General features: G+C 43.0%; 1 protein-coding gene across 23 annotated transcripts; it reads left to right on the top strand.

Annotated features, from left to right (window-relative positions):
- Positions 1-35446: 35446 nt before the first annotated feature.
- LRRFIP2 (LRR binding FLII interacting protein 2) lies at positions 35447-140067 on the top strand. 23 transcript variants are annotated; one of them, XM_084753228.1, is made up of 30 exons: positions 35447-35735; positions 37037-37108; positions 57162-57306; positions 76532-76618; positions 78468-78518; positions 85361-85417; positions 85511-85555; positions 89976-90044; positions 92321-92362; positions 94109-94174; positions 95119-95193; positions 96754-96804; positions 96887-96931; positions 97972-98019; positions 98349-98405; positions 101487-101555; positions 103351-103440; positions 107941-107985; positions 109450-109566; positions 112128-112199; positions 117842-118012; positions 122865-122957; positions 124475-124567; positions 129474-129575; positions 129812-129944; positions 131626-131675; positions 135303-135423; positions 138137-138216; positions 139153-139257; positions 139800-140067. In XM_084753228.1, exons 3-30 carry the CDS (start codon positions 57217-57219, stop codon positions 139908-139910), a joined length of 2235 nt encoding a protein of 744 aa, XP_084609354.1. In that variant the 5' UTR covers positions 35447-35735; positions 37037-37108; positions 57162-57216; the 3' UTR covers positions 139911-140067. The 23 variants fall into 23 exon arrangements, with proteins under 23 accessions (XP_084609354.1, XP_084609370.1, XP_084609371.1 ...); XM_084753244.1 differs by lacking the exon at positions 78468-78518; XM_084753245.1 differs by lacking the exon at positions 94109-94174.
- Positions 140068-143999: the final 3932 nt, after the last annotated feature.

Below are 143999 nucleotides of genomic sequence, written 5' to 3'. Positions count from 1 at the left end.
TTTCTGACTGCCACATACTCATCCACACAAATAATTAAATATTAAAAAATAAGGTGATGTGAAATAGAGGAAGAGAGTGCATGCATATATACAAATAGATATATACCAGTGCACACACTAATATTAATACGAGAGAGAGAGAGAGAGAGAGAGAGAGAGAGAGAGAGAGAGAAAAGAAAGAAAGAAAAGAAGGAAAGGATGAACACCACTGCCACCACACTCAGACATTGCATTGAATCTGGGCAACTTGAATTGGAAACTGTTTTAATACATATATCTGAAGAAGGCAAGACAATGAACACTTTCCCAGAAGTGTGTTTGCATGTTTAATTATCAGAAGCAAAATGAGAAATTCTATAGCACTTGGAGCAAAACTGTACCGAGGTTTTACGGGACACAAGTAAAGTTGCAGAGTCTATTGAGTCATTCCAGAACACTTCTCCTTAAGATGAAAATTGTATTGCTTCGGGACTGCAGAACGGCTGAGCAGGTGAGGGTTCTTGCCATCTGTCGTTGCAATCCTAAAAACCTGAGTCCTAAGGCAGAGACCAGCTCAGCCTCCCGGAAGAGGCTCAATTGAGATACTGGAAAAAGATACTCTCCAAACTGTTGAGCTGCCTGCAGGCTGTGCTCCAGGTTTCTACCTTTTATGAGCTGTCACCCATACTGGGGTGGGCTTTGGTGATGCAGCTGTCTTTGAGTCACTTTTGCTCCTATAAGTAACCCCTGACCCATATTCCTGTAAGTGACCCCTGACCCATACTCCTGTAAGTGACCCCTGACCCATATTCCTGAAGGTGATCCCCTCACTCATATTCCTGTGACTTCCTCACCCATATTCCTGTAAGTGACCCCTCACTCATATTCCTGTAAGAGACCCCCTTGACCCATATTCCTCTAAGTGACCCCTGATCCATATTCCTGTAAGTGACCCCTGACCCATATTCTGTAAGTGACCCCTGACCCACATTCCTGTAGGTGACCCCTGACCCATATTCCTGTAAGTGACCCAGTAAGATGCTGCGGTGCCCATACTTTTTTCTGACATCTGTTCCCTGTTTAGGGTGAGTAGATGCTTGTGCATGTCTCCCCAGGAATAGGGTCACACAACAAATAAACTCTCAGGGAACCAGTTAGAGGAACTTATTAATATGCACATTTTAAAACACAATGCTCTGCCTGCCTCAAGGCAGGGCCCTTGAGAGATAGTGGTTGGAAGGAAGGGAGGGAGGCCTTTAAAGTTACAACCATCCTCATTTTTTCTGCTTACTAATGCTGGAGAAATGCTTTCCAGCTGAAACCTTGATTTGCCTCCAGTCCTCTTATCCCCAGGAATGGGTATACGGTGACCGTGTTCCCACAAGTGTTCCTCTTTGCACCAACAAACTCAGAGACGTTAAGAAGAGAGTGCCGATCAAGTGTACTTCACAGGCATTATTAACGTGGCTTTCGGCTCCACTTGCTGAATCCACGATCCTGCTGCAGAGCTTCATGAAAATGAAATGAGCACGGAAATTGTTTGCTTCTTGCTGAGTAAGATACTGAAAAAACAATCTGTGAAGACGTGAGTTGAAGTTTATGGGAAAATGGCATCTGGGGCCATTTTTTTAATGCAGCAAAAGATCTCAGGGATGGTTCTGGCATCTGGAACGGAGCCCTCTGGACTTGAGCCGGAGTCTGATCCACTCACTCTTCCCGACACCCAACATCAGCCATGAGGACTAGAAAGGCGAGGCAGGCGCAGACATTAGGCCATCAGCTTGTTGCTGGAGAAACCAAACAGTGATAGGTTGTGCTTTATTGATCGTGACTCATCTGCCTTTGCTTGACGACTGCCAGCTTAGCTTTCTCACTGAGCCAGGAAAACATTTCAAATCAACAAATAACATTTCAAACTTAATGTGTCCAGAATTAAAAGTTATTTTATGTATGTGTGTGTGTGTATGTGTGTGCGCACATGTGTGCAAATGTGTGTGAACACTTCAGGTGTTACTTCCCAGGAAGCTGTGCTGACCGTCTTTGAGGTGGGTTCTCTTTTTAATCTGGGGGAGGAGGGAGGACTCAAGTCCTTGTGCTTATACAGCAAGCACTTTATTGGCTGAGCTATCTCCCCTGGGCCCCCAAATAAATGTTTCTGTTTTAATCTTCATTCTGATGTCTCTGTCTCAGGTTCTTCCTTTGTTGTGTGAGACCAAGGCCAGAACAAATACCTCACAGGAAACATCAAACACCGAAAAGGAAAACACACCTTGCAGTTCTGTTTGTGGTTAAAACAGTTTCCTTGATGCTAAAATCTAGCTAAGAGATAAGTCCATTCCTCCTGTGTCAAGTCCCTGTTAATTAGGGCCTCTATTTGCAATCAAGTTTAAGTCAGTGGTCTGATGCAGACTGCTCGTAGCCCCCAGTCACTTCTGTGTTCCCTTGTCATTGTTATTGCTGGTGACCAGAATTCACTTGATGCCTATCCCTGCCTCCGCTGCTCCCCTTTTTCTTGTACCCTTTAACAATAAATCAGTGCCCCCACCACATCCCCCTGAACACCTTATCTTCCCTATAAAAAGAACTTCAAGAAGCCAGTGGCAGCTGCTCTTAAAACCTTGACTTAGGAGAGAGAGAGCCAGCTGTTCCTACTGAACAGAGATAAAACCTAAAGTCTTAGTCTTTAATGATTAACATAAACTATAAACAAAGTTGGTCTATCTAAACATTCTTAAGATAGACTGCGGTGTCACTGCCATCTTAGCAAAAAGGCTGAGAATGGTTCCTAAACCCTCATATAGGAACTGCTAAAAGTAGTTTTAAAATCTTTAAAACCCGAGAGGAGCCTTCCTGACAGGTTCCACTACAGCAACAACTATGCTCCAGGCCTTAGCCACTGCCCTGAGGCAAGAAAGTAGAGGTCTGTAATGCTCCCTCCCGCCAGGGTCCAGCTTGAGCTAGCTCTGCCAGAGACCTGTTTCAGATGTGGCCACAAAGAGGACACGGGTCCCACAGCTGCCTAAAAGCCACACGGACCCTGCCTGTCAGCAGATTGGCCTATGGATGTCAGAATGCTCACATGCAGGCTTGTCCTCTGTACCCAGGCACTGGAGGCTCAACCAACACAACAGCTTTAGAAACTTCCAGCCTTCAGGCGCCTTGACCTGGTGGAGTACAGATGGCTTTTAGATTCAGCAGCCTCACCAAACCCAGGGTAACGCTGCAGGTCTGTTTTGACCTCATACTTGGGCTACACTGCCAACTTCTATCATGGGAAGTTTCTGGTACCTTCCCAGCCCTCTTCACATGCAGGAGACCAAACTTTAACTGTCAGGTCTAGATACAGTCTCTCCTGTCACCAGAGTTAAAGGACAGGTCTTGTATACAATCTCTTACCATTCTTTTAGCTAAAGGACAGTGACTACTTACAGCAATTTCACCCATGTCGTATAAAGTTTCCAAGAAGGTGTTTTATGCATGCTAGAAGACCTAAGCAAGCGTTTCAAGTTGATAAATGCAAGTTGTGAAGGCTAAAATGTCTAAAAAAGTGTATCGTTTCATCCTGTTGCTATGCTGTTGTTGTAATAACTGTTCCGAGTGGGGACACTGATCAATGGAGCTCTGATTTATTAGCTTAATTATGGTAAAAACAAAACAAAACAAAACAAACATTTCACTATACAGTCCTATCATATTTCCAAGCTCAAAATTTAAATTGTCTTTGGTTTGACTTAAAGTGTCTCTCATTGTGCTAAAAATTATATATCTCCTGTCTTTTGGGCAGACATCTTTCCTGATGTGTGCTGATGCTAAACATCAAGATCTTTTCCCCTTCTGCCCTACAGGAGGTTTTTTTTTTGTTTTTTGTTTTTTTGTTTTTTGTTTTTTGTTTTTTGTTTTTTTTTTGAGACAAGGTTTCTCTGTGTAACAGTCCTGGCTGTTCTGGACATGTTTTTGTAGACCAGGCTGGCCTTGAACTCACAGAGATCCACTTGCCTCTGCCTCCCGAGTGCTGGGATCAAAGGCATGCGCCACAACACCAGGCCTTCTACAGGAGATTTCTGTTCTCCTCATGGTACTGTTCCACAGATGTCAGAAAAGTCCCATAAGGCTTCTGCCTTCCCTAAGCTCACCTCAAAGAGCATTCATGCTTTTAACAAAGGTTTTCCCAAGCCTCTGCTATGCTGTGTCTACTGCCTTTTCCTACAATGTGTACATGTCTAACAATGTGTGTTGCACTGCAGATTACAAATAATAATGATGCTAACATGTCTAAAGTTTATCTCCCCTTATGAATTTAAAAGGATTCTTGAAAGCTACAGGAAATCACCTCTCAAGTCAAAAGTAATCCAGACAAGTACTGTCAGTCAACAGCTTAAGTTTCTCACCCATTGCCTTTCTCTGATGGTGGGATTCCTCCCCCTTTCACCTGGTTTTGGGACTCCCCTAACTGCCTGATTGCCACCTTTCTGCACCCAGCACCAGCTGAATTCTCCCTTCCCAGCAGACATAGATGTTTCCTTTTTCTGAGAGGCCTTCGACACCTCTCTGATTCACTGGGGTCATAGTACCCAACCCCGGTCTGTATGACTGTGGCTGGTCCCTCTAGCTGACCCACAGCTAGGACTCTTCCTACTTGGGTGAGACTCCAACACAGTCCCTCCGACACCATCTGGCTACCGAAAAATCCTAGTGCATTAGGTGGCTGTGTCCCTGGGCCGGCTCATCTGATGAGTTGTGCTCTTTTGGTCACTGACCAGCACTGACGAGTACGTGGACAGTCTGTACCTGTCTTTTGAGTCACAGTTCGTTTCTGGGGATGCCGTAATGGATTACCTCCCCATGAGAGATAGTCTATTCACAGCCTTTCCAGGCTCCTCTGGGATGCCTTCTGGAGAATTTCAATCCCTACTCCCACATTAAGGGCTGCTAAGCTCACACGCCTCTGCAACCTACTAACTTTGTCTTCTGCCCACATATATGTTTCAGTAACCCATCAGACTTCCTACCTCCAGGACATTACCAAAGCAGCTACCCACAGTTGCTCCTGTCCAACCTCACAAATGGTGTCAGCTGGACCTGCATTTTTCCTCCCAGCCGCAGATGTTCTCAGACCCTGGACAGCAAACGCAACAGCCAATATGTCAGCCTTTTAACCTCCTGTCACTGCCCTACTGTCAGCGGGAATCAGCTAAGGACGACTGATTACTCCCCCCCACCCCCTTATCCATTTACAAAAGGCTGAAATGGTGTGCTCCAGACCCGGGACAAACAGCTCCAGGTTCTCCCAACACTCCTCCATCCCCTGCCCTCCACCCGGAACTTTCAGGAAAGAGCTTTTCTTTTCTTACTCTGCTTCCCGGGTCACTTCCTGAATATGTTGCTTGACTCTAAAAGTCCTTGCTTCCGACTCCACATTTGAAAACAAAACAAAACAAAACAAAACAAAACAAAACAAAAACAAAAACAATTGACATGGAAAGAAAGAAGTTCTTTCTTTTCTTCTTCTTCTTGTGCTTCAGTTTTCTTTTGAGAAGGATCATGTAGCCCGTGTTGGTCTCAAACTTGTAACATAGCCAAGGACAACCTTGCACTGATCCTTGTGCCTCGACTTCTCAGATGCCGGGCTTACAGGTGTGCACTACTGTCTAAGTGCTGGTGACGAACCGTATGCGAGGAGGTCTCAGGACAGAGACCATGGAAATGGTTGCTCCATAATTGGGTGGAAGGGTTATTGTAGAAAAGAGAGAGAGAGGACAGATAACTGAAAAGGTCCAGATAAAAAAAGAAAAAGAAACAGACTGGCCATGGCCAGACCTAGGGAAGTGGGAATAGTGGAGAACAGCAGGGGCAGGGGGTGACGGGGTGGGGTGGGGGATAATAGAGAATGAAAGGGATTCTGGGAGGAGGGAAGCCTGTGACCTGCACCAGACTGGGGGTAGTTAGTGCAATGGAGGAGGTGAGAAGGGCCAGGATGTTAGCCTGTGCTTTGAGGTGTGTAACAAGCAAGTGTGAATAGGAGCTGAAGTAGCCTGGAGGCTAGCTAAGGCTAGCTAGGGCTAGCCAGGGCTTTCATATGCAGACCCACGAATTGGTCAATGGAGAGCCATCTGTTCTATCTGCCAGAGGCAAGGGAAATGACTCCTTTGTGGGGGGGGGACAGGAACTGGTTCACAAGGTCCTGAGGAGTGCTGGCTTTTATCCAATTGCCAGAAATCCTCTGGTCCAGCTTGAGCTGAGCTGTGACTGTCATTTCTGGACATACGCACATCCTGAGACCTAACAGAGCGCAGTGCTTTGCATGAGCTTGGGAAGCACTGAGCCACGGAGCTACATCCCAGCATCATTTCTTAACACTTTCAAGGAAACTATGTGTGCAGGGGACACAGAGCACAATCAGCATCTAGTTTGATCTAGTTGAGATCAAGCGCCCAGCCTGATCCATCCCAGTCAGGAATCTTCCTTGTGTATTGCTAGACTCAGGTCGTCAGAGTCTGTTTCTGGAAGCCCAGTTGAGAGACAAGAGTCCAGAGTCCATGCAAAAGCAAAGGAATTTTATTGAGCTGACACACCGGGGCCCACCAAGCTCCGAGGAGATGGAAGACCCCGTCCTGTAAAAATTCAGGGTTTAAATATCTTTTACAGAAGCAGAACTTAGTGACAATGACTAGTTAAAGAAGAGTGTTAGGCTAACTAAAAATAGGGGGTCTAAGGTAGTAAATTCTAAGTGGGGTGAGATAGGGGCAGTAAATTCCGGGGGGCAGGGTCGAGATGGAGGCTAGTGGAGAATTTTTAAACGTGTTCCTCTCAATTCGCTGTTACTTTGCTCTTGTTATTGGCCTGCAATCTTTAACTTGCTTGCTCAGCTGACAGTGCTATTGTCATGATGGCTAAGTTCAGGCCACCTGAAATCTATTTCCTTAGCTAATAATAAAATGCCATGTCCTTAGCTAATAATGTCACTGCTGAGTTCAGGCCGTCTAGAATCTCACAGTATCAGAGGAAGCAAATTCCATATCCGTACCTGTTACTCTTTGGCTCTAGATCCCCTGCTGGGTCTCCTGCTGCTGTTTCAGGTATTCCAGGAAGGCTCCAAAAGGCAGTCCAGATACTCAGAAATGAGCCCAAGCTGGACTATATAGGAGGGTTTCTGGCAGTTAGGTAACAGGCAGCATTCCGCAGAACTTGGGAAACTGGCTCCCTTCTGCCAAAAGGGCTGCAGAGACCTGTGGCTGCCTGTGGGGTCAATTAGTGAATCAAAGCTCCCGCTGCCCTCCAGGCTCCCACAGTATCACAAGCACCTGCTGCACATTTCAAAGCCAAGGCTAACGTCCCAGCCCTTCTCTCCTCACCTACCCTAGACTCCCTCCAGCTCACAGGCTTCCGCCTTCCAGCTGCTCCTTCTCCTAACCCTGCTGTTCTTGATGTCCTCTCTCTCCTCCATCACTAGAGTTTCTCTATTCTCTATCCCCTGCCGCTCTTCTCTTTCTCTTGCAAATGGCTCTGGTCATGCCTGGTCTGTTGGCCATATTCAGACTACTACTTTCTCTCTCTGCTCTGGACTCTGCCAGACGCCTCTGGCTGTTCTCTCTCTCTCTCTCCCTCTCTCTCTCTCTCTCTCTCTCTCTCTCACACACACACACACACACACACAACCTACAATAAAATCTTCCCCCTAATTATACCATGCAATGGTCATCATCAGTTTATACAGTTGGTGGCCACACACATCCCTGTGGACACATGAGGTTTTAGATGATTCCTAGTATTTCTGTTGGAAATAAGATAATAAGAGATTCAAGAGACTAGTCAACACAAAGTGGTTTTTAATTCTGCAAAAAGGGGTGCCAGCTTAGAAAAAGAGCAAAAATGGCTGATGTGCCGATTTGGTGAAAGACAGTGGTTTGTTGGTTTTTTTTTTTAAGCCTCCCCCCTCCTTTCTGCTGTGAGAAATGCTTGTGCTTTCTCCCCTAGCCTGGGACTTGTTTCCTTCTCAAATTCCCCATGCTATTGGTTTAGGGCACAAAGCTTTATCTAATAAATCATTTAGGACTCGAGACTATACCATTCTCTGATCATGGGCTCCGTTACATAGCGGACTCCTGTAGCCTTCCAATTCTCAGAGTTCCGAGACAAGCAGGGGCAGCCACTGTCCTGGGGAGAGGGGGGCCTACTGCCTCCTTCTTACCTATGACTCTTAGCCATGCTAAGCATGCCACATACAGAAAAGGTAGCATAGAGATTCATTCCTTACACTTCCTAATTATGATCTGCCTTTCGTTGTGACCCTTTAGGAAAAAGAGTTTGCCAATCCTGGACAGGGCCGGGAGGGAGAAGCAGCGGTTGGCCCTTCTGGTGATGGAGGCCCTGGGTAGAGAAGGCTTTGCCCAAACACCTCAATCAGGGGCGGGGAGTATGATGTCACCCATGACAAGACCCGTTAGATGTGTTAGCACAGCAGCTGAGAGAAGGGAAAAGCATTCTGCTGCCTGCCTGCCTCCCTGAAGTATGATTGGAAAGTGATGCTGTAGCTAGCTGCTAGGGAGCATCCTGGAGCCTGAGGGAGGACAATGTCTGATCTCCCCTGCTTCTGTCACGCTGGCGTCAGCTCAGGGCTACTGTCTTCCCACCCTTGCAGTTTTGTGTTGATGTTTCTACATCAGGGTTCTAGGCTCCCCACTCTTCTCGGACTTACCAGTTCTGTGGAAGTGTGGCTGACTCTAAGCCCTGACCCCAGGCCTGCTCCTGGCCTCTCCTGCCCCTCTATGCTGAAGGGACAGAGCAGAGCTTCTTGCTGTGCAGTAAGAGACAGGAGTTAAGGTGTACAATGCAACAAGCCATCCGGTGTGACAACAGACAGGAACCATGACAGTCACCTCAGAGAGATTGTCATTCAGCCCTCAGAGGAGGAGGATGCAAACAGGTGGCCACTCCAAATTGCAGCACAGGAATGAAAGTGATTTTGCTTTCGGTGTTACTATGCCATCGCCACTGATGGGGAGCACGTGTCTAGAGCAGCTGTTTTACATGTATGTATCTTTGCAAGGAGGGGGCTGCCATGGGTACCATGGTCTGCTCGTGGAGCTTAGAAGACACTTGTGGGAAAGCTGGTTATTAAAGTTTACTGTTAATCCATAGACTATTATGGCAGTAGTCTTTTTTAACAATGATATATCAATAAAAGGCACAGACATCTGCTAGATTTTTAAAATAGCTTTAAATGACTGAGGCGGGGCAGATATAACCCCCATATGTATCTCTTACCTTCCACACCCCCCGCCCCATCCCATGCCATTTGCTTTAGTCATTCCTATCTGGGCTACTTCCCATCCATAATTCCATAAGCTTCTGTACACGGGTCTCATCTGGGCTGTTTCCCTCCATCACTGACCCTCAGAGCCAGCTCCTTCCCGCCACTGCTAACCCACAGCACTCTCTCCTCTCCCTCCTCCTTCCGCCTTCTCCCTCCTGTGACCCTCTGCCCTCCAAGCCTGTGAACCTTAGCTCCGCCTACCTCACGGCTGCCCTACGCAGGTGTAGGCATTTATTAGCCAATCAGGGATAATTTGGAGGCAAGGTTACACAGCATCACTTTGGTATATGTGAGGGTTTGCTCATAGAACGGTTAAGAATACAGGGTTGGGGAGGGGAGCAATTAAATTAAATACAAAGCACCAGACCATGCCATAACATGTTTGTGTTCAGGTCTGACACTGCGATGGGAGAGTAGAAGTGTCCCGTCGCACAGGGCAAGCCGAACAGGGTCTCTGACAGAGGGAGTGGGGAGTGAGGGGACAGAGTCATGAAGAATGGAGCCAAGACAAGTCCTGATCAAAGCTCAACTTTATTTACGTGACAGGGCTTATGTAGAAAAACACCACCAGCTCTTACACCTGTGTTTGGAACATTGTTGCTTTTGTGAAAAGCAACTCAAAGGTCACAGCATAGAAAGATGCAGCTTCGGCTCAGCTGTCAGCCACAGCTGTATGCACAGTGATTTCTACTAGGCTGGCTCTCCACATAGAAGAAGGGATACAAACTGGTTTTGGGCACCACTCCTACATGCTGTGGGGTGTTGGAATAACATTTTTGAGATGGAACATTCCTGTTCAACAAGGTGACCCCTCCCTCCCACCAAAGACTGGCTCAGCAGAACACAGAAGACTGAGCCCTTACAGTAGGGGGCCATCTGGGTGGCACCATCCATGCCCCAAGGACCTGCCTGCAGCTCCGTTCCCTCTGACAGCACTCACCTAGGTCTGCCCTTGACCTTTCTGATTCCGTCATTCTCTTCTCTTGAAGCCCTCCCAGTTTCAGCAACTGGATAAAGGAGGTTGTTGGGATTGGAATATTTAAATAAAAATCAGGAGCTTCATCATTTAGGGAGAAAAAAAGGGATCTGAGTGTAGTACAAGAAGTGGTTGCCTTGAAATAACGGTTTAAACAAAAATTAAAAGCTAAAAAGAAGAAGAAGAAGAAGAAGAAGAAGAAGAAGAAGAAGAAGAAGAAGAAGAAGAAGAAGAAGAAGAAGAAGAAGAAGAAGAAGAAGCAGAAGCCGGGCTTTAATCCCAGCACTTGGGAGGCAGAGGCAGGCAGATCAATGTGAGTTCGAGGCCAACCTGGTCTACAAAGTGAGCCCAGGGCAGCCAAGGCTACACAGAGAAACCCTGTCTGAAACAAAAACAAAAACAAAAACAAAAACAAAACAAAACGTCAGAAAAGGGGGTGGGGTAAATGAAAGAGAAATTAGACCAAAGCAGAATTTGACTTAATATCAGAAGGAAGTTTCTAATAATCAAACTTTTACATCATAGATAGGTATGATCTCACAGGTGAGCTGGCAGTTCATGCAGTAAGGACACAAACCAACACTGTTCAGTAATTCACTGAATCAAAGGCAACGCAGTATTTGTTGTTCCTCTAAGTGGACACAAGATGGCAGCAGTAGAGAATTCCCGGACAGGACCAAAAACTGGTGTTTCTAAAGCTTATTCAGATCTTTAGTTGTCATAGTAGATACTGTGTCTGCTAATATAAGCCTTTATAGGTTTACAATCTCCAAACCTATTGGAAAGTAAACTTCTTTCATCCAAAGCATCACACACACACGCACGCACGCACGCACGCACGCACGCACGCACGCACGCACGCACGCACGCACGCGCATGGAATCTCAGAACTATCCAGGGGCAGACTTAGCCTGGATTGAGCTTTGCTGTGTTTTAGAATAAGCACGCATGCTTCCTACTTTCTGAACAAGGTGCTTCTTCCACTTGGTCACATGGGGTTCCAGGTCCAAGTCTCACATACTGACCAAGGGAAGGAGTGGGGAAATTTAAAAGCCTTAGGCACGAAGCTACACGACAGACTCAGCCTATGCTGGATTACGATTCTCACGGGAAAAAAAAAATCATCAACACGAGTAGGTGTAGTGCTCCTTAAAAACAAAAGAAAACAAAAAACCTCTACCTTATTTGGGGTGTATAGGCCTCAACCTCCCAACTCTATGTAGGAGAGAGAACGGGAGTTGCGGGTGGGGGTGGGGGTGGGGGTGGGGAGGTTATTTCTCCAAACTGTTTAGGGTCCAGGGGCCGAAGGGTCTATCCCATTCTCTGTCAACAGCAAATGCAGCCAACAGTCTCCTCCAAGCTGCTGAGCCCTAAAGTGTTTCCCTTGGTCTGTCTGCTCCAAACCATCTGTTGCTAAGACCTGGGCCCAGGACCACAGCTGGTGTGTGTGATGGCTGGACAACGTAGAAGTAATGGCCTGTGTCTTCCAAGGCACTCAGCAAGGGCATTCATTTCAGATCCTACTTTACTCTCTTAGATCACTATTTTGAAGAAAACTATTTGTCATTTTTGGCGGTGGGGTGGGGTGGGGCTGTTTTGTTTTTTGGATTTTTTGGTTTGGTTTGGTTTTTGGTTTTTCATTTTGACAGCGTTTCTCTGTGTAACAGCCTTGGCTGTCCTAGATTCGCTTTGTAGACCGGGTTGGCCTCGAACTCACAGAGATCCATCTGCCTCTCCCTCCGAAGAGCTGGGATTACAGGCACGTGCCACCACGCCTGGCTCAAATGTTAACTTTTTTTTTTTTTTGGTTTGTTTTTTTTGAGACAGCGTTTCTCTGGGTAGCCTTGGCTATTCTGCACTCAATTTATAGACCAGGCTGGCCTTGAACTCACAGAGATCCGGCTGCCTCTGCCTCCCGAGTGCTGGGATTACAGGCGTGTTTCACTACCACCTGGCAAAAAAAGACTATCTGTCATATTTTATTTTTAATTGACTTTGAGTGTGTGCCCATGCACACATGAGTGTGGCACCTACAGAAGCCAGGAGAGGGCATCAGATCCCCCTGGAGCTGGAGTTACAGGCTGTTGTCAGACCCTGAGTTAGGTAGGTTCTGGGAGCCAAGCTCAGGTCTTCTGCAAGAGCTGGGCATGCTCTTAACCATGGGGCCACCTCTTCTGGCTCAAGCTGCCATGTTCTAAAGATGTTCAAGCACTTCCATAGAAAGATCCATGTGGCGCAGAACCGAGGGCTCTTCCACCAGCCTACAGTGTCTTGCCAGCCACACCTGTAAGACATCTTAGAAACGGATCCTCCAGAGAGTGCTAGTCAATCTTCCTAATGCTGGGACCCCTTAATACAGTTCCTCATGTTGTGGTGACCCCCAAGAACCATAAAATGATTTCATTGCTACTTCATGCCTGCGAATTTGCTGCTGTTGGAATAGTAATGTAAACACCTGATATGCAGGGTACTCGATACCTGAGCGACCGCAGATTGAGAACCACTGGTCTAGATCCAGGCAGGCTTTTAGATGACTAGCGATGAATGGGTGCAGCTTGGCATTACTGCAGCCATCTTGAGTCATCACCACTATGATCCCCCCCCCCCCACCCCCCGGAGTAACCCTGCACACTTTTTCCTGTGCAGTTTCCTAACACATCTTAAGTGGATAAAATGACTAGGGTTTTCTGGGGCTTTACAGGAAGCTTCTGACTCCAGGGAAGCACCTAACTTTTGGATATTACCTTACAACCGACCAGGAATAGTCCCGTGCAGGAAGAAATCACTTTTGTCCTAACCCATACTATGCTGATGTCTTACTCAAATTATGGGGATCTAACTCACCTTGTCGTCACCCAGAACTACACTGCTTATAAATGTCCCAGTGAATCACACTATTTGCAGTTCCAGCTTTGTCCATCTCTCGTTCTGCAGCCTCATGCAGGGTTGGGGCCAGCCGCACATCTCATTGCAGCCCCAAGAAAGACTCAGTTCTTAGCCGAGGATGGAGCTCAGCTGGCACAGTGCTCGCCTGGCATGCACAAAGCCCTGGCTTTGACCCCAGTGCTGCATAGATCACATAAACCACGTGTGTTGGGACATTCCTGCAACCCCAGCACTCACTGGGTGGAGGCGGGAGAATCAGAAGCTCAAGGTCACGTGTGGCTGAGGGCGGCCACACAGGAGACCCCATCAGAGCATGAAAAGGCCCTTGGCATGGTTGTCAGTGGTGCTGTACTCCTGACTACAACTCCGCAAGGTAACACTTTTTGTTACCTTTTGTTTTGGGGGTACTTTGCAACTCAGCAACAGTCCACGAAGTACCCCAAATGCCATCTTCCCTGTCCTCATTTACACTCTGGCTACTGTATTCATCTCAAAGCCCCTTGCCTAGAATCCTCTGCCCAAATAGCCCGTGGTTGGATAGCTGCCCTTTGTGTCGTTTCTCTTCTCCTACTGTATGGGTCCTCCCGGCTTCAGCTTGGTGGTGAGCACCTTGACCCACTGAGCCGTCTCACCAGCCCCGTCTTGACACTTCCGATACTCATTTCCCAGTCCTTGCAACTTTCTTCTCTCTGTAACTGTGTTATAACTTTCACCCATGTCATCTGGGATTAGTGGCCTGTGCTTGTAATCCTAGTGCTTGGGAGGTTAAGCCAGGAAGATCATGACTTTTCAAGGTCAGCCTCAGCTACTTAAGACCCTGTCTTTAAAAAAAAAAAAAAAAGAAAACAAAACAAAACTTTTTTCATCTTACATACATAATCTATTTATTTATGTTTATTGTTGCTTCTTTTTTAACCAGAATGCTGAGTCTGTGTAGATAAGGATCTTTATGTCTCATTTACTAAAGAAGGCAAACATCTATGTGCTGGTTAGTTTTTCGTCTGCTTAACACAAGCTAGAGTTAGCTAGGATGCCTCAGCTGAGAAAATGCTTCCATAGCATTGACTTTAGGCAAGTCTGTGAGCCATTTTCTTGATGTGGGAGGGACCAGGCCACTGTGGGTAGTAACGTCGCTGAGCAGTTGTATTTAAAAAAAAAAAAAGGCAAAGCAAGCCGGCCAAGAGGAGCAGGCCAGCAAGCAAGCATTCTTCTATGGTTTCTGCTTCAATATCTGTCTCAAGGTCCTGCCTCAACTTCCTTCAGTGACATCTGTGACATGAGGTATTTAAGGCAAATAAACCCTCTCTTTTAAGTTGCTTTTGGTCATGGTGTTTATCTCGGCCATAGAGAGCAAGTTAAGACAGTCTCTTAGGACGATTCTAGACGCATCCCAAGACTCTCCCGAGGTCTTCCTGTGCCGGGAGGGAACTCTTCTCTCCCCCCTGCTTCAGAGGCCACACATCCTGGAGGTGACCAGAGAGCTGGAGACACTGCTGAACATGAGGAAGAACACCCCAGATTTGAGACAGAGGAAGTAAATGTGGGTCAACTGGCAACTTTCTGGTTCTGTAATCCTAGGCAAGTCACCTCACCTTACTGTGGTTCTGTTTCCTGTTGTGAAATTAATGTTTGCCTCTCCTACCCTGCAGGAATGCAGTGGAAAGCATGCCCTTCCTTTAAAACCTTATGCCTCAGTGACCTGGAAAAAGATGGGCTTGCTACCTTGTGATGCCCCAAGTCTACGTCCACGTTTACCATTTGGACTTTCTGGTAAAATATCCACATGTTTCAGGAACCCTAAAAGCACCTGTAAGAAGAAAAGAGAAATACGTCAGAATGTTCCAGAAGGGTGAAATATATTCACAGAAATGAAAAGGGGGGACAGGAAGGCTAAAAATCAGGGAAACCCAACTTTTGAGAGGCTCAGCCACTCCTGGAAGCAGACCCTCTGTAGACTGCGGGACTTTTAATTTCCAGACCAGCAGGTTTCATCACCTCATCTTCTCTTAACCTCTTTGTTAACTGAGTCCTCCCACCCTCCACCCTCCCAACCCTCCCCGCCCCCCATAAGCTGTTAGCTCTGAAGAGCTATACTTCAGCCTCCCTATTACAAGTTTTGTTTGTTTGTTTGAGACAGGGTTTCTCTGTGTAGCCTTGGCTGTCCTGGACTCACTTTGTAGACCAGGCTGGCCTCGAACTCACGGAGATCCGCCTGCCTCTGCCTCCCAAGTGCTGGGATTAAAGGCGTGCGCCACCACTGCTCGGCTCTATTACAGATTTTAAAGGCTCTCTCTCCAATGGCTTCCTGTCTTGACTGTTCCTTTTGTGGGGCAGGGGTGGGAGGAGGTTGTTACAGAAGACTTGGATGCCTCTCATTCTCAGCTAGGAGCCCGTGGTCATCTGTGTCACTGCAAAAGAAGATTCTTTGCCCTTAACAGCCAATGGCAGCACAGACTCTGGACCTCAATACGGTCCCCAGAGGCAACACAGACCACATCTACCTCTTTTTCAAACGTGTCTGTGTGTGTTCATGTGTGTGCATGTAAATATGGAACCCAGAGGACAATTTCAGGCCAGGAGCATCAGGCATGACTCCCCCATCCCTCATTTTTTGAGACAGGGTCTCTCCTTGGCCTGGAATTCATCAAGTAAGCTAGGCTGGCTTACGTCCTGGGAAATCCACCTGTCTCCGCCTGTCCAGCACTGAGATTACAAGGGCACATGCACCCTGTCTGGCTTCTTTAAAACGTGGGTTTGGATCAGGCATGGTGGTGCATGCCTTTAATCCCAGCACTCAGGAGGCAGAGACAGGCGGATCTTTGTGAGTTCGAGGCCAGTCAGGTCTACAAAGCTAGTCCAGGACAGCCAAGGCTACACAGAGAGACCCTGTCTCGAAAAACCAAAAAAAAAAAAAAAAAAAAAGTAGGTTTGGGGGCTGTAACTCAGGTCCACATGGCAAGCACCTTATTAAATGAGCTATTCATCAGCCCAATGCTGTCTTCCTCGAGACTGATGAATGGAATTGTTTCCAGAACATGGTCACATTATCAGGTCCAGTCCCTCAGCTCTTTAGGAAGCTCAGGGGCCATCCCAAGCATGGCATCTGCATGCAGGTCCCAAGGATCCTATCAGGACAGAAGGCCATCTCAGTTCACTGTGGCAGCTCTGCCGCTCTGTGGGGTGCCTGCTTCTTCCTAGCGAGTTTAACAATGGCAGAGTCACCTGTAGAGTTTACTGGTTTTGTTTCAGATTTATTAGTGTGTAATTGTAGGCTGGGCCTTAGGGGGCCCCGCTTCGGAACCCTAGTGGTTTGGTTGTGCCTGTGAGTGCATGCAGGACTGAATCTGTAGTTTAGCTGGTAATAGCCCTAACCCTAACCTAATAGTCGGTAAATAATTATTTGGATTGAAATGTTGCAATTTTATCGATGAAAGTAATAACAGTAACTGCCTTTAATTGTTTGTTATGTGCCAGTCACTAAACTACATGAAGAGTCAGGGAGCAGTCAGCGTAAGGAAGCTGACCACACAGAGATGGAGCCCAATGGAAGGGAAGTAACTGGAGCCTCCCACTCTATCTTCTGCAATCTCTGCATTCTCAAGTTCTCCTCCAGGGCTCATAGCTCTCAGGTTCTCCGTTCTTCACTGTAGGTGGTGTCCTGCTCCATCCACACCGGCTGAACAACATAAAACTGCAGCAGAGGCACAATTAGAGCCAGGAGGATCAATTTTCTGATGAATCAGTGACCGGCTCTGAATGGAACTAATTAGGTTTGTACCGTGATGCTCTTTCTCTGGGATCTGCTATTCAGTGATTTGACATTTGGTTTTGGGTTTGGGTTTTGTTTTGTCTTGTTTTGCTTTGCTTCCCTCCCACCCTCCAGGCAGGGTTTCTCTGTGTAGCCCTGGCTGTCCTGGAACTCGCTCTGTAGACCAGGCTGGCCTCGAACTCACAGAGATCCACCTGCCTCTATCTCCTGAGTACTGCCTGGCCTGTGAGCTGACATTTGAACACCTCTCCTTGCATGTATGTATGTAAACAGACCACACATGTGTCGTACACACAGAAAGAGCGGCCAAATAAATAGTGAAGAAAAACACATCTTTGAGACAGGAAAGCTCATAGAGATGCTAGAGGCTTGGAAGCAGGAAAATGCAAGAGGATGACATCCAAAGGAAGGAATGTTGCTCTCCCAGACTCTGGGGTGGGGCATGGGGTGTGGGGTTCAGGGATCAGGAAGGCCTCAGGGGAAATATGGCCCTGGGTATCAAATTAGCAACCCAGCTCTGCAAGTTCCTAGAGGATTAGAAGCTGGGATGTTCCCAGCAACACTTGCAGGTACCAAGGCTATCCATCTTGGGATTCAACTGATGCTTGCCCAGCACAGTGGTATTACCCATCACATTAGTTAAGGTTACATGCCTTTCAGAGAAGCTATACAGCCTTTGGTCAACTCAAATTTTGAGACGGGGGGGGGGGGGGGGGAGGGATTAGTAGAATGCTCCCAGAGTCTTTTATAAAACCAATGGAATAACCACAGATCAGCAATGAAACCATGAGCTGATGGTCATATTGCCACCAATGTGATTTTGCCTGGGCGCTCTGTCTCTGGGACAGGAGTGTCTTAAGGAGCCTATGTCTTAGCCCAGCTTCCTGGAGGCAGAAAGAGCCTGGTGGAGGTGATTAAGGGTGCTCTCGAGGGCAGCCTGAAAGGGAACAAGGGCGATGGACAGAGCTGGAGGCAGCCAAGCAAGCCTGCTCCCAGCCAGTTCTTCTGTGAGCTCTGCAGAGAGTGGCTTGCCTCTCGACATCACCTGTCCAGCATGGTGGAGTTACAATGTACCCCACATCCACCAGCCACTGGCTAGAGGCTGCCTCCATGGAGGACATATGTTTTGAAGCATTTGGAAGCAAGGCGATTTCGTAGAAGGGGCCAGTCATGCCCTTTATTAGCCAACACTCCTAGCAGCCCTGAAACTATGGGCCCATGCCTAGGCCTACCCCAACACACAAAGTCTTCTGGAGTTTCACTAGAATTTCACCAATGTGTAGATAATTTTGGGAAACTGAATTTTTTTTTTTTTACATTTATCTCTCCAGATCTAATGTTTATGGATGTTTAAAACTGGGGAGATAGTTCAGTCAGCAACACTCTTGCTATGCTGGGGAGGCAAAAAGAGGTGGATCTCTGAGTCTCACTGTTCTGCTAACTTAGCCTATCTGGTGAGTTCCAGGCCAGAGAGAGAACTTACCTTATAAAAACTGTGCATGGGCCGGGGGTGGTGGCACACGCCTTTAATCCCAGCACTCAGGAGGCAGAGGCAGGCAGATCACTGTGAGTTTGAGGACAGCCTGGTCTACAAAGCAAGTCCAGGGCAGCCAAGGCTAACACAGAGAGACCCTGTCTCAAAAAAAACAAACAAACCCCAAAACATCAACAAAACAAAAAAAATAAAACACACACACACAAAACAAAACAAAACAAAACAAAGACGACAAAAACTGTGTATGGCTCCTAAGGAACAACACCCAAGGTTGTCCTCTGGCCTTCACAGGTACCATACATGTGCATATGTAACTACATACACCTCCACACAAATAGAAGGCATGGAGGTATATATATCTATAATACTGCAGTCCTATTATTGAGGAAGTTGAGATAGTAGGTGCATGAGTTCAAGGCCAGCCTGGAATACACAATGAGACCCTGTTTCAAGAAAACCAACCCTAGGGCCTGGAGAGATGGCCCAGCAGTTAACAGCACTTACTGCTTTTGCAGAGGACCGGGGTTTTGCACAGGGTGGCTCACCGTCACCTGCCACTCCAGGTCCAGGGGGTCTGACATCCTCTTCTGGTCTCCAGGACCCGTGTTCTCTTAACCCTGTACCCATGTGATGCACGCTCATACAAATAGACAGATAAATCCATTTTTAAAAATAAATCAGTTAATTAAAAGGTTACCATTTTAAGCTAGGCCCTGTGGTGCACACCTGTAATCCCAGCACTTGGGAGGCAGAAGCAGGTGGACTGCTGTGAGTTCAAGGCCAGCCTCATCTACAAAACAAGTCCAGGACAGCCAAGCTACACAGAGAAACCCTATCTTGGAAAAAAAGAAAAAAGAAAAAAAAAAAGGTTACCATTTTAGACAGTCCATTTTTTTAATTATTGTTATGCTGCTGGGGTAACAATGGAAACTGACATTTGAACTACTATTTACCACGTTATGAGATATTCTTTGTCTTTATTTTATTCCTTGTAGTGCTGGGAATTGAACCCAGGGTCCTAGGAATGGTAAGTAAGGGCTTTACCCCTGAGCTACATTCCCAGCCGGATTTGTCCCATAGGCCACAGCAGGCTGAGCCACGCTCTTATCTCCCAACTCATCATACTCTATTGAACAGAAGAGACCCTGGCCTGAGATTAATAAACACTGAGATTATAAGACAACAGACACGGTTTGCAGAGAGAACAGAGTATCACTGTCTCTTAAACTGACACATGGGCATTCAAGGATCTACCTATAAAACATTAACCCAGTACAGGTTTCTTGCTTTTCTATTTCTAAAGATGCGTTTGTTTTTATGTGTGTGCGCGCGCGCGCCTTTGTGAGCTCAGTGTGTACTGCTTGCCTGCAGGTGCTGGTGGAGGTCAGAGGATGTCAGAGGGTGTCAGATGCCCTGGAATTGGAGTTCCAGGAGGCTGTGAGCTGCCTGATGTGGTTGCTGGGAACCAAACACTGGTCCTCTGGAAGAACAGTTGCTGTACCCTGCTTAACCTGCTTTAAGCTCTATAGCCCCTCCGTTCCTAGCATAACTGTGGCTCCTCTGTTAACAGCTGCTGTCAATTTTAGCACATCGGAAGCCATTTTGCCTCCAAGTCTCCATTTTGATCATAAGGTAGGATTAAGTTTAGGTTCTCAGACTCTACTTGCCTGGGAACGTGAACAGCCCTTGACTTACAGTTCAATACTTGTTGAACATTCTGCTTGAATTATTGACTTATGTTCTACTTAAACAAAACCAGGACACCCTGCTATGCTCCCTTCTCCCAGAATGATGGGGAACTGGAAAGTCCCCACACCTGTATCCTAGCCAATCAGCTTAAAACGCTTTGTCTAGCCACCTGGATACACTGTGCTCAGAACAAAATCGAATCTTCTGGTGTTTAACTGGTTAAAATGATGTGATGCTGCCTTCCCCTTGCTTCCCACCTGGTTACCTGGTTACTTGGTTACAGCTTTTCCTACAAAAAAAAAGCCCACCTTAAAAGCAGGCCAATGTCAGTTTGGCTCCCAAGTCCACTGTGTCCCTCCCTGGCTATGGTCAGTCTTGGGGTGTGGCACTCTAATAAAACATCGGTATCTCACGGAGACTGGTGCTCAAGTGGTTTGGGTGACAATTCTTGTATTGTAACACAGTAAGCACTCTTAACAGCTGAGCCGGCTCTTCAGCTCCATGGACATGTTTCTTCTTCTTCTTCTTCTTCTTCTTCTTCTTCTTCTTCTTCTTCTTCTTCTTCTTCTTCTCCTTCTCCTTCTCCTCCTCCTCCTCCTTCTTCCTTCTCCTTCTTCTTCTTCCTCTTCTTCTTCTTCCTTCTTCTTCTTCTTCTTCTTTTTCCTTCTTCCTTCTCCTCCTCCTCCTCCTCCTCCTTCTTCTTCTTCCTTCTCCTCCTCTTCCTCTTCACTTTGTAGACCAGGCTGGCCTTGAACTCAGAGAGTCACCTGCCTCTGCCTCCTGAGTGCTGGTATTAAAGGCATGTGCCATGACTGCCTGTATTTCTTTTTCCTCTTTGGACATGGTTTTCTAACTCCTTAAATTTCTATGTAACATCGGAGAATGCAGAATGATCTTATATTCTAAAGTTCTCTGTAGTTGTGTCTTGGTTATCCAATTTTATAATATGCTAATTGAACATTTATCATTAATATACAATCAAAGGAAGGGGATTTGTGACACAACTTAGTCATAGTAATGAGGATGTCTTGCAACTGTATAGCATTTGATAGCTCACAAAAATTGTAGTTCCATGTGTTATCTCTTAGGTGCCCCACAAAAGGCCTGGAGATGGGCACACAAGGCCTCGCTATTAAAATAGAAAGAAGAGGACTTCCAAGATTACACAAGGGCCAAGGGAGCGGTGGGAATAGTGCTCTGGCTCTACCTGTCAATCACAGAGTTAAGTCCATAAAATGCAGTCAAACAGCTCAAGAAGGTGGCAGCCAGTGAACAGATTGTCCAGCTGAAGACTGCAGTGACTCTCATGCGCTGTCTGGTTGTCACCTCTAGCTGTATGTGCCTAGCTGTGAGAAACCCAGACTTTCCTCTCCCTGCCCCCTTCATCCATATGTCTAGGAATTAGAGTGATCTCAACTTGGGCTGAGTGGCTGGTATGACAATAGCTGGGAGCCTGGTGTCACTGCTGAGCCCAGAACATTCCAAAGCTATGCCCTGGAGAAGCAGTGCTCTTGTCAACTTTCTTTCTTTTTTAAGAAATATTTATTTATTATTATGCATACAGTGCTGAAAAGGGTATTAGATCACATTATAGATGGTTGTGAGCCACCATGTGGTTGCTGGGAATTGAACTCATGACCTCTGGAAGAGCAATCCATCTCTCCAGCCCCCAACTCTTGTCAACTTTCATTGCAGCCCACAGATTTTGTATGTGGTGTCCTTATACCTGATAACTGTGGCCCAGTTCAAGCCAGGCTCCAGCTACCGCTGCCTTGGTGGCTTTCTTAGTGATGTGGGAGCCATCCACCAGAAGTGACTTGGACTGAACTTTATGCTGGAATATGGTGCATCTCTCTGCTTAGTGCCCTTCCCTCAGTATCAGACATTTAGACAAACGAACCCAGCACCAACCATCTCAGGGACCTGGCTTTGTAAGTCTGAGCTGCTCAAGTAAATACCAAAGACGAGGTGGTTTTTTCAACAAAAGAAATGTGTTTTTTGACAGTCCTGGAGGCTGAGAAGTTCACAGCGCTCCACCAGCAGGTCTGGTACCTGGCTAGGGGAGCTGTTTTCTCACTCTAACTTTATGGGGTAGGACAGCAGCTCTCTCCTAGGCTTCTTTTATAAGGGCTTTGCCACCATGACATAATTACCTCTACAGGGCTCCATGACTAAATGTCATCTCTTTGGTGGTTAGTACTTCAAATATTGAGTTTTAAGCAGGCACAAATATTCAGACCACAGCATCATTATAATTATTTTTCTTTAAAACTGAATTCATCTGACTACAGGTAGAATATAGGAATACTTGGAAAAGCAAAAATTAAAATAATTGGTAAACTCACTTCCTAAAGATTTCGTTTTTAATTATGTATATGAGTGTGTGTGTGCCTTTACGCATATGAGCACAGTGTCGGTGGGCACCAAGGGGGGTGTTGGATCCCCTAGAACTGGAGTTACAGGTAGTTGTGAGCTCCACACAGATGTGAGAGCCAAACTGGGGTTCTCCTGAAGAGCAGTTTACAGTGCTGATGGCTCAAGCCCCAGAAATTCCATTTATTAAGGTTAGCATTCAAGTGTCTTTTCTTTAGCCTGGTTCTCTGCCTGTAACAGTAAACAAGATTGAGATTATGCGGAACACACTGTTCAGTAAGCAACTCTGTACATTCGAACACTTCTGCCATCTCTCCTGTAGCAGAAAACACGACAGCTACATCCCATTAGTTTTGGTATCATGTTTCATTTTTAAGTGCCCACACCCAGCTTCTACAATTCTGGTGAACAGGACCACAGAGGAGGTTCCCTCCAGCATACTGGCTAATGGAAACAGCTGCACAGTGTGCCCGGCATCAGCACGTGATGTGACTCTAGAAACCATCCGTTTGCTTTGGCCTGACAACATGCCCATCCTTCCTGCTGACGGCGAGCGCTTCTCAGATGAGGCTAGCAGTTGGGGGAGCCGCTTCCAATTCTCTTCACACCAAAGTGGCGCGTGTCCTTCCGAGACTTCTTTCCTCTACTTTTGAGGTCTTTCTCTAGTTTGCAGACTTCTCAGACAGGTCTCCCAACTCTGTTCTCTCCCTACTCATGCCCCGCCCCTCCCATTCGTGCCCTTTGTTCCCTAGATAATTTCACCTCTATTTTCATTTTATATATGCATGATTCCATGTGACTATATGAAACCCAGGAACCACATATGAGAGAAAAGATAAGATACTTGTCATTTTAGGACTGGCTTAACTGGTTAATATAAAGTCCATTCAGTTGCAACTGTTTCCTGCAAGCCACACAACTTCGTTCTTCTTTGTAGCTAATAATAATAATAATAATAATAATAATAATAATAATAATAATAATAATAATAAATAAAAATTCCGTTATGTGTATAGACCACACTTTCTGTGTTCATTCCTCTGTTGTTGGACATACTGGTTGGTGGTATCTACAGAAGATTTTAAAAGAAATGTTATATGAAGTGGGTCACACACCGTGTAGAGGAAATAACTTCTTAGTATAAAGAGGAACCAGTGAAGCCAGAGAGGAACATATCTGTAGATGCTTTCTCAAGATTTGACTCAGAGGTGGGGGTAGGGGGGGTAGGGGGTGGGGATGGGGGGGTGTAAATGTCCCTCTAGCTGATTCACTTTTCTGCTTCTGTGGTGGTTTCCCAGGCCTACGTCAGCAGCCACCCTGTCCCCAGGGCACCGAAGGAAGGCGAGTGACAGTAGGAAAGAATCATAAAGGCAAGAAACGACCTGCAGGACCAGATGGGAGGGTTTGGGAAAGTGAAATCCTGACCCTTCCAGAGAGTTAACTTTTACAGTCATACCTTAGTAGTTACTTTTTTGGTGACACACGGCAGTGACAACTGATGCTGTTAACAGCCTGATGATTAAGTATGGGGCTTAAAATTGGGACGCATTCAGAGTAAGTTTCAAGACAGATTTCTTCTCCTTTTCCCTCAGCAGAAACGGTAGCGTGTGCTTTTTGTCTGTTTTATTTGGGTTCTTATGCCTTGACTTCCCTTCACCCCAATGCCTTTCAACACCCCAATACCAGGTAGGAGAGAGAGAAGGTTAGTGGGAGAGGGGAGTGTATGACTGCTTCCTGCTGGTTACAGGTCCTTGGGTTCCTTGAGGCAAGTCCAATTTTCATTTCAGGACCTCCAGCAACCAGGGGCAGCAGGAGGGTAGCAGCAGCCTCCTTCTTCTTCTTTGGATTTCCCCTCCCATTTCTGCCCCTCCCCCAACCTCCTCCCACACCCCCTGCCCCCCCTCCCCGCTACCCACCCCCTCCCATTTCTCACTGGGCTCTGGCTTTTATTCCCTTTCTTAGTCCCCAGAACTAAATTATCTACAGATGGCAAAGAACACATCCCTCTCAGAGCCTGCATGAGGCAGTCTGCTGCTGTGGACAATCTAAAGCAGCCCCATAGCCCACACCTGGGATTAAAACAAAGTCATATTTACACAACGTAACTGAGTTTAAAAAAAAAAAAGAGAAACCAAAACTCCCACTACAAGAAACCACTTATGGCAGGCAGGATTTACTCTGGCTTAAACTTTAAGGGAGAATCCGCCCACTACAGCAAAGTTCACAGTGGTAGGTGTGTGTGGCATGGGCTCTTCACATCTTGGTGGGTCAGGTAGAACAACGCGCACCTGGAGCATCAAAGCCGGCTCCCAGCATCCCATGTCAATCACCTAGGCACCTTCTCTAACTTTCAACAACCTCCCCATACCCCACCCCCAGCTGGGAACCAAGTGCCTATACCAACCACAATTGTCTTCTTCAACACACTGGCTTTGAATTTAACGCCTTCCTCTTCAACTTCCCCAGGGTTGGGATTATAAATGTGCCACCACACCCCAGGTTTAAGGAGGCTCAGGCTTTTGTGTGACTGGTATAGCAGGCATTGTTTCTGACCATTTCTCTCTCTCTCTCTCTCTCTCTCTCTCTCTCTCTCTCTCTCTCTCTCTCCCCAGTCCCCATTTTTTTGACAGATTTTTCTGTGTAGCCCTGGCTGTCCTAGAACTAGCTCTGTATACCATGCTGCCCTTGAACTCAGAGATCCAGCTGCCTCAGCCTCCCAAGTGCTGGGATTACACCGCCACCATTTTCTTATCTTAGAGGCGGCACCTCACTTTTTCCTCACTTGGTGAAGTGCTTCTATCCTGTCTTCCATGCACTCCTGGGTGAACCGGAGGTGGAACATATGGCGTAGATTTATCCAGCCACAGACAGAACTTTTCTAGCTATCGTAACTCCCTAAGGCAGTGGTTTTTAACCTATAGGTTGGGGTCTCATATCGGATATCCTGCATATCAGATATTTACACTATGATCATAAAAGTAACAACAGCTATGAAGTAATTTTGTGATTGGGGGTCACCACAGCATGAGGCACTGTATTAAGGGGTTGCAACATTAGGAAGGTTGAGAACTATGGCTCAGCTGGGCATGGTGGCGCACACCTTTAATCCCAGCACTTGGGAGGCAGAGGCAGGTGGATCTCTGTGAGTTCGAGGCCAGCCTGGTCTACAAAGTGAGTCCAGGACAGCTAAGGCTACACAGAGGAACCCTGTCTTCAAAAACCAAAACAAACAAACAAACAAAAAACCAAACCAAAACAAAACAAAAAAACCAAAAAAAAAAAAAAAAAAAAAAAAGAGAGAACTATGGCTCTAAGGAATGGGAAAGTAACCCACACCAGTTCAGGAATCAAGGGCTTGTGGGAGAACCTCTGTCTTGCTGGATCCAGAGAGTGTGTAAAACTGAAGTTTCTGGGAACTTTCTTGGTGCCTCAGGGAGTCTGAGTATAAAGCCAGTGTGGAGGAGCCACGGCATCTTCTGTTTTCATTGCAGACTGCTCCTTTAGCCGAAATGACCACAGTTTGCAATGAATCAAAAATTCTACCTCTGCTTTTGCTTTGACAGGGCACTTCAATGTGTCTAAAATTAATATTTGTCAGAAAACTGAAATCTGGGAGGGATGATCATCACACACTCAAGACCAGGCTGGACAGAGATACAGAACAACAACAAAGTTGGCCCTTTAAAAAACAAAACAAACAAACAAAACCCAAAAAAACCCCAAAAAGCTCTATATTTACATATTTTATTTTATGAACATTGTTAATGCATCTTAGGGATATGGAGCTATGGTGTGTAGAAAATATATCTTTTCTCAAAAAAAATATAGTCTTTGGAAGATAAAACCAGCATGTAAAAAGGTGGGTGTTGGGTGTCAGAGATGTGGCTCAGCAGTTAAGCACTGGCTGCTTTTTCAGAGGACCTGGGTTCAACTCTCAGCCCCCACATGGTGGCTCACAACCCTGATAACTATAATTCCCGGGGATCTAATGCTTTCTTTTGATCTCCATGAGCACCTGGCACACATGTGGTATACAGACATACCTGCAGGCAAAACACACACACACACACACACACACACACACACACACACACACACACACCAAGTGTGGTGGGCATGCCTTTAATGCCAGCACTCAGGAGGCAGAGGCAGGTGGATTGCTGTGAGTTCGAGACCAGCCTGGTCTACAAAGCGAGTCCAGGACAGCCAAGATAACAGAGGAAACCCTGTCTTGAACCCCCTCCCCACAAAAAGAGAGTATTGAGCATGGTGTTGCATACCTTTAATCTCAGCATTCAAGAGGCAGAAGTAGCTGCGGCTCTGTGAGTCTGAAGCCAGCTTTGTCTACATAGCAAGTTCCAAGCCAGCCAGGGCTACATAGTGAAACTGTGTCTCAAACAAAACAAAACAAAAAACAAACAAACAAACAAAAGACACAACCAAACAAAAAACAAACAACAACACAACAAATGACAAAAATGAAAGCATAAGTCCTTTAGAAAACAAGTGAACTGGAGATAGTAATTATATTAATGTATATAAAGTATCGGAATGGATATACAGTAATTGCTAACTATCTACAAACACAACCAGCCTACACCAAATGGTACTGCCTGTGTTCCTAACCTGCAGGTGGATGCATATGTTTGCATTTCCTATCTAGGTATTTAATGACTTAAGGATTTGCATATAACGGACTCAACATTTCTCCTCAGATGTCTACCAGGTACCTGGAGCTCAGGATGTCTGGGAAGATTATTTCTCTAAATCTTTTTTTTTTTTTTTTTTTTTTTTTTTTTTGGTTTTTTCGAGACAGGGTTTCTCTGTGTAGTCTTGGCTGTCCTAGACTCGCTTTGTAGCCCAGGCTGGCCTCGAACTCACAGCGATCCGCCTATCTCTGCCTCCCGAGTGCTGGGATTAAAGGCGTGCGCCACCACGCCCGGCCCTATTTCTCTAAATCTTGCAGACCTTCCCTGACTTCCAAACTTTTGGTTGACAGCAACCCAACCTTTCTAGCTGTTCAAGGTCTGAAACCTTAGGCATTATCTACTGTCCTTTGTCTCACACCTTGAATCCATTTTCCAAGGAAATCTTACTGTCTCTCTATTCAAAATTTCTTTAGGGTGAGCCTACCTCTTCCTACTCCGCTGAAACCTGAGTTACTAGGAGAACGATCTGGTCTTCCTGCTCTTGTTCTTGCTGCCCGAAGTCTATCTATAGCAAATCAGCTGAAACAGTCCTTCCCGTGGATGTGACCAGAGAGACCAGACTCTTCAACAATGGCATTTTTGATGAGAGAGAGTCACAAGGTCCAGACTCAGGGGATGAGTAGACTAACTCCTGGCCTCCTCTTGATGATGGACTGTTATGACTCATTAGCTGTTTTAAAGACTATTTAATGACACCGGGGAAACAGCTAAGTGAACCCTGAACAGTAGGCCAGTGAGCCCGGGATTCTCCTCCAGGGATATCATGTATATGTTAAATGGTATAACTCAAACTCCAGAATGTTCTTCTCTACTGCAAAGCATCCTTCTATGTTTCCCTTCTCATCCGGCCTGTCTGACCTATGCCCATCCCCCTACCTTTCTTTTGTGGCTGGGCTTCCTGAAGGCAGATGCGTCTCAGCCTCTTGGTTCTTGGGGTATGTAGTCATTTTTATACTGATTTACCTTCTTCTAGGGCAACTCTTCTACCCAACTGCTCCCTTTTTTGCCTCTCCAGGCCACTCTCTCACTAGTCATCTTTTTTTTAAAAAAAATTATTATTTATTATTATGTGTACATAGCTCTGCCTGCATGTACACCTGCAGGCCAGAGGAGGTTATCAGATCACATTACAGATGGTTGTGAGCCACCGTGTGGGTGCTGGGAATTGAACTCATGACCTCTGGAAGAACAGTCAGGGCCATCTCTCCAGCCCCAACAGCTAGTTGTCTTAACCCTTACGTCCTAAAGCCTCACTTCCGCCCTGTACAAGATGAACACAGTCATAAAAAAAAACAAAACAACCACAACAAAAATTTCAAAGCTGGGTGCGGCGGCTCACATCTGCAATCTCAAGAGGCAGAGGCAGTGGATCTCTGAGTTCGAGGCCAGCCTGGTTGACGAAGCAAGTCCAGGACAGCCAAGTCTACACAGAGAGACCCTGTCTTGAACAAACAAAACAAACAACAAACAAAAAACTCATTCATTAGTGTGTGTGGGTGTGGGTGATGTGAGTGTGGGTGTGAGCATGCCATCCGTGAGAGGGGAGGTCAGAGGATGTGGGTTCAACAAATGCAGGTGGTTGGGCATGCGCAGTAAGTATTCACTGAACTATCTTGCAACATGGTTTTTTTCTTTTCTTTTTCTTTCTATCTTTTTTTTTTTTTTAGACAGGATCTTGAGGTTGGCCTAAAACTCATGATCCCGTTTTCTTAGCCTCCTAGGTGTTGAAATGCTGGAATTATAAGGGTGCGCTACACCTGGCCTCTGAGGCGCTGGTAAACCCTGACACACTGTATTAGGTAAGAAGCCACATAGTTTTGTGCTTTCACATCGTTGGTGCCACACCTATTAACACTTGCTGGGCTGTAGAGTTACTTTGTAAGTATCTTTGTAACCTCCACTCTCTCACAGGACAGCAAGTCTCATGAAGACAAAACAAAACCCCAACAACTCCTCCTCCCCCCATCTTTCCTCCTTTCCAGAATCCTCACTTCCATTCAGGAAGTGTCTGGAACATAGTAAGAGCACCTGGAGAGATGGCTCAGTGGTTAAGAGCACTTGCCACACCTGGAGAAGAACCCGGGTCAGTTCCCAGCCACCTACATGGTGGCTCACAACCATCCATAACCCCACTTGCAGGGATCTCACCTCCAAGGGTAGCAAGCACGCATGTGGTGCATATACATAAATGTAGGCAAAGCCTACATAAAAATAAATCTGAAAGTGTATTAAACAGAAATGGTGATATTTTAGCTTCTTAAGGGCAGAGATCCTATTTTATGGCCACATTTCTACTCCCTGTGTGCTTGGTATATGACGGGTTAAAGTTTGGTAAGCCGTGACATGAAGTTTTATTGCTCATTTATAAGTGGAAGTGCAGAAAGAGCCATCACTTGATTATCTACGATTAGGCATTCAAACGAAATTGATACTGAAACAGCTTCTTTCTTATCAACCTTTCCTTAATTTTAAGACTAAAGAAAATACTTTACCCTTCCTTGTTTATTCTTAGGACTAAAGGGCAAGCTGTCCCTTCTAGAAGAATCTGCACAGAGCCGGAATTAGTCATAAGTGAGATTCAGCATCAAAAGGTTATGGAATTCTCATTTTGATAGTTAGGGTTGGTTCTAGCTTTGTTTTTATTGCTGTAATAAAGAACACACACACATACACACACACACACACAGCAACTTGGGGAGGAAAAGGTTTATTTTTATTTTATTTTTTGGTTTTTCTTTTTCTTTTTGTTTTGTTTCTTTTTTGTGTGTGTGTGTGTGTGGTTTTTTTGTTTTTTTGTTTTTTTGAGATAGGGTTTCTCTGTTACACAGAGCCCTGACTGTCCTGGACTCGATTTGTAGACCAGGCTGGCCTTGAACTCACAGAGATCCACCTGCCTCTGCATCCTGAGTGCTGGGATTGAAGGCATGCGCCAGAGCGCCCAGCTGGAAAGGGTTTATTTCATCTCATATTTCTAGGTGATAGTCCATTACTAAGTTAAGTCAGGGCAAGAATTCAAGGCAGGCAGGAACCTGGAGGCAGGATCTGAAGTAGAAGCCACAGGGGTGCTGCTTACTTGCTTATGTCTTATGACTTGGTCCGCCTGTTTTCTTACACAAGCCAGGACTATCTGCCCAGGTGGCACCATTAGTAGTGAGCTGACCCTCCCACCCGATTCATTCATCAAGAAAATGCGCCACAGACTTGCCTACAAAACATCTGATAGAGGTATTGTCTCAATTAATATCCCCAGTTCTCAGATATGTCTACGCTTGTGTGACGGTTTGAAAGAGAATGGCCCTCCTAGGCTTATGTATCTGAATGCTTGGACTACTGCTGGTGAAGGATTAGGAGGTATGGCCTTGTTGGAGACGATGTGTTGTTACCGTGGGCTGGCCTTGAGGTTCCAAAAGCCCATGCTATTTCCAGCTAGCTATCTGCCTCATGCTTGTGGGTGAGATGTGAGCCTTCAGCCACTGTTTCAATGCTCTATCTGATTGCCTGCTGCCATTGTCTTTGCCATGATGGTCATGGACTCACCCTCTGAAAGTGTAAACCCCATTAAATACTTTCTCTTATTTGTCTTTGTCACAGCAGTGGAAAAGTAACTGAGACAGTTTGTATCAAGTTGACAGAAACCAACCACAGTGTTTAACTTTTAATGTCAGCTAAATGAGGATTCTCTTTACTTTCATTGCAACACTAACCTCTAAAAATGTTTGTGGTCAGATGTATTAAAATACACACACGGGTTTATAGATGAACTTATTTGGAACAGTAAAAGCAGAAGTAAAAAAAAAAATCTTACAAATGAGAAATTTACAATTTTATTGTTTGGCAAAATTGGTTTATTTACCTACAAGACAGAGTCTCCCTCTGTAGGCCCGGTTGGACTAACTTTCAGCAATCTTGTCTCAGCTCTTCAAGTGCTCCATTATAGGAGTGAGTACTGTGGTGTGATGTCAGCGCTCCACAAGGCTCATGCAGTTGAACACTTGGTTACCCTGTGGGGGTGATGTTTGGGTATATTTAGAAGGTGTGTTCTTGCTAGAGGAAGTGTGACATTGGTCCGGGCTTTCCGAGTTTAGAATTCATGCCATTTGTGGGTTCTCTCTGCTTCATGTCTGTGGATCAGGATGTGAGCTCTCAGCTTGCTGTTCCAGCTGTCACGCTTGACACTTTTCTCCCTCCGGGACCAGGAGCCCAAAGGAACCCTTGCTTTGATATGTAGCCTTTGGGCATGATGTTTTATCACAGTAATTGACAAGTAACTAACACAGAATCAGACCTGGCTCTGGCAGAATTCTGAAAAATAAACGGAATTTGAGATGACAACCACAGCAGATTTATTAGCTATTGTATCTACTTATTGAAGAAAATAAGCAGAGAGGAAAGGAAAAGAGTCAAATCAAATATAACAGAAATGAATAAATAGAAAGTGGTACCTTTTTGGTATGAAACAAAACCTAAAAATCTAAATTTAAAAATTTACTATAGGAGCAGATTCAGTGGTGCATGCCTTTAACCCCAGCGTATAGGAGGCAGAGGCAGGTGGGTCTTTGTGAGTTCGAGGCCAGCCTGGTCTGCAGGACAGCCAGGGCTATTACATGGAGAAACCTTATCTAGAAAAAACCAAAAATGTGTGTGCGTGAAACACTATTGGTATGTAACATGATATCAATGAAGAATATTGGGTGAATGACACACACACACAGATGATATCAAAAGAAAATTGTAAATCTAGACAATGAAATTTTAGAAGAATAAAAAATAAATGTACATAGCCTATGGCAATTATATTACCAGGTTTCCATAGCCTTATAAGGAGAAAACAAAAAAATTAAAAATGGTCCTTTGCAAACACAAAACAAGCAAAAACACTGTACGCAAAGTGGCATCCTATTTTTTCTTGTGTATGTGAGTAATGTGCATTTATGCTCATATATGTGTGGGTGCTCAACATCATTTTCATTGAGGCAGGGTCTCTCAATTGAACACAGAGCTCAGGAATATTTCTTTTTTTTTTTCCTTTTCTTCTCCTCCTCCTCCTCTTTTTTTGATTTGGCTTTTTCAAGACAAGTTTTCTCTATGTGTACCCCTGGCTGTCCTGGACTCATTTTGTAGGCCAGCCTGGTCTTGAACTAACAGAGATCCGCCTGCCTCTGCCTCCCAAGGGCTGGCACTAAAGGTGTGAGCCACCACGTCTTGCCCTCTTCTGTTTTCTAAATTTAGGATTACAAAGGAACTCCACCCTTGACTGACATTTATGTGGACTCTGGGCATATAAACTATGGTCTTCATGCCACAGCAAGTGCTTTAGTTTCAGAACTATCTCTCTAGGCCAAGCAGCCTGTTAAAAAAATCTTTTTATTCTTTGAAATTTTCATACATGTACATGATGTATTTTGATCCTATCTGGCCCCACTTCTCTCCCCCTGAGACCTCCAAACCCATTTTCCCTCAACTTCATGTCCTCTTTTAAATTTATTGATAGTCCTGATCAATTATAATGTTTAAGATTTATTTTTATTATTTTTAATTATGTGTTTATGTATGGGTCTCTGTGTGAATATGTGCATGCGAGTGCAGGTGCCTAATGAGTCCAAAAGTGGCAGATTTCTCTGGAGCTGGAGTTATTGATAGTTGCGAGGCACCCAATGTGGGTGCTGGGAGTCCTTAGAACTTGGGTCCTTAGAAAGAACAATATGTGTTCCTAACTACTGAGCAATCTTGCCAGTCCCTAAGCCTAGTTATTGTTGGCCATATGTACATAAGTGCAAGGCCACCCACTGGGGCATGGACACATCCACAAAAAAAAGTTACTCTCAGTTTTTTTTAGCAGCCATCAACTGTCCATAATAGTTGCTTAGTTTTGGCTGGAATCTCAGGAGGCCCTTGGCCATCTCTGCTGATTTTTTTCTTTTTTCTTTTTTCTGGTTGAAAGTTGCTTTGACTAAATCCAGTTCAGATCACAACATCCAAATGTGTCATTATTAGGTGCTGCTACCACCTTGATCTATAGGCAAACACAATCTCTAGTAGCTTTTTTTGGTTTTGTTTTGTTTTTTGTTTTTGTTTTTTTCAAGACACAGTTTCTCTGTGTCACCCTGGCTGCCTACTGGCCTTGAACTCAGAGATCGGCCTGCCTTTGCCTCCTGAGTGCTGGGATTACAGGCATGCACCACCATCGCCAGCTGGAAGGGTTCATTTTATCTTGCACCACGCCTGGCCCAAGTAGCTTATTTTTAATGTTTGAACTAATGATGTTTCCAGATATGTGCTCCAAACAAAGGAACATAGTATTGCTTTTGCCAAGATAGTTTCATCTAAAAATATGGAAAGACAAGAGAAACATGAAAAACACATTATCATCATTAATATCAGAGAAATTCATGTTAAAATATATCTGCTTTCATCTATTACAACAGTGGAAATAAAAAGTATAATACCTGATGCAGGCAAGTAGACATAGCAATGAATATTTGTTATAAAACAAAAAAATTTCTCTACATTATCAAAGAAAACTATGAAAGAATAAATATGTACATATCCAGCCATCTCATCCCCTCAAACTGTAAAAACATTTGCAAAAAAATTCCTCCATCTATTAATATCTTCCCAGAGCAGCCAGCCCACACAGACCTGGGGCATTCACATGTCAGAATATTCCATAAAGATCTGGGAACAGATATTTTTGGCAGAAAGGAATACTTAATGTGCCGAGAAAGACTGCCTACGATGTAACTCAGGGTTATAGACTGAGTCAGGAACTCCCTGCAATGACAAAACGTTAGTGTCGGTCTACAACATTCCAATCATTTATTACAGACTCTTTCAATAAGAGGAGCTGCTTTTGTTTTTGTTGCTAAATAGGGGGCAAAATATGAAGGAGAGGTAACAGTGAGATTCTAAAGTTGCTTTACAACACTGCCCTACACAATCCTAATGCCTAGTTTTACAGTGAAAGAGGGCCAGGTTTGGTGGCACGCGCTTGCAATCCCAGCACTGGAGAGGCTGCCAACATAGCCAACCTAGTCAGTTCCACGTCTATGACATTTAATGCCTTAAAAACAAAAACAAAAACAAAAAACCCCCCAAAACCAAGAAATATCACCCAAGGTTGTTCTTTGTGTGCTAAGTGTGTGTAGACAGACAGAGCGCGCGCGCACACACACACGAGTTTCTCTTAGCACACTCTCCCTGTGTGTTGAACCTCCAGGATTGATGCCGTAAGTGGCAGCCTCATGAACTCTAAGGTTGAAAGTCTTGATCAAGCCTTTGCGATCTCAGTGGGTGTGGGTCCAGAAAGCCCGTTTAGAAACCATTAGACAAAAATCCTAACAGAATTTGTGGGTTAATTCGTGTGTTTCTGCAGTCTGCGGTTTTTGTCGATGGGAGATCGCATCCAAGAGCGCCTTGTGTCCTTTCCCCCAGATACCTGCTCAACTACCACTTCCTGCCAGAGGTCTTTTTTGACCATCTTCTTCAGCCGGAGGCCTCACCCTCAAATTTTTCTCATCAATGCTTGCCGCTAAGTTCACAACAATCTGTCATGATATTGTTTATCTGCTTAAGTTCATCTGCTCAGAAGGTAAGTTTTCCCGAGCGTAGGATCTGGTCTTCTGGTGCCTTAAACCTTCGTGGCTTCCACATATACTTTGGTATTGAAGGACTGGCCTACAATTTCTCTGTTTGTGTGTGTGTGTGTGTGTGTGTGTGTGTGTGTGTGTGTGTGTGTGTGTGTGTGCGTGCACCTACATACAGGTCTCACTGTGGTGATTCAAACTCCTTAGCTCTGTCACAGGTTCCAGTGGACCTGGGACAATGGGTGTACGGCATCATACCTGGTTTTAAACTGGGAATAGAACACGGGGCTACAAGTATGCCGAGCAAGAACCCTATGATCTGCGCTACAACCTCAGCTGGACGTTTCTTTAAAAGCAGGCATTTTCATATCGTGCAGCCACACCCACCCGTCACATCCTTTCCCACAGTCGGCGGCAGCGGACCAAGTGCCTCACTTACCCAAGCCCTCCTCCCACCAACCCCCTTAGAGGCCACCAGGTTAAGTAACGGCCACGAAACGCTCCGGTACCAACTCTCGGGACCAGGTCCGGCTCGAGCGAGAGCAGGTCGCCTTCCCTGACACCCGCTTAATCATCTGGTGCGAGCCCGGCGCCCGGCGGTCCAGCCGCTAGCCCCGTCCCGCGCGCGCCCGCCGCCCCGCCGCCCGCCACAACTACTTCCGGGTGAGCGGGTCGCCGGCCGGTGGCCCCGCCCATCTGCCCCGCCACCGCCGCAGCTGCAGCGGCCGCTCGGGCAGCGGCTCATCCCGGGTCGCGTTCGCCGTCTCGGCCGCGGCGCGAAGGGCAGCCTGGGTGCGACTGCGTGACCTGCCGCGGCGCGAGGAGCCCTCCTTCTCTCCCTGCGGCCCGCGCGGTGGACGGTGTCGGGGACAGAGGGTGGCCGCCGCGCCCCTCGCCCCGCTCCCGGGCGGCCGCTCCGGCCCTTCCGGGCGGCGCCGCAGCTTCAACCCGTGCGGCCAGCAGGTAAGGGTAGGCGACGGGCCGGGCTGTCCTGAGGGGCTGCTCCGAGACGGTTCCGGGCTGGGGTCGCCTGGCGGGTCGCCGGCTCCCGCTTCTCCCGCCCCCAGCGGGGGAAGAAGGGGGTTACGCCCCTTGGACCGGCATCACTTCGGACGGCTGGGTGCCCCAGCTCCCGTTGCTCCGGGGCGCCACACTCCCTCAGTCTCTGTCCTCAGTCTGTCCCGGGAGGAGCCGCCTCGTAAACGGTGTCAGGCCGGTGGAGGGCGTAGCTCCATCTCGTGCTTCCTTCTTGATCTGAATTCAAACGCGGGGCTTAGCAGGCTCAGGGCAGGACGGTCAGGGTTAATGCTTGACTAATACGGGGCGTCATTTACACCCACATTGTGGAGTTCCATAGCTCCAGTCAGGCCTGGTTTCCCTTTGCTGTGTATATCCAGCAGGAGGCAGGGGAAATAAGAAAACCCAAGGGAGAAAAGTTCCAAGTGTTTGCTTTACGTTTTTGTTTTCCCACCTCAGGACATACAAATATAATGCCGAAACATGGCTAAAGGGTATGCCAAACTTTCATTATTTGTCGCTTTTTGATTTTTTTTTTCTATTTAGTGACTCAGCATTTTTGCCACACAGTTTTTGTACAGTATGTTGATTGACTCCAAACTATGTAAGGATAACAGAGTGACCACTATTTGTGTTGTGTTATCACACTGGGAAGAGGAGCAGTAAAGGAGTGAGGAGATGGAACGCAGGGTATGGACAGATACATTCGTAATCAATGTTTGACGTTTTCCTCCAGTATTTACTCTGAGAGGAGTAGGTGGGAAAAGCTGCACCCGCTGGAGAAAGCATAGGGTTGCTGGAAGAGTTAGTTGGCCAGGTTTATCAAGGCTTGAATGTCTTGCCGAGTTAGCCCTAATTAATCTACATCATGCCCTGCTTAACAACTACAGAGAGACGATGACCTCGTATTTAATACACTCATACCGATTAAGAATTTCGGAAAGTGTGATTCATGTAGGAAGTTAGGTCACACTCGCTATTGTGAATCATTGATCGGGATCTTCACATTGACATGGTGGAAAGCTAAGTCGTTTCTGCCCGTTTAATTGGATAATTTTACTCCTTTTATAGCAAGTGATGTCTAATGTTTGGTTCTGGTTGTTGCTGGGTGGTTATTGTCATGCACTATGGTATGGAAATAAAACTTTAAAATTTGCACAATGTTTTGTTTTTATAAGCCTTTGTTAGTTACTAAATGGACAGCTGTGATTTTAAATCCCTCCCCCCCCCTTTCTTTTTTAAACCAGATGTGGGAAGCCAAATGAAGGGGTTTAGAAGCCAAGTAAATGTCAGTGGAAAGGAGAGCTGCCATCACTAAGGTATGAAGAAGTACTGTACAGTTATAAAATAGCTTTGTGAGTGGGAAGCTTCAGCACTTTGCCATCATACCCTTAAAAGATGTTGAATGAGGCTAGACTAACTGGTTCTGTTCTGGAAGGAATTGTGTGTTGAAGTTTTGGTTTATTTTTAGGATTGACTAATTTCCAACTAAAAGTAACTTTATTGCTGCAATGCAATTAGATCATTTTGGTCTTTCAAAATGAGATGCAAATAACTTTGAATCTCACAGTTCTTGCAATGGACAACCTAGTCTTCCTGTTTTTTCTTTTTAAGAGTCCTGCTTATTTTACCTTGATTGACAGAAGTGCTAATTGACTAATTGGAAAGTAATATCTAGTGTTTGGTGTTGAGTAAGACAGATTTTCCTTTAAATCTCTGATAGATTTTTTTTGGCATTTTTCCCACTTTGGGTATCCGTTCAGAGTGTTCTGTAATGTTGCTTTTTATTTCTGTCCAGCTGATACGATGATGACTTAAGAGTTTCTGTTCCTTGTAAACAGAGATTCCCTTTTGGAAAATCCCTTGTGAAAACCTTCGTTGGAGACAGTCTTGATGCTTAAATACACAAGAGAGCCAGGCGGTGGTGGTGCACGCCTTTAATCCCAGCACTCGGGAGACTGAGGCAGGTGGATCCCTGTGAGTTCGAGGCCAGCCTGGTCTATAGAGTGAGTCCAGGACAGTCAAGGCTACACAGAGAAACCTTGTCTCAAACAACAACAACAACAACACCCCCTCCCCCCACACACAAGAGAAAGCTTTTTAGGTTAGGCTTTAAGCCTCTCCATAATGAATGGAAAAGTGATAGAAAATATATTTGGCAAGGTAGCTCTCTTTTGCAACACAAAAACAATTTGTAAAAATTAATTTAGCATGGAGGAGTAAGTGGTCTTTTGTAAAGATCTTTGTGAATTGCTTAGCCTGTTCCCAGTCTGAAAGGAATAGAATTGATGATCTGATGATGGGGTGGGGACGATTGTCTGTACAGCCTAGGAGCCTTGGTGGGGATTATTTAGAAGCATTACAATTCTTCTGCCCTTATCCAGGGAGTGCTATCTGTTGCACCTACAACAGCTTTTTTTCTTTTAGGTAGTTGCTTTCTCCCTGGAGAATCTGAATTGAGGAAGTGATCCCTTACCTGGGAAAACATACTACCTTATCCAGTATGTTTGCATATAAAGAATAGACTCTGACCAATATTTAAAGCCCCTCTCACCTCAGACAGGGTTTCTCTCTGTAGCTTGGTTGTCGTGGATTTGTAGACCAGGCTGGCCTCTGCCTCCCCCCTCCCTGAGGACGGGGATCACAGGCATGTGCCACCATGACCAGCTTCAAAGTGAGGCTTTTAAAACTTCAGAAGGAAAGGAATTGAGCCGAGTTTGTCTTGTGAGTAAAATATTTTAGTCTTTTTCCCAGTTTTTCTCCTTAGAGCTAATAGATGGGAGAACTATCTTGGGAAATGAGTGATTGACGTTGCATTTTGCACTTTAATCTTTCAAACTTTTTGGCTAACAGTAAATTAGTCTAGACTTAAAAGCAATTATACCCTAGGGTAAAATTATAAATTACAAACTGGGCTTATCATGTGCTATATGTTTTCATTTGTTTATTTACTTGTTCTGGTGGTTGTCATGGAGAGCTAAGGGAGAGAACCAATTCCTGGACAGTCACTGAGACCTGCATATGCTGCGGGTAGGGAGGAAGCAGGCAAAAAAAAAAAAAAAAAAAAAAAAGAGGGACACTTGGAAAAAGGGAAGAAGTGATGCTTATGGTAGGGGTTCAATGGCATTTGTGAACCTTTTAAAGATTGATAAAACATGTAAAAAGAAACTGTCATATGAGAAAAAGAACTTTTCTTCCTATCACAAACTTTTTACCTTCCCACATTCCTATTCCCTGCTCCAAGCTACCATGTTAATGGTTTTGCATGTATTCTCCTCCATCGAATTCTGTTACATGTGTTTAGAAGTGTCTTTAATTGTGATGTATCTGAGATATTTTTCCGTATTAACACCTGCTCCTATCTCATTTTATTTCTGAAAGACTGGATTTATTCATTTTCCATAGGTTAACTAATTCTCTATTAGTAAACATTAAGTCATTTTTAGTCTCTTGGAAACAAGTGCTTGACCATTTATAGGTCAATCTGTGGAGTGTGGTTTTGAACACATGACTTTATTTTATAGAAGATGTTTTCTTAGCCACAGGAGGAAGAAGAATTAAAAAAACAAACAAAAACTATGTTCTTTACCCATCTCTTCATTTTAAAAAGCGCTATGAACTGGGCTTCATATCATGTGCCTTGTTAACATGTGAGAGGCTAAGCCAGGAGATTGAGAGTTGGCGGTTACTATGGTCTATACAGCATGTAGTAAGACCTTGTCTCTAATAAAATTGAAAATGTGTCTTATAAGTCAACTTAAAGACATTTTGGAGTGTCAGATGATTAATTTGAACTGGTAACTGTCAAGATGCCATAGTGGAAGTCTGGCATTAACAAATATAAACTACTTATACATGGTAAAATGACTGTATTTTATTGATTTGTTTCAGAGTTTATGTTTTCTGTTAATTAAAAGCTTTTATACAGCTGAGAGTGGTGGTATACACCTTTAATCCCAATACTTGGGAGGCAGAGGCAGATCTCTGAATTCAAGGCCAGCCTGGTCTCTATAGCCACCTCCAGTCCTGCTGGAGCTACATACAAAACAAAAAGCAAAAAACAAAAAACCAACCAACCAACCAACCAAACAAAAAAAACCCAAAAGCCAACCCCTACCCCCAAATAAATAAAATAAAAACAACCTTTGTATAGTTTATGCTTTTGCCTTGCTAAAGTTAACTGATATCAATCATAAGAGAAAGAAATGACCCACCATTTCTTCTTTATCTTCCAAATCCTAGTTTGTCTGTTCAAAGTAGAATAAATGATAGAACCTGAGAGCCGGAAATTCCTTGGCAATCCAGAACACTGTTGGTGAATTCCTTTGCCAAGCAGGAAGTAGGTAGAGATGTAGACTTTATTCGGCAAAGAGTTGGTGAGCAAACTAAGGGAGGTTCGAAAATTTAATTAGAAGTTCTATAGGTGACTCATGGCCACGGGAGGTTCAGGAGCTTTTGTCCTTTTGAAATGACAGAGTAAGTCCTGAGAGGCTCAAGTGTGGTGGAGCTGGCACTCATGAGTGGCAGTTTCCCTGGATGGTGTCCAGGGTCTATTTTGAGGCCCTGTCAAGACTTGCCTGACGGATCTTACCGCATAACCATAATCTGTCCTGGCCCTGCTGCAAGTCCGGAAGGCCTGCGGTTTAGGGAAAGTGGCAATTGCAGGAGAGGGAGGGAGCTATGAAGACCATTTACCTTCAGAAGATGGAGGCTAAGTTTTGGGCTGAAAGTCTGCTAAGCGTGTATATTACATACCCTAGCATCCAGGTGTTTTCTGATTTAGCATCCAGGGTTTTGTTTTCTACCCTTTATTTACTTATTTTTGGAAAGAGTTTGATTGCAGCGACCTGAAGAGGAATAATGTGCATGAAGAGGAACATGGGATTGTCCCAGCTTAGTGTTTTATATTCTGGTTCTGAGCATACTTGCCAAGAACCAGTCAAAATGATTGACTGTGTGTGTGTGTGTGTGTGTGTGTTGCATTGTATGGGTGTAGGTAGGCTGGATCCCTAGTTGAAATGGTTCTTCACACTTTGGCACTGGGATCTTAGAATAACAACTGTTTTACAGGAGTGTTTGGCATTCACACAGCTAAACTATTTTCTTACTCTATTTTCCCCATGAAAGTGGTGTGAAATTATATATCTTATTTAATTTTCTTCTATTTTATTTATTTTGTATGCTTGTGGGTGTATAAGAGGACAGTTTGAAAGAGTTGGGTCCCCTACCCTATGGCTTCTGGGATCAAATTCTGGTTGTGAAGTTTGGAGCAAGCAGGTGCCCTTACCCAGTGAGCCTTCTGGCCCTGAAGTTGTACTTTTAAACTTTTGCTTTTCAACAGACTACATAGGTGTCTCCTGTGCGGTGTGGTGCTGCATGAAAACTGTGTGTGCTTAGGCTTAAAGTGATCTCACTTCTTTGGCTATAAAGCTGTTGAACTGTCACACCCTCTGACCAAGGTTCACGTGCTGTTTTGCTGCTGAGCTGTCCTGCAGTCAAGGGTTCTGAAGGATTCAGCTTGCAGGTGTACTTTATAGATGTGAGCCTACATGGCTCCTGGTCATTTGTGTCACCTTAGCTTGGTACTTCAGCAAGGTTAGTTCTGGAGTCCTTAGCATTTCATGATGCTGTCTTTAGGATTCAGTGTAAGGAGAACACAGTGAACAGTGGTTTGTTTTTCTTCTATTACCTGGTTTATTCCTATTATCTCTTCCTACTCTCAGGCTTTCTCTCCTAGAACAATAGAACAAAAGAAAATAAAACATGGTGTGGATGCATGGAGAATGGTTAACAACTGGAAGAAAGTTTAAGTGCCTATCAGGGCGTTTTTATTTTTTGAGAAGTAAGCTGCTACCTCCTCTAACACCATGGCAGGATCACAGACTCACTCTCCCCATTGTTTCCACTTTGAACCTTGTATATAGTATAGCTTAGAGTTTCTTCATGAGCATTATGCTTTTAACTAGTTTTGATGGAACAGATATATTTAGTGCTTTTGAAAACATTTAATTTTTAAGCTATTTGGGAGCAGTTATTCTTTCTGTAGTTCCACTTTCAAGCAGAAACATTTTAACAGCTAGGAATTAATGTATACTGTCTATAAACAATAAGCAGTTAAAATACTTATGTCCTCCAGGAAGGTGGTACAGGTCTTTAATCCCAGTACTTAGGAGGCAGAGGCAGGCTGATCACTGTGTGTTTGAGGCCAGCCTGGTCTACAAAGAAGACAGCCAGGGCCGTTACACAGAGATACTCTGTCTCGAAAAACCAAATCCAACCAAACCCCACAAACCTTAATTTTCTGTTAAACAGATTAACTATGTTTAATAAAAATTGAATAAATTTAGCAAACACTTCTCCTTACTATTTTTCTTAATAAAATTAAGTACTCCAAGCCAGTTGCAGTGATGTACACCTGTAATTCCAGCAATCAGGAAAGCAGAGGCAGGCAGATCTCTGTGAGTTCAAGGCCAGCCTAGTCTACCAAATTAGTCCAGAACAGCCAAGGTTACACAGAGAAACCCTGTCTCAACAAACAAACAACCCCCCCAAAAAAACCCAGCCAACCAACAAACAAAACCCCCCCAAAAAACTCCAGTTAAGTGATTCAATGGTTATAGAATAAAAGATAAAATGTTTCAGTTTCAAATGAATTCTGCCTGTGTTATGGATAATGCTTTATCTGTGTGGACAGTCAAGGAAATGAGGTCATTGTCTCCTTGTCTTGCCAAAGTCACACCTTGCAATCTACCCAGTTTTATTTATTTTTTATTGTGGTAAAACTTAAATAACATTACCATTGTCTTTTTCCATTCTTTTCATTGTGGAAAATGTATACAATGTAAGTCTCCTCTAGTTCTTGAGTGCTGGGGACTGGTCCATGCCTTGCACATGCTCCTCAAACCCTCTGTCACTGATCTCCACCATAACCCCTCGAACTGAGTGTAATCGCACAATCCCATGGCATCATAGTGCATTCAGATTGTGGTGCAGCTGCCCACATATCCATCTTCAGAACGTTTTCATTGTCCTAGAGTGGAAACTGCCCATCAGACCCTAACCACTCATGTCATGTAGCCCTTGGCTGCCACTCCCTATGTTGTCTCCGTGATTTAACTACTCTACTCTAGGTAGAGTTTACATTTGTGGAGTCACGTATTTGCCCTCTGTGTTTGGCTTATTTTATGTAGCATGTCATCAAAGGCATTTGTGGGGTAGCGTGTACACTTGACTCCTGTTGATTGCCATTTTGGTCTTTCACCTTTTGGTTATCATGAATAACGCTGTCAAGGACATGGTGTATGACTGTATATTCAAGTCCCAGTTTGTTGTTTTGTGTACATTCCCAGAAAGACAGCTGTTGAATCAGTACTTTTAGGTTTAAATACTGGGGGATCACCATGCTGTTTTCGACAGTGGCTGTGCCATTTTACTTTCCCACCAGTAGTGTACAAGCATTCTGCCTACTAATTTATTATTTTCTCTTAAAAAATTTTTTTTTGATCATGAAAGTCATCTTAATGAGTTTTTGAAGTATATCTCATTGAGCTTTTGATTCGTATATTTGTAATTACTAATGATGTTGAGTATCTTTTTGTGTGCACTTTCTGGCTACTATTTTCTTTGTAGACCATGCTGGCCTTGCCTTTTCCTCTCTAGTGCTAAGATTAAAGGTGTGTGCCACCACCATACCTGGCCCATCTTGTAATTAAACATTGTTTTATTTCACATGTTTGTGTGTTTTGCCTAATGTATGTTTGTGTATCACATGCATGCAGTACTCTTGGAGGAAGGCCACATGACATCAGATCTTGAGTTGAATTAAGATGATTGTTAGCCTCATGTGGATGCTGACAGCCAAACTTATGTTCTCTGGAAGAGCAGCCAGTGCTCTTAACCTCGGAACTGTATCTCTAGCCCCACATCTTTATTCAAAATTAATTATATTAGTATTTATTCACTTAGGGTGCTCATGCGCTCACATGCTCACACACACACACACACACACACACACACACACACACACACATCACACGGGTTAGCAAGTGCTTTCATGTGCTGAGTCATCCTACTGGCCCTTAATTTGTTTTTGTTATTGAGCTTTAGTTGTTTATATATACTAGATATCAAGCCTTTATTTACAAATGTTTTCTCTTTAGGTTGCCTTTTTACTCCGTTAATAGTGGGCTTTGATGCACAAAATTTAAATTTAGTGTAGTCCAGTTTGCTTATTCCTTTATTGCCTTTATTTTGTCACATTTGACAAGAAATGTTTGTTAAATCCCATGTCATGAAGATTTTCCTGTGTGCTTTCTTTGACAAGATCTATAGTTCATGTATTTAGGTTTTGGCGCATCATGTGTTTTGATGATGAGTCTAGCCTTTACCACCTGAGCCGTCTCTCCAGCCCACGAGCTAACTTTTATATATTGTATAATCTAACATTATCCAAGTATGAATTTTCTAGTGTCATCAGTTTTTGGAAGGATGATCCATTTTCCTTTGTATGGTCCTGGCCCCCTCTGTTGACCATCATTTGACCATGCATATGGGGACTATATGTGGGCTATTTAACTGATCTATGGGTCTGCTCTAGCCAGTAACATACCATTTAAATTCTTATAGTTTTGTAGTAAAATTTTAAATCAAGAAAGGTTGAGGGGAAGGCTTTATTTGGCCTAAAACTCAAGATAACAGTTGAGTGTTGTGAGGAAGTCAAGGCAGGAACTAACAGCCCACATTCCACCCACATTTAGGAGTAGAGAGAAATGAATGTGTCCATGCTGCTGGCCTGCTTGCTTGATAGCTTGCCTCACTCTAATAGAGGTCAGGGCTCAGCCTGGCCAGTGGACTGACTCTTATAATCAATACCCTCAAACACACACACCACAGGCCAACCCGAGCTATGCAATTCCTCAGTAAAGACTGTCTTCCCAGGTGTGTCAAGTTGTCAGTTAAAATTAACCAGCACACTGGACTTTTGATAGGCTTACACTGAATTTATGGATTGTTTTGAGCAGTTTTGCTGTTTTAATAGTGCTGTCTTTCAGTTAGTTTATGTTTCCCTAATTTCTTTTGGTAGGGCTTTCAATGAACATCTTTTGCTTCCTTGGTTAAGTTTATTCCTAAGTATTTTATTCTTTTTAATGCGGTTGTCAGTGGAATTGCTTTCTGAATTTCCCTTTTGGACTATTGGTATACAGAAATCCCTCTCTCTATTTCTCTGTCTCTGTCTCTTTGTCTCTCTGTGTCTCTCCCTCTCTCTCTCCCTTTCCCTCCCTTCCTTCTCCAAGGTTCACCTCTACCATGCGTTTGCATTAGTTTTTGTATTCTCTAGCTTTGTTTGTTTGTTTTTTGTTCAAAGATTTAAAGATTGGAACTACTGTGTGTATTTGTGTATTTAGGCGCTTAAGACGGACAGCATGGATTCTATTGCCTCTGCTTCTTTGTGGCAGGAGTCTGAACGGTTGACCTGGTTCCTTGGCCTTGTGTCTCACCTGGAGACCTCACTGGTGGAAAATCCACTTCCAGATTATGAAGATTGTTACCACAATCGATTTTCTTGTGGTTTAGCACTGAAGCTTCTTCCTTGACTGGCAGTCACTTTACTCCTGAAGACTGCTGTCCTCAGCTCCTGGGGCAGCCTGCAGTTGTTTGCAGTTCTTGTCCTTCTTCAAGCCAGCACCACAGCCTTGCATAATGGAACACAGTCACAAGCTTGCCATCCTGTGACCTCTGTCTGCCATACTCTGTTGGTGAGAAGTGAACCGCAGGTCCCACCCATAGGCTTCATGTGTCAATGATGTTTACACAGTGGTGTGAGTACTAGAAAAGAGACCCAGGGTAGGGAGCCACCTAAGAATTTGTTTGCTATAGCTGGTTACAAAATGACACATTGTATATTCCTCCTTTGTTTAAAGAAATGAATGCTTTAAATGTTACTCTCTTCAGAATTAGGCTTGGTGTTATTGTTATTTTGTGATAGAATTTCTTTTGGAGACAGAGTCTGACTGTAAGTCATGTGTCTTGAATGCTACTTCAGCCTTTGATGTGCTGGGAAGATAAGGCATGAACCACCTTTTTTAGCTTTTATTTCTTTAACTCCTTATTGCATTCCTATTTTGAAGTCAGTAATTGATGTTTTCATTATAATTAGGTACTGTTTATTACTCAGCTGCATATTTTATTTTGATTCTAAGTTTCGTTTTTATTAAAAATGTGCTTAATTTTCAATTTATCTATGTTTCCACCCATATGCTCCAGCAGTTTTTCATTTTTTCCAGATTTTCCTATGTCACCAACATGAGGCATATGTAGTAACTAGTTTACAGAATATGGAAAAATATAAAAACAAAAATGGTTAAAGAATAAAGGAGCATCAGTATTCTTACTACTAGGCTAAGGAAGTACATATGATGTTATCTGAGATGGTCCCCAGGGTTTCCTTCTCTGAGACCTACTGTCCTCCACCTGGTCACAGTCACATTTTACACATCAGTGGCTCTCTTGGGGCCATTGCTCTGCAACTCCTATAGTTTCCTTCACTCTCATGTATTTACAGTCCTACCCAACATGTGGTTTAATTTTGAAAAACTGGAAGCCTATACCATCTATTGTGCATTTCAGAACAGATTAACTGCTTTTGTGGTGCTGGGGACTGAACCTAGGGCTTTTTGCATGTTAGCAAGTGTCCTACAACTGTGTGACATCCATGACTCAGGTTGACCACTTTAACAATCCCTAAGTCTTAATATAGTCAAAGAATTTTTCTTTCTTTTTTTCTTTCTTTTTCTTTCTTTCTTTCTTTCTTTCTTTCTTTCTTTCTTTCTTTCTTTCTTCCTGTCTGTCTTTTCCTTCCTTCCTTCCTTCCTTTCTCACATTTACATCCTTGTCTGCTGTGAAATCAGTCAGAGTTAGTCTGTCTCACAATCACTGAGGAATTTTAGCTCTAGAGACTCTTCTGTCCCCTAGGGCCTTTGAGGACCTCACTAGTGCTTTGCATCTGCCTGGCAGATGCCAGGATAAAGAGAGGCAGTGTAATAGATTTCAGAAAGTTTGCCTGGACCCTGTTTGCTCTTGCCCATGTTGCATTGTCAAGAATGCAATGGAATGACTGTACTTATCTCCAAGGAAAGACGAGAACATAACATAACTCTGGGGTCCAGGCAGAAAAGGTAAGCCTGTCTTTGCTGCGGTGTGTCTCTTTGAGTGGTCTAGTGTTTGGCTTTGGATAACTAAGTGGCTATGGAGGCAAAGTCCATTTTGCCAACTATTAGATGAAAGCTTGAGAGGAAAATAGGAAGAGTCATCCTTGAGCTCTTGCTGGACATATTTTGGGGAAAACTTGTTAATGAGTTCTGAGAAACACATGGCTCATCATAACCAAGTCACCTATTGTAGCTGAAATGTTTACAAGGTATTAGTAACTATCTGGGGAAAATGTGATTAAGGAAGCAGACTGGTTTGTGTGTTTTTGCCCCTGAGTACATCATGTTTTGGTTCTCAGGCATAGATAAAAGTTAAACATCCTGTTGCAAAGTAGATCAGCCTCTCTAGGCATCAGAGGAAGGGACCACAGGAAAACTCAACATGGGGGGGGGGGTCAAGGCAGATTAAATTGGGATGTAAACCTGGACTGGACTTAGGTTAAAGGGACATCCCAAAGACTGGTAGTTTAGTAATGACAGTGGTCCTCTGTTATTTTTACTTTTTAAAAAATTATATGGCTTCAATTCATATTTCTTTTTCCTGGAATATCCATCATACCACTGAGGACCCCTAATGCTCCTTGTTTTCATTAGATTTATTTCTTATATGCTCAGGTCCTTTGTTTGTCCTCTTTGATATACAGGATTCTAATAGCTTACTGAAGAAGGTTGTAAAATAGGTGACATTTCAAGCCCTTACATATCTGAAATGTCTTTCCAGATATGTTTGAGAAGAGTGTGGCTTGATTGGGTTATAGGTCACTTGTATAGGTTGTCTGTGATTTTGATTCATGAGTTTGTGTTGCTTCCAGAACTCCTAGAAATCTGAAGGTGTTCTGTCAACTTCTATATGACTGCTTTTCCTAGTCTCAGAGGCCTAATGTCATATCATTTCCAGTGTTTCAATTCACTGTGCTAACTCACTATGGCGCCCTTAATGTGAGTCAGACACTGGTCTCGAACCAGCTGCTTAGTCTGGCAGCTGTCCTCAACCTGGCTTCACTGCTGCTTTCTCATCCTTCTCTTTGTTCTTGCCTGAATTTCTCAAGTGTTAGTGTTGCAGGCTTTACTCTATCTCTGGACTGTCTCCACCTGCCGGCTCCCAATAATGACAAGGAGACCTTTTATTATTTATGAAAGTTTAGACCCTATAGCTTAGGCTTGTTCTCCACTAGCTTGTATAACTTAATTAACCTGTTTATTCTAGCCACGTTTGCCATGTGGCCTGTTACTTTTCCTCAGTCCAGATGCTCTGACTTCCTTTGTGTCTGGCTGGCAACTCTCCTGTGCCTGACTCTTTTCCTTAGTTCCTATCTTTGCTCAGAAGTCCTGCCTTTCCTCTCCTGCCTCATCTATAGGTTGTCAGCTCTTTATTAAACCAATCAAAAAGGGGAGGAAGTTTATGCTTACAAAATACTAAGGCAGATGATTATCCATAAAAATACAATACCAAAGACTGGACAGTTCTCTCTGCTGGTACAGAAATCCGCATTTGAACAATACAGAGACAACCTCTGCACAGTGCACAAGAGATTATCCCAACAGTACTTCTTGTGCTTATTTAAACTTTGACTCTTTATTTTCTGTCTTTTTTTCCTTTTTTTCTGTGAGATTTCCTGAACTTCATTTTCCAATCTGTCTAAGAGATGATTATTATTATTAATAATTTAATTTTTTTTTGAGACAGGGTTTCTCTGTAGCCCAGGTTGTCTTGGAACTCACTCTAGACCAGACTAGTCTTGAACTCACTGAAATCTACCTGCCTCTGCAGCCCAAGTGCTGGAGATTAAAGGTGTGTGTCACCACTGCTCTTCCTTCCTTCCTTCCTTCCTTCTTCCTTCCCTTCCTCCCCTTCCGCCCTCCCTCTCTCCCTCCCCCCTTTCTTTCCTTCCTCCTTCCTTCCTTCCTTCCTTTCTTTCTTTCTTTCTTTCTTTCTTTCTTTCTTTCTTTCTTTCTCCCCCCCAAAACTGGGTTTCTCTCGTGTGTAGCTGTGGCTGTCCTGGAACTTACTTTGTAGACCGGGTTGGCCTTGAACTCATAGAGATCCATGTGCCCCTGCTGTTGGGATGAAAGACATGTGCCGTCACTGCCCAGTGCCTTTATTTTTTTATTGAGGTAAAACTTATATATTACCACATTTACCCATTTAAAGTGATTGTCTTTTCAATGTTTACTAACGTATTTGCAGAGCTCTCTAGCCAACACCACCACTGTCCAAACCACTCCCTTCACTTCCTCCCTGCCGCCCTGGAGCACAGGGTCTGCCTTCTGTCTTTGAGTGGCACATCTAATGGACATGTTACGGAAATATCCACAGTATGTAATCTTTGTTTCTGGCTTGGCTGTGGATAGTGTCTTGGAGGTCTAACTGCATATTATATAGAGACCTTAAAAGAGATGCTGTTGTTGCTTCCCCCACCCCACCCTCCAGCCTGGCCCTCGTGCCTGCTGTTTAGAGGTGCTGCACAGCTCTGTAGAGGTCACTCTGTTTATTTCTTGTTGGAGTCGCTCTCTACAGGCCCTTATGCTCTAACAGTCACTGCTGGCTAGGCTCAGTTAACATTTCTCCACTTAGCTTTATGCATTTTAAATATCTAATTGAAATTATAGCCTCCCACGGCCCATGCCGCAAAACTTAGAATTCACTGAAGTTTAAAGAGGTAAATGAAGTGGTTGCGGCTACTCTCCTATGTATAGCTGGAACTCCAGCCTTACATTTTCAAACTACATTTCTTGGTGTGCTTGTGCATGTTTGAAGTGCTTACGAGCTGTGACATGGGTGTGTACAGGAGTTTGCTCTCTCCTTCATGTGGGTCTGGGGCTTGGACTCAGTCATGTTGGTAGCAAGTGCCTTACCCACTAGGCCATCTCTCTGCTCCTCAGTTCTTTATTTTAAAGATATTAAAATATTAGTGATTTATATTTGAAATTATGATCATATGTGTTTATATTCAACTTGAGTATGGAATTAAAAAGTCAAACTAATTGAGGTGAGGATTCCCATAGCTCTTTTAGTGCCCGAGGTTAAGACCCAGGGCCTAGTATTTGTTGAGCAAGGTCTCCAGCCCTGAGCATTCCTCCAGCTGTCCCTCTACGCAGCTCCTCTATTTCACTGTGGAAATTAGACCTTAAAAATTTTACTAGTTCTCATTCGTTCATTCCACATTTGCTGTACATCTTGCTATGCACAGGCGACACAACACAAAAACGTGGACAAAGGGCCTGGATATGTAGCTTGGTCATAGAGTGCTTACTTAGGTAGGCAAGGCTGTGGGTTCCATGCCTAGCACCACAACCAATCAAAACGGTGGACAAGGTACAGAATTTTCAGCCAGCTGTTCATACAGACCAAATGGGCCCTCCCTCTATTTAGTTTATTGCTATAGTTTCAACATTGGTTATTATGAGTTTATTGTTGCTTTTTGTATGTATAAGTGTGTGTGTGTGTGTGTGTGTATGTGTGTATGTGTGTACGTGTACACGTGCACGCACATATCTGTGGAGTTCAGAGGTTGAAACAGTAAGGTGTCCTCAGTTGCTCTCTATCTTATATGTTAAGACAGTGTCTGTCTGTGAGCCTGGAACGTGCTGATCCCTTGTTTAGCTAGCCAGCTTGCTCCAGTTTGTCCTTTACATGGCTGCTGGAAATGCAAACTCCTGTCCTCCTCACATTTGTTTCACACAGCTTTCACACAGCAAGGACTTTAGTTTCTGAGCTGTCTCCCATCCCAAGTTCCTGCTATCCTGCCAGGAAGTAGCTCTGTTACAGCTGTTAAGGTGACATTTTAAATCAGCAACATTTAAAACTTAAAGGTGAAAATATGGATATATTGTCTTTGTGCATCATTTTTATTTGTGCATGGTCTAACCCATTTGCTGGCTTGTTTTATATGCCATTTTCCATCTTTTCTACTGAACAGGCATTTCAAATTTGCTGTTTCTTTTCCTGTGTCCCTTAAGCTTTCCGAGGCTGCCATTTATTATAGTGTGACATTAAACTATTTGTGTCAGCTTGCGCCATTTTCTGTTTTGTTTTATTATAGATTAAAAAGAAATTGGGGCAACCATTTTTATTGTGTGTGTGTGTGTGTGTGTGTATGTGTGTGTGTGTGTGTGTGTGTTAAGACAGGATTTCTCTGTGTTATCTTGCCTGTCCTGGACTTGCTTTGTAGACCAGGCTGGCCTTGAACTCACAGAGATCCACCTGCTTCTGCCTCTCAAGTGCTGGGATTAAAGGCATGTGCCTCCACGCCCAGCTTGTTTTTTTTTTTTTTTAGGAAGATTATTTATGGTTTTGCTTTTGTTTTTTGCATGTGTAGTCTATCTGCATGTACACCTGAATGCTAGAAGAGGACATTGAATGGTTGTGAGCCACCATGTGGGTGTTGGGAATTGAACTCAGGACCTCTGGAGGAGTAGCCAGTACCCTTAAACACTGAGCCATCTCACCAGCCCCCTAATTTTGTTTTCTTTATTATTAATCTTTTAAATTTAGTTTAAAAATATTTAGTAATCGTGTATGAGTCTGAGTCGAAAAGTACATGCGCGTGGCAGTGTGCGTGGAGGCTATAGGTGTCAGGTCAGAAATGGCCTCACTTAGTGTGAGATCGAGAACAGTGTCATTCTTGCTGCCGCAGCCCTGCTTCAGCTCCCCAGGTGCTGAGGTTATAACTGTGCGCTGCCATGCCTTGCTTATGGTGTGTCTGAAAGTGGGCAGTCTGTTGTCTTCCCACTCTCAGCTCTGCTGAACACTAAACATAGCTAGAGAATTGGCTTCAGAGCTTTTCCTGGATACCTTCTCCTTGATTCTGACTTCACACTCTCTGTTCTTTTGGTATTAGAGAGAACAATTTTCTGTCACATGTAAAAGTTTATAGAAACAATCTTAACTGTTTGAGCTTCTAAATGACACTGTGACATAGGAATGAACTTAATAAAGAAATGCAAGGCATTGAAAACAAGATACTGTAGAGCAAAATAAAGAGCACAAAAAATAACTGAAAAGAATCCTATCATTTAGATCAGGGGCTTAATATTATTAAAGTCATTCACAAATTGATTCATAGAGTAATTGTGATTGCCATTATAATTCAAGATGCATTTTTTCTTTTTCATTTATTTCTTCCATAAAATGACAAACTGTTCCTAAAATTTACATGGGCATGCACAGGACTCACAAGCCAAAAATCTTAAAGGAATATGTTAAAAGTTGGATGACTCTCTTTTTCCCAATTTTGAAACATTATGCAAAGCCATACTAATGCAGATGGTATGGTACAGTATAAAAAATTAATAGATTGATGGAATGGACCATGTATCCCTCAATCTGCATTTATTTTTATAGCCAGGTTATTAAGTTTTTTGTTTACTTTTATTATTAGTGTGTGTATGGGTAGAGTGTGTGGGCATGCTATGATGCAGGTGACGTAGTAAGAGAACAACATTGTGGACTTAGTTTTTTTTTTTTCTTTTACCTTTACATGGGTTTTAGGAATTGAATAGAAGTTATCTGTCTGGCTTGCTGGCAAGTACTTAAGCCCACAGAGTCATCTTAGCCCACCACCTGCTTCTTCTTTTTTTTTTTTTTAATAAGGATGGTATGATATTTTACTAGAGAAAAAGTAGTGTTTTTAACACATAGTGCCAGTACAAGTAGATTTTCACATACAAATGAATAAAGTTGGAGCCCTGCCTCATGCTATATTCGGAAGTTAACTTCATGAGTCATAGAAGCAGAGATAGATATTGCCACCTTGAGATAGGCAGTGGTTTCTTGTATACAACACCAATAGCAACAGCAAAAGAAAGATAAGTAGGCCCTCCTTAAAATAATTTTTTTCTTTTTATGTGTACAAGTGTGTTGCCCACATGTATCTGTGTACCATGTGTGTGTAGTGCCCAACAAGGCCAGAAGAGGGCATCAGATTTCCTGGGGCTGGAATTATAAAGGTTTATGAGCCATCATCTGAGTGCTGTGTGTTGAACATGGGTCCTCTAGAAGAGAAGCGGGTGCTGTTAGGCACTGAGCCATCTCTCGAGACCATGCTTTCCCCCTCCGTAGAGGAACATAATAAAAGATAGATAGAGGCTCAGCAGTTAAGAGTATGCACTGCTCTTCAGAAGACCTAGGTTTGGCTCACAGCACTCACATCAGGTGGCTCAGTACCTCTTGTAAAGTCCAGTTTTAGAGATCCGAGAGTGTCTGGCCTCCACAGGCACATGTGCTCATTCATGTGAGCACATACACTCATGCACACACACATACACAGATAAAATACTCTTAGAGAGGATGGGTAGGTAGACACTATAGGTGCCTTCTTGCTGGCATCTTTCCACTTTGGTTCTTCCCATTGTCCTCTTTTGTCCAGCTACAAAGCAATGGTAATGGCAATGGCAAAAGTAAAACGCAGCTTGTAAATTCTTTTTTTTTTTTTTTTTTTGGTTTTTCGAGACAGGGCCTTTCTGTGTTAGCCTTGGCTGTCCTGGACTCGCTTTGTAGACCAGGCTGGCCTTGAACTCACAGCGATCCGCCTGCCTCTGCCTCCCGAGTGCTGGGATTAAAGGCATGCTCAACCACGCCCGGCGCAGGTTGCAAATTCTTAGCAAGGTTTCTTCTCTGTTTTGAAATGGGGGTCTCAGTATGCAGTCTTGGCTGGTATGGAGATTGCTCTGTAGACCAGACTGGCTTCAGACTCACAGAGTTTGCCCACTTCTTCTTTCTGAGTGTTGGGGTCACAGGCGCACCTTTAAAATAGCAGAGGTTTTTAAATATAGGACAAGTAAAGCTATATGACAGTTTGTTAAAAAGCCTTTACTTTTAAACCTCCGTATTAATTGTATCAAAGAATTTTAAATTATGTTACTTGTTTCTCTCTTGTTTCTGTTTTCGTCTTTGTTCTTTGTTACCTGGTTTATATTGTTCCGTTCCCTTATCTATACTTCATTATTATTGTGTATGTAGTATATGCACATGAGTGTGTGGTGCCCTTCTCTGTCCTCCTCACCTTATCCCTCTGAAACTGGGTCTTTTAATAGCATGGCTGGCAAGGAAGGCAATGCAACCACTGGCATGCCATCTTATGAGGAGAGGAAGTGGACTTGGACTAGCATCTGTTGTGTAGGGTATGGAAAACAGTGTATGTTCAGATCGCACGACTTAGAAAGGCATTTTTGCAGTTCGTAGGATGACTCTGTGGAGCGCAGGCATTATGCTTCATACAGTACGAGCGCAGCAAAACCACGAGAGTGTCTCATGTTCCTGGAGAGTGAATTTATGTTCCGCTTCCTTCCTTCCTCCATTCAGTGAAGTCCCGGGGTTTTGGCTCATGTGGGTATCTTCTTTTCTCTTTTGTTTCTTTATTCTTTTTGAGAAAGGGTCTTATTCTGTACCCAGAACACTTGAATTTGAAGTCTTGAGAGACATGCTACCAGGCCCAGCTACATTTTAAAATGTTTTCTACCTTTCTCTCAGTTTCTTGATGTGCTTTTTATTTTTGTGGATTTTATAAATGACTCACTCATTTTAAGTGTTATCCTCATTTTGCTATTGGTAGGGTTGAGGTCTTAAACTAATTCCTTTTGCTCCCCTCTCCTCTCTGACCTCTCTTCTAATTTGGGAAAGTGGAACATTCTTTTGGCAATTGTTTTTTTCAAGTGAATATGTAATTATTTGTATGAGATTACCTTTACTTTTTTTTCCATTTTCAAATCAAATGTTTAAAAAAATCCCTAAGTTCCCATGACCTAGTCGTTCATACTTCTCAAACATTATTTTCTCCAAATATATTACTAAAAATGTTTAAAACTATACAGAGAAATTGGAATAGTTGTAGCGGGTAGCGGAGTCAGTAAACCTGCCATCTAGATGCCGTCACTGTCTTAGTTGCATAATACAGAGCAGATACTGTGTATTTTAGCTTGCTCATCAATAACTGAGTTTAACTCTGTATAAGATCTTTTTTTTTCTTTTAAGGAAAAATTGATTTTAAAAAATATGCATAGATTTTAAGTGTCCTGTTGAATAATTTCTTTAGTTCTGTTTCTCTGTAGACTGGCTGCCTTCTGCTAAGGAGACTGAAAACTGCCAGGCCCCAAACCATCCCCAAACTCACGTATTCCTTTACATTCTTAGAGTACACTTCAAATATCACGAAATACCTTACAGCCTTTTCTTTTCCTTATATAAATGTTCTTTACAGTAAAATGGTTATAGTCAAAAGTATTTTAACTTTTTTCCAGATCATTCCTTGAGTCAACACAAGTCTTTACCTTGACTAGTGCTGTCACATGTGCATACTGAAGAAGATAACCTAAGGTTGTCTTTGTTTAGGTAGAGCCTAACCCTGTGGCCAGCACAGTGATGTGTTCCCGTAAGTTCAGGTGCTCAAGAGAGGATGGGCAGCGTGGGTGAGGACCCATCTCCAGGGAAAGAAAAGGGCCCTAAGCATGAATATATAGTCCTTGCCTTATCTAGAATACAGCCCTAGCTTCAGTCCCCAGACCATAAAAAAGCACAGTCTAAAGTTGTAAATAAAGATGAGGAGTGGCCTTTTGTCAGTTTTATAAGTTACATGAGTAAAGAGGTAGGTAAAGATACTTTGAATATTTCTGGAATGCTGAGTAGTTTATTAACTACTTATATTAATTGTGACGCATTTGAGCCTTCATGGAGAGAGGCTGGAGACCTCTAAGGAAACTCCCCTGTACTTTCAAGAAGTAATTTATCAGCTGTTCCTTCAGAGAAGAAACTTTTTTTGCTCTCATTCAGATATGTTTATCTAGATATGTTTACTGTGGTCAAGAGATAGGTGTTCCTCAGTCTTAACTGTTATTTTGTTTTGTTTTTTTCAGACAGGGTTTCTCTGTGTAGCTTTGACTGTCCTGAGCTCTCTTTGTAGACCAGGCTGTGTTTGAACTCACAGAGATTCGCCTGCCTCTGCCTCCCCAAATGCTGGGACTACATACGTGTGCCACCACACCCGGCTTGGTTTTGTTTTTTGAGAAAGGGTCTCACTGTGTAGCACCTTCTGTGTCAGTTTGTTAGTAAATTCTAGAACAGATTTGTCTTTCCCTGTAAATAGGTGTGTCTATGATAATAGTTGTAATAGGTCCTAGATATATTCTTTTTAAAAGTATACTTTTATTGGAATATATTCATTGTACACAGTAATGGCTTTCATTGGAACAATTCATGCATGTATATATTACCATGTCCATTTTTTCCCCCATGCTTTTTCCTTTTCGCTCCCCCATGTTAGTACCCTTTGTTCCCTTAAACAATTTTGCTTCTACTCTCATATAATGTATATATGTATATGTGTGTGAGCACGTGTGTGTATAGACACACATGCATATATGTACATATATATGATCTTATGTACACAGACATATTCCTTTTTTTTTTTTTTTTTTTTTTTGGTTTTTGGAGACAAGGTCTCTCTTTGTAGCCTTGGCTGTCCTGCACTCACTTTGTAGTCCAGGCTGGCCTCAAACTCACAGAGATCCACCTGCCTCTGCCTCCTGAGTGCTGGGATTAAAGGCGTGCACCATCACACCCAGCCACAGATAAATTCTTAATTGCATGGCTACCTGTTTTACATGTAACTCTGTCTTCAGCACTTGTAGTACTGGGCAATAGCCAGGACTCAGATCTGATTGCCTGAACAGTGTTGCTTCTCAGCAACTGTAGAATAATGACCTTCAGTTAGTTGTTTTGTGTGCTTGTGATTTAATTGGAATTGGTTTTTAAATTATACTAAAAAATTTTTTGCCTTTGTGTTAATTTAAAGGTCAATATTAAAATCTTGTCAGTATATTATTATAAAACTTTAGACTGAATGACTTCTGAAACATCTTTCTTGATTGGAAATAGATTTTAGAAAAAGCCATATTGATTTTATGCTCCTAGTACAATGATAGCTTGATTATGGTTTTCCGAGCTAAGATAACATATTCTCATAGGTTGTTGGGAATAGCTTAATGAAGTTAGCAGTTGATATACTTTAAATGTTCTAAAATGCACTGAAATAGTTTGGTGGTGCGCAAAAGAATTCAGTCACTGGTTTCTTTGAGGAGAAACAGAATTACAGTGTTAAAATCGAATGTTTAATTAAGCCTTAAGACTCCACAATGAAAACATACTGACTTACTGTTTTGTTTATTTCAGGGCTGAACACGAGTAAACTCATTTTCAGAGTTAAAGACTTATTTAAAAAAACAAGATGGGTACTCCTGGTTCTGGAAGGAAAAGAACACCTGTGAAAGATCGATTTTCTGCAGAAGATGAAGCTCTGAATAACATCGCCAGAGAGGTGTGTGCTGAGGTGTACAAGGACGTCAGCTAGCTGTGGGGTGTTTGCTAGGAACAAGAAGCGATGGCTAGCCTTTCACATTGCAAATCTGTCCTGGTAAAACATACTTAGATTTGTATCCCTTCTGAGTTAGATTTTTTGAAGACTTTATCAGAAGTTAATTTTTCAATGTAGTTATGTGGGTTGTATATGCTTAAAAATTTGGAGGTCTGAGAACTGTGTTATGGCTCACTGGACCTCACAGCTCCCAGAACTGCTGGGTAAATATTGACAGAAACTGTCCTTGCCTTATAGGGTGTTTGTTCAGATTTACAGTCTGAAGTTACTTTTTGAAACATTGCACTGGGTATGTATGTATGTATGTATGTATGTATGTATGTATGTATGTATGTATGTGTATGTATGTATTTTGTGTTGTTTTTGAGAGATGGTCTCATGTAGGTCTTATATAGGCAAAGATGCCTTTGAACCTCTGATCCTCCTGTCTCCAAGGCCTTGGCTTACAAGACTGTATCACCATAACTGGCTTATGTTGGGCTGGAGCTAAAGCCCTGGGCTCTGCACATGCTAGGCAAGCACAGCTCCAACTGAGCTGCATCCTGGGCTGGGCCGGCACTTTTGTGTTTGATCCTCCAGATACTAACAGAGCTTCTAGGAGTTTTTGTTTCAGTTTGCTGGTAACTCAGGGGAAGGGAGGGGAATGGGAAGGGACGATGGTTTCTGAATCTCAGCAGCATTTCCTGTATATTGGATATTTAGGCTAGCTCTTGGCTGGGCCTTCTTCCCAGGGCTCTAACTTTGTTTCAGATTCTGACTGTAAGTGCAGATTTCTTTTTAGTAGAACTCTTTCAAGATCAGAATTGTTTCCTTTTGGCTTATCAGTCTTATTTTTCTCTTGAAAGCTGGTTGGCTTTTGAATGATAAATAAAACATTTTAATTGTGTGACATATCAGGGTAGGGAAATCCACAGAAGTTAATGGATTGTGATCCTAGAGCTAGGAGCATTAGGGGGTGACTGCTCAGGTGTGTGGATGATAATGGAACCTTCTGGAGTTCAAAACTCTATGATTATACTAAAATACACACTAAAATGTGTGTGTGTGTGTGTGTGTGTGTGTGTGTGTGTGTGTACTCTAGAAGGGTGAACTTCTGGCAGGTATATATACAACTATTAAAGACTTTCTCAAGCAGGTAAGATGGTAGTGACCTCCCTTTGCTATTTTAATTTGAACTTTTTGTTGTTGGTATTTAAAAGTTTTTCTCATGTATCCTAGCTTCTGCTCAAATTCCCTATGTAGACCTTGAAATTTTGCTTCTCCTGACTTTATACTGTCCCTACTCCCATGGTAAACAAGAGTTTGTGTCATCACACTCTTTTGAAAATTATTTTTTATTGTGTGTGTATATGTGTTAACATGGAGGCCAGGGGTTGATATGGAGTATCTTCCTCAAGTGCTTTCCTCCCCTGTGTGTGTGTGTGTATGTGTGCGCGCGCGCTCTCTCATGTTGGTGGTCAGATGACAGCTTTCAGAAGTCATTTTTTTTCTTCTATTGTGGGATCTGTGGCTCAAACTCACATCACCAGGCTTAGGCATTAAGTGCTGAACCCAGTTGCTCTTCTCCCTTATATTGTTGAGACCAGGTCTCACTGTGCCCAGAGCTGACAGTTTGGATAGACTGGCTGGCCAGCAAGCCCCAGGGATCTTCTTGTCTCTCCACTCACTCAGTGCTGGTATTACAGGTGGACACAGCTTTTTTTATGTGAGTTCTGTGGGATTGAACTCTGGTCTTTATGCTTGTTTAGCAAGCATTTTAGTGTAGAAGTCAAATTCTATAGAAGAGTACTTGAAACAACAAAGTTACCTAAAAACTGAGTAGCACAGTATTGAAGTAAAGAAAAGTTATCTAAAAACTGGTTTTAAAATTACTTTTTAGTGTTCGCTTCAGCAGCACATATACTAAAATTGGAATGATACAGACATTAGCATGGCCCCTGTGCAAGGATGACACACAAATTAGTGAAGCATTCCATATTTTTGATGAGATTGGATAGGTTGTGGTCATATGGTGGGGGAGGAGGTCCCCTTCTATCAGAGGCTTAGGGGAGGGGAATAAGGTGAAAGGGTGGTGCGGGTGGGGGTGGGGGGGAGGTAATGAGAAGATACATGTGAGGGGATAACAATTGATGTAATCTGAGTAAATTATTAAAAATTACTATATAGTAGAAGCTGGATATTTTTAGCTAAAACTTTTTTTTTTTAATGAAAAAATAGTTCTTTAAGTATTTATGTAAGTCACGTACTTTTCAATAAAAATTGAAATTACAGAAGTGTTTGGTTTAAAACTGGAGGTAGGTAGGGGTCTCAGTGATAAAAGCACTGGCCCCACAAGCCTGACAAGTTCAGATCCAGGAGGTTAACTAAAGAGCCAGATGTGGTAGCACATGCCTGTAGTCTTTTCATACATACGGTGAGATGGGAGGAGGAGGCAGGAGAATTTTCTGGAAGCTTGAGGGGCTGCTAGCCTGGAGTATATAGTGGGGCAGAAATGAGAAACCCTGTGTTAGCAGGACTGAAAACAGAGCCACTCTCAAAATTGTCCACTGAACTCTACACATGTGCCCTGGGACATGTACACGTGCGCGCACACACACACACACACTCTCATTCACTCACTCACACCACTATTGTCTAAAAATATTGGAACATTTACCCCCTTTAAGAAACAATTATATATGATGAATAGCGCTCTGAAAAGAGATTGAAGCCTTTTTTCTATAAACATGTTTATTATTGCTTTTTGAGAATCTCATATGTATCCATATCTACCCCTCATTACCCTGCATCTCTCTTCCAATTCCATATCTTTTTTTTTTCTAACCCACTAAGTCCAGTTAGTGCTGTCTGTATGCACATGGGTGTGGGTACACCTGCTCGAGCATGGGCAGCCTACCAGGGGTCACACCCCCTGGGAAAACTAACTCTCCTTCTCCCAGCAGCCATCAGGTGCCAGTAGCTCTTTAGCTAGGGGTGTGGCCTCATGAGCACCTCCCCCATCTATGCTGAAATGTTGAGTGGCTTGATTTTTTTGTAAGTCTTGTATAGGCAACCACAGCTGCTTTGAGTTCCTGAGTGGCAAGGATCCTGTCATGTCTAGAAGATGTGGCTTTATAGCAAGCAGTCTTCCCTGATCTCTGGCTCTTATTAATCTTATTTTCTTTTAGGCAGCCTAAATTCTTCTTAGTAGCTTAGTAATATTCTATTATGTGTCTATTCTTTTTGTTTATGAGTTTGTCAGTTGACTCCCCTTTATTGGATTATCATTTATTGCCTAAGGAGGTAATAGCCATTCAGGCATCTAGGAGAACCAGAGTTTGTGGTTTTGCTATAGACTGACAGCCTGAGGAGAGGGTGCAAAGAGGTGGGTGGTGCTCAGGTGAAGAGACGCTTGATAGTGCTGCTTTCTGGAGTGGCATCCACAAGAGCTGCTCACAGCTGCTGGTAGTATTGCTACTCAGAGTAGTTGATTTGTTTTTAGGTTATGGTCAATAAAAGATTAAAAAAATTTGTGACAAGTACTAAAGCTTTCTTAAAATGTGAAGGATTGCCATAGTCATACCAGGAGGATTAATTCTAACTTTCATTTAATTAAATTAATTAATTAATTAATTTTTATTTTTCGATTCTTTGAGACAGGGTTTCTCTGTGTAGCCCTGGCTGTCCTGGAACTCACTCTGTAGACCAGTCTGGCCTCGAACTCACAGAGATCCACCTGCCTCTGCCTAAGTGCCTGCCACCTGCCTAAGTGCTGGGATTAAAGATGTGTACCACCACTGCCCAGCTTGTTTGTTTGTTGCGACAGGGTCTCTCTACATAATTCTGGCTGTCATGGACCTCTCTATGTAGATCCAGCTGCCTTTGCTTCCCTAGTGTTGGGATTAAAGGCATCTGACACCACCTGACTGGCATTTTAGTCATTCACCCACCCGTCCGTCCATCCATCCATCCATCCATCCATCCATCCATCCATCCACCTATCTGTTTATTTTTGAGGCGGGATCTCCCTATATATAGTGCTGGCTGCCTGGGAGCGAGTGTAGGCATGATCCACCACACCTGGCAGTGTAAACTCCACCCCCCACCACCCAGACAGGGTTTCTCTGTGTAGCCTTGGCTGTCCTGGACTCACTTTGTAGACCAGGCTGTCCTCGAATTTAAGAGATTCGCCTGCCTCTTCCTCTGTCTCCTGAGTGCTGGGATTAAAGGCATGCGCCACTACACCCGGCTGTAAGCTTTTAATATTCATTCAGCACACATTGATTGAGCATCAATTTTGTGTGGGTACCACTACATTTAGAGGGTATCGAAGATATGATCCTAGCATGGAGCTTAGATTCTAAAGGGGAAACAAACATTGAAGACCATATACTGGATTCTTCCTCAAATTTCAGACACTTACTATTTCTTTCTCTCTCTCTCTTTCTTTCTTTCTTCCTTTTTTTTGTTTTTGTTTTTGTTTTTGTTTTTTTGAGACAGGGTTTCTCTGTGTAGCCTTGGCTGTCCTGGATTTGCTTTGTAGACCAGGCTGGCCTAGAACTCACAGAGATCCTCCTGCCTCTGCTTCCTGAGTGCTGAGATTAAAGGCGTGCGCCACCATGCCCAGCTACTTATTATTTCTTTTTGTCTTAAAAACTGGTTATCTGTGTGTGCTGTAGTCACTAGCATTCTTAAACAGGAAATATGTAATGTGTGTATTTATAACTGTGTTAAGTACTTTGAGAGAACAGTAAACAGTTTCATTAAAGCGTGTGCCACAAGGGACATGTTTGAGGGCCTTGGGAAGGCTTCCTTGGAGGAAGTGGCCTTTCACCTGAGGCTTGAGGGATGAGGGACATTCCTCAAGGGATAGGGAGTTGTCAGAGGAACTTTTTGTAAGCTTGTGAGGCTGACTGAGTGTCCAGGAGTCAGGGATTAACAGCAGCAGCTAACATTTATTCAGCTCTTACTAATACACACTTCTCAGTACTTTAGTGAGCAGCCTCGGGCCTTTCTATTTTATCAGTGATGAATGTAAGCCATGGAGACATCAAGGAACCATGCCAAAGTCATAATGCTTGGAGGGGCTTGAGCTGGAATTTCCCATAGTTCCTGACCTCTTAACTATTGTGCCTCTAGTTACTTCAGGGGACAAACGAGACAGAGAAGGAAGAGGAATTAGCTAATCAAGCTAGTAGTTTGCAACTAGGGGCTAGTTTGTTCCCTGGGGATGTTTGGCAGTATATGTGAACATTTATGTCTGTCACAGTGAAGGATGGCATGGGGAAGGTGCTTTGACAGTTGTGGGTAGAGGCTGAGGATGTTGCTAAACCTCCTAGTGCACAGCCTAGGCATTAGCAGGGATGAGGCTGAGTACCCTGATGATAGACTCTCACAGATTATGTTTAGAAGCACTAGTCTGTACTAAAAGCAATGGGGAAATAGTGAAGGTTTTGTGCAGGGGAGTGACACGATCAAAAGGATGATTATTATAGGCTGGAGATTGTATCAGAGAAGAGGCACCAGTGGTTTCAAGGAGGTGAGTCATGAGCCGCAGGTAGTGGGGGTGGTTGGATTGGGGAGGTAAGTATTTGGTGCTCTTGAATGGCTCTGGCTGGGTGGCAAAGACAGGACTCTGTGGTGCATACATCTGGATAGATGGTAGGAGCATGAGGAGGAGAGGGGGAGAGCATTATTGCATGTTGGCGTGTGTTGTATTTCAGGTGGCTGTGAGACACCCACATGGTGGCTTAGGAGGGTGGTTTGAGAAACAGACTGGGAGCTCAGGTGACAGGTGGACGTTAGCAGATTCCTGACACTTGTATTCTGGTTGGCACATTGAAGTAATTGAGCTCATATTGTGGATGCCGTCCTCTAGGGAGAAGGTAAAGATACTTCTCTTTGACTGAGTCCTGAAGAGTTTCATCTCTGACACATTGTTTTACTTTATGTATTTGATTATAATTCTGTGTAAATAGGGTTTGTTAGAAAAAACAATTTCATGAGTCAGAGTTATTCCCTTTTGTAATTTTAAGGTGTTGTCCATGTTGGTTCACATAATTCATAAATGATTATGAAAAAGGAGTTATTTTTCAGTTATGAGAAGTGAATGTTTTTCCATTTCTATTCACTTAAAATAATAAAAATCTTCTCCTTTCTGCTTATGACTTTACGAGCATATCCTCTGAAAGAGCAGATCTAAGTTGTAACTTTACCCAGAATTCTTTCCGGTGCCTTGATGGATGCATTGAGCCAGTCTGTTTCTCCCTTCTTCCCCTTGGCTAAGGAGAGAAGAGAGAGATGGAGCTGAGGGGCCTCTTTCTCTGCAGGCTACCCACCTGCTGCCTGCTTGTCCCTGGCTCCAGGAAGACCAGTACTGCTCTCAGGATTTCACTGTCCCTTGATGTGTTACCCCGGCTGGAATGAAGGGAGCATTATTGTGCTAAAGGCTTCATTGTGTCGAGGTGTGACTAAGATGCTGCTGCCACCTTTGCCATCCAGATCCTTCAATACCAGTCAGTACTGTGAAGACAGATGACATTGTTTGTAGCCCTTGTATCCTGCAGATCCAAAGGTTTGCTTTTCTTGGGCTATTTGTTAGTTTGTAACCAGACCTCAGTAATTAAATTTCTTAACCTTCGATTTCTTTTCTTATTTGATGAGATTGGTTTATTTATTCATATATTTTAAAAATTGTTGTTGCTATCAAAAGGCCTCTGAGTAAGAAAAAGATACAGTTGTTTGACATTAGGAAAAGATGAGTTAAATTTTTTTAGGTTTTATTGTTTTGACTTTATCTCTTACACATTAATGCTATGTTCTGAATTTTTTAAATATTTGTTCTCAAGCACCAAAAGCTTCTTTAAAAAATGGTTAAACACGATGCATTTCAAAGTCTAATGAAGAAAAATGATACTTCACATTTTGGATTGAAGGGAAGTTGCTAGGAACATGGGGTAATAACTTTTATTTGTTAATTTGGGAACCATGGCAACACTATAAATATTATGTCTCTTAATTTGTCTTCCAGTGTTCTTTTGGCCTGAGTGCCATGGAAGAGTCAACAAAATTAACGCAATAAATGCTGAGTACGTGCTACCTGAGTTACTCATTTTTCTTGAGTGTTTAACTTTTTTTTCTTTTTTTCTTTTTGAGACACAGTTTGACTATATAGCCCTGTCTGACCTCAAATCTATGATTTTCCTACCTCAGGCTCCCAAGCGCTAGTCTTACAGGCTTGTGTCTTCACACACCTAGTGAGTGACAAAAGATTCGCTCCAGCTCAGGCTGGCCTCAGACTCATAGTGGCCCCTTGTGCCTCAGTTCCCTGACTTTTGTACTTTGAATCCCTGGTATCTGCAGGTGCAAGGTGTGAGCAGACAGTGGAATGTGGAGAGCTGCCCGGCTTATGCTCATGGCTTATGCTGCGCACTATGGGAGGTGGTGATGCTGGAGCAGTGGGGCCAGGCAGGGTGGGATTTTCTTCCAGAGAGCTGCGGTTGACTTTGAAAACTTTCAGGGCCACAATCAGATTTGACTTCCAGTGTAATTCCCTAGCCCCCATGGGAAGTGTCTGGTGTCTGGAGGACGGGAGATGACAGTGAGAAAGTTGCCGCGTGCGTCTTGTTAGGAGATGACGAGAGCTTGAGGGAAGGTGGTAGTAGAGGGAAGGGAGTGGGTTAGGGAGAATGGCAAAAGTGTGGAGACTGTGGGAGCTGGAAAGTGGGACTCGGACTGAGCGTGGAGGGAGGTGAGGAAAAGGGAGGAGCCTTGTGAGTCCTCATCAGTTCATCTTCTGAGTAACGGGCCAGTGATAAAAGCTGTAATCAAGAAGAGGCAACTGAAAGGAAAGATGCACTTCATGGGGATTTGTTGAGTCTGAAGTTCTTGTGGGCAGCATCTACTTCTAATAGCCTGCTAGGTCAGGATGGGTGGGAGAGCGAATGCCTTGGACATGAAGATTTGAGGGCTTTTATCAGTGAATTCATTGTCACCCAGGAGAGAAGGTAGAATACAGAGAGCAGGAAATTAATCCTAGAAACTCCAGTTCTGTTAAAACTTTAAGGTTTTACAAAATAAATGTGTGTCCATGAAGGAGGCGGAAGGAAGGACATTAGAGAACACTAGAAAAGCAGAAGGCCGTGGTGCTGCAGGACGCCAAGGGCTTTCAGGAGGAATGAGGGCTTAGTGATGTCAGCCACCCAGAAAGAAGTGAGATAAGACGACTGAGAAATTCCACTGGGCTGGCAGTTAGAGGTCCTTAGTGACATTTGCCCGAGCAGTCCCAGTTCAGTGATTTGGGCAGAAGCCAGGCTGTAGTCATCTGAACCAAGTGAGAAGTGAGGAGGGAGGCATGTGAAAACTTGGCCGCAAAGGAAGACTGTAGATCTGAGCAGCGCTGGGATTTGTTACCCACTTTTTAAAGATGGGAGAGACCTTATACCTAGTTGTCATGAACCAAAAGAAGAAGCTGAAGGCAGGAAAGGCGGGCAGTTGGGACAGGATCCTGGGGTGGGTGAGTCTTAATGGCAGTCGGGAGGGGTTGTGTTTGAATGGTGGGCTTGGGGCATTTCTGACTGAATTGGGAGATTCAATGGGCTTCTGAGAAAGGAGAAAAGGACAGACAGAGCCTGGGAGATCTGTCCTGGCAGGAAGATGTTGGAGGGAGTGCCTCCTACAGGATACAACCTGTATTTTCTACTTCAAGCAACTTGTTAGACTCATTTGAAAGATTCCTTCTGTTGTGGAAAAGAGGAGAAATATCTCATGTAGGAGAGAGAGAAGAAAAACTATATTGTAGAGCTTTCTCCCCTGAGAAAGAATACCATTTACATTGTATTTCTGAGAAATGCGCTCCTTCTGGTTTATTTAAAACAGTCTGTATTGGTACGACAGTTTTGTTTCTGAAGGCTTCTGTGGTTCATTGTATACTTAGAGAATATATGTCCTAAAAATAAACAAAAATGCGTGCCTATTGTGGTTCACTAGGTACTCTTCATAACTTGATGGACCCACCCTGATTCACAGAAGCATGTGTGTCTTGTAGTTGGCTAACTCTTTTGCCTCTCAATTGTTAGATACTAGATTGACTATCGTGAAGTAAACATACCTTTGGGAATAGTAGTCTCAAGTGAGATGTGCTGTGTGGATTTTATCGAAGTAAACCATGGGCACTGAAACTGCAGGCCCCTCTTCCCCTGTCTATCCAGTGATCAGAGTTTATGAGAGGATTGACTTTTTCAGGGGAGCCTCTGATTGAACGCTACAGGGAAGCACTGCAGACGTAACCCAATTTCTGTGTCGGCTAAACTAAGCAGATACAGAATTGAATTTAAAATGCAGGAAGCTTGTGAATTCGTTGGGTTATTGGACATCACAAGGTATATCAAGGCTGAGTGCCTTTCAGTTTGAGAAGTTTTACTGTGCTTGTTCCTGGGGGTCCCAGTAGGCTGACCCACAGTGTATAGCAGGGAGTCTCAAAGAAGGGAGAAGCTAAAATTAGAGCTAGGAAGTAAAAGTGCTCGCAGTGAAAGTGGGAAGACAGGGAGTCTGTTGGATGGAAACCAGGCGTGGACTTAGGAGGTTTGGAGGTCCTGAGGCTTGGTATTGAGTGGGGTGGGGTGGGCTCTATTGCTGGAGGCTGGGGTCTAGTGAAGCCAGGCTAAACACTGACAAGGCTGGAGTCGGTTTCACTGACTATAGGTCTGCTGCTAGCTATCTATTAGTGGGTAGCCGTCCATTAGTGGGTAGCTGTCCATTGGAAGTGGAACCTTCGATTATGGCTGAGAAGTCACAGTGCGTGATGCTGGATCTGAGTGAGAGCCCTTCCCATTGCCTCAGAGCTGAAACTGTGATCAGAGATGAGCGGAAAGGCTGGCCACAGTAAAAGGAGGCTGGGTATCTGCCTCTGGTGTACAGGAGAGGTCTAGAACCAGTAGAACACACAGTGCAGTTCCACAGAAAAGAGAGTCGGGGTTCATTTGAAGCCACCCAAAGCAAAGCTCTGTGGTTTGTAGGAGATGGGTTCAGAATCAGTGTCTAAGTAGTCAGATTGTAGTAGCGTGTTTAAGAATATAGGCTACCATGTGAGTCTTAGCATGTGGATCTTGGCCCCAGTATTTGCAGGTGAGGTGATGTTATTGGCAGGGTATTTGCCCTCTGTACCTCAGAGATAGTTTTGTGAATTAGAAGCAGCCAGTCTTCCTGCCTTGCTAATAAGTCAGTGCTTAAATGAGGAGAGTCAGAGCAGTGGGAGAGCTCCTCTTGCCCACTTATCTGCAAAGTGTGGCTTTTGTTTATTTTTTTGAGATGGGACCTAGCTGTGTTGTCCTTGCTAGATTCAAATTCCTGGGCTCAAGATTCTCTGGCCTCAGCCTCCAGACCAGCTGGGACTACAGTTGTGCCCCACTGTGCCAGGTGAAAGTTTGGATTTTGATTATGAGGAAGTTATTCTGATAGTATTGTTTAATTTTAGGTAAGGTTATCCCTTAACAGACTTACTACAGTTTGAATTGGATTCTGATATATTTTTGTAAGCTTATTCCTCAGACTGTGTTCCTGGATCATGATGTTTAAAGGCTCACTTAGGGTTTATTTAGTAATTGGTCCAAGAAATGCTATATATTCTGTGCCCCTCTTTGAGATTCCTAATGTTTGTTGTTATTAAATATTCTGACTTAAGTTCAATTCAATACTTTGTAAACTTTCTAGGTCATGAACTCTCCTCCCTCCCGTTTATACATTAAACTTCGTGAACTTGAATTTTGTATGTTTTAGTCTCTCTCTGTCTCTGTCTGTCTGTCTGTTGTCCATCTGTCTGTCCATTTCCCTCTCTGTCTCTTTCTCTGTCTCTCTCTGTCTCTCTCTGTCTCTCTCTCTCTCTCTGTCTCTCTGTCTCTCTCTCTCTCTCTCTCTCTCTCTCTGTGTGTGTGTGTGTGTGTGTGTGTCTTTTAGACAAGCTCTCATAAAGCCCAGGCTGGCCTCAGACTCACTATGTAGACAAGGATGGCAGACTTCCGACCTCTTGCCATAGCCTCCTGAGTGCTAGGAGTTCAGGTCTATGCCTCCACACCTTGTAACTTAGATGTTTTGTGGATGCACTCTTTATTATTAAGAAAGCTAATTTATGACATGATTGAGTGGGTTGGAGAGATGGCTCAGCAGCTAAGAGCACTGAATACTCCTGCAGAGGACCCAGGTTTGATTCCTAGCACCCGCATGCTGGCTCACAACTATCTGTAACTCTAGTCTTGGCAGTCTTACACTTCCTGCCTCTGTGGTTCCTGCATGCATGTGGCGCACAGGCATACATACAGGCAAAACACCCATACACATAAAATAAGAACAAAGCTTAAAAAAAAGTATATAATCCAGTGACCAGCACATGCACTGTTTTAGGATATTGCATGCTTTCAGAATCTGTTTACGGGGACATACAATCATCATCTTCTGCCTAATTGCAAAACATTTCATCAGCCCCTGGAGAACTCCCTTCTTAATTAGCAGTTACTCCCTATCTCGTCCTACCCTAGCAGCCAGCAGTCTAGTTTCTGTCTGCATGGATTTGCTTATTCTTGGTATTTTAGAGAAATAAAACCACGTGTCACTCGTTTTCACTTAGCAAAATGTTTTCAGGCCTTATCCATGCTGCAGCCTGTATTAGTCTTGTGTTTGTTTTTGCGGCTGAGCAGTATTCCATTAAATGGATAACCCACATTTCTTTATCCATCCGCTGTCTTCGTTTCCCTTGGGTGCACATCTTGGAGTGGATGCTGGGTTTCATGGTAACTCTGTATGTAACTTCTGGAGAAACTGCCACTCTTCCAGCAGCGCCCTGTGAGCTCTGATCTCTTCACATTCTTGCCTTGCTCTAGTAACTTTGGTTTGAAAAATAATTTGTTTTACTACAACCATTCTGGTAGCTGTGAAGGGGTGACTTAGTGTATGTGAGGTATTTTTTCTCCTCTTTTTGTCCCTCTCCTTTGGATTATGCTTTTCTTTTTAAACAAGTCTCAAAAGTTGTGACATGCTTTTGGTCAAGTTCTTTCCATTAAAAAGCACTAAATGAAAACAAACAGCAGCAGTGACTCAGAACGCCCATGCACACACAAACATGTGTCCATACAACATTCTTTTCTTTCTAAAGGTTTCTCTGTACCCAGTCTCTTTCTGCAGATTAGGTTACAAGTGTCAGTGCTGATACTCCCCTGCCCCTGAGCTTCCGAGGCACAGTTGGTGGCCTTCCCAGCTCCTGTGCCTTCTTGCAGCATTGTCAGAGAAGCTTCTTACCATGGAGGCTTGCTGGAGCCTTATCAGTGATGGCAGCTGCATCAGTTTTCAGGAACTGAGGGCCGAGGGGCCGAGGGGCCGAGGGGCCGAGGGGCAGAACAGGTACTGATTTAACCTGGATGGTTCAGGATAATCATGAGCAGTGAGGGTAGCTACTTATAGTGACAGGTCATTTTTGTTTTTTGCTGTCATTTGCAGCATTGCCAGGACAAACATGTTTGATGGACAGCTCCCTCAGGAGTAACTTCACTTAGAGTCTCATGGTGCATTTTACTTTAGTTTGACATTGGCTGGAGAAAGATAGCCACCATACTGCATTTGAGAACTCTTGTTTTCCTTAGTTCACAGGGACCATATCAACACTGCAAGTTTTGTGGACATTCTGGAAGGGCAGGCACAAAGGCTTGTAGTTTGACAAGTCGGTGGCAGGTTACAGTCTGTACTTCAAGTGTGTGGTTCCACTTGCATTGCCACCTTGTAAGTGACATTCCATCCTGTGAACAAAGGCATGTTAGCACTTGACTTAGACCAGGAATTTGGCATAAATGCTACAGTGTGAAGGTTGTAGCTCATTTTCTTAATGTAAGTACTGCCTTCCAAAACAAGAATTTTGTCCCCATTCTGGCTGGAGGAACCAACAATTAATTAGTTGTTTCAAACCAAATGTACTAGCTAGAAGGTATGCTTGTGGGCCAGCCAGCTTCCTCCTCGACCCCCCTTCAAGATAGGTTTCTTTGTCTGGCCATGCTGGCCTGGAACTCTTTTTGTAGACCAGGTAGGCCTCAGACTCAGAGAACCTTCTGCCTCTGCCTCATGAGTGCTGGGATTAAAGGCGTGTGCCACCACCACTCAGTGGTTTGCTAGCTTTTTGAGAGACCATCTTTAAATTTATCAACATCAGCAGCAACAACCAAGACAGCTTAGCGGTCTGTGATGGTGCACCTGCCATCACATTTTTATAAAGGTCTGTGCTCTAGGGCATCAGTGCTAGTCGCTCAATACCTGCAGGTCTCAGATGTCCTCGGGAGATGTCATTGTCATAGGTGCTCATGCTCCACCCTTATTTCATCTTAGGATTCAGACAAACTCAAAGGAGCCCTTCCTGTCTCAGCTGCTTGCCTCACAGACTTTAAAATCTTTCTGTAGATTTATTTTATGTGTCTGTTTTGCTAGCACACATGTATATACAGCTCATGCCTGCCTGGTACCCCAAGAAGTCAGAAGAGGACATTAGATGGCCTGGAGTTAGAGTTATGGATGGTTGTGAGCTGCCTTGTGGGTGCTACGGACCGAACCCCAGGGCCGCTGCAAGAGTAGCAGAGTGCTCCTAACCACTGCGCTCGCTCTCCGTAGGCCGTATCTCGCAGAATTTAAATGTTTTCTTTTTGTCCCACCACGTTTGCAGATTAGCTGGGCAGTAGTGCTAGACGAGCCTGCGTGTTTACATGTCCACTAATACTGATGTTGGTAGACGAATCTCCTCATTTCCCATTTTGATTTAGGTAGTTTTCATGGCATCTGTGTTCTGGTAGCAAATCTGTGGTAAAAACCTTAGTTTTTCCTTTCACTTCCCTCCCTCCCTCCCTTCCTTTTTTTTAAAAAAAAGATGTATTTATTTATTTATTTTATTATGTGTGCAGCGTTCTGTGTACATATGACACCTGCAGGCCAGAAGAGGGCACCAGCTCTCATTATAGATGGTTGTGTCATGTGGTTGCTGGGAATTGAACTCATGACCTCTGGAAGAGCATACAGTGCTCTTAACCGCTGAGCCATCTCTCCAGCCCCTTCCTTCTTTTTTAATGAGTTCTCTCTATATTGCCCATGCTGCAGGACCTGAATTGCTGTGGTTCTGCCTCAGCCTGCTAAGTATCTGAGACTAACTGAGATTGTAAGTTCATGCCACAGCACTTAGTGTGGGTCGTTATTGTTTGAGACAGTCACTTCCTAGGCCAAGCTAGCTTGAAACTGTATGTGTAGCCCAGACTGGTTTTAAATTTACAGCTCTTCTGCCTTAGCCTCCTGAGTGCTGGGATTACAGGCGCACACCATCATACCCACTCCACCGTATGGTTTTAACTTGTTACATCCTTCATGAGCCTTCATACACCTCCAATTTAAAGCACAACCATCAGCCTCATATTGAGAAACCTGGTTTAGTGACTTGGCTGCACAGGAAACTTCTCAACCTGAATTTCCAGTTCTTCATTTTCCTTTTTTTTTTTATCTTAATGTTAGGAATTAGGGTCATTTTAGACTAGAGAACATACATGATTCAAACTTCCAAATACTTATGATTTCATATGTTATGATCAGTTCTGAATTTAGCTAAATCTTTTCTTGGTGAAGTATGCACGACATAGAGCTTACCATGGTAACCATTTTGAGTGTGCATTCCTGTGGCTTTATGTACATTTGTATTTTGTAACTGGCACCTCAGTCCTTCTGCAGAATCTTGTCATCTTGCAGCCTTGAAACTCTGTCCGCATTAGACACTAGCTCTCCACTCACCTTCTGTCCAGCCCTTAGCAGTCCCCCTTCTATATCCTGTCTCTATGAATCTGACCTTAGTCAAGTACCTGCATAAGCACAATGATAAGAGTACTCATCCATCTGGGTCTGCCTTGCTTTACTTACTGTCTTTACAAGCTTCATCCGTGTGGTCATAGCAGAATGTCCTTCCTTCCTTCCTTCCTTCCTTCCTTCCTTCCTAAAGACTGAACAATAGCAGCCATATGTCTTAACATAATGTGCTTATTTATCCATTAGTGGACCTTTGGGTTGTTGTTACCTTGTGGGTTTTGGGAATATGACACTGTACATCAATATACATTGATGTATAAATGTCTGTTTGAGTCTCTACTGTTATACTTTTTATATATTTATTTCTCATTTGTATTGAATTGAATTATTTGTATCAAATGCTCTTTTTGTGTTTAGTTTTAATTTAGTTTGAACTTAGTTATGTTCTACTTATTTTGTGTCTATGAGAGAGGTGTGTAGCAAAATAAATCTGCAGCTCTCCCATGGATTGTATTCTGGGGTGAAAACACCACTGTTGTTCCCTGTGCTCATGATTGCCGACTGCAAATGTGGCAGGCGGTTGCGGAGCACATGTGGGCTTTGTCTGCTGGGTCAGATGCAGTCTTCGCTCCTTGGTGTCTTAGAGCAGTGTATAGGAAGAAGCAGATAGGTGTTTAAGTTCTGTTTACATGTTACAAGTGTGGCTTAAACACTGTTTACATGTTACAAGCATGGCTTAAACACTGTTTACATGTTACAAGCATGGCTTAAACACTGTTTACATGTTACAAGTGTGGCTTAAACACTGTTTTACAGTAACAAAAGGAAGAGAGTGTGGCCTCTCTCTGAGTGCATGGCCTTTCCTTTGGTTGTAAAAGAAATATCATTAAAAAGATTTCAATAATCTATAATTTAAGTTGTTTAAAAGTCTCATTTTAGTATAGATTGTGCAGAATTGGCCACAGATCCCAGAAGGGTAAAACCAGTAGTTTTGAATTAAATTTCTTTTAAACTTTTTGTTTGTTTGCTTTAAATTGTTTTGGTTGCATGTATATCTATGTACCACATGTGTGCAGTGCCCATGGCAGTCAGAAGAGAGTATTGGATCCCCTGGAACTGGAGTTATAGATGGTTGTGAGCCACCATGTTGGGTCCTGGGAATTGAACCTGCATCCTCTGGAGGAACCATCAGTGCTCTTAACTGCTGAGCCATCTCTTCAGCCCCTTGAATTAAATTTCTAAGAGACACCACAAGTACAAAGCTAAAGTACCTAGAATGAAAATTCTTACTCATCACGATGGTTATAATTGAAAGGTATTTGAAAAATGTATTACTTTGTAGATTCAGAGATATTTGCTATCTACTGAAATATAACTAAGCCCTGAAGTCTTTTTCTGTGAAGTACAAACTCTCTCTCTCTCTGCCCATAGTCCATGGAGTAAAGAAGGAGATGTAAGTTAAGGCACAGAACAGCTGTTAAAAAGGTACAGCCGGTGTCAGCCTCAGGTGGAAGACTAGTTGCTCTAGACACACCTGGGGCTGCAACTTAGTTGTAGATTAAGTTATTTTGTAAGCTTTTGCTGCTACAGCCCTGTTTAGAAGTCTGGGGCATTACCAGAATGGGGTAAGTAGGAGTTAACTGTTAGCAGTGCCCTGCTAGGCAAAGCTAATTTCTTCCTAGCATTTCTGTCTCCCAGGGCAAAGACTGGTCATCCCATACTCTGTGTTCTTAGCACCTAATATAATTGCTATGGAATAGACTCTTGTAAGCACTGGCTGAGTCTGTTCCTACGGGATTGGCATAAACATCAAAACATGGAAAGAAGCATCTCCTGTAGCTATGAGCTGGCTGCTCTGGATTGGAGTAAGGATGTGGCCAAGGACAGGGGAAATCACTACTAAGCAGAAACCAGAAGATTTGGAAGTTCCATGTGGCACATCGAACTGTTTGTGGATTTCCTGATACTCTGGACTTTGTCTGAAAAACATTTGTTTATTTAGCAGATGTTGAGGCATTAAAGTTGTGGGGTACCAAGAGGCATGCAATCTAAAAAGGCTTTATGTATTTGGGTGTTTTGCCTGCATGTCTGTCCATCTGCTGCTTGTGTGCCTGGTGTCCACAGATGCCAGAAGAGGATTCCCTGGAGCTGGACTTACAGATAGTTGTGAGCTACCATATGGGTACTAAGAACTGCACTCAGGTCCTCAGGATCAGGAAGGGCAGCCAGGGCTCTTAACCACTGAGCCACTTTAGCCCCTATTATTAAAATTATTTGTTTGTTTGTTTGTTTGTTTATTTGTTTTTTTCTAGTCAAGGTTTCCTAGGGTAGCCCTGGCTGTTCTGGAACTTGTTCTATAGACCAGGCTGGCCTCTAGCTTACAGGGATCTGCCTTCCTCTGCCTTATTTTTTAATTCTTAAAGATTAAAAAAAATAATTTATTTCATTTTATGTGAATTATATGTCTGTGGGTGTCAGATTTTGGAGTTACAGACAATTGTGAGCTGCCATATAGGTGCTGGGAATGAACCCTGGTCCTCTGGAAGAGTGGTCAGTGCTCCCAACCGCTGAGCCATCTCTCCAGCCCTTAAAGATGTTTTTAACACGTGTGTGTGTGTGTGTGTGTGTGTGTGTGTGTGTGTGTGTGTGTTGGTAACTTGCATGGTTAATTTTCTTCTTCCACCATATCTGTCCCAGGGATTGACTGTCAAGGCCTTTACCTGCTGAGTCATCTCCCTGCAAATCCCCAGTCCCTACTGGAACTCACTGTGTAGACCAGGCTAGTCTTGAAATTTCCTTGAGTTCCTACTGCCTCTGCCCCCTGGGTGTTGGGGTAACAGGTATATGTCACTACACCTGGCTTGTAATTTTAATACAAAGTTATAAAGAAAGGCACAAAGACATATGAAGGTGTAGTGTTTGTGAACGACAAATAAATGGAAGTCACTTTTTTTGTTGTTGTGTTTCTTGAGGCAGAGTTTCTCTGTGTTACCCCTGGTTATCCTGGACTTTGTAGACCAGGCTGGCCTTGAACTCACAGCGATTTGCCTGCCTCTGCCTCTCCAGTGTTGGAATTAAAGGCATGGATCATCACACCCGGCTTGGAAGCCACTTCTTTAACCACAAGCAATGGGAGCCTGTAGAGGATTTTAAACAGCTGAGTAGCATCAGAAACATAATTTTATGGCCGCATAGAGGATGAGTTACAGGGCAGATTCTAGAGAGATGGATTTGGAGGTGGTTGTAGTCCAGGCAGAAAGTGGAGCTTTCCTGTTGTGACCCTCTTTACATCAAATGCTGGCGTAGCAGATTATTAGAGCGAAGCAGTTGAAGGAGGTAATGGAGGTATAGCAGGGAGTCATTGTTCACATATGTGAGCGCTCTCTTTGAGGTTCCTGAGTTCATAGTACTAAAAAGCACCAAATTATATTCTTTAAAACGGCAAACCAGTGTGCATCCATGCCACCCTGAACACACCTGGTCTCCTTTAAAAATGTGAATTGGCGCTGGAGAGATGCCTCAGAAGTTGAGAGCACTGCCTGCTCTTTCAAAGGTCCTGAGTTCAACTCCCAGCAACCACATGGTCACTCACAACCATCTATAATGAGATCTGGTGCCCTCTTCTGGAGTGCAGGTGTACATGCAGACAGAATACTGAGTACATAATAAATAAATCCTTAAAAAATGGTGAATTACCTTTGATGCTTAAATTATATCTCAGTTTAAGAGGGAGTGGGAGAGATGGAGGTGAAGGGGAATGTGTGGAGACCCTGAAGCAAGCAGAATTTGAAATATTTAGTGATAGAGAATTTACATATTGGCATTATTGAAAATGGAATACCAGCTGTTTCTTAAGTTCTTAAGTTCAGTCTGTATGACTGAATTAATAAAAAAAAAATACAAGAAATAGCAAGGCTCAGAGAAATAGGTAGTGAGCTGTGTATTAGATGTGTAATTAAGGCAAGGAGCTAAAGATAATGGCCCCGATTTCTTTTCTTTTTTTAGATTTATTTACTATTTGTACAGTGTTCTGCCAGTGTATGTGCCTGCAGGTCAAAAGAGGGCACCAGATCGCATTATAGATGGCAGTAAGCCCCTATGTGGTTGCTGGGATTGAACTCAGGATCTTTGGAAGAACAGCTTTAACCTCTGGGCCATCTCTCTTGACCAATCAATGGTCTTGATTTCAAGAGAGATACTCGAGACTAGAGAAAGAGGGGGAATGTATGAAATTTGATGTCAGTCTAACTTGTTGAGAGATGATATTTTCTTCTTCTAATGTCCTTGGAAGATATGTCCTGTTGTTTCTTGTCCTCAAGTCTGGTGTGTAAGTACTTTTGCCTTCTTTTATAAAGCTGAGGTTTGTGTTACTTTTCAGGCAGAAGCAAGGCTAGCAGCAAAGCGGGCCGCTCGGGCAGAAGCAAGAGACATCCGAATGAGGGAACTGGAACGGCAGCAAAGAGAGGTAACTGGAAGCATGACCTTAGCCTGTGTGAGTGTGAGTGTGTGTGTGAGTGTGTGTGTGTGTGTGTGTGTGTGTGTGTGTGTGTGTGTGTGTGTGAGTGAGAGAGAGAGAGAGAGAGAGAGAGAGAGAGAGAGAGAGAGAGAGAGAGAGAGGAGAGTGAGTGTGTGTGTGTTAGGGTAAGTGAAAGAAAATGACAGAGAAATCTCACTGTCTTGAATCTCCATTTTCAGGACTCAGGTCACAGAGCTTTTGTGAGATACAAGGCATTGTAGTGAGACAGCGATAGGGAAAGCCATGTGCTGGACAGCTTCTTCCTCAGGCTACCATCGCCTCCCCTTGAATGTACATTTGGGTCTGGCCTTCCTAGGCCAGCAACTGCTTTTTCCATTTAGGTAAACCAGTTCAGAATGGATATTAAGAGAGGAGGGGCATTACAGAGAGTATATGACAAGGATGCGTTAATAAAATGCACTGGGTTCCCAGGGTAGCAAAAGCCAGGCCCCTTCATTCCTCACTTGATAATCCCCGTTCTCGGCCTTCAAATTAATCAACTTAGTAAGTCTGTTCTGGACTTTTTTTTTTTCTTTCTTACTTACAGTATAAATGTGGTTTCTCCCTGCGTTGTTATCATCCTCACTGCCAATTCTATTTCCAATGAATGTGGGGAGATACCTCTATAATGGATCTTTGTGTTAAATGGAATGGAAGCTTTTGACATGAGATATGTGTATGTCCAAGTAAAAGCACCACAGTGATCCCTGATCTACCTAGCTGAATGAATCCTTATGCTAACCATTGTGAAGCGTATTTGATAATGTAGGAATATGTTCATGGAAGAATATGGGGGGGTGCCGGGCGGGAGGCAGAGGCGGGCGGATCTCTCTGAGTTCGAGGCCAGCCTGGTCTACAAAGCTAGTCCAGGACAGCCAAGGATACACAGAGAGACCCTGTCTCGGAACAAAAAGAATATGGGGGGAACCCCCAAACTATAAAATTGGTAGAACACCCCCAAAACAAATAAAAACAACCAGTGCTTATATAAATGGTCAGAAAGAGCTGGTTTCACCAGTACTTCGGTTTGACAGTGTGGATTCTAGGTGCTCTCACGCTTTTCTGTAGTCTCCAAATTATATTATGCTTTTGTCATCAGAAAAGTGGGAAAAGCTGGGCGTGGTGGCACATGCCTTTAATCCCAGCACTTGGGAGGCAGAGGCAGGTGGATTTCTGTGAGTTCGAGGCCAGCCTGGTCTACAAAGTGAGTCTGGGACAGCCAAGGCTACACATGAGAAAAAAGTAAAATAGGTAAATGGAAATTGAGCTAAGATGGCATACTTGTTACCCTTTCTTTCTGACAGACTTGGGTCTGAAAACTGACACAAATATTTCGTTATTGTGTTTATAAAAGGAAACAACATCTGTGGAGGACTAGTAAGCAATTTATTTTGATGTCATTGGTAGATTTTTCTTTTGATAAGTTAAAAAAAGAAATTTACATATTTGTGTTCTATATAGATATAATTTTCTGTTTTAGAGAGAGTTTCAAATATTGGATGCAGTTCTTGGGTTGAAATGTAATGTTCCAATGCATTGTCTTTATACTCTTAAGATTATATACTAGATTATAAATAGAAGAGACAGTGATTAATAGAAGTTCTGTCTAAGCAGAACACTATATTTCTTTTTGTTATTGAACACATGAGCTAAGTAACTTTTATTTTCAAAGTGTAGCTTTAAGTCACTGTTGTTGTCAGGGCAAGTGTATGTGACTGAGATTTTGTTTTTGTTTTTGTTTTTGTTTTTGAGAATGCAGTGAATTGAAAATAGTTTATATAAACTTTTATATTCATAGCCCTCTCATCATTCCTTTGACCGGAAATGGGGACAGATTCAAAAGTGGCTGGTAGGCCAAGATTGCCTGCCCTGCATGCTGTTATAAACTGCTGAACTAATGCAACATTGAAGCAAAACATTTGACTAATGGTTTGCAAAGTAGGCGGTTTGGTCTGTGTGGACCTAAAGGCCACAGAGTAGCTGTTCTGTGTACAGTAGATCAGATGGGTACTGGAGCCCAATATTTTCTTTTGTGGTCAGTAGCCTTACTTTCAACTCAGGAAAATCCCAGATCAACAAAGATTGAATAAATGAATGTGATTTTCCTTTAGTGTGTTTGCCCTTTCTCCCTCAAATCCCTGCTTCCTCTCATTTCCCACCTTTAAAAACTAACTCTGCAAACTGGCCATGGTGGCACACACCTATAATTCTGGCACTCAGGGAGGCAGAGGCTGGTGGATCGCTATGAGTTCAAGGCCAGCCTGGTCTACAAAGTGAGTCCAGGACAGCCAGGACTACACAGAGAAACCCTGTCTCGGGGGGAAAAACAAACCTCACAGGCTCTTCAGTGTGAGAGATGACCCTAGGCCTTATCCATGTCTTCTGAATTTCATTCTTATTTCATCTTTTAGCTCTTTATCAAGAGCATTTCTAAGTGTAACAGCCCTGGCTGTCCTGGACTCACTCTGTAGACCAGGCTGGTCTGGAACTCACAGAGATCTGCCTGCCTCTGGCTCCCAAGTGCTGGGATTAAAGGCGTGCACTAGCACAAAAGTTTATTTTTATGGGAAATGTTTATGGGTATTTTAATCATGAGATTCAAAAAGAAGTTTCCCAAAGAGTCATGGCTGCTACTCGCACATCAGCTTTCCCAAACAAATGCCTTCTAGAGCAGCATTTTAAGAAGCAGCCAGCTTTACAGGGTGTGTAACTGTGTTGATCTTTGTATTTAAAACTTTATCAGTCATTGTTTTAGTCCACTTAGAAAACTGAAAACAGTGCTTGGTAATCTTAACTTGAGTGGCTCCTCATGTATGAGTTTGCTATTTTGGAGTGCAGGCTGTCCTTTGTAACCGAAAGTGGTATAATTAATTTATCTAATACATTTTTGCATGTTATGGGTGCATGAAGAATTTTTTGTTTGAATAAACAAAATCACTTAATTTTCATTTAAATATTTTAATTTTTTGTTTTAATTAAGCATTTAATTCTAAAATTGTTGAACATTTTAGTAGCTTAGGTCAAACAAAAAAATTAAATACAAACAAAAGCATATATTAAAAGTCTAACATTTCATTTCTTTGTTTAGGGGCTGTAAAGGTAATCATTTAAAAGAATCATTGAAATATGTGTAGCTTAACTAGTGGGAGTATTAGACTTACTAAGCATTTGGCTCGAGGCTTAAAATGTAGTTGGTGATTAGCCTGAGTCTTGACTGATAGGATTGGACATGCCTAGGAGGTGGGAGGTGGGTTCAGATGGGAGTAATTGCCACCCCTCACCCTTCTGCCACCGTTCTTTACTCCTCCATTCTCCTCTGACCTTACTCTTTGGCTGCCTTGTTTGTGAGCTCACATGATAATGTGATATTCTCTAAACTGTAAGTGACTAATTAGTTTTTGTGAAATCTATGGTACATAAGCACAAATAGGACTGTTGATAGATGATTCTTTTCATGTTAAACATTTCCCTTGATTCTAACGTGTGTGTGTGTGTGTGTGTGTGCGTGTGCGTGCGTGCGTGTGTGTGTGTGTGTGTGGTGGGCTTGCTGCGATGTGATAGGGAGCATTAGAACATGAAGCTCTGTGTGTCAGCACTGTGCTGGAACTTTACTTTGCTTTACTTAGGGGGCTCTTTCCATTTCATATATGAGCTCTTTAGGGTTTCTTGTTTGTTTGTTTTGCCAACATGAAACAAATGTAGACGTACTTGGGAAGAGGGAATCATAACTAAGGAACTTTGTCCATCAGATTGGCCTATGGCCATGTCTGTGAGGCATTTTTAAAATTTCTATTTGATGTAGGAGGGTCCAGCCCACTGTGGGTGGTGCCATCCCTGAGCTCAGGGAGCTGAGCAAGCCAGAGGAGGCCACACACTGGACTCGGCTTCAGTTCCTGCCTCTGTCTTCCCTCCCCTAACTTGGTTTTGCTCAGTGTTTTATCATAGCAGCAGATGGCAAACTCTGGCCAGAGAAAGTAGAGGGTTAGTGACATGAGGCGCCTATTTAATCAGTTGTTGGCGGACTCAGAATTTGAAGGAAGAGGGATTACTACAGCTGGTGACAGAGGTGAAGCAAGGAGAGGAAGGCCTGGAATCTTCCTGGGTTCCCATGCAGTTGTGTGCAGCCAGCTTTCCCCGTTTCTCCTGATTCTGCTTTTAAGTTGTGTGCTTCACTCAGCATCATTGGTGTATGGATGGAAGAGTAAATGCTATTTCCAGTGTCTTTTATTCTGAAACTGAAGGAGCAACTCCAGCTCTGGCTTAGTAATATTTGTAGATAGAAGACAGCCAGGCCTGTTCTGGTGCTGTGGTTTTCTTTTCCTAAAGCTACTTCTCACTTTCAGTGAACTTTGAAAAAAGAATGTGTTTTAATTTGATTAACCTAATTTGACTATAACAAGACAAATTACCAGAAAGCTTTGCTTTGACTTTTAGTTCTTATGAGAAACCCAGTCGTGACAGAAAACACCATTGCTGAATCTTTTCTCCATCTGTATTTTGCCTTTACCAACATTGGCCTTTTAGCCATGACTTTAGAATGTTGAGAATGTTGAGGCCACACTTAGACCAGGCAGAAACTCTGCCCTGAGCTTTATCTTCAGCCTGCTGTTTACTTTTTGAGACAAAGTCTAAGTTGTCCTGGCAGAAGTAGTCTGTTTGCCATGAACATTCTGGTTTGGATACTTAATTTGTCATTCATGATAGTGGCTGGTCCTCAGACAGCCAGGCAGGAAAAAACTCCCAAAAGTTTGGACTAAATATGTCCCTGTCCTTTAAGGCATTGTCATATTTGGGTTGTTCAGTCCCAATAAGGCTACCCAGGACAATGACAGTGACTGTTGTCATGACTGAAGAGGGGAGCACTCTGCCTTTGTGTTTAGCACCTAGGAGTACAGTTGGCTGTGTCTGATTAGTCACTGGTGCTGTCACTGGCTGTGATGTGTAGCACTGTAGAGCTGACCTGGACAATGAAGAGAAGAGGGCTGCTCCTCCACAGAGGGAAGGCCCAGAGTTTGCTGTTGTTCTGTGTAACTGAGCCATGGCAGCATGTGTGCTACGGTAATGCTGTATTCGTGGTTCTGTGGTTTGCTGATTCTGAGGATCTGAACACTAGCCCCGGCTGGGAGCTCCACTAGATCATCATCATCTCCTCCTCCTCCTCCTCCTCCTCCTCCTCCTCCTCCTCCTCCTCCCCCCTCTCCTCCTCCTTCTTATTCTTTTTTTCCGGAGACATGGTTTCTCTGTATAGCCCTGAACTCACTTTGTAGACCAGGCTGGCCTTGAACTCATAGCGATCCTCCAGCCTCTGCTTCCCGGGTGCTGGGATTAAAGGCGTGTGCCACCATTCCCAGCTGTGAGATAACTTTCTATCCTGAAGATGAAGGATCAGATAAGACAGTCTCTAGGATTCTGGAGGCAAACATGGTGACACTTACCTATTATTCTAGTGCTTGGGAGGCTGAGGCAGGCAGGAGGATTACCATGATATTGAGGCTAGCCTAACTTACTGAGTGAGACCTGCCTAAAAAAACAAAACCAAACACCAAAAAAACCCCCACAGAATTCTGGAATTGTAACCAAGGTCTTTCAGACCGTGTGTGGTGCTACTGAGAAAATCTACTTTTCAAATATTTTGGCATGATAAAAATTTGCTTTGTGTTTTCCTTATTACTTTACCTGAACATATATTTTTCAAATTAGCTTAGGGAAATGCTGTTCATTTTGGTAGCTCTAGCCATGTGCAGGTAATTAAATTTAAATATATTAGAATTAAATATAATTTGGAATTTAGTTTTTCAGGTGTGCATTACATTAGAGTTTTATAGAGGAACAAAATCCACAGAATGAATATGTACTAGTAAATTATGTCATATATAAATAGTATAAACAATTATTACATAGAAACAATAATTAATTAGATATACTATATATAAAATATATTATTAAATTTTATTAAATTGGTTTACATTAAAGTAGTAACAGTAGTTGTCTCACACTTGAGAGGCTGAGAACCAGGTAGTTGCTGGTCCTTTCCCCTGTGTGCTTCACCAGTTGGGATCATCTCATCTCACAGGAGCTGTTTTGTAGCTGTTGGGAGGTCAACAACTTAGTAGTTGATGTGTCCAACAGACTGGGTGGGTGCCTCACCAGTCTGTATCTGCTGCCAAAAACCTGGAAGCTTCTGGGAGAGCTGCTGTTTCTTAGTCCATGCTGGAAGCCTGGAAAGACGGGTTCTGCTGTCAGTGATGCAGCAGCGGCAAGGGTGAAATCAACCCAGCCGTGGAAGGGGCCAAGGGAACGCAGGGAGTGGCTTCCTTCTGCCTCACCCTTTTGTCTCTGAGGGGCTACTAGAAGGTGGGTCTTCCCATCTCGAGTGAGGTCGTCTTACTAAGTGTGTTGCTGAGAGGGCAAGGCCATTCTTGAGGCTCCTACTCAGTGATACTGATTGATTTGTGGCACGTTGGACCGTCACACTGTTTCAGCACTTCAAGTACTTGGCCACATGTTGCTAGTGCGCTACCACACCACACATATAAACTGTTTCTGCCATCACGAAAGATGCTACTAGAGAGGGCTGGTTTAAAGTATGGTTTTAAATAAGCCACCGGCTATGAAATAAGCCATATTCTTTGTGCAGATGAATGTACAGTATAGAACATATTTCACTTTAGTCTTTTTTAGGTCAAATTTTCTTTCTCTAAAAGTTTTTCACTAGATTTATTCATTTTTTTATTTTATGTGTATTTACCTTGCATGTATGTATGTGGACCATTTGCATGTCTGATGCCTGTAGAGGTCAGAAGAGGGCATTGTGTCCCCTGGAGTTAGAGATGGCTGTGAACCGCCATGTGGGTGCTGGGACTAGAGCCAGGCCTTTTGGAAAATCAGCACGCGCTGTTAGCCACCACCTCATCTCTAGCTTCTGTCAAGTTTTCAATGGAACTGAAAGTCGAAGCTGCTTCAATATAGATGTGTATCAGTGCTTAATAAGATTTTATTGTAGTTACTTTGATAATTACATAACTGCAAATAAGTAGGGGTTCATCTGCCCTTGTTTCTTTGTTGGGATGTGTTTGTCAGATGAATTTTTGTTTGTTTTATTATGTAGCCCTGACTGGCCTGGAAGTCACTGTAGACCAGGCTCATCTCAAATTCACAGAGATCTGCCTGTCTCTATGTCTTAAATACTTAAAAGTGCTCTTGTGTGGTTGTGGAATGGAAAGAAAAAATAGAGTAAAGGGAGGATTAGTTATTCAGCCTTGACTAGCACCCCAAATAACTCTAAGAGGCATGTAACATTAGTTTGCCTGTGTAATACAAGGCTTTCTAATTAATTTGTAGTCAGTACCACTTAACACTGTGTGCTCTGTGGTGCTAACTACGACGATGCCCAGAGATCACAATCCCCGGTTGGAAGTGAAGTCTCAGAATCGTCATGTTATCTTTAAATGGACTTGAGGGCACGATTTATCAGGCACAGCAGTGTACACAGTGGATGTCAAAAGATGATTTAAAAAAAAAGGTTCATAAAAATTGAGACTGAAATGAAGGAGCAAACCGTGACATTTTGGTTAAATTACTGTTTCTGTTTTGCAATGAATGGCCAGAGATAGCCTCATCTACTTTTCAGCTGTGTAACGGTCTAGCTGGGTTGCTAGATAATGCTGTTAAAGCATTGCTTCCTTTTGGAAGTCAGCATTGCTGCTGATAGGCGAGCTCATCTAGTCTAGGTAGGTGTAGTTTTGGTTTCTTTTGTTTTCAAAGACAGGGTTTCTCTGAGTAGTCTTTCCTGTCCTGGTCTCAAACTCACAGAGATCTATCTGTCTGCCTCTGCCTCCTGAGTGCTGGGATTACAGGTGTGCACCACCATGCCTGGTTTAGGTGTAGTTTTTCATCTTGGTGCAAATTACTTTGACAATTTGGCCGTTGAAACTGAAAACTCAGAAATCCTTTATGGTTGCTGGTGATCACATGCTGGGGCCTGGCTGTCTGATGCCCATGGAAAGCTGCTGCCTCACTGCTGAAGGGCAGTGTTGCACATAAGTTAGTCGACTAGAAGGTGCAGCCAGTGTCTTCATAAGCTGCGTAAGGCTTGACGTACCTCTACCAACTGTGAACTGTTGTGTTCTTTCTTCTGATTGGTTTATCATATCAGCACACAGGGTGTATTTCCTTATTTTATTTTCCGGTTAGAATAGTGAGAGGAAGGGCAGGAGGAACCCAAAAAAAAACCAAAAGACAACAACAACCAAAAAGGTTCTTTACAGGGAGCACCAGGCTATAATCTGAGTACTTTTCAAGCAACGTACATTCTTCTTAAAATACATTTATGACAAAGTAAACATTCTTCTTACTTATATAAATCAGTACTTACAATGAAAACTAAACATCTGCTTTCAGTGCTCAACTCAGCATCTGTTTGCTGAGTGTTGTCACATGTTCTGTCTCCACAAGTAAATAACACGTGCTCAGACATAAACACCTGCTGAACTAAAAACTCAGCTTCGCTTGTGTCTGCCTTTCCACCCAAAGCCTGTGACGATACCAAACTCAGCTTTGGAACCGAAGTGTCAAAACCTGCTTTTCCTCAGCTGGTGTCACTGTGCTTTTGCCAGCTGCTTTTGCGCCTTTGCTTTGACAAACAATTACTTGTTCAGTGATTAATTATTCATGTACTTTCTTCTTTCCCAGGAAGACTCAGAAAGGGCCAGGTATTCTCACCGGTCTGGTCATCACCGTCCTTATCTGGTTTGTAGTAACATATAAGCTTGCCTGTAGTGCTGTTCCTCTTGGCTTCATTTGCTCACAGACTTCTAATGTGTTTGGTTTTATTTTCACCAGGGAGTTGAGGATGCACTGTCTCCTCGAAGCCTTGGCAGCTCCAGGGTTGGTATTCTAAGTTGTTTACACTGAATAGCAAAGCGTTTAACCTTGTGCTTCTTCAGCATCAGTGACTATGCGAGCAATCGGACAGTGTCCATTTGTGCCTTTGCCTTTAACAATAAGTGGAAAACACTGGCAAAGCTCTTTAATGAAAAGAGACACTTTCTTTCAAATTATTGCTAAAAATGAATCAATTCTAAAGTATTGCATATTTTTTTTACCTTAGCACAGGCCTATTGATTTCTGTAGAAGTACCTTTGATTTCAGCAAAATAACATTGAATTTTATAGGAGAATATCTGCTTTGTCCTAATTTTTAGTTTTTTCCTCTTTTTATATCTTAAACTAACAATTGATTGAATGAGCAGTAGCTTTAGGCCTTGCCTGATTAATTGTAACGATAATCACATGAAACTATTGACTTGAAAAATTTCCTTACCGTATGTATAGGGATTTATAATGTCCCAGCATTGTAAGTGGAATGTGGATCTGCTGCCTAGTGTCTCACATGTGCTGGAGCACAACTTCTCCTTTTACTTCTTCTAGAATTGTGCCTTAAAACAGTGCTCTGCATTTTATTTTAGTTGCACTTTTCATTACTGAAGTTAGCTTTCATATTAAGGGTTGTGTGTATTTGTTCCAACTCTGCTTTTCTTCCTGCTTCATATAAAAATGGATTAGTAGAGCTATTTTGACATACCAGATAGTAACATATTTATATTTGTAAATACCTCATTATACTCCAATACATTATTTTCTTTCTTTCTTTTTTTCTGTCTTTTTTTTTTTTGGTTTTTCAAGACAGGATTTTTCTGTGTAGTCTTGGCTGTCCTGGACTCACTTTGTAGACCAGGCTGGCCTCGAACTCACAGAGATCCGCCTGCCTCTGCCTCCGAGTGCTGGAGTTAAAGGCATGCGCCATGACACCTGGCACATTATTTTCTTTTGGTGTATATAACCTATTGTGTTCTCAGAACTTTATAAACTGGTTTCAAGTCCTATAAGTGCTCTGTTTAGTTACAAATTTTAGATTTGTTTTAGAGTAGTTTCAAAATTTCAAAGAAATCTAAAATAATCGGTAGCTTAAAGGTATCTTTACAGGGGACTGGGAGGGTGGCTCAGCAGTTAAAAAGCGCTTGCTGCCATTGCAGAGGACTTGGGTTCAGTTCTGAGCACCCACATGGCAGCAGCTCACAACAGTCTACACCTCCAGATCTAGGGCATCTAATGCCATCTTCTGGCCTCTGCAGGCACCAGCACCAGGGATACATATTGTGCATATACATACATGCAGGCAAAACACTTAAAAAATACCTTTTTTATATACATGAATGTTTTTTAGGCAGAAAATATACGCATTTGTCATGCTTCCTGCAGGATATGCTTTTTCTTTCCTCTTTAAATTACTTTAATTTTCTTTAGGTTCAAAGTTGAGGGCCAAGGGCTGTAAAATGTTCCCTGCTTTTTTTCAGTGACCAATTTCCTTGCTTTTATAACGCCCACAGTGTGAACTTTCACACACCATGTTACTGAGCTGAGTAGGGAAGTTGGATCATGTTAGCTGATCTTTAAGTTTGACCTGTTATGGAACTTGAAGTCAAATCTCCAAAGAAATGAAGTGGCTACTAAGCAGCCAGGTGGATTTCCCTTTTTCTTTTTCTTTTTCTTTTTTTTAAATTAGGGTATCTGTAAAGATGTGATTCCATGGGTAGAGGAAGGCTTTTGTTGTTGTAGTTTATTTTTTCAAGACAGGGTGTCTCTTTCCCTGTATAACTGCCCTAGAACTTGCTTTGTAGACCAGGCTGCCCTTGAACTCACAGAGATCCTCTTGCCTCTGTCTCCTGAGGGCTGGGATTAAAGGCATGCACCACTAGCCTTGCTGACTCTTAGTATTTTTGAAAGTTAATATATGAGGGCTGAGGATGCTGCTAAGTGGTGGAGTTCTTGACTAGCAGGTGCAAGGACCTGGTGGTCTTAATCTCCCTCACTGAAAGGAGACAAACTGCGAGTGAGCTTCAAAGGTACCAAAGGAGGCTCTGCTCTCCTAACACGCATGTGCACATAACCAACATGTTTTACATGTATATGTTTTTACACAATGAAATCTGAATGCTCATTGATAAATTAAGTTACATTTCTTTTAAACAGCGTTCTTTGTTTTTGGTCACTCTGGGATGGAACCCAGCTCCAAGTGCTCCTCCACTGAGGTGGAGCCATGTCTCCAGCCTTTGAGACCCTGCCCTCTCTTCTTTTTATTAGGATTTCATCAGGATTCCAACTGTTTGGAATTTTTGTTTGTTGTTTTGCTTTGGGGATTGGGCCCAGGGTATGTGGCAGACCACTGAGCTGATTCTTGGCTTGTGAAATGACTTCACCATTTCCATTAATATGAATGCATCATACAACCTCTGTCCTCTGTAGAAATAAACATGATGGTGTAAAATGGTGACCTAAATATTCTTATGGTTTACTGTATAGTTTAGAAGTTTCAGTGTTTCTCTACCTGTGTTTTTTTTTTTTGTTTGTTTGTTTTTGTTTTAAATTTGAATTATGTAGTTACCCTTTTTCTGAACCTCTTCTGAAGAGAAAGGGAGGACTTAGGAAGGAAGGAGGGACTGGGAGGAGAGAAGGGAGGGGAAGCAGTGATCAATTGGGATATAAAATAAATAAATAAAAATTAAAAAGTGAGGACTCTTGTCTCAGAAAACAACAACAACAAAAAACAAAAAGAAAGAAAGAAAAATAAAAGAATAATTATATATTTAAAAGACTCATGCTGTGTACACATTTTATGAGTTTGAAGCATTAGCAATACCTGGATGTTGGTTAGGGGAACTGGGGTTTTATGCTGCATTCTTAGGACTTTGAACTTTTCTTTTGTCCAGCTACCTTTCAGCTACTCTGTTGAAAGGTGCCCCTGACAGAAGCTATCTGGGTTGAAAATGCTGTAGATGTTAGGACCCAAAACAAAGAAAAGGAAGCCTGAGACTGAATCTAGACCTGGGGGAGGGACCAGGAAGTCAGTCTTAGGCTGTGGAATGGCACCTTGTCTGCCTTCCTGTTACCTGGGAGCAGATTGCTAATAATTCCGATGCCAGTGGCTGACTTAAAAAACACTACACATGCTTCATTATTGTGTGTGCCCCAAATACAAGAAGACAGTAGTAGAAATCTCAAGTTAGGGAATAGAGTGACCTTGAATCATAGTAGAGATTCCTACTATTTATTTAGTTCCTCACTATATATTACTGGCTTTGAAACAATTGTTTTTAGGTAGGGTTGGTGTTGCCAGGAGTTAACCTGTCTTATTGTCAAAGAATCTTTAAAATAATAAAAAACATCTTTAAATGTCATATTCTGTAGGTCTCTGAAGTTTTTGAAGACCTTATCTAACTATTGTACCTTATCTATCTATGGAATCATATCTGTTAAACCTATAATGTATGTTCTTGTAATATAAATAGACTAGTAATTGACATGACCATGATCTGATCAACTAACAGTTAGCTTGTATAACTTACTTATCCTAAGCAGCCTGCAATAGCACTTTCAAATAACTGGAAGTAAACCTTATATTCTACTTGAGTTGTATGGGTAAAATACCTCATATCAGAGTAGAAAAATATATAACGTGTGTGAAGAATAATCTTACATTTGAATTCTATACCAGTGTATCAAAATTAAACTTATAATTATGAGCATCAAAGAACCTCCTTATGGAGATGGCTTCAAATGTGGCAAACCAGCCACTGGGCAAAATGTCCTTGTTTTGGTCACTGGCAGAATTCTGCCTAAAAATGGATTGGATGCAAGCAGAGTCAAGAGCCAAACTTTGCCAAGACAGGGTAAGCAAGTCCTCAGTAGTTCCTGCCTCACAAATACGTCTGTCAGATATACTGGGCCAGAAGGTTGAAGATGATGCTCCAACGCTATAGAGAGTTTTGGTGACTGTTTAGGCAGCAAACTGTCTCATTTCTTTCATGTTGGAAGCTGCCAACCTGCACTTCCTGTTTACTTGGATAATTAATTTTATTCTTTCTCAAGTCTCTGATGGGGTCAAAGACCAGATAATTTAGTTTTACAATTAAGCTTAGTTGTTTGGGGGCTAAGATGCTTTTAGGTCTAGATAAATGTTTTAAGTTGATAGAACTGAGATATGATAGATGTTGATTTACATTCAGAATTTTAGACTCACCAAGATAGTAAAGATGTTTTCTTCAAGGTTGCCAAATACAAATAGCCAAAAGACTATGAATGTAACATTTATGTAATTCCTGATTGTTTCGTGGTTCTTCTTGTTGTATGTAATTTATTATATATGTAATAATATAAATATATATAAAAAAGAATTAATTAAAAAAAGAAATATAGTTTTTTAAATTATTCTTTTAACTTGTCTTTATTCATTTAATACTTCACTGAAGAGTTCATCGAAGGATATTACTGGGACACACTGGAGCAGAGCCAGTACACCCAAAAGGAGAGACATGATGGTGTGTAATTCTGAAATGTGTAGTCTTAGATTTTTATGCATTTACTGTTGATTTCCAGTATTCTGGACATAGAAACAAAAGGAGTAGACTAATAAGATGTGAGAGTTTCTACTTTTTTCCCCAGTGTGAACATTAAAGCAAGTTTCTCTGAGAATTCCCCCCCCACCCCCCATTTTAAATACTGTCCTAGTTTCCTTTCTGTTACAGTGATAAAGTACTCTGACAGAAGCATCTTAGGGGAGGAGAGGGTTTCTGTGGCTCACACTTCCAGGTCACAGTTCATCACTGAAAGAAGTCAGAGCAGAAACTCAAGCAACAACTTGGAACAAAACCATGGAGGAATGCTACTTGCTTACAGACATGATTAGCTAGTTTTTATAAAGCCCATGCATTGGACGGTGTGGCCCACACTGGGCTGGGTCCTCCCACATCAGTCAGTGAGATAACACCCCTCCCCTTCCATTTCCCCACTGCATTCCCACAGGGCTTGATCTAGGCAGTTTTCAATCAGAGCTTTCCCTGATTGAAAGAGCTGTATGTTTTAGTCATGGGTTTGTTTGTTTTAATAAAAGAAATATTTTAATTGGGAAAAGAAAGAAATGAAACTTTTATAGTGAAAGGACTTGATTTTTAGAGAAATGCCACTTACATTTTCAGTGAATTTATACCAGTGTTAAAATTGTACCACAGCCTTATATTAAATGGAATATGTTTATGAGGTTTCTGCCGTATATGCTCTAAATGACTATCTATACATAAACATACAAATAGACAAACTTTGTTGTATTTTAACTAGTATTTTAAAATCGTATTAAAATTAGATTGCATATTTTCATCTTTTAGGATATTTTAAGCTTTATAATATTATTTCTACAAGAAATATTTTATTATTTAGTCTATATACAGATTTCTAGTTCTCTGTATGTATTACTGAAACAAATTTTAGAGAATTACATTTAAACCATATGTATCTATCTATATGTATATATAATAGATACTTGTTTTTATGTTTTGAGATGAGGGCTCACCAAGGGCTGGCCTTGAACTCAGTTTCCTGCTGCCTCAGCTTCATTGCTGAGTGTTGGGATTATAGGCATGTGCCATCATGCGTAGGCTCAGGAAATGACATTAACTCTCTGTGTACAGCACCCTGTGATACTTTTCCTCCTGTTTTTCATGGTTTAACTGCTATTTAAACTCACTGAATTAATTTCAAGAGGGAATCAACTTAAACTTAAGAAAACATTACTTTGAATAATGTTACCTAAAGCCCCGACTCAGTGTAAGAATGTAAAAGAAAGATATTTTTGCAAAATAGTACTTTAAATGTTATATATGTTTACCTTTGGGTAAGATTGTTTAAAAACTTTTAAGCTAGAATGCTGAAGAAACATTATTAGAAGACTAAATCCATGTAGCTATATTCCATTCATTTTCTTAGTTTTTAAAACATTATGTTCATATTAGGATACTACATGGAAATGTGCACTTTCTGGTCTTACTAATATTGTATACTTTTTTTTTTATTATCTAATATCATTTGCTTATTGACTGTGCGTTCCACATTTTGTTTGGCCAAGTTTCTCATTTTCTTGAAGAAATCAGATATTTAGGTGTATGTCTCTAAGTATGCTTAAGGGCATGCCCCTGCTTTGACTCCTAGATTACCCTTTGCAAGCTGGCTTAGCTGTGTGGTCCTCCTTGCTTTTTTGGCCTTTTAAATGGTGGCAGCAGCGGTAGCAGTCACAGAGATGAGGAGGAAAGCATCTTTGACCTCAGAATGGTTCATCTTTACATTTAATGCCTTCCTTAGGCTGTATTGTTTCTAAATAGCCTAAGGTTGAATCTCTTACCATTACTAATTCTGAATTTTGTTATTTGAAAGGAAAATAGAAGCTGAGGTGTGTCTCAGGGGTAAAGTGCGTACACAACATGCGTAAGGCTCTAAGTTCCATCTCCAGTGAAGTCAAAAGCGGGTGGGGAGTACTATCTTTTGGATGTTTAGGGTGACATTCTGTCTCAAACTCCAGACTAGCTAGGGATACAGGTGCCTATCACTGCACCTGGTATAAAACAGCGTTTTAATTAAACATACAACAGCAATAATTTCTACTAAAAAAGTAAACGTTATATCCAAACATAATAGCTTTTGCATTTAATAATCTTTTGCTTTTGAAGTGGTACTGTTTTGAGTTTAATAATGACACATGTTGCCTTTTTCCTTATGCTCCTGACTTTGGTGATTCAACCAACTTTCCCACTTTTCTGAACTGCAGTATGATATCCTCAAGGACAGATCATCAAGGCTTTCGTCATTAGTATGTAGTGCATGACTTTGTGTTACGTGTGAGGTTTTACTTTCTAAACACCAGTTATTACTAATTATAGAATTGTTGCTAACTTTCATGGTTTTGTTATGATCATTTGGGGAGAAGCATGTAATAAAACAAACCCATTGTTTTTGCAGTTGTGGCATAGTCTGGTACCCATGGTTCAGTGGTAAAGTATGTCTTTAGCATTGCAAAGCTGTAGATTTCCTTCCCAATACCACAGAACAGAACAGAATAGAACAAAACAAAGCAAAAATGCCTCAAAATGGATCAGACATTTAATGTGCTAAGCTCTGTTGTATTTCCGTTTGTCCTCCAAAAAGGAGCAGGCCCCCTGTGCTTACTTGCAGCACAGGAAGACTGGTTTGTTTACTTTTTACCGTCATGTTTAATTTGCCTATGTATATGTGTCACATGGCACACACGTGGAGGTCAGAGGACAGCTTGTTGGAGCTGGTTCTCTCCTGCCATGTGGGTCCCAAAGATTGAACTCCGTTCATCCAGCGTCAGGCTTGGCAGCAAGCATCTTTATTCTCTGAGCCATCTCTCCAGCTACTCTGACAGTGTTTTGATACACCCTGAGCTACAGTAGCATAGGCCTGTTCTTCATTTTATGTGTCATAGCTGGCAGGATACTAAATAAAAAATCCAGCCGTGATGGGTGGCAGCTGTAGATGCCTAAGCATTTTGGCTTGACATGTTGGATTAGGTAAGGAAGTCAAACTGGCTTGTTTTCTTTGGGTTACTATTATGTTGGCAGATTGCCCAAGTCTAGATGACATAGTTTCACTTCATATAAAGTATAAAAGACTATTCCCAATAAGAAAGTAAGTTTATCCTTAGTGTTAAGGATCTGACTTTGTGTGAGTTGGTTTCCTAGGGCAGCCTGTTGCCCTTTCCTGTTTCTAGGTCCTTGCAGCTGCACTTTTCACCACCAGGTTGAGTTTATTGTCTGCTGGTAACAGTACTGTCCTTTGTCCCCCTGAGAGAAGTGATGTTTTTATCTAATCATCTTTCAGAGTACTTTGTGTAAGCCTGAGTACATACGTTTTAGGTATTTCTCTTCTGAGTAGTATATACCGTGGGTCTACCAGCTTGGCCTAAGAGTACTGTTTGAGATCTGGAGAGACGACTTAAGGGTTAAGAGCATTTACTGCTCTTCCAGGGGACCTGAGTTCAATTTTGAGCATCCATAATGGCTAGCTCACAATCACCTATAACCCAGTTCTGGGGATCCATACCCTTTTGACATTTGTACACATATGGCATATATACACAAATTAAATCCAAAAGAATGTTGTCTTCAGCAATGAATTGTCCTTTTGATTTTTTTTTTTTTACAGTACTGATTTTGCTTCTAGATAAGATGGCTAAAGGAGAGGAGTAGACTCTCGTCACCTACAGCTTTCTAAAGACAAGCAAATAGGGGACGAGACCCAAGTATGGTGTACAGTGAGGGTCCCCACAGATATACTTCTGATTCTGTGTCGTAATAGGTTTCCTTTAGCTGGTGAGACACCAGCTTAGATAGTGGGCACGAGGAGATGCAGAGAGGGTGACGTGCTCGAAGCCACATACCTTAGCCTTCCAAATTCAGTGGGTCTGTCGCTAAGAGACAGGAGCTAGGTTGCATGTGCACTCTGTACCATACATACTTTGCTATCATTTTTATAATGAATCTCACTCTTAAAATTTTACTATGTGATTATTAAAGTTAACTTTCAATATTTCCAGAGTCATTCTTACAGTCACACCCACGGGATGAAGAAGCGGTCTTCTAGTTCTCAGAAGGACCCACTGGTTAGTTCTGCTTCAGAGGTTTGATCCAGTTGTGGTAATATGGGCAGCACCAAATTACAATTGGGTTTTCCCTCCGTTCTACTGGTGGAAACAGTGAAACGTCTAATAGACGTTCCCATGTGAGAACTCTCAAACCCTTTCACCTGCAGTTCACAGTACAGAATGAATAGACTTTCCATTCCAGTCACCTGACTAAACATTTCTTTGGAGGGCAAATGCTACAGAATTGGGGTGCTCGGAACACTTCTTTCTCACTATGCCATCAGCAGAAACGCAATCTCTAGCTCCCTGTCAATTCTGGGTTCCCATGTGAGCACTGGAAGGATTTAGCCAGAAGGGAAGAGGGAGAAAGAGCATACCCGCAAAGCAGGTTATTGAGAGGCCTTGGAGTGTGGGCACTGGCTGGGGTGGCTGCCTGGGTGACGGTGTGAGCCGCAATGATGGCAGAAGGCAGGGCCAAGAGTGGTGGGGTTAGGGCAGTAGTAGGGCCTGTGGTGCAGTGTGGTGTAGAAGGACGGTTCTAAGCAGGGCTTGCATGCGTGTGCTTAACCTCTTGATAAGGGGTTTTTCTAAGCCAGTAATTTATAAAAGTGGTAATTATCCAGTGGCCCTAGGTGTTTCAGGGTTATTCTTAAATGCAGAATGAGAGTAACACAGTTATCGGCCTTTCATTTTTATCTGAGGGTGTATTATCTGGTTTTTAAAGTAGTAATAATTAGTAATTACTTTGCTTGAAGTAGCTGACCTTTAATGCTTGTCCTCTTGAAGAGATTTGAAGGCGCTGTTACTTGGCCTTTCTTTGCTGTGAGCTATTGCTCTCAAGACACTGCGCTGGGAAAGAAGGAACCTTGGCAGTGTCAGATGTTGCCTGTGTGCTCAGAATTTATCTTGGTTGTGGTTGCATCAAAAACTCAGAAAACTGTGCTCATGTTTGCCTTTTGCAGAGTGGCCTCTACTTTGACCAGAGAAACTATAGCAGCCTTAGACACAGCAAACCTGCCTCTACCTACTGCTTCCGGGTCTGTCTGAAGTTCTTTGGTCTTGTTTATCTTACTCACCCTTAACACATCTCTAATCCCCCGTTTGCGTTTTGACTATCTGGAACTAATCTGTGAATGGTTTGGATATGCTGCTTTGGTAACTGATTCATATAATTCTCCGTGAGTGTGTCTTTAAGGGAGAGCTGTTAAATCACCGTGTTTGTAATGAAAATCTCAAACAGAAGAATGTGTACAGTGAACATCACATCCTCACTACTTAGATTATATAGTTTATTTCCTGAGTCACATCACTATTGTCTGTTACCTCATCGATCATGCCATGCCTCTGAGGCACAGCATCACGATGTCTGCAGTCCAGTCTGCCATAGCCTCCTAGCTGGTGGCAGTAAGGTGGGGATCACCATGACCAGCTTCTACCCAGTTTTTTGATTCAGTTGGAAATAAGTTCTAGGCATCAGTACGCTCACTGACAGGTACACTTTAAAAAGTTTATATGTGAAAATATAAGCTACATATAGGACAAGAGAGGGCTGTTATTATTTGTTAGCATATTAATGTACTGTTAGAATCTTGTTTTTCTTTCTTGTCTATTTTGGGGTTTTTGCTTGTTTTGTTTTTGAGACGAGGTGTGTCTCTGTAGCCACGGCCTGGTCATCCTGCACCAGCTACCTGTTTGCCCAGTTTGCAGGCCAGTATCACCACAGCCAACTAGAATCTTACTTTTTAAAAAAGACACTTAACATTTAAAGCATTCTTTAATGTGTGAAACCCAGTACATTTAAAAGTATGCAGGAATGGGAGCTAATTTATGTGCTGGAGTAAGTCATTAGCACATGCAAGGCTCTGGCTTTGATTCCAAGCACCGGGAGCACTCTATCAACTTAAAAAGCTGCCTGCACACATGATTTCACTATGCTTACTTGTCTAGGTTTAGTGAAAAGAACTGAACATTGTGTCTTAGTTGACAGCAGAGAAAGAGATGCAACGTTTTTATAAAAAGTGCTTTTAGTGCATGAACTCAGTGACTGGTGCGGTCTATCTGGCTAAAAAGCATGCGATGCTCATGGTGTGTTTTTAAAGAGAGGCTTTCAGATCTATTTGGAAAAGGTAGTGAAAACAGTGACTAAGGGCTTGCTTACTTGAATCCCCTATAACTTGGCCAAGCCCACTGGGAGTCTGCCACAAAAGCATTTACAGTGTCCCAGAGCTCCTGGTGATACTGGAGCACTGAGACCACCATTTGACACACGCCCAGTGCCGTGGCCCTCTTTGCCTCAGTGCATTGCTGGTCCCTGACTCACATCCTGCCAATAATTTTCTGATATGAAAAGGTTGTAGACATATTGATGGACAACTGCTAGAGTGATTTTCTTTCTTACCCTTAACAACATTCAGAAAGTTTCTACTGACTTTAGTTTTCATTTAATGTGTTTTTATACTACTTTAAGCACTTGGGGCTGGCTAATGCGTTATGCACTCAAAAATCATAAACCTAAAGTCTTCTGCTTGTGTGATGGTGAGGTACCTTCTTCTGCCTTTTTGTCTTTGTTTATTTCTGTTACTATGCCTCTCTTACAGTCTTCTTCCCTGTGCAGTGAGCCACTGGGGACATCCAAGAGTCAGAACAGGGTTAGTACTTTGCAAGAAGCATGTTTCCGTCTCAGCCACCCATTGCCATTCTTCAGGTTTAATTAGTGCACTTTCCCCATAGGCCTCACCTACTGCAAATTCTGGTCTGCTGAGAAGTACCAGTCTGGTTTGTATTTCCTTCATCCAGTGTGTGCGCTATGGCAGGGCCACTGTTGGGCGCTGCTGAGCTGTGTAGCCTTTCTGCCATGTGCCCTGCAGTGCACGCTGCTTGTGCTTAGGATACAAAACCTGTGTGTGTTTAGAATCGTTTCCTGCAGGGAGATAGACTCACCTGGGTCTTACTACACTCACCTAGTTTTCTTTGGTACAATTGAGACCCTAGGCTATGGCAATCAAGTCTATTAAGCAAGCTGAATTAAAAGCATAACCAGTAGCTTTGTGTGACTTGCCAGTTGTAGGTGCTTCTGGTTGTTGTTCTGTGGCCAGTTTCAGAAGACTGGAACCTCAGGAATGCTTACACCTGTTTACTTCCCCGCTGTTTGCTTGTTTAAGAGAATAAATGAATTAATGTTAGCTTCCTCATGTTATAAGATGATGGTGAAAGAAAATACTGTAGTGTTTCTTTTTAAAGATTTATTTATTATTATGTATACAGTGTTATGCCTGCCTGTACACTTGTAGGCCAGAAGAGGGCATCAGATCACGTTACAGGTGGTTGTGAACCACCATGTGGTTGCTGGGAATTGAACTCAGAACCTTTGGAAGAGCAGGCAGCGCTCTTAACCATTGAGCCATCTCTCTAGCCCATGTAGTGTTTTTTTTTTTTAAACCAAGTATATTGGACCTGGAGAGATGGGTCAGAGGTAAGAACACTGTCTTCTCTTCCTGAGGTCCTGAGTTCAATTTCCAGCAACCACATGGTGGCTCACAACCATCTGTAATGAGATCTGGTGTCCTCTTCTGGCAGGCACGCACACAGACAGGCAGGACATTGTATGCATAATAAATAAATTAATTAAAAAACAACAACAACAAAAAATCAAGTATAATGTTGAAATTATAATGAAACTGGTACAGTGAACTGTGTAAGAGATTATAACACACCATACTGTAAGCATTTTTTGAATTATGAACTGCCAAAATAATCAAAATACTTCAAAATAACTCCAGTGCTCAAGAGATAAGTAATATTCTTTTGTTCTTCAGGCATCATTGTATGATGGTGGATTGTATAATCCTTATGGCTCTCGAACTGTAAGTCTAAATGGGGAAAAGGGGGATACAGGAAGGGACAAAAGTCATTTAGTGTTACCATCCCCCAACATTTAGTCTGGCCCTGTACTACAAGCTGTGACCCATTCATTTAGCCAGCCGTGAGATGGTGACTACTGGGATTCTGAGTTAACATATGGCGGGCTTCCCCTCCTCTTTTGAGGGTGGGTGTGAGGTAGAGTATCAGACCAAGGAAAAGAGCAGCTATTTTCACCTGGGGCATTAGAAGTTAAGAGTGGGGTCACTGTATTCCCAGCAGAGAACCCGAGCTGGCCATTGTTGTAAAGCCTTTCTTCTTGGAAACTTTATAGCCATCTGACTACAGTTACTACTCATCCAGAGCCAGTTCCTCCCGGAGCAGTCCTGTGGTGAGCAGTCTGGTTTCTCTGCATGCCATAGGAATGTTTAGTTGCTTTGCGTTCACACTTTAGAATAGAGTGGTGTGCTTCACTGTCTTGTGCATGGATTATGTGCTCCTAAGTCTATAAAAAGCAACTGCTAATATGTGCTAATTGACTGTTTCTGTGTGGACCCAAGTAATTCCTCCCCCACTCCCAGACAGGGTTTCTCTGTGTAGCCCTGACTGTCCTAGATTCATTTTGTAGACCAGGCTGGCCTTGAACTCACAGAGATCCGCCTGCCTCTGCCTCCCGAGTGCTGGGATTACAAGTGTGCGCCTGGCTCCAAGTAATTACTTTTCTTTTTTCTTTTCTTTTTTTAAAGATTAATTTATTTTATTTATTGCATGTGAGCTCTTTATCTGCAGAAGAGGGCATCAACTCTCATTATAGATGATTGTGAGCCACCATGTGGTTGCTGGGAATTGAACTCAGGACCTCTGGAAGAACAGGTGGCATTCTTAGCCTCTGAGCCATCTCTCCAGCCCTCCAAGTAATTTTTTAACTGAGTCTGGAACTGAGGCCATTGGGCAGCCTTAAAATGTTTGTATTCTCATTTGTGAGATACACTCTGCCTTTCAAGTATTGATAATTGCTGTAAGTGTGCTGCTCTGGGATTTCCCTGTATATGTTCCTGCATCGCCATTTCCTTTGCTTCCTAGCCCTTCTGTCTTTTTCCCTGTGTGTGTCCCTGCATTGCCATTTTCTTTGCTTCCTAGCCCTTCTGTCTTTGAAGTGGTGGGAGAAGTAAAACAACCCAACTCACTCTCTCTCTTTAAAAATTTATTTATTATATATACAACAGTCTGCCTGCATGTGTGCCTGCCTGCCAGAAGAGGGCAGTAGATCTCATTATGGGTGGCTCTGAGGCACCATGTGGTTGCTGGGAATTGAACTCAGGACCTCTGGAAGAGCAGCCAGTGCTCTTAACCTCTGAGCCACCTCTCCAGCCCACAAACCAACTCTTAAAACTTGTTACATACAACGACCTGCTCTTTCTGGAACAGTAAAATTTATTTTACAGTTTATATAAGTAAAGTTAGTAAAGGAAAGTCTGAAGTAACATGGGACCTGCTCCCATGCAGAGTAACATGGGACCTGCTCCCATGCAGAATAACATGGGACCTGCTCCCATGCAGAATAACATGAGACCTGCTCCCATGCAGAGTAACATGAGACCTGCTCACATGCACACTTTCAGAGATGTTTTGAACATGTATGAGTGCTTTTCATTTTGACCACAGGTGGCTTCCTTTCCAGTATATGTGACTCCTCCATTTTCTTAAAGTATCCTTCTATGTCAGTGCATACAGATTTATAGCATCCTTTTTTACCGTTATCATTTTTTAACAATTATGCTATGTCCCCTTTTCAATTATTACCTCGTTTAGATAGTTTCATATCATCAAACCTTTTCAGTGTCAGTGTACTATTCTATAAATGCATAGATACTCATTTTTAAAATTATTTTTCTGTTGATAGTCATTTAGATGGTCTGTGTACACATGAGTTATGCATGCACACATGCACAAGCACATAGTATACTTACATGAGTGTATCTACAAGACAAATTGTGCATCAGGAGTTTAAGAGCATACGTATTGTTTAAAAAAGACTTACTTTTGTTTTCTGTGTATAAATGTTTTGCCTGCATCTACCTGTGTGAACCATGTGCATGCCTGTGCCTGGGGGCTGGAAGAGGATATTGTACCCTCTGGAGCTTCATTTACAGGAGATTGTGAGCTACCATGTGGCTGCTGAGAACCAAACCCAGGTCCCTTGCAAGAACAGCAAGTGATCCTCACTGCTGAACCATCTCTCCTATTTTTTAAGAATTACATCATTGCAATTCTGGAGGGTCTGGAGATCACTGTGTAAACTAAACTGGCCTCAAACTAACAGAGATCCATCTGCCTCTGCCTCTGCTTCCTGAATGCTGGGATTAAAGGTGTGTGCCACCATGCTCAGAGCATATGCATTTTAATTTTGCTATATATGACCATATTGACAACTAAAAAGATGGTACTAATTTACATTCCCAAGCAAATGATTAGGTATACTATCTTTTTATCCTTACAAATTATCCCAAGCTGGAGAAATTAATAATCATTAAGATTATATTGTAGCAGGGAAAAGATGAGTTCTATGGGCTTTCTTTTACATTTATGTTTGTAGTTCTGCTCCTCCTGAGTGGCAGTTCTCAGAGATGTCACCCTTGTACTAATAAAAACTCATGGGTGTGTTTAGGGCACAGGGGCTTTTTCACAAAAGAAGGATGTTTACTCTTAACCCACTGTATACTCAAATTCTACTGGGCAGTTTTTAGACCTGGTGACATTTTTAATATGCCAAATGTAGTAGCCCCTGCAAAAACATTTTTGGTAATGTATTTTCAAAAACACATCAGTGTAGATCCTTGTCCTTGTGAGCTGGATAGCTCCTATTTCATTTGCAATTTGGGTTCAGAATTCCTACCATAGTGATGTCAGAATGGCGCCCCAGTGACATCAGAATGGAGGTAAGCTACTTGTACCAAAGATGAGAGCTCTGCTAGTGGAGTGGAGGAACACGGCCCCTTGAAGGGAAGAGCAGTGCAGTCTCCACCAGTTATGTAGGGATGAGTGCCTGGAAACGCGAGCCACTGCCGTGGGGCTTTGCTGGTAGGAACCTCTTTGACATATGTTACATCATTGTAAAACATCATTGGTTTTTCTTTTCCAAATGAAATCATAAGTGTATGTATTGACCTCTCAAGGGACCACACAGATATACAAGTCTAAAGAAGCATGACTTCCCCAGCTGCCCTTGTCTACTTTACTCATCCCCTCACCAGTGTAAAATCTAAGTAAAAAATGGAGTTTATCTTTATGCTTGGTGCTTTTGGGAAGTAACTTGATTTTCAATGATAGTTCATTATGCCTTATAGCAGCTTATCTCTTAATGACGCACAGTGGCTTACGCCAATTGTAGTGTTCATGCAGAGTGGCCCCGTGTGGTTATATATAGTCTGCGGGACCCATAGAGAAACTGAATCCTTTTCACTTTCTGTAGTCCTTCGATGATGACACCGCAAGCATTGTGTCCTCTGATCGTGCCAGTCGTGGGCGAAGGGAGAGCGTGGTGAGCATGGGCTGCATGCGAACAAATGCCGCTTTCACAGTGACAGCAGGGTGTGATGATGTGAAATTTACTGCAGAGTAAAATTTGCATTTGACAAAGTGAACATTTTCCTTAAATACAGCTTTAGTGAACAAGTTGCTTTGTAATATGATCTTGGGAATGAGTCATAGATTCATGGTTTATGTACAAATCATTTGTTGAAAACCTTTTGCTTTATTTGTTGTTTCTTTTTGCACACCTATTTATCTGCTTAGTTTCCAAAATGAGCCTCTCTAACAAGAGTCACACTTGCACCATCACAGAGTGCTTGCACCTGGAATCCGGAGCGTTGCTGCCTGTTGCTGCTTATATGAACGTTGAGCCAGTGCTTGTCTAGATCTTAAGACTGCGACCTTCATCAGCTGTTGACAGCAAGATTTTAAAACATCAGTTCACAATTCACCTAATTAATCAGAAACTGGAAATTTTGCAGAGTGACATTTGCTCTCTCTAAGGAACTGATGTGGAAATTATAGAGGATGGTGGGTCAGCTTGGAGCTAGAATACGGAGGCCTGTGAAGCTGTAATTCCTTCCAGAAAGGAGTAGACCATTTAGTGCAGACTGGATGAATGTAGATGATTGAAAACCCACAGTTCTAATAGAGAAGGGAGCACCATGCTCATCTAATTACAGCAGCTGGGGTCCCTCAGACAACATGTAATGCTCACACTTATGGCTGAAGGAGAAATAAAAGTCACAATACCTGAAAGTACCTTGGAAACAGTGCAATAGACAGGGTAGGGACTTTACAGTGATGCTGCTGGGCTTGCTTCAACATGGACAGTAGAGATGCGAATGGCTGTCACTTTGTTGTTGGCTTAATATATATATTCATTCAGTGGGTACTAACAGGTATTAGTATATATAAATCTAAGTTGTAAAACTGTTTTAAAGAATAAAGATATCATTGCTTGATCTTGTTAGTCTTTGCAGGCTTCATACTTTTAAGAGTGTCCCTGTGGGTTTCTGAATCCACTTCTTAGTGAGGAGTTTTAAAGCAAGGAAAAGAGCTTAAGAATAACCGATAAGTGGGGTCTACTCATTTGGTAGGTGAAAATGGAGCGCTGCTATATTTGAGACACTGTGTGAGGAGTGACACGTCAACAGAGCTCTGGCTTTACTGAGCTTATCTCCTAGGAAAAGACATAGAGATAAACTAGTGAAGACCGGAACACAAAAGGAGGATAGCTCAGGCATGAAGAAATGCGCAGGTGAACGCGATAGAGAGCCGTGGGTGGGTAGGTGAGAGTGACCCTGGAGGAGCCTCCAGAGACTTCTCATAGGACAGGCTCGCCTGTCTGAAGGACGAGGGGCAGGATTTCCCAGGCCAGTCTTCTCATTGCTTTGTCCAACAATTCCTGGTATAATGACATGTGAAAAAGAAAGATTGTTGTGGAAATTGAATATTGCCAGAGCCAATAAATAGCTATAATGAATTATAATATTGTAAAGTACAGTAGGACTTTCCCAGTAGCCTGGAACACTGTCCTCACCAGTGCCTTCAGTGTGCAAGCTTTGCTTGTCATGAACTCGGAGAAAATGGCCTCTGGGGCTTAGAATTGCACTTGAAATGGAAGAAAGAGCTTATTTCAGGGAGCTGTGATGTCACTCTTTTCTTGATTTTTGAAATAGGTTAATTGCATTTCATGATACTTTATCAAACATCAACTTAAAACGTGCACAATTTCCCACTGTTAGCTAGTGTCTCTTTCTTGTTTCTGACTTTTAAAGTGTCTCCTTTTCTCTGACTGGAAGGTCTCTGCTGCTGACTACTTTAGTCGCTGCAATCGTAGGGGGAGTGTTGTCTCTGAGGTTGATGTCGCCGGCGTCTCAGACTTGAGCAGCGTGAGTGTGTTGCATGGGGTCATTGTGTTGTCCCCAGCATGTGACTAACAGCTTATGTAGTAGCTATTTTTAAAATTAGAAATCTAACTAAACTCCTTAGACATATTTACTTGAGCATATTAACATGAAACATAATTGCTTTGAAATATATTTGTTAAAATGTACTTTAAAGAAACACTTTTTTCTTACTTTGTGGCATTCCTTCCCCAGAACTCATCAGCATCTTCAGTTATTCCCAATATCATACTAATTTTGTTTGGGATGTTTTTTCATTATTTTTTTCTGAATTGATTCACATCATTTCTTTTCCTAGTGAGCAGTTTGATATGCATACCTAACTTAACATTCCTAAGGAAATCAGCACTCTTAACCACTTCATGCAGGCTGGACGAGGTGGCGCACACCTTTAATCCCAGCACTCGGGAGGCAGAGGCAGGTGGGTCTCTGTGAGTTCAAGGCCAGCCTGGTCTACCAAGAGAGTTCAGGACAGCCAAGCCTACACAGAGAAACTCTGTCTTGAAAATCCAAACAAACAAACAAACAAACAAAACACCCAAAACACCACCTCATGCGTGGCCCATATTCAGATGCTTCTGGCTTACTCTCTCCCCTCATCTTGTTTTTCATAGATCTGTAAAGTGATAGTTAGACTTTAAAAGCTGAATAGTAAAGTATGTTACTTAGTAAAATGGCACTGATTTCCTGTTTTAAAGTGGACTCTGGTGTTGGTCTGCGGCACCCTTTCTAGTGCTTCCCCACCTGTGGGGACTGTGTGGGAACAGTGTCTGTGGGGGCACCTCTGGGTGCGCACCCTTCAGGTACAGTGTGACCTGCCTTCTGAGCTCATCTCTCCAGCCCCTTCCCCACCTGGCTGGCACCATACAGACAGGCCCTATTCTGATTGCCCAGTACTTTGGAGGGGATGAGAGATAGCAGTTCTTGCTGGAAATGCAGAAATAGTTTTTTATTAGCACTTCACTTATGGTAATTTTAATTATTTAATTATTTTAATTGCAGTCCCAATTATTCCATATTACTGGTTCTTAAATCTGGCAGTGCAGCAGGCTTGTCTTACTGTGGGTTACACCAAGGACTTTGTCTACATGTCAAATTAGAAGCTGGTTTCCAGGTTATTCTTTGAGATGTTGTCCATTTTATTAACCTGCTTGGTAACCTCTTTAATCTTAAAAACACTTAAATTTATTTTGTGTATTGTGTCTGTGAGCATGTGGCATGGAAACGTGTGTAGGTCAAAGGACAGCTGGCAGGAGTTGTCCTTCTCCTTTTGAGTAATCCTGAGCATTGGACTCACATCCTGGCTCAGTGGCCATCCTCCCCGCCCCCACTCCCCTTAGATATAATTGAATGTACCGTCTATACCTGTTCTCTTCATAGCTTGTTTTCTGCCAGTTTCACAACTCATGAGACCCGAATTGGTGGCTTTGTCCTCTCCACATTTAGTTCTTGGCAATTTGCTTTAGTAATTATGTAGAAACGAAAAACTTTACAATCTGTCTCTTCCTGCCTCTACTAACTAAATAAGTCTTTAAGCAAAAGATTGTCTAGAACAGGGCTTTCCAAGTATTTCTGTTACTTTATAGCTTATGAGCCATTGCCTTTTGTTGTTTTTAAGTATCTATAAAATACTATTACTTTTACCTTTTGATGATGTGCTCAAACAAGCAACTCTCTATTTTAAAAGGCATATACTTTAGTTCATCTCACTGAAGCAGATGAAAAGGTGATTTGTATTGGTCTGTCTTTCCTTGTCCCCAGCTCTTTCTTTAAAAGATCTTTCTAGCTGCCATAGTGTAGGTAAATTGTATGCTCACAGGATGATAACCCTGGATCCAGGAGGTGCTGGGAAAAGGTGTCAGCCTGTTCTACAAGACTACAGGATCCATGTACTGTTACCTCTTGTCTTTCTCTGTGGCTCAGGTTAGAATAAAGGAAAATAAAAACAAAAGAGTATAAATGTGCTGACTTCTTGTTCATACTACCTATTTTTTGAAAGAAGTCCTTAGCCAGATTCACTTCAGGAAATTATTAAATCCACTGTTCACTTCCCATCTATGATTATGGAATCAGATCCACTTTCTGTGTTTTCTTTAAAAATTTTTTTAGATAACCTAGTCATTTATTAGGTTGAATATTCTTAATACAAAATCCCCAAAATTCATAATGTTCTAAAATCTGACAGTTTTTGAGTACTAATGTGGTACTATATAACCTGGGCTGTAGTTAAACTTCAGTTACATTAAAAATAACATATAAGATTAACTTTTGTGTATAAACTATAAAATAACAGATGTATTCTATGTTTAGACTTGGGTACCATCCCTAAGATATCTCAGTGTGTGTGTGTGTGTGTGTGTGTGTGTGTGTGTGTGTGTGTGTGTACGTACATATCCACAACTGGGAAAAAAAAATCCTAAATTTGAAACACTTGTTTTCCCAAGTATTTCAAATGAAGAATATTTATTAGAAGTTAATGGATAATTGTGATGCAATGAATATATTTAACAAACCACATTGTAAACACTTTATTTAGAGTATGCCTAACATGATTAAGTGTTACTGAATTTAAAAAGCCTTCTTGGGATCTGGCAGGTTCTTTCAGACATCGTTGTAGACATTAGCTTCTCAGTGCAATATACTGTAAGGATTCTTGAAGCTTTGCAGTGTAAGCCTCAGACTCAGACGGGAGACAGAAGGAATCTCTGGCCATGTCACTGCAGCCACAACAGTGAGGCTGTGACGTGGCTGCTTTATGCTGGCCTAATGACTCCTGAGGTTTGGCACATGATTGGGTTGGGTTGTGACAGATCCCTGGGTTCTGGGATCTGTCAGAACACGGCAAGCACTGTAGAATCAGTGACGTGGTCGCTTCAGTAATGCAGCCTCTGAAGTGTAGGACTACTCTAAGGTGATGGTCCCCAAATAGGTGAGTTTGGGGGTCACTTGTAATAAGGTGACGTGAAGAGGACTTCAGGTGGACTAGACTATTTTAATCTTAAATACTTATTTTCTCATTAGCTTATTAGCAGAAAGGAATTAGAAAATACGTATAAAAATAAGGCAGCTTATGAAGATAACACTTTTTACTTTGAATGATAATAACTGTTGGGCAGTGCAGAGAGTGGCAATATTAAAACTCCAGCTGTCATTGCTTACTTATTGTAAAACATTTTGTGTTATTTTTAAATAATCCAAATAAATTAAAATGGTTTCCTTTTGAAAGTGTAACAGCAAGAAGTAGCCAAAAAGTTAAACATCAAAACCCAGCAGTTGTATCATTGAGAGAGTACTGAATAAAAGGTCTTTGTTCAACATGGTAACTGGGTAATAAAAAGTGCATTAAAACCTTTCAAATGTGAGGAGGTTGGGTTAATAAAGTCATCTGAGCAAAGGCAGAAATGATGATGCTTTCCAATTTTAGTGATTAACCGAAGAAAGTTTTCAAATTCCCTTTCTAGACTGGCCTGGGAGGCTGATCTCAGGACTGGGAATATTTTCTTTTCTTTTAAAGTTCCCATGTCACTTTTTCAATATGGATGACTAGTGTATGCAAGCAACTGTGAATGCTGTAGGCCATGAGACACCTTCAGATCCGCCGGGGACCTTTAGTAATTGCTCCACCTCCAGCTAACTTTCCCCCTTAGCTACAGCTAGAATTTCAGAGTAGCTCTTTAAGGAACCTTCCTTCTTGCAGCCGGTTTTCGGAGGCCGGAGAGACTGAGGCTTAGCAGCAAAAGACAAGTTGGTCTGACTGTGGCATGTCACAGGTCGAGATGACCTGCCACTGTGACGTTCCTACACAGGCAGCCTGTTAGCACAGAGCAATGGGCTCTGAGCCCTTCCACCCTGTCCTGCCAGTACAGAGAGGACATGTGGACAGAGGCTTGCATGACAGAGATCAGACAGCAGACAAATGGGTCAGTGTCACAGTGTTGGGGAACAAGAAATGCTATGAAGAAAAGTAAAGTCTCAAACCCCAAAAGGTTTGGTAAGAGGGGAAAGTAGATGGAGGATGTATCTGTGACATTGTTGTGAACACTGGGAGGGACTCGGATAGATTGTCCTTGGCAGAGCCGGCCTTTTTGTATGGTTGGAGTTTGCTATGTAAAGAAAAAATGTTTAAGTAACCTACTTTTGACATTAAATAGTTTTATACATTTATTATGTGTTTTAATAACGTTTAAAATATTTTTGTATTGACATTTGCAGTGCTCATATTGAGGTTTGTATGTAATTTTCTTTTATGTATTTTAAGTACCATGAAAAGGAAAATCTGTCTAAGCAATCAAAAACTGTTTGCTCTCTGCCTGTCTTAGTGTAGGAGCTAAAGGTTCTTGACATTTTGTCATAACTTTTGTTTTAATGTGTTTGTTTTTGGTTCCACACATTATGGAACTTAGAAAACTCCATTGGGTTGGTCCTTTCCTACTAGATAAGACTCGGCAATGCTGAGCATCATCTTGATTTTCTTTTCTTTTCTAGTTGGATGAAAAATCTGACAAACAGTATGCTGAAAATTACACAAGAGTGAGTATAAAATTCTTGATGGGATGGAGTTCTCAAGGTCAGCCCCGTGCTTCCTGTGACTCTTCCATTTCTGTTCAGCACAATTGGCTGGCGGAGCTGTTCTTCTCATCGTCTGTTTCCTGTCCTTGACCCCTCAAAATTCCTTCAGCCTTAGATCATGTGAAAGCCCTGGGAAGAGAGAAGCCTGTGCTTGATTTCAGTGACGTCGTCCCTAAAGCTCTTGGCTATCCCTTTGATTCCTTAGAAGCCGTAGAACACGAAGATGAAGTTTCTAGGAATGCACCAACAAACTCAAACTCATAGTTCTGGGTTTTTTTCCCCTTGTATATAAATCACTTCTATATGGAAAGTAGGACAACTCTGTTGAGGGGGAGTGCCTCTGTAGTAAAGGTTCTGTTTTTCTAAACATTTTTGTTGTTGTTTTGGTTTGGTTTTTCAAGACTAAGTAGACCAGGCTGGTCTTGAGTTCACAGAGATCCACCTGCCTTTGCCTCCTGAGTGCTGGGATTAAAGGCATGCACCACCATGCCCAGCTTCTAAACATATTTTGTAGAAGACAGGGAAATGATGTGCTATATTAAATTTTATAATGCAAAGCAGAACTAAAAGCCCATTCTATTAAAAAAAAATTTTTAGCCGCACTCTAGAAAAAGCAAAATCAATTTAAATAATATTCAACCCAAACAGCAACACATTTCAACATGGAATCAACGTAATTGTTTTGTCTTGTGATGTTTGAGTCAGGGGCTTAGTATGCATCCTGGGCTGACCTTAACCACCTGCCTCAGCCTAATGCTGGGCTTACAGTGGTGTACCACCACACTCCACCAAAATTTTGCACCTTGTGTTGCACAGTGTCCACTCTGCTCTCTGCAGTGGCCCTCGAAGTCTGATATGCATTTCATCCTGGCATCTTATTTGCATTAACTACATCTCACATGCTTTCACATGGCTTTGACAAGTATCCTAGGTAGCACAAGTCTCTGTTGTTTATTAGTCAAGTGTGACTTTGGAGAGAGCAGTCTAAATTGATAGCTGTGTGTGATGTTCTTGCTCTTAGCCAAAAACAGTTCATAAACAGAGATGAGCTGCTTAAGCAGTGTTAGGCACTAAGGTGGAGGGGGTACTAACTAGGCACTATTACACACAGTTCTGAACAACTGTTAGCCTGACAGCTCACCCAGTAGTGGCTGAACGTAGCAAAGGTGAGCCCAGAATACAAAGCTTTTATAAAAATTATTCCCACCTTTGCACTCTGGACCCTGGCAAGGTGTTTGAGATGATGAAATGATGTGAGGTGTGCCTCCTCCCCCAACCAATCTAAACCGCCAAAGTGGACTGCACTTGGGGACCTCCTAGCTACATTGTTAGAATGTTCTTCTGAGGCTCCTGCCCCAGGCTTAGTCTTCACAGCAAAGGGTTTTAATGAAACAACTCACAAGTGTCATTTTCTCTCTTTTCCAGCCTTCATCTCGAAATTCTGCCTCAGCAACAACGCCTCTAAGTGGAAACTCATCTAGGCGGGGCAGTGGGGACACCAGCAGCTTACTAGACCCAGATACTTCGCTAAGTGAGCTGCGGGTAAGCCACAGGTCGTCTGCTTGTGAAAAGCAGCTTTGGTTTCTTTGTAGTTCGTGGAGCTTTTAACACTTCATGTGACTTAGGGAAAAAAAAATAGGGCTTCTGTAAAGACATGATTATCACAGCTCAAAAATCCCACTTGGATATTTCAGAGCTAGAAGGAAGGGGATTAAATTATTCTTTTCTCAATTCTCTTTTGTGAAGATTATCAAGATCATCAGGCATTGTAGTGGATCCTGCCAATGCCAAGCAGTTATGGTATCTGTGTGAAAGTAATTCTGTAAGAATGACCTTGCCGTGTTTTAAGTGGAAAATATTTGGATTTACAAAGAACAACAGACTATGTGAAGGAATTATTAGCCTTTTTGAGCTATTGCCATATCAGCTAGCTACTTGAGTACAGTTCTCAGTATTTCATAGTAATAAAAGAATAATATTTAGACAACAAAAGTCCCTGAGCTAGTGGAAAGTTTACTTGATCCATTAGTTGAGTCTTCATCTTTATTAACCTTTTTATTTGGGAGATGCAAATGTACCAAAAAATTATTTTAGCTGTCTTATTTGCTGAATCTGTTATCCGAGGAATGGATCAAGACTTGTGAGACAAATTGCACTCCCTCCCTCCCTCCCTCCCTTCCTCCCTCCCTCCCTCACTCACTCCACTTTTCACTTGGCAGTGGACATGTAGACAGCCAGTCATATGTCTTTAGGAGATCACTGTCCATTAAAAAGACAAACTGATTTGAGCCAGTTGAGCCAGCTAATGATATCAAGAACAGAATAAATTAGGATAGAAAGGCATCATGTAAGACTGGGAAAGGAGATAGCAAACGATTTTCAGAGAAGCAAGCTCACAGCTAAGTCTTTAGGGCAGTATTAAAAATAAAGCATGGTCCCTGGGGAGAGTCTCTTGAACAAACTCAGAGAACTTAAAGGTTTTTTATTGGTCAGATGACTTGTGGAAGGTGAGGTCATAAGGAAGAAGGAGTTGCTGGGATTAAAGGTGTGTGTCACCATGCCTGGCTGATTGCATTCTTAAAAGGGAGAACATAACCCAGGGCTTGAACAGCGAGGATAAAGTGGGCAAATGAAAACTTTCAGGGGAGAAAATGTAAGAAATTGGTGGTGAAGGGAATTTGCAACCCTAGGATTAAGATGGGCACCTAAGTCAAGAGGTGGAATATGAAGCAGATATTAGCCTTTTGCTCTCTTGCCTTTTCTTTTTGTAAAAGCGAGGTTGCTTGCATTTCTGTGGGTTGCTTGAGCAGGTAGAAGGGAGGCTGAGAGCTGAGAGAGAGCAGAGAAGAGCTGATGGCAGTGTCTGAGGCAGGAGGAGAGTGCTCTTTCCTGGAGGGTTTGCCTGTGCCAATACCTTTCCAGTGCCCTGTAGCAGAGGAGGGGATCATGGACTGGGGCAGGCGCCTGGCTTCTGACATCACAGGACAGCGCAGATTGAGGAGCTCTACAACAGTGGCAGGGAGGAGTTGACCAGGGCAGTGCAGCATGCCTCGAGAGATGTTGAGTTCTTTGAGCTCTTACTGCTGACCATATGTAAATGCTGGGGGCACAGGCTGCGTTCTCATGGGACAGAGGACACCGAGACAAGCCCTCCCTGTCTTAGACAGCTCTTATATAGTTCTTGGCATTTGTGTAGTTTCTTTCACTTGAAAGACTAGCCTCTGAGGAAGAGGTGAAGTTTTGGGTGGTAGTGCTGATTCCTGATGGGTCAAATGCCTGTTGAGTAGACGAATGAGTACAAGACAAGCAGAGCTATTAGGAGGGAGTGCAATGTGCAGGGAGCGCCCAGGGCAAGATGGTCCCCAGCAGTCCACGGCTGCAGCTAGCGCCCACCTTCACTTTATAGGATGTGCAGGGAGCGCCCAGGGCAAGATGGTCCCCAGCAGTCCACGGCTGCGGCTAGCGCCCACCTCCACTTTACAGGATGAGTTTAGACACAAGAAAGAATATTTTCCATTTAAATTGTGGTCTATTTTTTTTTTTTAAGAAAATAATTTATGGAAACATTTGGAGCATTGCTCTTCTCATCACCTGAAGGTATCCTCATAATAGAATCTCTCACTGGAGATGGTTTTCATTGTGTGTAACTTCCTTCTCCTCCCATTTTAATGTGCTCAGTAACTAAGTGATTTAAGAGTGACTTAGTTCTTATACAGTGTTGTTTTTTTAAACTTATGCATGGAGAATAAATTTGCTTCCGATTAATTTACTATGTTGTTTAAGTGAAGTCCTACAAAAATATTTGTGACTTATAAACTTTAAAAAATATATTTTAAAAATGTTAGATTTACTATACATTTAAAAAATGTTTATATCCCTGCTTCTGTTTTCTAATACCAAGAAAGTACTGATACTAGACTGATTTTCCCAGTTCTACTGTCATTTGAAGGATTTGCCTCTTGTAGTGGTTTGGGGGCGGGGGTGGCAGGTTGTAGCTTTACATTTGGATTTCTCTAGTTTTAGTTGAACTAAGTTGTGTTTTCATCTGATTCCTCTGAGTTTTGAGATATATCTGTGCAATGGTTCCTTCCTATGTCCTGCAGGACATCTATGACCTGAAGGACCAGATACAGGATGTAGAAGGGAGATACATGCAGGGCCTTAAGGAACTGAAGGTACAGGGCGCCTCCTGCACCCACGCATGCTCTGTCTGCAGAAGTGTTGTTAACGGTGGTTCCAGGGGCCTATTAACCGCTGCTCACAGCTTTACTAACAGTGTTTGTCCTTCAAGCATGTGCCTCACCTGCAGAGCACAGGTGAGCGGAGCTTGCAGTCTGGACCGATGGTTAAATGGTTACTGTGGGGTTTGAGGGACTCTCTGTGTAGCCCAGGCTGGTCTTAAACTTAGGGTCTTCCTGCTTTGGCTGGGATTATAGTGGACATGCCCAGCTCCTTACAATTTTTATGATGTATAAAATATTTAGTTGTCTCCTGGCTCTCAATCATACAACGTACACAAACACCTAAAAATATTCTCAGGATATTTTAATTGAGAACTGGGCCTTGAAATTTTTCCCTCCTCAATGAAAACATTCTCTGATTCTGTCACCAAGTCCATCAGTGACAGAAGTGGAAGGAGGAGGAAGCATTATTCTGTCCCACTGGGAGGAAGAGACCCGAAGCATTCACACTGATTCTTTTTCCCACCTGTATGTAAGCTAAAGCTTACGCATGTTTAGTGTCTTAAAGAATTTGGACGTGTATACAGTAATGTAATTTGGAGCTGGCAGGATGGCTCAGTGTGTAAAGTAGCAAGCCCAACGTTCTGAAACCCACGTGGTAGAAGGAGAGAACTGGCACCTGCCCTCCACATGTGTGCGATGGCATGTGTGTGCGTGTTTGTGCGCACACACATGTATACAGTAATGTAATTTTAAAAATGTTTAAGAGATCTAATCTTTAAAAAATAATTTGGAGATCAATTATCTATTCCCAACAAGGATGTCTGTACTTGCTGGTGCAAATGTATCACACAGACATTTGGTTCTAATGGCATTTGATTATGCCCCCCGCTCCATGTTTTAGTATTAAGTTGGAACTAGATATTATGAAGAAACTAAAAGTTCCTTTATACCAAATACCAGCAAGTCTCTAGAGGAGCAACTGCAAGGCATTCCAGAAGAGGACTCAGCACACGCCACATATCAAACAGGCTTCATGAGCAAGGCTTCTTGACTCCTTCCTGTCATGGTCTGAAATAACTCCACTACCAGTCACACCTCTTGTGCAGGTAGCATGGTCCAAAAGGAACTCACAGTGAAGACATGGGACCAGAGTCCTTGCCACCCACCCTTTACTCACAAGTGTTATCATGTTTTCCCCATTCCACAGAATATACTGGTAGTATGTACTGTTGCTCAGAAAATAAAGTAAAATATTATTGAAAAGCATAAATAATATAAAAGCTCTTTAATGATTCTATAAAGGACTAAACCCATTTAAAAACTATTAAACATATCTTATATAATTTTAATACAAAATTATAGCAATAAATAAAAGAACATAATTTACCTATTTTATTTTAGTGAGTATAAGCTTTTCATGACATTGAAAAGTAGCAAGCTGTGGAATAATATGCCGGTATATAGCTTGTATTAATAGGCAAGAGGGCGTGTGTGCATCCAAGTGCAAAGAAGCAGCCCGACTCATGGCGCTGCTGCCTCTGGAGGGAGGATGGGCAAGAAGGAATGGTGTTTTATACTTTTTTTTTTCTTCCCACAAGATCTTACCATGTCTTTTACTCAGTTATTTGTAAGAGCAGTTTTTGATTGGTAGTTAACATTTCAGAATTATTGAACATTTTCTCAAAACCTAGTGTTATATGAACTTTCTCTGGCCATACTTAATATATCTGATCCTCTTACCTCAGATAGGGCACCAGTAACAGACCAGCTTGGTTTTAGTGAGCTGCTGGTGCTTACTTTCAGGAGAATGGGTGAAATCCACCCTCCCTCCCCCTACTCCCCCCCCCTCACACCCCTCCCCACTCAAAGTGTATTGCCAGAAAGTCAGCCAGCAGGGATTTAGGCTTCCCTGTTGCTGTATAGATGCCCCCTCCAGTCCAATTCCACACTCTATATTACTCCTGCACCTCCCTAGATCATATGCATCTGGAGCAGCATTCCATGCACTGCCAGGGAGGGGTACAGAGGGGAGCTGGGCATTTTAAGTGAGGATCTAATGACCTGTCCACCTTTTCTTTTTTTAAAAATAAGTTGTATTTGTGTCTGTGTATATGTGTGTGTCTCTGTTGAGGCCTGTGAGCTGGGTGCTAGGAACCAAACTCAGGTCCCCCCCACCCACCCCCACCCCAAGATAGGGTCTCTCTGTGTAGCCTTGGCTGTCCTGGACTCACTTTGTAGACCAGGCTGGCCTCGAACTCACAGTGATCCGCTTGCCTCTGCCTCCCGAGTGCTGGGATTAAAGACGTGTGCCACCACACCTGGCTCAGAGTTCCTCCTTAACCACTGAGCCTTCTCACCAGCCCCACACTCTCCCTGTAGGCTGTGGTTCATTCCAGCTGCTCTCATTAAGATGCTAATGGCAGTTCTGCTGGGAGGGTTCTACACAGTTCCTTCCCCAAGGAGTTGCCTCCTTAGAGTCTACAGTGAGGCAGTGTGAAGAGCTTGAAAATCCTCAACAAATGTTATATTATTCAGTAATCTACCTGGATCTGTAAAGTAACCGTAAAACGTAATGCATTTGTAGCTGACACTGGTGTTTCGTATCTGAGCACTGCAGAGTAGTGGTGTCTTGTAGACAGTTGGTCAGGCCTTCTGTTTGGCTTTTACTGTTTGTCTTGCTCCAGCCATGTTAACACTGATTATTTGGGTTTTTTTTCCTCCACAAATTATAAGTCATTGTGCATCAAATCCTTTGAGCTTGGTGTGTGCATTAGTCAGAGTTCTCTAGAAAAACATAACTCATAGAATGAATGTATATGCGTACACACACCCACACACACTTACAGGTGTAGTCTGACTATTCCAACAATGGCTGTCTTCCCAGGGAAAGTCCAGGATTCCAGTAGTTAGGTCATGAAGATAGATGTCTCCAGTGGTCACCGGTGTGTGCCGGAATCCTAGAGAAGTAGGCTGTGATACCAATGAGGGACTGAACTTGCCATTCAGACTGAGGGCAAGCAGCCAAGAGCAGAGCTTCTGTTTTCAGTGTCCTTTATATAGGCTGCCACTAGAAGGTGTAGCCTAGACTTATAGTGTGTCTTCCAACTTTAAATGATTAAATCAAGAAAAATTCCTTACAGGTGTACCCAGCTGCTTGGGTTTAGTTAATTCCAGATGTAGTCAACTTGACAACCAAAAATAGTCATTGTGATACATGCAATGTCACATGCTGCTAACCCCAGCCATTGGGGAGTGGGAACTAAGAGTAAAATGATGAAGGCACTGAATTCAAGTGCTTCCCAGACTAGGGGAGAGTTTGGCAACAAGGGTAATGAATGCTTATTTGGGGAATATGTGGGCATAGATAGTCAAAGCTTAAACGTTATACTGTGGCTTCAAAATGTGGGTGCACACCAAAATCACCTTGAAACTACTTAAAATAGAAATTGCTGGTCTCTACCTCCAGGTTTGGTATTCAGTGGGTCTAGGAGGGGGTTGACATTTTGTGTTTTCATAAAAATGACTCAAAATGGCTATCATGATACAAGTAAGATTAGAATATTTTTCCACCTTGGTGCTTTAAAAGTCTCTCTTAAAAATATATATTTATTTTTCTTTATGTTTGTGTACATGGGTGGTTTCCCATGGAGGCCAAAAAGGGCATCAGATCTCTTAGAGCTGGAGATGCAGGTAGTTGTGAACTGTCTGTAGTCGGGGCCAAGAATCAGACATGGGTCCTCTGGAGGAACAGCAAGCATACCTAGCCACTGAGCCATCATCCCAGCCCCACTGTAGAAGTCTGCATGTGCTTTATCCAGGGAAATCATGTTGCCCAGATTTTACATGCACTTTATTGCATTATATATGTTCTGCTTTTAGCTTCCTTGGATTCTCTTACACGTGGAGTAAGATGATAAGGGCTTTTTCTACTCTTAGCCTCTGGAATGAAATTTGATATTATATGAATAGATGCCAATACTGTTTTAAATCATACCTGTATTTGCAGTACAGGGGACCCAGTTTCACCACACCCTCCATAACCCTTCTTTGTTTTAGGGGAACCAGGCTTTTGGGGATTGAGGTGGAGTCTCTTCTACTGAGCATTTGCCCTCAGCCCTGTGTCTAAAGATCTGAATGCAGATTCTAGGCACCTTAGTAGATGAAACATAGGATCACTTCTGTGGCTTCAGTGTGCATTCCTTAATGAGTAACGATTGAGTAACGATACTGAGCATGCATTTGTGCACTCTTGGGCATCTATCGGCATGCCCTCTTGAGGGATCTGCCTGCTCAAGTCAGCACCACCCTGACTTTGGGCCTTCTGTTGAGTCTGTAATGTTCTGGATGGGAGTCAGTTATCAGACCACTTACACGTGCTGCCTCCATTCTGTGGGTTGCCATGTGCTGAGTAAAGTTTTACATTCAAATAAGGTCTCCTTTTTCTCCTTGGCTGATAGTGCTTTTGATGTAGTTTTTATTTAAGAAACCATTACGCACTCAGAATCATGAAGATTTATTCCTGTATTTCCTCTGGTTTTATGGTTTTGGCTTTGCATTTAAATCTTTGGTTCATTTTGACTTAATTTTTGTGAGTGGTGTTAGTTAGGTATTTATCTTCATTCAGAAGAATGAAGCTGTTCCGGCATTGTTCATTATTTTTCTTTGGATTATGTGGACACCTTTGTTGAAAAACTGGTTATAAATGTCAAGGTTGTTGAGTCCGAGGCCTGCTTTACTGGTATTGTCTTGTTAAACATTTGTACTTTCTAAAAAATTTTTTGTTGGTTTTTCAAGACAGGTTTCTCTGTGTAGCCTTGGCTGTCCTGCACTCACTTTGTAGACCAGGCTGGCCTGGAACTCACAGCAATCCGCCTGCCTCTGCCTCCCAAGTGCTGGGATTAAAGGCGTGCACCACCACCGCCTGGCCTTTTAATTTTTTTTTTTTTTGAGTCTCCAAAAGTGGTTACTTTTCAAAATGAATTTTTTTTCTATCTTTTAATAAGTCAACAGGCAGTTGCAATTAACAAGTTTTTATTGTTTTAAAAATGTATACATTATCTTAGGTAAAGTCTTTTGAATTATATAAAATTTCAGGCACCATGCAATGCAAGAGCTCTTAAGTGAGTTTTGTATTGTTTAACAATGACTCAAAGGTAAATACTTGCTAGGAGAAAAATGTTCATCCCATTTACATTAGCATTGTGCACATTGAGGAAATACTGAAAACAGAAACCCAGAGGTGGCAAAAGTCAGAAGTGTGTGGTTGTGCTGAGAGAGCAGGCTGTGTCCTCTCAAACTGTCGTGCTTAGAGTACCAGACATCCGCTTGTTAAAGACTACAGGAGAAACTTTTGAAAATATTAATGATTCCACATTTTCTGCTTCTTAAAAACACATTGTCTGCATAGCTTTTCATTGCTGCTTGATGTTGTGTCCGTGGCATGCAGAGAGAATACTTCTCAGAAAGGCGTGTGTGTCCTCTCATCTCTGTACCTGTGCACGCTAATAACGGGGTCTCGCGCCTGCTTGCATTGTGTGGAGGTGCTGCCTTCTGTGTGCCAGGCTGTGCTGCTGCTGCGTCACTCATGTAGCCACCGTGTCGCCGACACCAAGCTGATGGTTTTTGTCACTTAGGAGTCTTTGTCTGAAGTAGAAGAGAAGTACAAGAAAGCCATGGTGTCCAACGCTCAGCTAGACAACGAGAAGAACAACCTCATCTACCAGGTGGACACCCTCAAGGACGCCATCGAGGAGCAGGAGGAGCAGATGGCCGAGCTGTACAGAGAGAACGAAGAGAAGGCGAAGGTAGCTGCTCGTCTTGTGTACCATTTTCTGGGGGGGCAGAAGAGAAAAGCCTGCCATGCAAACAAGACGAGGTTGGTGGGGCTGCAGTCAGAGCTAGTGCTCTGAGGAATAAGCCAATGCCTTATCGGTTTTTTAAAAAAATGTTTTGTTTTGTTTTGTTTCTAAAGAAAAAACTTGTATACTTTTTCGGTTTTTAAAAACTAGATTTCATCTCAAGAGTTTATTCTTTTAACTGTGACAATGACATTGAGTTGCAGGTGTGTTTCCATTGTAAATAGAACAGTATATATCTTGGTGGCTATCAGATGGGTAACTTTTTCTGTTAGTTTCTAAGTACTTCAGGACTCCACTTCCCAAACAACCAGTTAATTAGAAGCAGCAATTTAAAGCCGTGAGTCAGAAAGTGGCAGGTGTTTTCTTGAGCAGTTACGTACACTTAGAGAACAAAGTCACTGTTCAGGTGCCAGATCTGCCCTTAGGCAGCTGCAGCAGGGAAATTGGGTTATGTTAAGAGTTTATTGGACCTGGACATTTTAAAGTGTTGCTTTCTGGATATTATTGTTAGAAAGTAGTTACTCCTATATTGGCATGCCATTTAGGAGGTATGTGTTGATGAATTGTTAGAAACAGACATCTGAATTGGACATAATAAAGGGAGCAACAAGTTGTATAGCACTTGATGAACTTCCATGGCCATGGTATCTTAATACTTACTTTAATAAGGAACTAGCTTATCTGACATTTAAAAGCGTGTTACTAATGTTTTTAATGGAGGAGTGACTCCGTGGTAAATGCACTTGCTGCGCTTCAGCGGGACTCGGGGTTAGTTCCCAGCACCCATATCAGGTAGCTCAGGAGTCCTTGTAACTCCAGTTACAGGGGATCTGACACACACTTCTGGCATCTGCAGGTACCGGCATACACATGGTACATATACATGCATGCAGATATTCACACATACACATAAAATAAAAAATAAGTCTTTAAAATGTATATTGATTTTTAAACATAGCCAAAGTATGTAGATAATCTAATGAATCCACCTGCTTCCCATTGCTGCCATCAACCCATAGTTAGCCTGGCCCTGTCCTTCTCACCCACTCTGTATTTAAAACACATTCTAGGCATCTACTTTTAATAATTAATCTTGACAGACTACATGTTCTGGAGATGGCTGAGTAGATAAAGCACTTGCCTTAAAGGTAAGGACAGGAGTTTGGGTCCCCAGCGCCCATGTAAATGCCGTGCACGGCAACCCGCCTGTGACTCTAGGAGGCAGAGACAGGTGGCCTGGGCAAGCTGACTAGAGAGACAGCTCAGTGAGCTCTGCGCTCAGCCGGAGACTCTGCCTTAATATGAAAGGGTGAGGAGGGGCTGCAAGAACCACTGATCTTCTTTATGTCTCTATAGACTTCCCCGCTCTATCCTTTGATATCAATAGTGTCATCAAAGGAACCCTTTCATGTTCGTCACCTTACACCTCGTGTAGTAATCTCGACTCATCCATTTTGTAGCATACGTATAAGCGTTTCATTTCTTTCTATGGCCTGTAATATTGCATTGTTAGGGTAGCCACATGTGTTGGGGGGTCCAGCACCATTAATTGATATTTGGGTTGCTTTTCCTTTTATGAAAAATGCTGACATGAACATCTGTGTAGCTTTTGTGTGGGCGCTGCTTCCCTTGTCTAAGCACTTGTGGGGGGGATGTCAGGTCCTCTGCACACTGCAGGAGCCACCCGAGGCGCAGTGGACTGGCCGGAGCAGGGCCAGCGTTTCGGCCTGTTTTAGTGGCTGTTCTTTTGCCCCTGCCTCTCTCTCCATCACTCACCGGGGCTTGGCCTTTCAGGTCTGTCCACCTAGTGGGTGTAGCTTTGATTTGTGTTTCTCTGATAAAGCTACTGGATTTGAGTATCTTTTCATGGTCTTATGCCTTATCTTTTTAAATTGCTCATTTTTCAGTTTTTAATCACTGTACTTTAGATGTGGGTTGCGCACCAGGTCAGTGATTTGTAGCTCTTTTCTGCTGTTTCTGTGTTTCTTTTCTAACTTCCTTATGCTTTATGTACTAGCGTGTGGCCATTCTCTTTTTCTTCTTATCGTGTCCATATTTAGGGAGGATCGTCATTTTTTATTACCTACGTGAGACAGTTTGCATAGTTTTGAAAGTCAAGATAAAGACTCCTTTGCTTTTATAGTTTGGAAATAAGGAGTCGTTGCTCTCTCACAGTGACCATCGTCCTTCTTAAAAGTGTCTTTGTGACGTTGAGTTCAGCGTTGCGCACTGCAGCCTGTTTCCTCTGATGCTCAGATTCGCCCTCTTCTGGCTGTTGTGCGCCCCTTTTGGGTTTACTCTCCAGTACTTGCAGGGCTCACTGATGGGTAGCCCCATGTTTTCTGGTGGAAGAGCATGCTCTAGCCTTATCTTTAGGGCCTATCCTTCGTCCAAGGAGCGCCGCCAGCTCTTCCCGCAGGCCTGGGGCTGCTCCCGCTGCTCACTCCCTCACTTCATCAGCCCCTGCAGCCAGAGTATGAAATAGATAGATCAGGCGACCGTCTTGTTTGTTTGTATGACAAAATACATTCTACTTCACTCAGAGCAGCGAGGCTATGGGAGCCCTGATGTAGTTACTGCTTGACGTGGCCTTTACTTTGGGACAGTAGGCTATGTATAGTCAGAATACAGCTGTAAAAGTTACTTGAAATGGTTTAAATAGTTTTTATTATGATAAAAAAAAACCCACAATAAATTTATCATTTTAGCCATTTTAAAGGGTGTAGTTCAGTGGGATGTTACATATTTTTATACTGCTGTGTGTGAAATCTGTACATTTCATCTTGCAAAAGTAAACTCTAAAGAAGTTAAATAAATAGGGACATTTGGCCCTTCCCCAGCCCTTGGCAGCCGCCATCCGTGTACGTCAGTCCTGTGCCTGACTCACAGTGCTCCCCATGGAGCCCCCAGGTTCCGGATGAAAGCTCCTTCTTTCAAAAGGCAAGCCACTGTCCTGTCTGTGATGCTTTTTACCATACATTCTTCACCTGATGGGACTTGGGTTGTTTCTACAGGAGCTGTCAGTTGAACTCTGACTTATGTAAAAATAGACAGATCTGAAGTCAAAAGCATGAACTCAAAGCTTATGTCTTTTCATCCTCACTTTCCTCTTTCCTTGAGGGGAATCTTTTTTATAATTTCTATTTCTAAAAATTTCATCCAGCCGGGCGTGGTGGCGCACGCCTTTAATCCCAGCACTTGGGAGGCAGAGGCAGGTGGATCGCTGTGAGTTCGAGGCCAGCCTGGTCTACAAAGTGAGTCCAGGACAGTCAAGGCTACACAGAGAAACCCTGTCTCGGAAAAACAAAAACAAAACAAAACAAAACAAAAACTAGATTTTGGGGGCTGGAGAGATGGCTCAGAGGTTAAGAGCACTGCTTGCTCTTCCAAAGGTCCTGAGTTCAATACCCAGCAACCACATGGTGGCTCACAACCATCTATAATGAGATCTGGTGCCTTCTTCTGGCCTGCAGGTGTACATGCAGGCTAAACACTGTAAACCTAATAAATAAATATTAAAAAAAAAAATTCATCCAGCCAGGTGTGATGGAGCATGCCTTTAATCCCAGCACTTAGGAGGCAGAGGTAGGTGGATCTCTGTGAGTTTGAGGTCAGCCTGGTCTACAAAGTGAGTCCAGGACAGCCAAGGCTACACAGAGAAACTCTGTCTTGGAAAAAAAAATCAGTTAAAAAAATCATTTTGCTTCACGCATGTCTGTACCACATGCATGCCTGGTGTTGTGTAGGTCAGAAGAAGGAGGTAGATCCTCTGGAACTGGAGATGCTGTGAGGCACCATGTGACTCCTGGGAACCAAACTCAGGTCCTCTGCAAGAGCAACAGGTTCCCACGGAGCGATCTCTCCAGCCCTGCGGAATTCTTCCATTCAGTGATTTGCCTTTCCTTTTTATAAGCCGAGAAGAGATGTTAGCCAACTTTGGTTAAGAAGAGACATAACACCATTTGGAATAGAGTGGAGCACATGCCTTGTTTTCTTAGAAAACAGCACTGCATGCTGTTCTGCTTGTAGCTTGCAAATCTTCACTTCTTTCCCACTGCGGTTGTTTCATTGTGTAGACACTTTACCCTAGCAGCTCCCAAATCATGGACATCTGAGTTGTATGCAGTGTTTGCTGTTCAGAAGTCATCCTGAAAAACAGTGTACTGTGTGGGTCATTCTGTGGTTTTACCAGTGTCTCTGTCATAGAGAGCCATGGTCCTTTGTGAGCCGTGTGTGATGACACACATGGCTACTGTGTCTCCCTTCCTGTGAGTGTGTTTTATTTGGAGCTGTTCCTTTCTTCTTTCCTGACCTTCAGCCTGGTTTCTCATGTTGCCAGTGGGTGTTTGTTGTTGTTATTATCTTATGTAGGAGTTTTCCAAATGGAAAAACAGCAATAAATCTTTGTCCCTGAACGTAAATTAATAACTTCTTGTGTAGCTTGTCATTCTTATCTTTACTTTGTGGCAACCTTTAGTATTCTAAAAATTGTAATTTTATGTAGTTTCTTGCCCCACTTTACCTTTATTTATTTATTTATTTATTTATTTATTTTGATATTGGAATTTTTTAAAATAAAGTTTACTGTAAGTTATTCCTTTTAAAAACATACCTACATTTTACTATCCATTTTGTTGCCTTTTTTACCTTCATTATACAAGATGGAGATTTAAAGTTTGACCCTTTTCATCAGTTGCATGACTCTGGAAGGCATCCTTGACCTGTATATGAAATTACATGTGTTCAGCATAGTATCTATCCCATGACCTCTGTAACGATAGCATTTGCTTGATTACAGGAGTTAGAGAGGCAGAAACATATGTGCAGTGTGCTGCAGCATAAGATGGATGAACTCAAAGAAGGTCTTCGGCAGAGGGATGAGCTCATTGAGGTATGTCCTTGAACTGTGGAAATATTTGCTTTTGAAAAATAAGTTGGATAGGATGGTGGGAGATGTTGGGGGAATATTAAATTCCTATAAAGCAGAGTTCTCCACTTTCCTAATGCTGAGACCCTTTAATACACTTCTTCGTGTTGTGGTGAACCCCAACCATAAAGTTATTTTCATTGCCACTTCATAACTGTAAGTTTGCTGCTGTTATGAATAATAATAATGTAAATATCTGTGTTTTGATGGTCTTAGGTGGCCCCTGTGAAAGGCCTGTTTGTCCCCTAAAGGGATTGAGAACTGCTGATATAAAGAGTTTCCTTGTGTTAACATTTGAGTCTCTCAAAATTTTTCCAACCTGAAAAGGCAAGCTTAAAAAATGAATGCCTACGAACTCTGTAAAATTCCCCTTAATAGAAGACGTTTTGGCCATTTCTTTTATTCTTAAGCACTTCCCCTGAGGACATCATGGGAAGCTGGAAAAGGAAGCATCAGAGTGACATGCCATGCTGTAGGACATGGTTCTTGAGGAGGAAGAGGAAAGGGCTTCTTCGTCTTACATTTCCAGGTTACAGTCCATCACTAAGGGGACCTGAAGGCGGGACTGGTGGCTGTTCCACACAGCATTGTCTCTAACCAGGGAAACAACCAAGGAGGCCTACCAGAAACCATGGAGGGTGCTGTGTGCTAGCTGGCCAGCTCACTGGCTGGCTAAAGCCTGTATTCCTTAAATAGCTTCCTTATATAGTCCAGGACCATCCGACTGGGCTCTCTCACATCAATTAGCAATTAAGACAATCTCTGGAAGACATGCCTACCCACCAGCCTGATAAAGACAATTAATTACTCACCCGAGATGTTTCCCGTGGGGGATTCCAGGCCATGTTAGCGCCAACTAGGACATCATCGTTGCCCCCTAGCAGCCTTGTTTGAGAACTTCTAAGTGTTAAAACCCCATTTTTCTAAAAACTAATGTTTCTTTTATACTTTTTGATATTCTTGGTATTTCAGTTTTAACAACAAGATCAAAGTGATCAAGCTGAGATACGTCTCTCCTCTTTTAGTTCTCGTTTACCAAGTAACATTAAAAGCTACTGTTTGCTCTCTGTGGTAAAGGACTATTTGTTCATAAGCAAACACTAGTTTGCTTCTGCGATGTAAGTGGTTCCATGTTTGGTAGAAGGGCAGTTATCACAGGAAGGCAGGCGGCTGGCTGCCACAGAGCTGTGGCTGAAGCAGTTAGTTACTCTGATACCCTTTTTGACATTTGCCCTGCCCTCTTGTCCTGTGGTGCTGGGATCAAACCCAGGGCCTGTGCACATGGCAGCCCACGCTTAGCCGCATCCTGCTGTCCTCCCTGGCGCACTGGATGCCATCTTTCCCTTTTCTGTCATCATAGGCTTCCCCGCCTCCCTTTTAAAATTCACCCATCTCCTTTTTGTTCTGTTTTCCTTCTCCTAATTCCCTTGCTTTTTTTCTTTCCGCTTTTATTACCCCCACCCCCCTTTCTTCTTCTTCAGGAGAATCAGCGCCTCCAGCAGAAAATAGACACCATGACAAAAGAGGTGTTTGACCTCCAAGAGACCCTGCTCTGGAAAGATAAAACAATTGGGGTATGAGAGGAGGTGGGGCTTTGGAGAAGCTCATTCCTGAGAGATAGACCAAGAGAATTTAACCCAGAGGTTGCCAGAAAGCCATCATTTTAATTTTACGTGTTTAGACAATGAGAATAAGCAGAAGACAGAGACTTCTCGAAAAAACCTAGAGAGAACATCCCTTTCCAGACGCCATGCTCGTGAGGCTCACAAATAGTAACCTTTAAAAGAAGTGTTCTTCATTCCCCATGAAATAAGGATTCTTACCCACAAAGCAGCCACAGGCATCTAATGGGTGGCTGGTTGTGCTTACAGCACAAAAGTATGGATTAAAAGAAGGGGGGGTGGAGATGGGAGGATGTCATCTTGTAAATTGTTGGGGAATAAAATAGGAAGAGATTACAAATCAGTTTAGTTATGGAAAGGGATAGGAATGTAAGACTGCAGGGCTGCCAACCTATGACATCATCTCTTACTATAACCCAGCACTCTCCAGTAGGGCCTGGTAAGGAAGACTTCCTCAGCGCTGTCTTGTTTAGCATTGCAGGTGCACTCCCGGCATGCGGGAGGGTAGCAAGAGTAGTCACATACCTAGTTCTAAGGGTGGAGAGTTAAAGAGCAGAAGATACTTTTAGATCATTTTATGAAGCTTAAGTTACCAAGTTTCCAAAATTCCATCAAACCCCCAAAAATCTTACCATGGAACCATACATTGTGACTATGAATTACAGGTACATACATTTTTCCTCGGGAACGGGAAGTGATCTTGGGAGCGAGTGCACAGAGCAGAAAGTTTGTACAGGAAAAGTTCAAAATGTCCACACTGTCTGGGATGGCTGTCTCAGGGTCAGCAGGCCTGGGGCCTCTCGTTTGTTTGATTTCTTAGGGTTTAAATGGATTGCCTTGGACTAGCCGGCTAGCTAGAGTAAAACTGCCCCCGTAGAGTAGCTCCCTTGAGCAGACCTTGTCTTCCCTCCAAAAAGACATGCCAGTGCTGGTTGTAGTGCACTTGCCTTTGATCCAAGGCATGAGGCAGGCAGGTGGGTCTCATGAGTTGAAGGCTAGCCTGGTCTGTGTATGAGTCCTAGGCTAGCAAGGGCCACACAGCATGACCTGTCGCAAAAAGGAAAAAAGAAAGAAACGTACATGCTGATGGTTAGGATGTAAATTATGTGCCTTCTAATTGAATTTTTCCATAAGATATAATGTATTTAACTTGTAAAAAGTAAACTTCTTGGCTGCTAAGATAGCTCTGTGGGGAAAGTGCTTGCCTTACTAGTGCAATGCACTGACTTTGATCTCCAGAGAGTGGTCCCTCTGACCTTTGAGGGTGTCGACTCATACAATAATAAACCTTTTAAAAGTAAATATTTTCATTTTGAGGAAAATTAAGATTCACATACAAGTGTAAGAAATGATACCAAGATATCCCTGCATGCCTTTTGCTCTAAAGTGTCACGTCTTGCTGTAGTTCAGCATCACACCAGGACATGTCTGTGGTGTGTATGCTGAAGATCAAGCCACTTTCATGCCTCCTTTTTATAGACACCCCTCCTACCCTTGCCTGCCAGTCCACGGAGCCACTCTGTAATTTTGCCATTTTAAGAATGTTGTATAAATAGAAACCTACAGTGTGTAACATTTTTGGACTTAGATTTTTTTCCCCATTTCATCACCACTCAAAAAGTTTATCCAGTTGTAACAGTAAGTTATCCCTCCCTTAGCTTCCTTTTAAATTGTGCTTAATACAAATGATGATTTGCCTTCTTAACCATTGGTCAGTCCAGTGGAGTTAAACCCGGCCATGTTGCTATGCAGTGTTCCCATCCTCCCCGGCTACGTCTGTTCCCACTAAGCAGCTGCCTCCTCCTCACCCCTCCTGCCAGCCACTGCCACGCCCTCTCCCCGAGTTAGCTACTCTAGTTCCTCACCGAGGTGAACTCACACAGCACTTGTCCACTTACGGCGTCTTCAGCATTATAGTATGTGTAAGATGAATGGATATAATATGATTTAATTGTAGTTTTCATTTAATTTCTGTCTGTCTGTCTGTCTGTCTGTCTGTCTGTCTGTCTCTCTCTCTCTCTCTCTGTGTGTGTGTGTGTGTGTGTGTGTGTGTGATCTTACTCTGCAGTTGAGGCTGACCTTCCCGTTTGCTTCTAAGGCACTCTTCACCCACACTCAGCAAATGGTCTTCCTTTTTGAAACTAAATGGCATTCCCCTGGACATGTGTATCATATTTATTTGTAAATGACACCTGGATTTATAGTGCAACTATCTCTTTGGTGCTGTGCTTTCAGTTATTTTGGGTATATCCTCAAAAGTGGAATTGCTAAGTCCCTTCATAGCTTTATTTGTGTTGAGGACTACATTCTGCAGTAGTTGTGCCCGCACACACTCTCCTGAGCAGCGAGCAAAGGATGGAATGTCTGCATTCCTTTGCCAGCACTTGTCACATTTCTCTCTGGAGCTGTCATGTCATCTGGTTGTGCCCTTTGCAGTCCTAGGCATGGAACCCAGGCGCTCACACCCGATAGGCAAACACTCTACTATGGAGCTCCATCTCTAGACAAGGATCTTTTTCTTTTTGAGACAAACTGTATAGACCAGGCTGAATCTACTGTAGCCAGCTGCCTTTTTACTTCCAAAGGGCTTGCTTTCAGTCCCCAATGTATCACTCAGCTCATTTTATTTTCAAGAATAAAATACAACAACTTCATCAAGGCTAAAACTGAGCTTTCTCTCACTTTTCCTTGGAGACATCAGTTCTCTCAGCACTGGCTCTGGCATTTCTCCACAATGAAATTGAGTCGTGCATATAAAAAGGCCTCTGAGCTCCTGGCCAGCCCAGGTACAGTTAATTCTCATTTTTAATAACTGAGGTTATTCAACCTGTTATATAACATTTCAGCCAGTTCCATAGCTCCATTTGGCTTTTTGTTGCTAAAAATTAGATGTTACATCTTTGGCAAAGATTATTTAGATCTCTGCAAAGATGAGCCTTTTAGTCCGATTTGCCGGCAGAGGCAATTGCTGCCAGCAGGCACAAGGTGGTAGTTACGCGGTCAGGCAGCACTGAGGATTTCAGATCGAAAACAAATACATTTGACCCAATTATAAGGTAGTTCAGTAGCTTTCAAGTTTTGTGGTGAAATGAACAAATATACAGGATATATTTTATTTTCCTATCTGTAATTATGGGAAGAGGAAAATTGAAAATCTAAAAGTAAAACAAAACCCAGTACTATAATTGTGGAAGGAGGCACACAAGCTAGAATTCCTGAGACTGGTCTGCTCCTGAGAGGTCTTGTATTCAGTGGGATTATTGACAAAGCATACTGTGAGAGTGAGCTGCTCCTCAGCCTCGTGGTGTGAGTGTAGCACAAGTGCATGCATGCTTCCGTAACCCTCAGCTAACTTGTGTTGCAGTGACTGCTGTGCCCGTGACACATCTAACCCACATGGTTCAGGGCACAGCTGCAGACAGGACGTGCTCCCTGCTGCTTCTCATGGTTCATTTGGTGTTAAGGTTGTTGACACTAGCAGCAAATGCTAAAGGCTTCAGAATCTAGACAATTATGGAAAGAAGTCAGGTATTGACACCGCTCTATAAAAAGTGAGGGGAGGGCTTTGCCTAAGGGACACTTCCCCAGCACTTGCCTGCTGTGACAGTCAGTGCTGTGCAGTGGTGCTGTCCTTTCCTTGTTCCCGTGGTCACAGAATAGGATTATGATGTTTGGTTTTGGTTTTTGTTTTTGTTTTAATAAAAATTACTCAACCAGAGTGAGGCATGTTAACACATGCCTGTTATTCCACTGTAGGTGGACACTGGAGGACCAGGAGTTCAAGGTCAACCTTGGCTGTGTAACAAGTTCAAGACCAGCCTGGGCTATGTGAGACCCTCTGTTCAGCAACAAGGACAACCAGAAAACAAAAACAAAAACCACTTTCTAGCCTTAAGTAACTAAGCGTTGACCACTTTTTGACCTGGTGATAAGAGTAAACATTAAATGCAGGAAAAATATGCAACAGAAGGGTTCTTGTAAAAAAAAAAGTGCTGCCACCAAGTTGCTGTGCTCCCTGCTTTTCTCTTAATATTGGGGTGTGGTTTCAGTTTCGCCCACCTGCCTTCCCAAATCCTCTGTACTCCCCAGTGCAAGCAGGACCTGCTGTCAGGGCCCAGAAGTTAGATTTGAAACCCTTCCTTTTGCCCAGTGGGGCCAGTGTTCTTTTGATTTTTACTCTTCTCATTTTATCAGTGTATCAGAAAACCAGATGAATCACACTGTGCTTAACTAAGTTGACATAAGCGGGTTATTGAGTCTCCCTTTGGAGATGTGCTCCTGGGTCAAGTGGTGGCTGAGTACTTGGCTCTAACACTTATCTAGGCTTGCTTTTCTTCCTAGACCAATTTCATTTAAAAATCAAGCATATTCTTGTTTTGTTTTTGTTTTTGTTTTTTTGAGACAAGGTTTCTCTGTGTGGCCTTGGCTGTCCTAGACTTGCTTTGTAGACCAGGCTGGCCTCTGCCTCCCGAGTGCTGGGATTAAAGGTGTGCCCCACCACGCCTGGCAAAAATCAAGCACATTCTTAACTAAACTACTTTCGTTAAACATGAAATGAAATGTGTTGGGTTTCTTGTTGTTCACCAAGTGAACATGTCCTGGGGAAGCCAGGCAGGAAATTTTTGTGTGTAAAGCTGGTCTTCATGTGATGAGCATGTCTCGCCAAGTTCATGCATGAGCGCTCCTCTCTGTTTAACCTCTTGTGCAGCTGTGCACACAGGCTGCTCCCTCCCTGCCTGCTGCCACTCCCATGCTTCCACCCTCCTGCTTGGAGGCCTCACCTGCTTACTGGATTAGTCACCTTTCTCTTGCTCTTTTTCTATGCTGTTCTTGCCCTTGCAACCCTGCCTAAAACCAGGCCCTAGAGAGACAGAAAGAACACATTTCCTGCCTCAGGCATGAGCGAGATGTGCTCAGAGAGGAGCTGGCTGCCCTGCAGGAGACAGTGAAGACGGCAGAGGTATGTCCGCCTGGGCCTTCTTCCCCTCCTCTTGCCTTACTTCTCTCCTGACCATAAACAACAGTCTCGATAGGACGGTGGATGGAGCTCTTTGCTCCACAGAGGGACAGCACTTAACTAATTCTAACTAGTTTTTACCCATGGCAAACAAACACTGTTGCAGAGATGCCTCAACAGAATTTACAGTTTCTATGTGGGTTATTGTTTGTGATACTAGATTTTTTTCTTCTCCACAGAAACATGGCTTAGTTATAATCCCAGACAGCACTCCCAACGGTGATGTCAATCATGAACCTGTAGCTGGAGCCATCACTGCTGTGTCTCAGGAAGCCGCGCAGGTCTTGGAGTCTGCAGGAGAAGGGCCGCTAGGTGAGACACTGCTTGCTATGTGTCTAGGTTGATGTTGGCCTTCTAGCCTGGGGTGGGGCGGGCACAGCGTGTGGGCTGTGTAGCCAAGGAGGAGTCGGACACACTGTCCTCAGACAGCCTTGATCTTGGGAAGCCAGCTATGGAGTCAGCATGTGGGTAAGCACTGGCTGAAGCATTGCAGGTTTATACACATCACCTTTCACTTAAAATGAGCTTGTGGTTTGTTTTGTTTTGTTTTATTTTTGTTTGTGTGTGTGTGTGTATAGTTTTCTTAAGGGAATGTGAGGCACTAGAAGAACAGCACAGGGTGAAATATTTTAAGGTTAGTAGGCATATTGTCTCATGTAGAATTCTAGAAATATAATTAATTGTTGAGCGCTTTGGTAAGGGATGCAGGTGAGCTAGGCGGGAGATCCTACAGGATTGCTCACCTTTGAAGACTTATGTATTCATTATTATGTATACAGTGCTCTGCCTGCAGGTATGCCTGCAGGCCAGAAGAGGGCATCAGATCACAGTATAGATGGCTGTGAGCCACCATGTGGTTGCTGGGAATTGGACTCAGGACTTTTGGAAGAGCAGCCGGCGCTCTTGACCTCTGAGTCATTTCTCCAGCCCAGGAGTGCTCACCTTTGACAGTTTACATGATGCTGTCATTTACAAGCCCACACTTAAAAACCATACAATCAAGTTATGAAAATAAAAAAACAGCACAAGAATCTTTTAAGTAAGTTTACTGTTTGTTGTTCCCATTCATGACTGTTCACATCCTGATAGTGTGTAGAACTGAAGATGGCAATGAGCAGCTCTGGGGTTCCTCTTCCTTTTGGGGACCCGGGAATTAGAACTGACGTGGCTGACCTTGCTTATGATGGGCTCCTTGGCCAGCTGTGAGCTGCTGCTTTAGATGAACTAGCGATGTCTTCTCAGCCCAGGGCCTGTTCCCGCCTAGGAAGAAGCTGCCTTGTGCATCTGCCCCAGGCTGGAGCCCAGGCTCCATACGCCTGTTGTCTTGTGGCCATCAGTGAGCCAGCCCCAGGGTTACGCAATGGTTTAAGCCCACTCCTAGCATTCTGATCTGCCATGCTCTTTCAGTTTCACCGTGGGGCTCAGAGTAGCTCACTCACCACTCCCGCCTTAGCATTGCAGGCTCCGCTCTCCTGAGTTCCACTCTTGCTCCACTTTCCCACCAAGGGTGGGGCCTCTGAAGACAGCTGGGAAAGACTCGCCCACTTTTGCAACAACAGCAAAAATGGTTTTCTCTGGACTGTAGATTGTCTTTAGGCAGAAAGTCACTGCTCTAGGAGCAGGTTTTTGGTTTTTGTTTGTTTTTTGTTCTTTTTGGTTGTTTTGAGACAGGGTTTCTCTGTGTATCCTTGGCTGTCTTGGATTCCCTTTGTAGACAGGCTGGCTTCGAACTCAGAAAGATCCGCCTGCCTCTGCCTCCCGAGTGCTGGAATTAAAGGTGTGAGCCACCACATCCAGCAGGAGCAGGTATTTTATTTGATGTCATAACTGTCACTGGCTGGGAGTATGTTTGGGGGAATAAAGTCTTCTTTCTGTTGCAATTAAAGTCTTTGCATCTTTTCATGTTCAGAGTGTACATAATGTAATTTATTAGATGTTGGCTTTTTGTGAGCACCTTTGAAAGTTCAGTTTACAGCTTTCCCGCTTGTTCCAGATGTGAGGCTACGGAAACTTGCTGGAGAAAAAGAAGAGCTCCTGTCACAGGTAAGACGTCTACTCATCTTAACTTAGTTTATCTAAGATTGACAGTAAAATGCTAATAAATAAAAGTGTTTATTAGAAATAGCTGGGTGTAGTGGTGCATGTCTTTAATCTAACTAGCACTCGGGGGGGCAGATGCAGGTGGATCTGTATGAGTTTGAGCCTGGTCTACATAGTGAGTTCCAGGACAGCCAGAGCTATATAGTGAGACCCTATCTCAAAAATTAACAACAACAAAAAAACAAACAAAAAAACAAACAAAACAAAACAAAAAACCAAAACCAAAACAAACAAACAAACAAAAAACCAAAAACCAGAAATATTTTTCTAAATTTAGTACTTAAGTGTCATTTAAAAGAAGAAAAGCTAATTCAAATTTTGTGTCTCAAAAATAATGTAGAGAATGTATACAGAGCTTGCTGCTCGCCCCTTCCCCCCTCCCCCTGACCTTCCCTGGCCTCCCTTAGCTGTCCCTCAGTGTGAGTCCCTGACTGGATGGTGCTGTTCCTTAAAGGCAGCATCTGTTGACATTCCTCTGTGGAAGACATGCCTCTGCCCCACATGAGCACACTTAATGTTCTGTACCCAGTCTGCTTCCAGCCACAATCAGGTTGTTGTGGATTTACTTGAAAAATCCATGCCCTGGTAGGCCTTAGTAGAAAGACGTCAAGCAATCCAATAAGAGTGAAGTAAGCTGTGTTGTATGTGAAACGTTTCTGTGAACTGATGTGTTTTTCCAGCTGCATTCAGCTGTATGTTACGGCATGTTGTCAATAGAGAGTTAACTTGGCCAGGGCAAGGGGTGGTTATAGAAGACCATGATGGCCATGCTGGGTGACAGCTGTTGAGAGGACCTCCAAGTAGAGATCAGGTGCCATTGAGAGAAGATGGGTTAGTGAGTGGAAGTGAATGCGGCTGAGGGCGACTGTTAGGGTCTAGAGAGAATGAACTGGGAGATCAGCAGCCAGGGTTAGAGCATATGTGGACTAATCTAGGGACTGGCTGTCTAATGATGAAATCCGTTATATAGCTAAGGGCAAGACGTGGTAGATGACAGGATTCTTGAAAAGAAGGTGGTCCAGAAGCTGAGGTGCATTATGGGAGCACTCTAGGCGTGTATTGAAATGGCTAAGACTTAAGATAGGGAATAGTAGCCATGGTGGTGCATGCCTTTAATTAATTAATTAATTGAAAAGGCCTTTAATGCCTTTAAGTCCAGCATTTGGGAGGCTGAGGCAGGCAGATCTCTTGAGTTCAAGGCCAACCTAGTCTACAAAGAGAGTTCCCAGGGCTGTTAAACCAAAAAATCCTGTCTTGCGGTGGGGGGTGGGGAGATAGGGGGTAGTTTGGGGAGCACAAGTCAGGAGCTACACGACAGAGGCACAGTACACCAGTAAAGATGTGAGGTAGTTAGATATTAATTTGAACAGATGAGATTAAGAACAGAGACTTCCAGAGAGGAAAGCCCAAGAGAACTATTCCATTTCCAGGCTGTGAAGACATAAGCAGCAGTGCTTGCTCAGTGGGGCTACAGGAGTGGCAGGGTCTGTGAGAGTACTGAGGTGGAAGGTGTAATCTGAGATGAGGCTGTGGCAGGAGCATCAGTTGGTGGCAGGCTGGTACTTCCAGAGGCACTGGAGAAGTTTTGGGGGTGAGGTTAAGCATGGTACAGGGCCTTCGGGTAAGAGTGCCAAAAGGATGCCCTTTTTTGGGTGTGATAGGAATGGTGGGATAATTCTCTCAAGGCTACCCCATGGGTGTGCAAAGGGCAAAGGAGCAGCCATTGAGTCTGAAATCAGCACTTGCCCTTCCCACTGGGCAGTGGCAAAGCTAGTGCTCAGCTTTCTCTTGATCTCTGGCAGCAGAGAGGCCACTGGGAAAGCCATCCATTTGTGCTGCTTCCAATTAATTTGTGTATTCAAAGTTTTCTAAGTATTCAGCCTATCTCTAAAAAACTAAACAAAGGATGGAGAGATAGCTCAGTAGTTAAGAGCACTGGCTGCTAGTCCAGAGGTCTGGAGTTCAGTTCCCAGCAACCACACGGTGGCTCACAGCCATCTGTAATGAGATCTGGCGCCCTCTTCTGGCTGATGCTGTCTTCTGTCATTCAGTCATAAGTGCATAGAATGAGTGCCCATACATACAAGTAAAAAAATTAAACAAGAAGGCTTAACTATTTAAGTTGATAATGACAAGATATGATAGATATTGATTTACATTCAGAATTTTAGATGCACCAAGATAGGAAAGATGTTTTCTTCAATGCTGTCAAATACAAGTAGCCAAAACTCTAAGAATATATGTAACATGTATATGATTCCTGATTGTGTCATTGTTCTTCTTGCTATAGGTAGTTTATTGTATATATGTGTAATAATATAAATGAATATGTAAAAAATAAAAAAGTTAAAAAAATAAAAAAGTCTTAGCTACGCATGAAAAAATTTAATTTTAATAAGACTAAAAAAAATATTTAAAAGAAGCCGGGCCAATTTCTTAAATTTTCTCCCCTGAAAGTTTTCATTTTCCCATTTTATCCTCACTGTCCAAGCCCTGAGTTATGTTCTCCCTCAGGACTGTGGATAGAGTTATTTTTAAGAATGCAACCAAGGCCAGGTGTGGTGGCACACACCTTTAATCCCAGCACTTGGGAGGCAGAGGCAGGTGAATCACTGTGAATTTGAGGCCAGCCTGGACTACAAAGTGAGTCCAGGACAGCCAAGGCTACACAGAGAAACCCTGTCTCAAAAAAAAAAAAACAAAAAACAAAAAACAAAAAGAAACAAACAAAAATATTCAAAAGATATACTCATGTAAACACACATAGATAATAAAAAAAAATAGAAGTCTTTATTGGGACACCAGGTTTCTGAAGCCCATTCCTCTCTGTTTATATCAAATTCCTAGAGCCATTTGTCTCATAGGGAAAACGGTACTTGAATGGTTTGTATGACTTGTTAATATAAGAAGGATCTGCTTTGTATATGATATGGCCACTGGGCTCCATCTAAGAGAACGGCTGTTGGGACATGGTCTTACAGCATCTGCAGTGCAAGCCTGTGGCCTGAATTTGAATTCCCAGTAGTGGGCACCGCAGCATGCTTCAGTAGGCACAGCGCTGGGGAGGTGGACACAGGGTTATGGAGCTTGCTGGCTAGCCAGCGTAGCCAAATTGATTAGCGCCAGGTTTGCCGAGAGATCCTTGTCTCAAAATAACATGAAGAACAGCTGAGGAAGGCATCTGATATAGTCGTCTGGCCTCTATGTATGCACACTTATGCATGCACACACACAGACTCAAGACACTTATCTTCCATCCAGGCCTGTCCGCACAGGTCCGCAATCCCATGTATGTGGGAGGCTGAGGAAGGGGAATCCCAAGTTCTGGGTCTTCCTGGGCTGCAGAGTGAGTGCGAGGCCAGCCCAGGCAAGTTAGTGGGGGCCTATTTCAGCCCAGGCAGGTTAGTGAGGGCCTATTTCAAAGTAAAAGAGAGGGCTATGGCTACAGCTCCATGGTAGTGTTTGCTTAGCATGCCTGAGGCCCTGGGCTTTACCCCCAGTGTCACCAAAGAGAGGTAACGAAACTGACACAGACACTGATCTCACTGGTGACGGTTACTTCTGTTTCAGATTAGAAAACTGAAGCTGCAGTTAGAGGAAGAACGGCAGAAGTGTTCCAGGAATGATGGCACATCCGGGGACCTAGCAGGATTGCAGAACGGCTCAGACTTGCAGTTCATCGAGATGCAGAGTAGGTACCAGGAGACGGGCCAGTCTGCACTGGTGTGTAGCATGCATCCTTGGTATAGAGTTGGATTGTGTGTGCTGCTGGAGTCCAGGAGAGTGGTCCTGGCCACCTAGGAGCTGAGTAAGGGTTCTGCTCATCTGGGAGTCCCAGGGATGCCATGGTCCAGTCACTGCCTGAGTATGGTCTCTGAGCTCTGGTGTGGGATTACTAAGATTTCTTTAGAATTCATCTTGGAAGATTTAAGATCAGCTCATATTAATGTTGTTTTTGAAATTTCCTAGTTTTTAACCAAAATAAATAAATAAATAATCCATCTTTACATGAAATTAGAAACAAGGCTACAAAATATAGTTTGTTTACCCAAATTATGTTTTGTTTTTTCCTTTCTACTTTTGACCCCATGTCATTGGTTTATTTGAGACGGGGTCTCTCTACATAGTCCCTGGTGGTCTGAAATCACTATGTAAACCTGGATGGCCTAGAATTCAGAGATCTGCCTACCTTTACTTCTCAAGTGTTGAGATTAAAGACGTTTGCCACCATGCTTGGGTTTTTTTCCTTAAAGATTTATTTTTAATGTATATTGGTGTTTTGCCTACATGTCTGTGTGAGGGTGCCAGAATACAGACAGCTGTGAGCTGGCATGTGGACGCTGAGAACTGAACCAAGGTCATTTAGAAGAGCAACCAGTGCTCTTAACCACTGAGCTATCTCCAGCCCATTGCTTTTTGGTTTTTAAAAAACATTTATTTATGCTTACAGTGTTCTGTCTGTATGCATGCCTGCAGGCCAGAAGAGGGAACCAGATCACATTATAGATGGTTGTGAGCCACCATGTGGTTGCTGGGACTTGAACTCAGGACCTCTGGAAGAGCAGCCAGTGCTCTTAGCCTCTGAGCCATCTCTGCAGCCCCAGCGTGTTGTTTTTTAAGTGTCTGTTGTGGTCACTGAATCCCACAGTCGAGTTGTCCCAGCATCCATTCTTATTACAGTTACCCCGTTGGTAGTGGTATGTAAGTTATAATGGGGACTTATTTACCTAATTTGTAATGGCTTTTCTGATAATGGACTTTAAAATCTTGCTGTCTGTGATCTTTTCATCTAACAATTGGACTTAGGCTGAATGGAGGAATTCTGGAGTTTGAAGCTTGTTACTAATAACTTCTGTGGTTAGTGTTACTTCCTCCTTTGGACTTCAGGTCTCTCATACTCCTTGGTGAGTAGTGTTCCAGCTGCTTTGGCGTAGAGGGACAGGAACATGACAGAATGTGGGCAGGCCAGTTAGAATGCGGGGATGGTGAGCCTCACCAGTGCAGAGGATGCCGGCAGCACGAGTAGGGTTTGAAAGATTGCTGAGGCAGCAAATTCAAAAGGAGTCGAGTTAAAGAGGAACAAGCCAGCATCTGCATGATTGTGATTGCTTCCTAGAGCCAAGTAGGTGTGGAATCATGTTTGAAAGTGATTAAAAAAAAAAACCTGCACATTTTGATAATAGGTTATTGGAGATACGAATGTAAAAACAGCAAGGACTGTAATTTCTGTTGTAGAGCTCATGAATGGAATGCTCTCTCCACTCCCAGGGGACCCTTGCGATAGCTGCTTTATCTGTTTTTTGAGACAGTCTTATTGTGCAGCCCAGGCTGGCCTCAAGCTCATGGTCTTCTTGTCTTGGCCTCCCAAGTACTGGGATTTGGGATTACAAGTAGGTGCTACCATTTGTGGTTCCTGTTCCTGTAAGGTGATAGTAACTGTTCAACAGCAAAACTGCTTTCACTGAGCACCGCACAGGCAGGCCTACTGCTGTTCATGTGAAAATACAGCCAAGTTCTCGGGAGCTTATTTCCTTTGGTGTGTTAGGTATGATTTATGTTCTACAGACTTTGCAACTGTGTAATCTTCAAAAGGTAAAGCTGTTAACTTTAGGATTCTGGTGGAAGTTTTATCCCCCCCACCCCAATTTCTAAACTTCTAAGTTCTTTATTTCTTGGGTATGATAGGCATCTAATGGTTTGTAGCTAGACCTATAATATTGCCATGTTACAAAAAGCATTTATCTCAGCTTTTTTGAAGCACACATGCAAAGCATTTGGCTAGGCACATAGTAGATTTAAGACAACTGGGGCAGGACCCTTCTCTTTACATATACACAGTGTTACCCAGCATGATTGCTATAAAGAGAGTGAGCAAGGGAAGAAGTTAGAGTTCACTAGCGTTGTGGAGGTGAGTGCATCTTACTGAGGCTGGTAAAGACTTGAGTCAGACAATGTGTGTGTGAGAGCAGGGGCCCAGAGGCTGCAGGGCCATTGCCACCCTGCGAGCTTCCTTTCTCAAAGGTCTGTTCATAAACATCTAGAGCAGTGGTTCTCACCCTTCCTAATGCTGTGAACCTTCAGTAAAGTTCCTCATGTTGTAGTGACCCCCAACTATAAAATTAGTTTGTTGCCACTAGCAAAGTTACACTTATGAATCACAGTGTATCTGTTACGCAAGATAGCTGATATGTGACCCCATGAGGGTCGAGACCCACATGTTGAGAACCACTGGTCTAGGGGGAAAGATGGCCTTTGCTTCTGACTCTTGGTCCTCGGGATGCTGCTGAGCTGAGGTGCACGAGTTTCTTGCAGTACGTAGCACCTAGAACCTGAACTGCATGTCTTTTGTTGCTGCTTACAACTATCTCTGGAGATGAGTAATTCATTGTTATCTTCTGTTTTAGGAGATGCCAATAGACAAATTAGTGAATATAAATTCAAGCTTTCCAAAGCAGAACAAGACATAACCACCTTGGAACAAAGTGTAAGTACTCCTGTGAGGCACCAAATGACTTAAGGCCACTAAATGCAATCAGATGCCTCTCAGCCTCTTGCATCGAAGTGGCTAGAGCTTTGAGTTTCTGCAGGTATTAGAGTTGAAAAGCCACCAGAGAACACCTGGTGGGGCAATCCAGCTTTATATTTGCTCTAAAGATCAAGGACTGGGCCAGCAAGACGGCATCGCAGATGGAGACACTTGCTGCTAAGCCTGAGTTTGATCCTATGACCCATATGGCAGGAGACAACTGGTCGCCACGTGTTGTCTTATCTTGCCCTAGTTAGGGTTTCTGTGGCTGTGCTGAAACACCATGCCCAAGTGCAGCTTGGGGAGGGAAGGGCAGGTGCTCATCACTCACACTTCCATACTTCTGTTCATCACCGAAAGGAGTCAGGACAGGAGCTCAAGCAAGGCAGGAACCTGGAGCAGGGGCCGATCAGAGGCCATGGAGGGGTGTGGCTTACTGCTTGCTCAGCCTGCTTTCTCATAGAACCCAGGGCCACCCGCTCAGGGCTGGCAACACCCAATCTGCTGGTCCCTCCCCCACTGATAGTTAATCTAACGAATGCCCTACAGGCTTGCCCACAGCCTAATCTTGTGGAGGTGTTTTCTCAATGGAGGGTCCCTCCTCTCCAAGTAGATATAAAACAAGCACCGACTTTGTGTGCCCACAGTAAATAGATGTATTGATTTTTAAAAACAGTATTTTGCAGCTGCCATTGCTTTTTGTAGATATTTCTATAGAGAATTAAAAAACAGTGCCTCTTAAGAAAAAAAATGCCTTTGTGTGCATTTCATGAGCCTAGAGACTTAACTTGGGACATCAGCATTCTAGTGAAGACTCTGCAATTGTATTTCTGGGATCCTTGGCTGCCAAGCAGTGGTGGCAAACCCCAGAGGCCTGTGTGCTCATATTTACAGATAAGCCGGCTTGAGGGGCAGGTGCTGAGGTACAAAACTGCTGCTGAGAACGCTGAGAAAATTGAAGATGACCTAAAAGCAGAGAAGAGGAAACTACAACGAGAGGTACTTGTGTTAACATCATTTTGGAGAACACATTTCTAAAGACAAATTCTGTGGGAAAATTCTACACTACGTAAGAAATTTGACTTTAGTCAAGTATGGTGGCACATGCCTTTAACCCCAGAGGTCTGGATGTAGATGCAGGCCTATCTGTTAATTTGAGGGCAGCCTGGTCTACATAATGAGACCTTGTCTCAAATAACCAAAACCAAGACCTCATACAGGAACAGTGGAGCCACTTGTATGTCGGCTTTGGACCTGCATAGTGGCTGCCTTTTTTTTTTTTTAAGGCAGCACATAAAAATGTATTTTTGGGTGTTGCTTCAGATGACATCAGTTTTTGCCACTTTTACACACCTTATGTGGTTTAAACAATTTTCAGCACCACTGTTTAGTTCCCTAGCTGCCTAGAGAAAGGCAGCAGTTGTTTGGGGACTCCGTACATGGCTCTCACTATTAGCTAAGTGTCCATTTCCCAGAAAGCAGGAGGGAAAGGGTGCTGGGCTTTCTTTCGACCACATAAAGTGACAATGCTTTGTCTCCAGCTACGGACAGCACTGGACAAGATTGAGGAGATGGAAATGACCAACAGTCACCTGGCAAAGCGTCTGGAAAAGATGAAAGCCAACAGGACGGCCCTTCTAGCCCAGCAGTAGGGAGGCGGCCTTCCACCTGGGTGCTCTGAGGGCCTTGCCCAGAGACGCTGACTTTTGTACATTGACATGAACCCCTTCGAGTACTGTTTGAGTCTTGTCATTAAACAGCCACCTTTGTATTTTATAATTTATGAGAATGAAGCAGGTTTAATCGTCATGAATTTGAATTTTGTTTGTAGTTCACTCTATAGTGAGAACTAGACTGTGCTGTTTTTATTTTCAACATTCTAGAATCACATTTTCTCAACCTCTCCCTCCAGCTGCCCTGTTGACTGGGCACTTGGGAGGCCTTGGTGTGGTTCTGGAGGATGGCCATTCTGAGCGCTGAGACACTTGCTGGAGACCTCAAAACCACAAGTGCCTTCTCCACGGTGTGACACAGGCTTCAGAGACCAAGTGGCCAAGATTCCTCTTCTTAACAGAGCATTTACATTTCACTGAGGATGTGTTCAGGGTGGGGGAGGTCTGTGAGTCACTCAAATTTATGTTTGGAGGAAAAAGCTTTTTTTGGGGGGTAAGATATTTAAATTTATATAAAAATGTTAGCAAAAGATGGGGAGTATACATTAAACTTTATTGCATGGGGCAGAGTAAGTCCAGGACTATATTCTTAAGAATACAGTCCTTAGTCTCTGTATCCACTGTGCTATATTGTGTTTTCATCTGCTGCTTATTTGTGAAATGAATCCTCAGACAAGCTCGAGGGAGGGACAGTGCAGGCAGGTAGGGAATCTGCCTGAAAAACCTATTTGACACACCTTTTCTGCCAACCAGGATTGGCTGCGGGCAGTCACTGTTACAGAAACCTTTAGGACAAATCATGGCAACCGTGTCCAGTCCTGTCCTGCTTTTCTTTTCTCAAGATGAGATGATCAAGAATACAGAACTTAGTGTTTTGAGAGACAGGGTCTGTGTAGCCCAGGCTGGCTTCCAGCTCACAGTCATCCCCATTGAGTGCTGGGATTCCAGGCATGTACCAACATGCCTGGTTCTAGAATATAAAACGCTTAACAGCTTTAAATTCATCTTTGAAGAGCCCAGTTCAAGATGCCCCTACCCCACTATAGCCACTTTATAGGGCTTGTGATTCTCTTGTGTCAGAATCAAGGTGGTTTCATGGGGATGGTTACTGTAGCTCAAAGTGTTTACAAAGAAACTATATTGAGGAAAACTCTAATGAATCAAAGCCTCGTAATAAATATACAGTTGCAACTAGATAATAAAATTAACTCAAAAGTGAATGACAGTTGTTCCTTCTTTAGTCACTAGCCCTTCCTTTTTAGGATATGGAAACTACATCCTGATCTGAGAGGATCTGTGCTGCTGCTAACAGGAGCAACAGTTGCATGGGTAGGGGTGAGGCTGCAGCTCTTCACACCTAGATGGCACCTCTTCCTTTCCACTCAAGTCACTCAGCCCTGCTCCTCCTGGGCTCATTAGCCTCTCCTCTGAGAAGCCCTGCCTGGCCTATCCCTTATTTAGTCTTTGCAATGGAAGTGGCTCTGTTCCTTTATCACTGCATGCTGTGGTCTGTCTTCTACTTACTTTAAAACCCTGGGTGCTCATCCTTGGGCTGAGTGCTTGCTTGTTTGGGCACGGAATAGTACATATTTTATTACAGGTTTCAGAGAAAGCCCTGGGTATAACTCCCAGTGGACTAGACTTGATTACTCATCCTAGCAAGTCACCACAGTTGAACAGTGAAGGCAAAGAAACATTCACTTTGCGTGGCCATGTTGGGAAGAACAGACAAAAGGTTCCAGAAGTGCAAATTAATTTTCAAAGTGTTAACGGTTCACAAGAAGGAACAAAGGCAGCAGGGGTGTGCATTGCTGATGAAGCAGGTCACCTTGGGCAGGCCAGTGGTCTGACAGCTAGTTAAGCTCAGGTCCTATGAAAGGCTCCGGAGAAGTGGTTCCTGAAATGTCCATAAGCATTTCCCACTTCAAAGAGCAGCCTCATCATTGTTGACAGTGCCTCATTTTGAGGGATAATCTGTCCTCTGAGTGTTATTGGCGAATCTTGGTCCTTGTCATATTTCTCACCAGCCCTGTTATTCCTCAATTCCAAAGTAACTCCAAAACAGAATGACTGAGGAGGAAAAAAGAGAGACATAGCCAGAGAAGGGCAAAATAGCTGCTGAGGCCGACTCCTTTTTGCTTTTCCAGGATGCTCCAAACAAGAACACCTAGAGAGGCGCTCAGAGCCACTGAATGGGCTAACTTAAGTCTTACCAGTTAGTTAAAAGACCAGGCAAGGATGGTTTAAGTTTTGTCCCTAATAATAAATTAGCTTTGATCACTGATAAGGGAGTCTCAGTTCTCCCATCAAGACTAACACTCTTTTTTTTTTTTTTAACTTTTTAAATTTAATTTTAATTTATGTGCATTGATATGAGGGTGTCAGATCTTGGAGTTACAGATAGTTGTGAGATGCCATGTAGGTGCTGGGAATTGAACTGGGGACCTTTGGAAGAGCAGACAGTGCTCTTAACCACTGAGCCAACTCTCCAGCCCTAAGACTAACACTCTTACACACAGTGTTGCTAACAGACTTTTCTTATGTTAACACCTTATGGGTAGATTTATTTTGGCTTATGTTTAAGAGTAAAGTACAGCCAGGTGTGGTGGTGCACACCTTTAATCCCAGCACTTGGGAGGCAGATCGCTGTGAGTTCGAGGCCAGCCAGGTCCACAAAGTGAGTCTAGGCCAACTAAGGCTACACAGAGGGACCCTGTCTCAAAGTAAAGTACATTATGAATGACAGAGAAGGTGTGGCAGAGTTCATGGGCAATATTTGGCAGATGGCTTTCAAGCCATCAAGTGAATTTGCGTATCCACATGCCAAGGCTTCAGTGAGTGGAGGCTTGACCCTCAGGTCACCTCTGCCATCGCCCAGTACTAAGTGTAAGGTCTCTCTCTAGCTGTGTCCATTTCTAACAACTACAGACACTTTGTCTGCACCCTCCTTTTCTGCGACTTTAAACATGTCCACCCTCCTTGTCCATGTTTTTTTCACCAGACTGTGTTTGCCATCTTTCTGTTTTGAATTGTCGTTTTATCAACCTCAATAGATGCAGGGATAACCAGGCCACCACTCAAAGGTTAAGCTGCCTTGCAACTGCCTCTGCCAAACAACTTAATCCATCACCATCACATGTACTCAAGATCATGAGAAAAGACGGAGGCAGGCCTGCGCCAGAAGGCAAGACGAGCGGCCTCTAGCCTAGATCCCACCGGTCCTCCTTCCCATTTTCAAACTACGTGAGCCTCCCCCAACCACTTCTTCTAAACGCCCCTGAGAACTATCCATTAGCTTCTGTTTACAGTATTCCAGAGCTCCCTCTTGTAAACCTGTCCCAAAGCCTATAAGCCACAAGGCAAGTTTATCAAAGCAACACCTGGTTGTGTGCACCAGTTGAGGCAGGGTTCTCTACAGGAACAGAATTCATGGGATGTACAAAAGGCATTTCTGGAGTAGAGTCTAGCAGTCCAAGGGTGGCTGGCTGCAAGCTGGAAAGGTAGAAAATCTGGCAGCTGCTCAGTCCACAAGGCTGGATACCTCAGTAGGTCCAATCTGGCACCAAAAGCCTGGAAGATCCCTGGAGGAAGCCTTGGTATTGGTCTGTCTTGGAAGGTGAAGAATCTGACGCAGCATCAGGGATGGGTATGGGCAGATGTGCACTTTTTCCTTCGATCGCCTCAGGTCTGGACTAACTACTGGAAGTGGTTCCGCTGCCCAACTGGAGGGTAAGTGTTTCCTGACCAGTTATCCGCTCTGCAGACACTGTCACAAACGTGTCCAAGTGTCTTTCCCAGGTACTGTAAATGTAACTACTGGAAGTGGTTCCCGCTGCCCAACTGGAGGGTAAGTGTTTCCTGACCAGTTATCTGCTCTGCAAACACTGTCACAAATGTGTCCAAGTGTCTTTCCCAGGTACTGTAAATGCAGTCAATTGACAAGAGCATCACATAAGCTCGAGACTTTACATTTTCTTTTTTGAGGGAGTTTCAATATGTAGTTTCAGTTTGCTTGAAACTCACTGTAGACCAAGCTGGCCTAGACTGTGCAGATCCACCTGTCTCTGC

This window comes from Acomys minous (assembly GCF_964271855.1).
Source record: "Acomys minous genome assembly, chromosome: 13".
Taxonomy (NCBI): Eukaryota; Metazoa; Chordata; class Mammalia; order Rodentia; family Muridae; genus Acomys; species Acomys minous.
This window is presented reverse-complemented; position numbering and strand designations above follow the sequence as displayed.

Coding starts and splice junctions, on each gene's coding strand:
- LRRFIP2 (XM_084753228.1), top strand. CDS start 57,217: ATGGGTACTCCTGGTTCTGGAAGGAAAAGAACACCTGTGAAAGATCGA. Junction 94,175..95,118: donor GTTCTCAGAAGGACCCACTG/GTTAGTTCTGCT, acceptor TGCCTTTTGCAG/AGTGGCCTCTACTTTGACCA. Junction 118,013..122,864: donor AGAACGAAGAGAAGGCGAAG/GTAGCTGCTCGT, acceptor GCTTGATTACAG/GAGTTAGAGAGGCAGAAACA.